Genomic DNA, 144,179 nt, shown 5'->3' with positions numbered 1-144,179 from the left:
TGAGTTTCTAAAATGAAACAAAGAGCTAAGTTTTTTCTTGGTAAGATGTTGGCTTCATGACAAGAAAAGGGTCTGTGAAGGAAAAGTGGAAACTGACATTTATACCACGCTATAGATTTACAATAAAATCTTTGTAAGTATCTGAAAGTCTTTTGCTGCCCAATTCAACGGATGTCTATTTGGCTACTAATCATCATGTTTTTCTAACATCATCATTGCAACATTGTAAATCATTATTATAAATATTCAGACGTTAATCTCATTACATTAAATCTTCCCTCTATGTTTTGCTCCCCATTACATATTATATATCATTTGTCCTAAAAATCTCAGTTTTGATGGAATAAAGCTCTGGGGTGTATTTTGTTCCAATCAAGGCCCAGGAAAGGTTCCCCCAAGGTAGGACAATTCCATTGGCTCCCCCAAAGTAGGATACCCCAAATTGCTAAACACCTGGATAAGGAGCGAGAACTCACTCCCGTTATTTATTCACCAACCCCTCAACCGGCCACGACAGAGTTAATTTTAAAAGGATCCCTTTCCTTGTGGATCTCTCTCTCTTTTAGATCAAATGAATGAATGTATTAATAAGAACCAACATAACCAGGTTTTCTTGAGACAAGCAAAGAGTTCATCAGATGCTAAGGTGAGAAGAAATGATAACACACTGATTAGAAATAAAAGGAGCGTCCAAACAAAAACCTGATAGAAGTTAAAAACAATATACAGATCAGTGTCTGGGTTCTGTGAAGCGAAGACATTGGGATGTTGCAGACATTATGTTGGATGATACTCAAAGTACAGATATTGGTCAGTGAATAGATGATTTTGAGATACTTGACTTTGCTGTTTAGCTAAAATTATTTAATCCTGCTTCCTTTCAGTAGTGGCTGGCCTGTAGCACTTAGGTAAAGGAACACTTTTTAATTTCACCTGTAATGCAAGGGTGTTTACAGGTTGTCCTCAAACTATAATTTTCACAGCACACTAGTCAACTAAAGATTTGGAGTTGGTTTTCACCTCTGTTTTATATTCACCTGTAAAGGCGAAATCTTTCAATTCATTCCCCCATTCTGGAATATAAACCACAGGGGATGTTTTCTGTTGAGGAGATGTAATTAAATTGAATTTCCTTGGCACCCTGCAAGGTGCAGCATCCTAGGAGTTCACAAAGGGAAACTTTTGGAACTTGATGAATTCCATGTTTAGAAGTTATCTGATCAACTAGGCTTGGTTTGCTGACTTTATTAAAAAAACAGGTCTGGTCTAGAAGTTCATCCTCTCTGTAAGCAATTCAAGATTGTGAACCATTGTCATGACAATTGCTTATCTGATTTAGTTCTGGTTTTGTTTTTAGATCTAAACTGTTTTATGCTTATTGTCTTTCAACATGAGTGTTCCTCTCCAATGTAAAAATAAAATTTTTGTTCCTCTTGCTCCGAGAAGGGCTTCCATATTTCTATTAGTTTCTTGTCCAATGATATCAATGCATTATTATTTCTCCTCAAAATCCCACAATCTGTTTCAATACTGTATGATCTCTACTGTTGTGTTTTACATGTGGCCATTCCTTCTCTCAGTTGATCTCTTATCCTCACTCTCTCTCTCTAAGCTATACAGATAACCCTTCAGCTCTGTATCTTTTATTGAAGTTGCAAGAGTGGTTGTCTCTTTCCTCCTCATCACATAATTTTGCTACATTATGGACATTCTCAGGCTGTAACTTCTGAATTAGAGAAGTTCTCAATCTCCTGTCCATCAATAATGTTGATGTTGCTCAGTCATTCTGTTACAGTGTTGGTTAATCACCAATTCGTATTGATTGTCCTTCGGTTTGATGACTGATCCCAGTTTGCTTTCTTAAATATTGGCAGCAGGTTTTTAGTAGTTCTCAATCTACCCAACCTATAACCCTGGGTCTGCTGTTGACATGGCTTCTGGAAGATTGTAATCACATCAGACGATAAGATATAGGAGCAAAAATAGGCTATTCAGCCCATCAGGGAGAAAGTGAGGACTGCAAATGCTGGAGATCAGAGCTGAAAAATGTGTTGCTGGAAAAGCGCAGCAGGTCAGGCAGCATCCAAGGAGCAGGAGAATCGACGTTTCAGGCATAAGCCCTTCCTCAGGAATGAGGAAAGTATGCCAAACAGGCTAAGATAAAAGGTAGGGAGGAGGGACTTGGGAGAGGGGTGTTGGGATTGCGATAGGTGGAAGGAGGTTAAGGTGAGGGTGATAGGCCAGAGAGGGGGTGGGGGCGGAGAGGTCAGGAAGAAGATTGCAGGTCAAGAAGGTGGTGCTAAGTCCGAGGGTTGGGACTGAGATAAGGTGGGGGGAGGGGAAATGAGGAAACTGGAGAAATCTGCATTCATCCCTTGTGTTTGGAGGGTTCCTAGGTGGAAGATGAGGCGCTCTTCCTCCAGGTGTCGTGTTGCCATGGTCTGGTGATGGAGGAGGCCAAGGATCTGCATGGGGCCCATGCGGGTGCCCATGGCTACTCCTTTGGCTTGGAGGAGGTGGGAGGATTGGAAAGAGAAGTTGTTCAGAGTGAGGACCAGTTCAGTCAGTCGAAGGAGGGTGTCAGTGGAAGGGTACTGGTTGGGTCGGCGGGAAAGGAAGAAGCGGAGGGCTTTGAGTCCTTCGTGATGGGGATGGAGGTGTATAGGGAGTGGATGTCAATGGTGAAGATAAGGCGTTGGGGGCTGGGGAAGCGAAAATCATGGAGGAGGTGGAGGGCGTGGGTGGTGTCCCGAACGTAGGTGGGGAGTTCTTGGACTAAGGGGGACAAGACAGTGTCAAGGTATGCAGAGATGAGTTCTTAGAAATTCTTCTTCATCTTCTTCATCTCAGTTCTAAAAGGCCATGCCTTCACTCGGAGACTAGGCCTTTGCATCCTCGTCTCTCCTACTCATGGAAACATGTTCTCTGTGTGCATGCTTTCCAAGCCTCCGAGGATTCTATAAGTTTGAATAAGATAACCCCTCATCCTTCTAAACTCCATTGAGTACAGGCCCAAAGTCCTCAAGCACTCCTCGTATGACAAGCATTTCATTCCCAAGATCATTCTTATGATCTTCCTCTTGACCCCCTTCAAGACCTGCATGTTCTTCCTTAAACGAGGGAAGTGTATCACCTCACAGTTCCCCACATTGTATTCCATCTGCCATTTCTTTGCCCACTCCAAGCCTGTCCAAGTCCTTCTGCAGCCTTCCTGCTTTCTTAACACTACCTATCCCTCTACCTACCTTTGTGTCATCTGCAAACTTAGCAACAGTGCCCTCAGTTTCTTCATTCAGATTGCTAATGAATAATGTGAATAGTTGTGGTCCTAACACTGAACTCTGTGGAACTCCACTTGTCACCAGCTGCGATCGTGAAAAAGGCTCCTTTATCTGCTGTCTGCCAGTCAGCCAAACCTCTATCCATGCCAGTACCTTGCCCCTAACACTATGGGCTTTTATTTTATTTGATTCATTTCCAATAGTCTGGTGTTAACTCCTAATTTTCAAGGTTGAGCAACATTCCACCAGTGATCTCTTGGTCCCGAATCATTCCAACATTAACAGATCTATTGCTGAATGTCAACTGTAGTTATTTAGTGACTTACACACTTTAATTGGCAGTCTCATTGTAGTTAAATTATGTACTGTCAAGTATTCAGCCTTCAAACAGTTGGAAGCCAGTTTTGTTTAGCTCAATCACTTCATTCTGTTGCTCAGAGACAGTTGTGGGTGGTGACACTTGATCGCTCACTTTCACGGAGAATAACCTCATATAAAACCTAAGACTTCAGAGAGAATAAAATGAACAACAATTTCTGTGCCCTGACAAAGAGTAACTGAAAAATAAAGAAGGAAGGAGAAAAGTGCAGGACAAAAAAAAGGGAGATTTTAAAATATGAGGCTGCAGTTACATTGCCGAGTGTGATGCTGGAAAAGCACAACAGGTCAGGCAGCATCTGAGTTACATTGCAAATATATATTTTGACTTTTTCTTCTTGGCATGTGAGCGTTGTTGGCAGGATCTGCATTTATTGTCTGATTTCCCTGAGTAGTTGATAGTATAAACTAACTGCTGTCATGTACCGGTACAGTTTTTGTTCTTATTGTTTTTCTATATGATAATATAAAAAGATTTGCTACATAGTGGGCTACATAGTGGGCAGCACGGTGGCACAGTGGTTAGCACTGCTACCTCACAGCGCTAGAGACCCGGGTTCAATTCCCGCCTCAGGCGACTGACCGTGTGGAGTTTGCACATTCTCCCCGTGTCTGCGTGGGTTTCCTCCGGGTGCTTTGGTTTCCTCCCACAGTCCAAAAATGTGTGCAGGTCAGATGAATTAGCCATGCTAAATTGCCCGTAGTGTTAGGTAAGGGGTAAATGTAAGGGTAAATGTGGGTTGTGCTTCGGTGGGTCGGTGTGGACTTGTTGGGCCGAAGGGCATGTTTCCACACTGTAAGTAATCTAATCTAATAAGAGGCCACTTTGTCCATCATACTCATGCTGCAAGGGAAGTAATTTGATACAACTATTAACTATTGTTCGGCTGTATAAGCCAAAGCAGGAAGGATGCTAGATTTCCCTCCCTAAAGGAGATCAGTCTCTTAGTCTGAAAACTTCATGATATCAGCATTTTTCCAGAGATCATGAATTAATCAGGTTGAATATAGAGTTGAGAAAAAAATTGGCGATTTCAGGTTAACCACTATAAATTTAATAGGAAGATCAGGAAATTTAGGAGGAATCCAATGACCTTGCAACCTGGAATGAAAATATGGAGAAACAAGTGACAGTTTACAGCCAGGAATATAAGAAGCCCTCAAATGTTTGCTAGGGAATAATTCATTATGGCAAAATAAAACCCATCTAGGGTACTGAGGGATGAAATAGCAATAAAAGGGAAAGACACGATTGAACCTACAAATAATCTTTCCCTACAAATATTTGCAAAAGCTCTTTGCAGATACTAAACAGAGAAGAGGATTCATCAAACTTACCAAAGTTGTTTTTGTTATAATCTCTCTGAAGTCTTAGGTTTTACATGGAGCTACTCTCCATGAAAGTGACCAATCAAGTGACACCACCCAAAACTGTCTCTGAGCAAAAGAATGAAGTGACTGAGCTAAACAAAACTAACATCCATCTGTTTGAAGGCTGTTTATTTGACAGTACATCTTCTGATACATAGCTTTTATAGTCATTCTATTTAACAATAAACCCACATTCAAGGTTAATGGGCCGAGGATTTTTTTGCAATTGCGTCATTTAATCTTTAAGATTTGCCGTTAATGTTACATTTACAATGCATTGAATATAAAGCTGGAGGTTTTCTGCCCCTGTACACATGTATTTCAAAAATACCAGAGTCACCTCCAACCAAGAACATATGAAAAAGCCTGTACTAAATCGGATCTTATTCACTAATGAGTTTGTTGGCTGGACTCTTTCATTAGATCTCTCACTGGTTACTAAGAGGCAGTATTTGGGAGCAACCATCTGGTGCACTTCATCATTACTGTACACAGAGTGGAAAAATTGACACATTAATCAGCTTATATTCACAGACAGCAGCAATAATTCTGAAATGGAGACATAAAGGGTTTCAAAAAAATGTAATAAATAGGAGCAGGAGAAGGCGTGTTGAGTCTTTTCATCATTCAACATGGTCTTAGCTTATCTTCAACTTCACCTCTACTTTCCAGATTGCTTCTCATATTCCCTGATTCTCAAGGAGACCAAAAACCTACCTCTCCCAACCTTAACTATATCCAATGAATGTGCATGCACAACCCACTGGGCTAGTATACTTCCAAGTTTCACAACCCTTTGAGTGAAGAAATTTCTCCCCGTTTGAATCCTAAATGATTGGTCTCTTAACTTGAAAATGTTCCCTTTCTTCTGTGTTACAGCCCATAAGAGACCATTCAGACTGTCGTATATGTGCAAGCTTTTTGCAAGAGCAACTCATGTAGTCCCACTTTCTAAACCCTTACAAAACCTTTTCTCCTCAGGTGTTTATACAACCCTCTTTTGCAAGTCAAGATTAAACTTCACATCATACTCTCTGAGTGGGCAAAATCTTGGGATAAAATTGTAAAATATAAGCTTATACATTTTAGCAGGAAAACTAGAGGAGCTGAATATCATTTAATTGTGGAAAGACTGCAGGAAGCTGCAGAACAGAGAAATTTGGGAGCCGTCATGAATAAATTACAAAAAGTTAGCATTTAGGTTCAGCAGGTAATAGGGAAGGCAAGTGGAATGTTGATCTTATTTTGTAGGGAATGGAGTATAAATATACAAAGATCTTGCTAATAATATACAAAGCACTAGTTGGACCAAACCTAGAATATTGCAAACTGTTTTGGTCCCCTGATATAAAGAAAGATATATTGGCGTTGGAAACAATCCAGAGAAGGTTCATTAGATTGATCCTGGGTATAGAGAGATTTTCTTATGAGAACAGTTTGAGTAGTTTGGACCAACTCATTGGAGTTTTGAAGATGAGAGGCAACCCTATTGCAATGTACAAGCTTCTTAGGGGCTTTGCCAGGGTGGATGTGGAGAGATTGTTTCCTCTGGTGGGAGAGCCTAGGACCAGAGGGTATATTCTCAGAGTAAGGAGTCACATGATTACGACAGAAATGGGGACAAATTTCTTTTCTCAGAGTGTAGTGAATCTGTGGAATTCTTTATCATGGGGTCTGCAGGTGCTGAATAAGTTACATATATTTAAGGCTGAGATATCCAGATATCAGACCATTGGGTTGCTCTCTCATTAGAAACAACTGGTGGTAGTTTTACCTGAAGGTCACCATGCTTCCGGTGAGAGGAGAGGTTGAAAGGAGACTCTTCATGATAACCTCAGCCAATGCAAACCGTGTGTTATGAAAAATCTAGTTCTGATAATATTAGCCAGTCACAAGGTGGAGAGCGAGATTTGACCACATCTTTGGAGAAACTATAAACATCTTTGATAGGGAAGGTTCCCAATTCACAGCATTTCACAGGAGCAGTACATTTATGTAATGTACAAGTAAGTGCAATAGAAAAAGAGAAGTACATCTTTAAAGAATGGCTTCTGCAAATTCTAATACCAGTAATATGTTAGCTCCTGTCGACCACAATGTAGGATATAATGGCTACAATCAACCATGGAGATTTCTTTCAGGTTTTTATTTCCTTCTTTGAAAATATAGTTGGTACAATAGGATGAATCTATGTGCGGAAGCAACGCACAGGTTAAGAGAGGGAGGTGGCATGACAGAATCAAGCATGGGGAAGTCTGTCAAAAATCAGGAACCACAGTTCTCTGGATTCTGGGTATGTGAAATAAAAATAGAAAATTCTGCACTTAAACAACATGTCTGGAGAGAGAACCAGAGTTCATTGACCTGACTGTTCAATCTTGTTTCTCTTCTACAGAGGTAGTCTGACCGGCTGAGTACTTCAAAATTTTCTGTTTCTCGTTCATCGGAAACTATTTGTGTTCCACGATGAGTCAATGGTAATTTTCTTGTCTTCAGAATATTCACAGAATGTGTGAGACTGTGGGCTGACAGTTTGAGCTTCATGGGTTATGGAGGAACCAGAGGAGCTGACTGCTTTCATTTGTTATAATAAAAGATCAGATTCCATTAAGGTCATTTTCCAGCTTTTGGCCCATAGTCCTGGAAGATACTGCAATGTAAGTAAAAATCTAAATGCTGCTTAAATATTACGAGAATTTCTAACTCAACCACTCTTTCAGATAGTTGGTTTCAGACTCCTTCAAATCTCTGAGTGAAAACATTTCTCCTCAACTATCCTCAGTCTTTTAACTCTTACCTTAAATCTATGCCCCTGTAATTGACCCCTTTATTTAAGGAAAAAGTAGCTTTCTATACCGTATCTATACCCCTCACCAACTTATGCACTTCTACAAGGACCCCTCTCAACCTTTGCTGTTGCAAGGAAAACAACCCCAGCCTATCTAATATTTCCTCATAGCTTGGAGCCCATTCAGCATCCAGGTAAATCTCCCATCACATCTCTCTTGTGCAATCACATCATTTTGATAATGTGCTGATCAAAACTCAAGTTGCGGCCAAACCAGTGTTTTATACAGTTATAGAGCCATAGAGTTATACAGCACAGAAACAAACCCTTTGGTCCAACCAGTCCATGCTGACTATAATCTCTAAACTAAGCTAGTAATTGCCTGCTCCTGACCCAAATCCCTCCAAGCCTTTCCTATTTAGTTACTTATCCAAACATTTTTTAAACGTTGTAATTGTACCCACATCCACCACTGCCTCTGGAAGTTCATTCCACATGTGAACGTCCCTCTGTATAAAAAAGATTTGCCCCTCATGTCCTTTTAAAATTTCTCTCCTCTCACCTTAAAAATGACCCCCTAGTCTTGAAGTTCCCCATCTTCGGGAAACTCCAACTACCATTAACTCTATCTATACCTCTCATTATTTTATAAACTTCTATAAGGTCACGTCTTAACCTCTTACTTTAGATTAGATTAGTTACAGTGTGGAAACAGGCCCTTCGGCCCAACAAGTCCACACCGACCCGCCGAAGCGCAAACCACCCAGACCCCCATTCCCCTACATATACCCCTTCACCTAACCTGCATATTTTTGGACTGTGGGAGGAAACCGGAGCACCCGGAGGAAACCCACGCAGACATGGGGAGAATGTGCAAACTCCACACAGTCAGTCGCCTGAGGTGGGAATTGAACCCAGGTCTCTGGCGCTGTGAGGCAGCAGTGCTAACCACTGCACCACTGTGCCGCACACTTTCCAGTGAAAAAAATCACAGCCTATCCAGACTTTTTTTATGACTCAAACCTTCTGTACCTGGCAACATCCTGTCCAGCATAATCTCCATATTTTGTATTCCATGCCTTGGCTAATAAAGACAAGCATTCCACATGCCTTCTTAACCATCTTACCTACTTAGTCTGCTGCCTTCAGAGATCAATGTACATGCTCACTGAGGTCTCTCTCATCTTCAGTACTTTCCAGAATCCTATCATTCATCGTGTAATCTCTTGCTTTGTCTCACAGTTCTCCGGATTGAATTCCACTTGCTCAAACCAGTTGATAAAAGCAAATTACTGTGGATGCTGGAATCTGAAACCAAAAGAGAAAATGCTGTAAAATCTCAGCAGGTCTGGCAGCATCTGTAAGGAGAGAAAAGATCTGACGTTTCGAGTCTAACTGACCCTTTGTCAGCTTTGTCAAAGGGTCAGTTAGACTCAAAATGTCAGCTCTTTTCTCTCCTTACAGATGCTGCCAGACCTGCTGAGATTTTACAGCATTTTCTCTTTTGCTCTAACCAGTCGTTTGACTTCTTCCTGCAGTTTACAGCTGTCTTCCTCACTATTTACAAACCTACTAATTTTCATGTTATTCCCAAACCTCTTGATTACACCAGCTCCACTTAAGTACAAGTCATTCACGTATACCACAAAAGGCAAGGGCCCAGTACCAGGTCCCATGAGATCTCACTGGAAACAGACTGTCACAGAAACAGCCCTTTACCATCACACTTTGCTTCCTACCTCTCAACTAAATTTGGATCCAATGTGCCACTTTCTCTTGTATTCCATGGGCTCTGACTTCCTTGACCAATCTGGCATGAGGGATCTTATTAAAAGCCTCGTTGAAGTCTTTGTAGACAATCAAATGCATTCCCCTCATCAACACTGCTGGCTATTGCCTCAAAAAAGTTGATCAAATTTGTCAAAGACAGCCTCCTTTTAACAAATCTGTGTAGATTATCCCTGATTAATCAGAATATCTTCAAGTGCAGGTGTATGCTGTCACTGAGAATTCTCTCTAATAATTTCCCCACCACTGAGTTTAGACTGACTGGCTCAATCCCTTATAGATTAGATTAGATTACCTACAGCCAACAACTCCACACTGACCCTCCGCAGAGTAACCCAGCCAGACCCTTTTCCCTCTGACTAATGCACCTAACCAATGGGCAATTTAGCATGGCCAATTCACCTGACCTGCACATCTTTGGACTGTGGGAGGAAACTGGAGCACCCGGAGGAAATCCATGCAGACACAGTGAGAATGCGTAAACTCCACACAGACAGTCACCCAAGGCTGGAATCGAACCTGGGACCCTGGTGCTGTGAGGCAGTAGTATATTGGGGAGACAGGCCGGCTACTTGCGGAACGTTTCAGAGAACACCTCTGGGACACCCGGACCAACCAACCCAACCACCCTGTGGCTCAACACTTCAACTCCCCCTCCCACTCCACCCAGGATATGCAGGTCTTTGGACTCCTCCATCGCCAGACCACAACAACACGACGGTTGGAGGAAGAGCGCCTCATCTTCCGCCTGGGAACCCTCCAACCACAAGGGATGAACTCGGATTTCACCAGTTTCCTCATTTCCCCTCCCCCCACCTTGTCTCAGTCAAATCCATCGAATTCAGCACCGCCTTCCTAACCTGCAATCTTCTTCCTGACCTCTCCGCCCCCACCCCAGTCTGACCTATCACCCTCACCTTGACCTCTTTCCACCTATCACATTTCCGACGCCTCTCCCCCAAGTCCCTCCTCCCGACCTTTTATCTTAGCCTGCTGGACAAACTTTCCTCATTCCTGAAGAAGGGCTTATGCCCGAAACGTCGATTCTCCTGTTCCCTGGATGCTGCCTGACCTGCTGCGCTTTTCCAGCAACACATTTTCAGCTCTAACCACTGAACCACCGTGCCGTCCCATACTCCCTTACTCCCTGTTTTTTTTTAATAATGGGACAACGTCAGCAGTTCTCCAGTCGCCTGGTACTCCAAAGAGGATTTGAAAATTTCTTGAAATTCCTGATATCGATATCTGCATTGTCCTTTTCTATTATGAAAACCAATGCAAAGTATACATTGCGGTGCTGCATGTCTCAGTCTGTACAAGATTTCGTCTGTGGACCCTACGTTTCCCCTGGTTAATCGTTTGGACTTACATTACATTTTTAAAAATCCATTGGATTGTTCTTTATTAGAATTAGATTCCCTACAGTATTGAAACTGGCCCGTCAGCCCAATAGGTCCACACCAACCCTCCGAAGAACAACCCACCCAGACCCATTCTCCTATCCTATATTTATCCCTGACTAATGCACCTAACACTATGGGCAATTTAGAATGGCCAATTCACCTAACCGACACATCTTTGGACTGTGGGAGGAAACCAGAGAACTCAGAGGAGCACACGGGGAGAATGTGCGAACTCCACACAGACAGTCACCTGAGACAGAAATTGAACCCGGGTCCCTGGTGCTGTGAGGCAGCAGTGCGAACCACTGAGCCACTGTGCTGCCCAATGACTACCCACCAATTTTACCCACCAATGCAGTAACATGCATTCTCATTGCTTTCCTAATTTCTTTTTTAAGACCCTCTCACTTGGCATTTTTTATATTCCTCCAAGGACTCTGCAGTATTGAACCTTCGCTGTCTGCCTTAAAACTTTTCATTTTTTCTTCATCCTAACCTTTGTACCCCTTGTCATCCATGGCTGTCCAATCGTGGTATCGCCTTTTGACTTTAGAAGAACATCTTTCATCTCTACTCTTGCTCTTTCCTCCTTGAATGTCTCCCATTGTTTTGACAGTTTCCTCACTGCCTGGTTGCCTTCTCAGCCAGCACTTCCTTAAACTAGAGGATGACCATGGTTTGAAACGAGCTAGCTACGAAGCATTCAGCCTTCTGAACGCCCTGCTGATGCTCACGCTGTGAAACCCAGAGCTGGATTTGCTCCATCTGGAGACACCTCCTGAAACCATAGTCGTTGAGATTGCCAGCAGCATCCAGGATGTCTCACATTGTGCAGAGTGTGTAAACCACAGGTCACAGCTTCTCAGATATACTTTAGCAAAATAGCGCATGGATCCTTTACTCTTATTTTACCCTTGCTCCTACATAAATATGGACTAGAGAAATCTTGTTCTTGTTTATGAACAAAGTCCCTCCGCCACTGGTTTATCCACTTCTCTGTGAGGGTCCATGCCTCACTCGCTCCTCGCAATGACGCTGTTTAATTACAGGGCCGTTAGCTTTCCTGCTCCCCTCAACGATGCTGCCTGCCTCAAGTCCTCACCTGATTTGCTCCTCTCCTGGTTGAAATTAGTATCTTGTACAACATTCCCAAGCTGATGGCAATGCACTTTTGTTTGCCTGTTGATATCTAATACAGGTCTTGAACAGATTGCCTACTGCCCAGCTGAAAAGTCGTTGGATTTATCAAATGGTTTAGCTGAGAATATCAGAACTCACACTGTCCAACCAATGATAAAATGCAGCCTTTGATTGTATTCTAAATCATTGTTCTTCTCTGGAGTTCTATCAACTAGTCTAAATATTATATTGTTCTTGAGTATCAAATGAATTGCATGGCAGAGCCTTTATTCAAGGGTGGGCCCAATGGGGTGTAATTCTTGGTCCCAACCCCACTGTATGGCAATCAATTTTACATGAGCAAGCCCGTTTGTGGTCAGGGAATGTGTTGAACACTCAATCGTGTGCATCAATGACAAGGAGTCAATTTATCAAGGAGGCAACTGCCATTATTGTACTGACAGTTTAAGAGGGGTTCGAAGATGGAGAAGCTCAAGGGCACTGTGTATTGAGCCATGGCCTAAGCCTAGAGCATTGCATTGTAACCTGGCCTTAAGAGAGTGGTGGGAAAGGTGGAGGCTGAAAAAGGGGTGAAGGAGAGGAAGAGATTGCAAGGGGAAGAGGGAGCAGAAAGCAATAAGGGGGAAGAAAAGGAAGGAGGTTATAAGGGGCTAGGGAGAGACGGGAGCCACAAAAGACAGAGAAAGATTTAAAGTTGTCAACAAAGATCCAGGAAAACCTGAAATCACTGAATTGAGGAAATCTTTGCAAATGAATGTAGAATCTCTAGCTAAAGGCTGCTTAAATTTGTAATTACTAAATGCATAAAATTAAGTAATGAGCAATGTGTCAATTGTTAAATTTAAATCTAGAATTGAGATCTAAGGTGAGAATAGTGACTATCTGGTTAAAACATTTTAGCTGTGGGATTACGCAAAGGAAACACATAAGCTGTGACCTCAATAGTCTATGAATGGGGTGTTTAGTGATTTTTTTGTGTGTAAGCCATTTATTTTGTGGAAACCGTTGCTAACTTATGCCTCCATCTTGTGCCAAATACTGAGATTATCTCGGAAATTGATGTTTTCCTCGTGCATTGTAGTTTTGGAGGGTTGATAATTCTTCTCTGCAAGTCCAAACACACCTTTACTCAACTCCAATATAGAAGTTATTGATGCTACTTGACTGCATCAGCTAATAAACACATGCTGCATTCCTCTGTTCTATAGAGTCTCAAGTACATAGAAAAGACACTCAACAGTAGCTGTTGAGGAATTAAGAGTGAGGGCAAGTTTGGGTATAAGGGGCCTGGAAGCACCATGGCCCGTGATTTCTATCTCTGGTCCTGCTTATGGCAAACCCAAGCTAGGACAGCAGAAGCACATCTTGAAACGTTTAATGCTATGCTCAGTGGAGGAAGCAGTTGTAACATCTTCATACCTGTATTAAGGATTGTGTCTATACATCAGCACCCACGTCTTCACCAGATAAGCTTTGCACCTTGCAATCATCACTCCTCTTCATTGTCACAAGCTTTATGAACAACTGTGGGACCTGTAATTGTATCCATAATGGGACATAGCTGCAGGAATCTCATCTGGTGGTTGCATACTAGTTGAACATTGATGAGTTGCATCACTTCCAGTCCACAAATGATCATGGTGGCCACTTGGTGACCTGGACAACACCATGCACCTGAGGGAGTCCAGTGATGGAGGCAAATCTCAGTGGCTCACTGGCGGTGAATTCAGGATAATCCCTCTGAATGTAGATGCATCCTCTGAACCAGGGCATCCACCACCTCCCAAATGCTGTGATAAACCGCTGACTGTGAGATACCAGGGAGTTCAGCTGCTTTTCAGAAGCAAAGATGTTCGGTGCCCTGAGCCATTTCCATTTAATGTTATTGTACTAAAAGGATCCACTTCATGACTAGACATCCACTGATCCCTATGCCTACAATCGAAAAAAGCTTCCCACCCTTTCACTAGATAATAAGTTTCTCACTTACAGGCTAACGTTCTGACCTTATACATTTTTATATCCTGCCAGCATACAAATCCCAATGCCTCTTCAAATCACTGGGAGGCAGGACTTGCTGTTTTGGATCTAATTATCTGGGTCAAGAGTGTGGCGCTGGAAAAGTACAGCAGGTCAGGCAGCATCCGAGGAGCAGGAAAATTGATGTTTCAGGCAAAAGCCCTTCATCAGGAATGGCTAATTATCTGGATCCATTTACCTCCAACCAAGGACTGAAAATGTACTCAATGAATAGTGAAATATAAATTGGCCAAATATATTGTGCACTAAATCCATATAAATTAGAATAGACATTGAACTCTAGATCATTGAACACAGATCTTTAATAATTACATGAATACACATCCAGAATCAAAGGTATATATTGGAAAGTAGAAGTTTGGATGCTTTTTTTGTGACATTTTCACAAATCATGCAAGACTCTGCTGACATAGCATTTTTCATCTTTAAAAAGCACTGAAGTCATTGGAATCTTGCATTGTTTGGCAACATTTTTCAAATAAATTATTGACTAAATAATTTGATGTTTAGTCCAGTGCTACTGTGAATTTCTCTGCCTCATTAGATTTCTATGTTTTAATATTCACTATTGTAAATTAAAGAAAACATTTTTGCACATTTTACAACAGAAACAACATGCATTTATTAAAAACAATAAATAGTATTTGAATATGTATTCAGAACTAAAGGTTCGACATTTTCTAATAGTAGGTTTGTGACCGGAAGGTTACCTTCAGTGGTTCTTTAAGACTAGTTGACATGTATTCCAGTAACAGGAAACATGTTTGATGTGAATCTTAATGTATGCTACATATTTATGGATGTCAATCACCCTTGCTTAAAGACATATGAGTAAAATAGAATTCCAATCATAGGCAGAGACTTTGTTTCTTCCTCTGCATTTGAATACTGATTTGGCATGGCAGCATATAAACTGAATTTAAGCTTTCAACTGTGGACTACCAATGTGTGAAATGGGAGGTCAGCAGTCCCTTAAGAGTTTTATTTCAAATTTGTCATTCCTATGTGTCCTTAGGCTTTGATATTTCTCTTACCCTTTTCCAGTGTTGCACATGTTCAAACGGGATGCTCCAAATTAACACAATGCTGGAAATATCGTGTGCTGAGAACACAAGGCTTCCTGACAGAAAGTGGTAAGAAGCACTGTTGTTTAACAATGGCAAGGAAAAATCACACTACTGATAATGGCCCCAACTCTGTCATATGTAATAATATATTAACGTATCACAGCATACAGAATTACAATAAATAATACAAAGTTGTTGATTTCTTGTGCAAAAAAGGTACACATTAACATTCCTATTGTTATCACATGATGTGTTTCCTTTGTAGAGACGACATGACACTGTAAGGTTGTTAGATAGCATCAACACACCAAGGCAGATATTGGCAGCTCCTTGGAATCACTTAGTCACACACACATTCAGAACATGATAGACTCCCAGGTTGATAATCAGTTCTGATTTGCATTTTGTGTTCAGGCTTTTCTGACTATGCGTCCAGACTTCTTCCAATCGCGGAATTTCTCACGTTTTGTATAACGATTCAGAGATCTGGAGTGTGTTAAACTTCCAGATTTCACATGACTAAAACAAGACAGATGAACAACATAGCAAAGTCAGGCTCAAATGCTTCACATTAGAAATTAGAAAATGAAGTGTGGTGATTCTAAAGTTGGCAATTACAATGTTATCGCTTAAAGAAACATTAACATCATTGCCTTTCCGTTTGGTCTGTCAAAATTCCTGTACCACAGCTCAAAGCTAAATGTTCAAATTCAATTAATTAATACCTTATTCAAATTTACACAATAGAGGATAATGACTTCCTTCTGTGTGGTATGTTTATGTACTAGGGAATATTCTTAATTAGACAATGTGGTAAATTAGTAATTTTAATCATAATTGAAAGTGAAATTAACTTTCAGTGACCATTATTAGTATGTCCCAAGAGAATTGGGCACCACAGCAGTTTCCAGTTATGACAAAATTAGAGAAGAGTTCTATAAGAACAGGAGTGTATATTTGCTGATGAAAGTACAAAACCCTTACACCTAACTCAGTCCAGATTGAGGAAAATGACAATTATTAAAGACAAAGTTAATTTAATTATTAAAGACATGTTGCTTATCGGTGTACTCCAATCGTCTCAATGCTTGAATCATTCATTCTGCAGGAATGTTGATGTGTTTTTACAGGGCTTTCATATAAAGCAAAGACAAAACAGTAATCTAGGCAGAATTGGTTTAAATAGTGTTCTGAAAGTCTGCTATTTCTGACAGTGGCACTGATAAAATTGGGGCAAGGTGGATTTCAGCACTGAAGACATGTTGCTGAAAAAGAAAGGCATTATGGATTATCAAATAAATACGTTAGCTCGCTAATTTTGAGCTTAGAGCATTGTTAGGGTTGAGACACAAAGACTTTTGAAAAGAGGAGCTTTTTTTATCATGGCAATGAAATAATATGGCATGCAAAATTCAGTTTCCCTAGTTTTTGAACCTCCAAAAGGATATTAGGAGGAAAGCAAGGACATAACTTCATAGAATTCCTACAGTGTGGAAACAGGCCATTTTGGTGCAATAAGTCCACACTGACCCTCCAAACAGTGTCCCTCCAGACCCATTCCCCTACCCCTATTACTCTACGATTTCCCTGACTAATGCACCAAGCTAATGCACCCCAGAAGACTATGAGCAATTTAGCATGGCCAATTCACCTAAACTGTACATCTTTGCACTGTGGGAAGAAACTGGAGCACCCAGAAGAAACCCACACAGACACAGGGAGAACGTGCAAAGTCCATACAGACAGTCGCCTGAGGCTGGAATTGAATCCGGATCCCTGGCACTGTGAGGCAGCAGTGCTAACCTCTAAAACACCGTGCCTTGACAATTCCTTTAAAACAGCTCACAAAGACCTGTTCCCTAAGAGGTCTCAATAATAAATATGGTACAGCTTTAGGAAGTTGTCAGTCAGTGTACAATACAGACCACAATACATTCATTAACTTGCATTCTCCCATGCCAGCAATAATGAGCAGAGCCAGTAAATGGCAATCTGCAAGGCATAATATAATCAACACAGCAAGGACGTAATAAAAGGGAAGTGCTGATCTGAGCAGCACCCATTTTATAAAGTTATTAAGCACCTGGACATTGTTCAGACATTGTCAATACTTTCATCCTGACATAGTAAACACATTCCAGACAGTGGGATTATACCTAATTTGCTTCAGTAATAGAGATAATTTATATTTATTAGTGACTGCAAAGATAATTTATAATTCCCTCAAAGCATTTTCCTATTCCAGAAAGATCTTCTCTGATCTAAAGAATGAAATGCTAGTTGCAGGAATTAGCATTAGCTGCTTTTCTAGGTCTCCAGTGCTCTACTTAACCATTTTTACAGGTCACTGCAGCAGGCAGAACTCGGTGGAGAAGATCTTTATCAGACCTTCACCATCATCAAAAGACATTGTTTAAAGATTCTCAGAAATTACTCAATTCTGAAACATATTGTTATTCTCTAGTCAAGCAATAGCTATGTTTTGGATATTTTTTAATCAATCTGTTCAGAGACACACCTCTGGAGCAGGGCTTGAACCAGGGCTCCTGGCTCAGAGATAGGGACACTACTACTGTGCCACAAGACCCCTTAGGCTGTGTTTATATTTAACATTCTTCTGCTGATTTTTGTTGCTCTTATGTAATTTAAGTTATTGCACTCAGTTGTGTTTTCACCCTACGATCTGATGGCACTGCGATTTGTGAGTAAATGAGAGATCAAAAGGATGTTGCAGGCATATGTTTTGTGATGTGTAACATATGCTTACAGGCATGTGTATTATCAAAGGGGTATATTGTAGAAGTTGTGACACACCACTCCTCCTTTATTTGTTAATTTAGCGTAAATAAATTATGAGAGCCAAGAAGTGGCCTCCTGATATGTCGAGTCAAAGATAGATCGCTCACCACTTAATCTGTAGAGGGGTCACTCCTCAGTAATGTGCAACATTTCTGGTGTTTCTCCACCAGCGCATCAGGACTTGTACTAAGATCCCAGCTGTGGAGATTAGCTGCACAGGGTCTTGGCGTGTCCTAAACTTGTTCAAGGACCACTCTCCCTGTGGTCATTCAAATTTGTTAGTGACTTCTATTGTTTCCCATTGTTTGACCCCAAGTGTGTCTGCTGGTAGATCTTGTTCACTGAGTTATTGGTTTTATATCATGGGGAATACAAGCTTACTTATAGAAATGATACCATTTGTGACCATGAATAAAAAGAGCTGTGGTAGAGCTCAAATTGTTACCTTGTGGATGAGGAAGGATATTTATCCATCCAAGTTCATTCAGCTTAAAAAGAAACATTTCTGATAGCATTCTAATGGTTTTGCTTCCAATGCTGACCAAATGCTAACCATCTTTTGGTTACAAACACAGACGCATTTTAAATGTGCCTTTCAATAATTTGAATTTGTGGTTCTTGTTCTATTGTCACATTCTAGGTAAAACTAGTCTTGCATTGTTTTATTTTCAGTGTCGACTCTAACATGGGTTGCTATATATATATGTATATGGAGTTAATAAACCTCAAATGACAGAGAGTATTTCATGAACACTTCACTGCATTAGTTTTAATGAATAAGCCTGGCAGCTGTTGGGTTCATGGTGGGTACTTCAATAGAGATTTATTTCACGAATGCCTATAAAGGTCTTAATAATAACACAGCAATTATCCAGTCTGTCAGTTACAAAATAGCCCAACCACTGAGACTGTCACCATGTAAGGTGAAACATGTAATTGAACATACTTTGGGAGGATACTAGATTTTATAAGCACAAGATATGAATATTTAGTTCGAGGGCATTGGCTGCACAAAGAGGTCTGAAAAACAATTTCTTTCAATTTTCTGGTAAACCACTATTTATTTATTATCTGATAGCATTAATATTAGAAATTATTTAGTATACAAAATAGTTTAGTTGCATTGAATGACACCAGAAATCACTTTGCTCTAGGTTCTTTGTGCAACAATGATCACATTGACTATTTGAGCTGAGCATTGCATCCTACTATTAACAGACTGTTTCTTTTCATCCTCCGAAAACCTATGGCTATTTGTGTCTTTGCCTCTGTCATGTGCCTGTTGTTGCTGAAACTCTTATCATCTTCATCACCTCCAAACACTTCATACCAGCCTCCCAAACAATATCCTGTATAAACTACCAACCAAGATTTATTTCTCAATTTGTCCTGTTTTCTCCTCACCCTTCTCCTATTTGCACAATTTTCTCCAAAAACATAAGAAGTAGGATTTAGAAAATAGGCTATAAGGATTATTGAGCATGTGTTTTCATTCAATAAAATCATGGTTTAACTTGTATGTCATCTCCATAACCCTTGATTCCCTTTGTGCCCACAAACCCATCCATCTCAGTCTTCAAATTACTTTATGATCAAATATTTATAATACACCAGAATTGAGAATTCTAAGTGTTCACAACTTTCTGAGTGAAATGTCACCTCATCTCAGCTTAAACAGTCACAGGCACCCCTCCCTTACTTGAAAGCATTACCTCTAGTTCTGGCCTCTTCAGCCAGGGAAACAATCTCTCAGCATCTATCTTGTTAATGTCTTAAAACATTTTTACTTTTCAAAGAAATTGATTTTCATTATTCTAAACATTGAAGAACTACTCATTTTCTACTCATTGGGTAGCCTTCTTTTCTCAGGAATCAATCTAATGAACATTTGTAAGTCGTGTATGTTCTTTCCCTGGATATGAAGACCAGAATTGTACACAGTACTTCAAGTGTGGTCTCACAAAGGTTCTATGTAACTGCAGCAAGGCTTTCTTGTATTCTTCAATTTCCTAGTAATGATGGCTAATAAACCTTATTTATTGATTGTTCGACTTGTGTGTTCACTTTCCTTTTTGCTTCTTTAACTCGATCCTGTTCACTGATGGGTGTTGACTTTGTAGCTGTCCCAGAACTAGATTGCAGAGCACTTTCCCGAAAAACATATTCCTTGCTACATCAGTTGAAAACATGACACCTATTTCTTCATGTACCTGACCCTATAACACAAGCACCTTTCTCAATCCTGTCACTGTCTTGCAATTGTCAGACTGCTTGCTCCGTAGTGGATGAGCAGAAATTTCCTCTGATTAAGTATTGGGAAGGTTGAAGCGATTGTCTTTGGTCCCTGCTACAACCTTCTCTCTCTCTATCACCAGTATATCTTCCCCTCTCCTGCACCTACCTGAATCAGACTGTTTGAAGTCTCAGTGTATTGCTTGACCTTGAGATAGGCTTTCAGCTGCACATCTGCACCATCACCAGGATCTCTTGTTTCTGCCTTTGTAATGTCACCTGATTCTACTCAGCCTCTGTTGAAACCTTCATCCAGGTTTTTGTTACTTCTGTCAGAGTCTGGGAAAGGGGGCACCATGACTGGACAGGATGCACCTATTGGGGCTGCTGTACTCAGGTTGGGAGGGGGGCTCTGTCTCTCAGTCAGGAACAACACCCAGATTTTCCCTCCTTGACCCTGTGTCTTCAGGTTATTGAATAATCTGATCCTGATCCATGTTACTCTATGTAAACTTGGGGTCATCCGAATTTTTTGCCAGCCCTATCCTAATGAGCACCAGATCTTATTCATCAATCCTTGCCTGATATAAATATGAAAACATGTTGAGAGTTTGAGGCTTTTACATGAGCTATATAAAATGTAAGTCCTTTCCTAAAACATAAACAATTGTCAGCTGGCGCCATACAATTCTACTGTCAGAACGATTCTGCATCTTCAGTGATCTTCAATAATCTGAATATTTCGAGTAAACATTTAGAGTTTGATTTAACTCAAGACAGATGTTTAGTTGAGGAAACAACATACTTGCTGATAGAGACTCACCTGGAAGACCAGACGGGACGGGCTTGTTTCTTGGGTTTGGACGCTTGCCTTTGATATTCCATCCAGCCACAAACCAGTTCGTGAATGATCATCACGTAGAGCAGGAAGATGAGAACTCCCGGCTCCATCCTGGGATGCTGAACATTCGCTGCATTTGACAGGGGAGGCATGGAGTCAGGCTGGGGGTGCCGGTACGGGCGGGTGCCTGGGAGGTTGCGATTGCCCTGATTCACACGCTGAGCTGAGAGAGAAAGGAGAGCAAGCTTGGCAAAACCTCCCTGAGAAAACCAGAGAAGCGCCGCCGGCTGTCACACAACACTGTCCAAACACCCTGCCGCACAGTTCCACTGGGAAAGCAGGTTCCAATGGAAGCGCTCGACCTGAACAATTCCTTCAATAAGGACATTTCATTCCCGCAGAAGTTGCTGGAGAAACCGTATGTTCAATGCTGTGCGGGTTGTCTAACAGTTAAAGACAGGGAAGAGTTGCTGGGGAAATAAACAATAGGGTCAGCTGTTTAAATATTACCTATCCCTCTGTAACTCTGAAGTGAAAGGGAACTTGTAGATTGTGTCAGTTCTACATATACAGTGTGCTGTAAACCATTGTGTTTGTATTTAAACTTTGACGATAATCTGCTAATCCATAATTTGTTTCGCTGCATGGGCCAGTAAATGAACTTGCCTATTGGTGAATATAAACATGAACGGCGTTTAATTGATGGCAGAAAATGTTCATGGAGAGATGTATATACGCTGCTCTGTGCGTGACTGTATTTGTGTGGACGCTTTGTATCTATCTGACAGCTGGGCCTGTGGATGTATGAGTGTCTAAATGCATGTGCTCATATCTGTATGGCGTTTGTGTATAGGGAGTGAGTGTATGTATGGTTGTCTATATGTCTAAGAGCTGGGTCTATGGATGTGTTTGTGTGTAAATGTATGTGCACATATCTGTACGGTCTATCTGCATAGAGAGTGTGTGTGTGTATCCCAGTGGAGGGCAGTATTAAGAATTGCCTGCGCCACTGGATTGCTGGTGAGTTTGGGAACCTTGTTTGCTGATTCATGTTGTGATCCTTGAGGTGGGATGAAAGGCTCATGTCGTCGCCATGGAAACAGCTGGAATTGCTGAGCCGCGGTACATGCTTGAACTGGCTTTAATTAAATCGAGGGAGAGGTGAACTGAACCTCAAACTGCTGCTGCTGCTGCTGTCGCTGTCAATTTCTGACAGAGCTTATGGAAAAACAAACTTCAATCCCAATCAGCCACCAGGACTGAAATGAGCGTTCATTCTGTGTACAGATTCAAGCACCACGGAAACGGGCCATTGCCCGGAATGTTCTGCTTATGTGCTGCAGCTCTGCAACATTGCGGGTCCCAGCATTACTGGGAACCACCATCTACCTCCTGGTGCCACAGGAGGACAGAGCCACAGTACCCAATGATCTGAGTTGAGTGCATTAACCCCCCAAAGTGCCAACATGAGGATTTTTATTTTCAATGCCCTAATTGCTGTTAAGATATTGAATATTGGCATAAAAGAACATTCAATATAAATTCAGTCCGATAAATGCATAATGTTCCACTCCAATCTTGCGCCTCGTTCCTCATTTAATTCTGTCATGATTTTATGTGATTTTCCCGTGTATTTATCTTAGAGACTCTTGGGCGGGGTGGAAGGTGGAGAATAAACATAGATTAAGTCTGTTACGAAACAGGTCGCTCCACAGGAGGGACTTAGCTGATTGAGAGACTCTCCTACTCTTACTGCCTGCCATAGATATCTAAGATTTACAAGGTGAAAATCAGCCCGCTGTTTGAATGTACCTTCCACAGCCATCAAATTGTGGAACAGACTCAAACCTGGAACTTCCGGCTTGAAGCCGTGATATTACTCTCTGCACCACAAAGCCTCTATGTTCATAGCTAGCTTCCGCTTAAATACATCTAACACTGTACCACTTCCCACACGCGGTGGGCGGTCTCCTTCCCCTACCCTATGCCTGTGGTATGGTTATCCTCAAGCTATATAAAACCAATTGTCTCTCAATCTCTCTCCAATGGCGAGAGATGCCTGTGGTCCTTTAGGTTCATACTATGCACTACAGCCAGTCTCTCTGTGGCAGGACAACAGGTTCCACATTTTGGCCACTCTCTGGCTAAAGGAGTACTTCCTGGTTTCGCTGTTAGATCTCTTGGTGACTCCTGTACTGTTGGCCTTTAATTCTCCCTGAAGTGGAAGCATGCTGTGTGTCTAATCTATCAAAAACTTTCATCTTTCTAAAGATCTTGATTAAATCACATCTCAACCACTTTTTCTCAATAACATATTCTTACCAAACAGGCTAACCTCAGTTCCAGTGTCATCCAAGTGCACCTTATTGCACACCCTCCTCACTATCTCCTTGAGAGATGATGATTAGAGTTGCATGGTTCTCCAACTGTGGCCTAACCAAGGGTCTCCTTAACGTTAGCCTCACTTTCTTACTTTACAATCCCCCCCCCGCCCCTCTGGAAATGAACCCACTTCTGGGCTCCCTTTCTCATGGTCCCGTTAAGCTGTGCCACTGTTTTAGTGATATAGATATTCGTATCCCTTTGCTCCTCTACCCACTTTTGATTGTTATTTTCAAGGTGATCTGCAATCGCACCAAATAGCACATTTCACTTTGATCTGTCTTGAATTTCACAAGCAGGACGTCGAGATCTTTAGTCAACAAGTCCAGACAGGTTATGTCACACCTTGGATCAAGTGGGACTTCAATCCTGGCCTTTGGGCCCAGAGGTAGTGACAATACCACTGTACAAGAGCCCTCAATTTGCAAATTATATTCTCATACTTCCAGGCTATCGGCAGGTACAGAGATGTAATTCAGATTGAAATACTCTGGAAGAAATTATGATTTATGAGCTATCAATGTAATAGCATTTTGTTTCACTTTGACTAAACATGAGGCGGGGCTTCAGTCCAAATGGTTGTTCTCAATTGCTGCTTGTGAAAATGAAGATGATTAGATTGGATTCCCTACGGTGTGGGAACAGGCCCTTTGGCTGGCCCACACCGACCCTCCGAAGAGCAACCTACCCACACCCCTACATTTACACCTAACACATCTTTGGAGAGGAAAACCTCAGTTGTTAACTAAGCCACGCCAGACACAGACAGACTGAGGTCGGAATTGAACCCGGGTCTCCGGCGCTGTGAGGTAGCAGTGCTCGCCACTGAGCCACCGTCCCCCTACTAGCCTGGGAGGGAATGCACATTATTTCGCTGAAGTTAAACCATTTTACATCCATTCCTCAAGTACAAATCGGTACAGTGGAGCCGGTGTGAATGAAATACCTCGCGGAAACTTCTTAATTTGGTTAAACCATTCCAAATGAATATTGTGCTGGTTCAGTTGTTAACTAAGCCAACACATATAAAGCGCAGCGTCAGAGCAGAACTAATCAATTACTGATCGCTGTCTTAAACACGGCCAGACAAATGATGTGCAGGCTGACAGAAATCCTATTTGCCGTCGAGGTACTGCCTCCACTTTCGATTATTGGCTGAAATTAGTATTTAAAAAAAAACGTTTAGGAGGCGAGTTGCCAGCACTTCATTACACACGGAATTATTCTGTATTATAAAAGGACATTCATATACACGGACACTTTCCCCTGTGTTCTACCATAAACCCTGAATGCAGTATGAAACGCCCCTTCATTCCGGCCCGGTAATGTTGCCAGAGTGGGGTGGGGGAACACACTAGCTGGGTCGGGGATGGGGGAGCTCCAAAGACAGCAGAGCCAGCTGCCCCCCTCCCATGTGCTACAGCGAGAGACAGTCAGACACTGGTAACAGCTTCTGAGACTGCAGCACCTCACCCTTGCAGCAGCCCGGCGCCCCTGGGAAAGCTCTCGTTTCTTGTCCCCAACCCTCACGCACAATGACAGGGGACACTCACACATCTCCCCGGGAAATACAATACAAACCATGCTCTGACCCGCTGTGTGTGGGTTATACCGCACCAGATAAGAAGCGGCGGCTGGGATCCTGGAAGTTCCGAAGCCTCTGGAGAAGGTGGAGAGAGATGGCCACTATAATTACAGCGCCCACTCAGTGAGGGATAGACCGTGCGAAGCGGAAAGGTGAGATGCTGCAGTCTCGGAGTTGCAATCGAGAGTGAGTATCCTGTTAAAACAATGCCGGGAGGGCGGTGGATTGTCTCGGATGTTGCTGCTGGCTCAGGACTGAGGTTGAGACACTATTATGTGTCTCGCTGCATTTCTGTGCATCATTAGCACAATTCGTTCGCCCATCTAAGTAAGTGTAGCACCTTGTGGTTCGTAGCCAGATCTTTCAGTCAAACTCTAAGCAAACATTTTTATCAGTAGATCAACCTTTGCTATTGCAAAATACTTGTTAAGTACGAAAAACAATTAAAATAAAACAACAGGAGCCTCGGGATATTAAACCACATTTGCAAGACTGTTTTCTTTCTGATAATGCTCTCGGTATTTATTTTACTCTTGAAGGTTTAAATGCTTGTTTTCTTCAGGCTGGTCACCATGGCAACTGGGAGCACAACTGGGCGGCATTTTAAGCTTCAAGAACTGGGGAGATGGGATTAAAAATGAGAAAGGGTCAGGGAGGGGTAGCAGCAGACACACACAATTCCCTCAGCCCACAGGCTCCTGGGGGTGAACTCTCGGCCTCAGATTGAGATGTATTCACCCCGTGGCATCTGATCAGCCAGGACCTACAGGACTTCCAGAAGACATTGGAGAAAGTCCCACATAAAAAAACTAAGATAGAAATCCACAGAATTGAGGGCAAATTATTGACACAGCTGGGAAATCAGTTGGAAGGCAGGTGAGAGAAAGTTGGCAGGGAGGTACTCGAGTTGGCAGGATGTGATCAGTGGTGTCCCAATGCACGAGGCAAGGCATCCTCACCTCATTTGCAAGCAGGAGGCAGAAGAGGGAAGACATTCAAAACTGACAACCCATCTCACTGCCGGATATGGAGTATAACATTCTGACCTAGGCCTCTGGTCAATGGGTCAAGCTACTGTGGAGTTGGTGATTCATCCTGACCAGACCTGTGCTGCACTCAACCAGAGGATCTCAGACAGCTTCATGCTACTCAGGTATATGACCAATGCGGTGAGATATGTTGGACACCTACCTCATCAGCCTGGACCAGGAGAAGGCCTTTGACAGTACACAGTAAACCTGCAGGATGGGTGTGCTCTCTGGAAACAGGATCTGCAACTGGATACACCTCAAGTTCTCTTCTTGAAAGCTGATCTGACCCATGGTGCCTTACAAGTAAACATGTAAACACTGAAGAATATTCTACCCCCTTTTGCAAAAAAAAGTGAACATAGACAGAGTAGCACAGAATAAGCACAGGAGCAGGCCCTTTTTCCCACTATGTCTGTGCTGACCACAATACTAATCTAAACTAATCCCACCTGTTTGCACATGCTCTGTATCCCTCTATTCCCTGAATGTTTATCTGTCGAAAGAACTCAAACTTTGCTCACATTTCTGCTTCTAACACCTCCCCTAGCAGTGCATTTCTGGTACCTACCATGCTCTGTGTAAAACAAAACTTTGCTTGCACATCTCTTGCACATCTCTTTTAAAGTTTTCTCCTCTCACTGTAACCCTATGCCTCCTACCATTTGATCTTTCCACTCTGGAAAGAGACTCCAAATATCCACCCTATCCATGCCACTCAGCATTTTATGTACTTCAAACAGGTTACCCCTCAGCCTCTGACACTCCACTGAAAAGAATCAAAGCTTGTCCAACTGCTCCTTATAGCTGATACACTGCAATCCAGGCAACATCCTGGTAAACCTCCTCTGCATGCTCTCCAAAGCCTCCATAACCTCCCTACAGTATGGTGTCCAGAACTGTACACAATACTCCAAATGTAACCTGACTAAATGCAGTTGCAACATGACTTGCCAACTTTTCTATTTAATGCCTTGACCGATGAAAACAAGCATATTGTATTGCCTTCTTTACTACCTAATCCACTTGTGTGCAATTTTCAGACAGCTGTGACTTGGACCCCAAGATCTCTCTATATGTCAATGCTCCTAATGTTAATTTTCGTCTTGCATTTGACCTCCCAAAATGCATCATCTCACACTTGTCTGGATTAAACCATTTCTCCCCCAACTTTCCAGTTGATCAATATGCTGCTACACCTTTGATAACCTTCCTCATTATCAACACTTACAAAACCCAATTTACCAAATCAACTGAGAGATAGCTCATACATAAACAGGCATGATAGTACTCATCTACTTGTAATAACATACACTAACATAGATTTTATGTACATCTGTACATATGTCTGTATGTTTAATGTTGCTAACATTGGTACACAATTTTTAGTTAAAGTGAATAGCAAAACGCTGAAAATTCTTGAGAATAAAATGGCACTAAAGAAAATCAAAAAAATTCATATTTTGGAGTAAGCCAAAATCAAAGAATTTTAAAGGATCAGATACATCCACTTACACCCACTTGACAATTCTCAAAGATTAAGGTGCTCATTCTCCTCCTCTTGTCCGATACACATTTAAACACTTCTTTTATAAGTATTCATTTTTCTATTTAAAATTATTATGATTGTTGCTTCCATTACTGTTTTGGGCAGTTTCTTCTTTCATGCCATTTGTGATGAATTAGTACTATATTGCCATGCCTTCACTGTTATTGGGTCAAAGTCTTCAAACATTCTTCAAATAGCACTTTGGGTGTCTCTTCACCCTGGAACTGCAGCAAGTTAAAAATGCAGCTCACCACCATTCTCAAAGACAATTAGGCAATGTTTACTGCTAAGCCCGGGACACCCGGGCAATAATTGTAAACATTGTAAAACTAACATTGTCTGCTTAAAAACCAGTCAAACCAGACCATTTCTGATTTACCTTATTAGGGGTCGGCATATGAATAATGTCACAACTATAGACCAGCGGGCCTGACGTCAGTGATGGGCAAGTTGTTGGAGGGAATCCTGAGGGACAGGATGACATGTATTTGGAAAGGCAAGGACTGATTAGGGATAGTCAACATGGCTTTGTGCATGGGAAATCATGTCTTACAAACTTGATTGAGTTTTTTGAAGAAGTAACAAAGAAGATTGATGAGGGCAGAGTAGTAGACGTGATCTATATGGACTTCAGTAAGGCGTTCGACAAGTTCCCCATGGGAGACTGATGAGCAAGGTTAGGTCTCATGGAATACAGGGAGAACTCATCATTTGGATCCAGAACTGGCTCAAATGTAAAAGTCAGAAGGTGGTGATGGGGAGGGTTGTTTTTCAGACAGGAGGCCTGTGACCAGGGGAGTGCCACAAGGATCAGCGCTGGGCCCATTACTTTTCATCATTTATATAAATGATTTGGATGTGAGCATAAGAGGTATAGTTAGTAAGTTTGCAGATGACACCAAAATTGGAGGTGTAGTGGATAGCGAAGGAGGTTACCTCAGTTTACAATGGGATTGTGATCAGATGGGCCAATGAACTGATGAGTGGCTGATGGAGTTTAATTTCAAAGTTTGTGCGAAGATTAATTTAGATAAATATGAGGTAATGCATGTTGGGAAAATAAATCTTAGCAGGACTTAGACACTTAATGGTAAGGTCCTAGGGAGTGTTGCTGAACAAAGAGACCTTGGAGTGAAGGTTCATAGCTCCTTGAAAGTCGAGTTGCAGGTAGATAGGATCATGAAGAAGGCGTTTGGTATGCTTTCCTTTATTGGTCAGTGTATGGAGTACAGGAGTTGGGAGGTCATGTTGCGGCTGTACAGGACATTGGTTAGGCCAATGTTGGAATATTGCATGCAATTCTGGTCTCCTTCTTATAGGAAAGATGTTGTGAAACTTGAAAGTGTTCAGAAAAGATTTGCAAGGATGTTGCCAGGGTTGGAGGATTTGAGCTATAGTTGAATAGGCTATGGCTGTTTTCCCTGGAGCATCGGAGGCTGAGGGATGACCTTATAGAGGTTTATAAAATCATGAGGGGCATGGATAGGATAAATAGACAAAGTCTTTTCTGTGGGGTGGGGGAGTCCAGAACTAGAGGGCACAGGTTTAAGGTGAGAGGAGAAAGATATAAAAGAGACCTAAGGGGCAACTTTTTCACGCAGAGGGTGGTATGTGTATGGAATGAGCTGCCAGAGGAAGTGGTGGAGACTAGTACAATTGCAATATTTAAGAGGCATTTGGATGGGTATATGAATATGAAGAGTTTGGAGGGATTTGGGCCAAGTGCTGGCAGGTGGGACTAGATTGGGTTGGGATATCTGGTCGCCATGGACGAGTTGGACCAAAGGGTCTGTTTCTGTGCTGTACATCTCAATGACTCTATATAAAACGTGGACTATCATACTAGTTTTTTTAAGTTAACAATCACACAACACCAGGTTATAGTCCAACAGGTTTAATTGGAAGCACACTAGCTTTCGGAACGACGCTCCTTCATCAGGTGATAGTGGATGAAGGAGCTATCACCTGATGAAGGAGCGTCGCTCCGAAAGCTAGTGTGCTTCCAATTAAACCTGTTGGACTATAACCTGGTGTTGTGTGATTTTTAACTTTGTACACCCCAGTCCAACACCGGCATCTCCAAATCATAGTTTTGTTAAAAAGGGGCCAAAACACAAACAAAATGGTGACACCTTTTCAAATCAACTGACCCACTTAAGTTGGCCAATGTTCGTGAATCCAATGTAGTTCAGAAAAACTAATTGAAGCGACTATTTTATAGAAAGGCAATAAAACAAGTCTGCCTGCAGAAGGCCCAAAAAGATCCTTGTTTCCACTATGATTTACACCATATTGAAGATCTTCACATGTTTGAGGTGCAATTATCAAATGTGGAAAAAGTAAAGACCTATCAAATAGAGAATATTGAAACAAACTCCTATTTCAAGGAAGTCTTTCTTTGGCAGAAGGAGAAGAGATGGATGTTAGATTGCAGAACTGAAGCAGGGAGAAAGAGAGGACTGCAGATGCTGGAGAGTCAGAGTGGAAAAGTGTGGTGCTGGAAAAAGCACAGCTGGGTCAGGCAGCATCCAAGGAGCAGGAGCGTTGACATTTCAAGCATAAGCTCAACTCTCCTGCTCCTCGGATGCTGCTTGACTGGCTGTGTTCTTTCCAGCACCACACCTTTTGACTCCGATCTTCAGTCTGTAGTCCTCATTTTCTCTTAGAGAAGGAAAATGTCGAGGTAGGACAAGTCAAGAGGGCAGTGCCAAGTTGGAGGGTTGGATCTAGGATGAGGTGGGGGGGGGGGGGGGTGAGAGAGATTTGGAAACTAGTGAAGTCGAAGTTGATGCTGTGTGGTTGAAGGGTCCCAATGTGAAAGATGAGGCGCTCTTCCTCCGGGCATTGAGTGGCTTGGATTTTGCAGTGGAGGCGGCACAGGACTTGCATGTCCTTGGTGGAGTGGGAGAGGGAATTGAAGTGGTCAGCCACAGGACAGTGGGGTTGTTGCATGCATGTGTCCCAGAGATGTTCCCTGAAACACTCCGTGAGTTGGTGTTCTGCCTCCTCAATGTAGAGACTACATCGAGAGCAATAAACACAGTAGATGAGGTTGAAACAGGTTGGAGAAATCACTCTCTCTCCTGAGAAGAAAAAGGTGACAATTATTGCTTGAAAGAAACATTAGGAAATAAAGATCTAAAACATAACTAAAATATTCAATGAACTCAACTACTCAAATGTGGTGTCAGGTTTAACCCTTGTAACTTTAACCTATATATTATGATTTGCTTTAGTACTTGACGCTATCCTCCATTAACTCTGTTTGTGTGTGTGTGTGTGTGTGTGTGTGTTCACATGCACATGAGCCCAAGTGATGTCACATCTTCATGCATTTCCTGGGTTTAGCATGGAATAAAACTGCAATTTCTTTTGCACAAGTCAACCATGCTACCGACACTTTATTGCCTACAGTGAAGATAGTCAACAACAATTTAACTGGACAGAAGTACAGCCATGAACGAAAAAGAACTTAAACCTGTCTAGCAATCAACCGGGTTTGGTTTAAAAGAAAGAAAGAGCTGAATCACATAATGAGACAAAATTCCAAGGTATGGGGCATTAATGGTTTTGAGTTTTCATTATATTACAAGGAAGACACCAAAGCAGGAGAGGGTAATCAGACTTCAGGTTTGATCCACAAAAAGATGATGGCTGATCGCGTTGTGTTTTGACCATATTCCTATGTACTCTCACTCACCGTAAGACAGAAGCAGAAATTAGGCCATTCAGCCCATTGAGTCTGCTCCACCATTCAATCATGGCTGATAGGTTTCTCAACCCCATTCTCCCGCTTTTTTCCTGTAACCCTTAATCCACTTGACACACAAGAACTTATCGATCTCAGTCTTAAATGTACTCAATGACTTGGCTTCCACAGCCTTCAGTGACAATGAATTCCATAATTTCCCCACTCTCTGGCTGAAGACGTATCTCCTTATCTTCATTCTAAAAGGTCTTCCCTTTACTCTAAGGCTATGCCCTTGGGTCAGAGTCTCTCCTACCAATGGAAACATCTTCTCAACATCCACTTTGTCCAGACCATTCAGTACTCTGTATGTTTCAATTAGGTCCCCCCACATCCTTCTAAACTCCATCAGGTATAGGTCCAGAGTCCTCAAACATTCCTCATATGTTAAGCTTTTTGTTCCTGGAATGATTCTCATGAACCTCTTCTGAACACGCTCCAAGGCCAGTACATCCTTCCTGAGATTTGGGGCCCAAAACTGCACACAATACTCCAAAGATGGTCTGACCAGAGCCTTATAGAGCCTCAGAAGTACATTCCTGTTTTTATATTCAAATCCTCTTAGAATAAATGTCTTCATTATATTTGCCGTCCCAACTATTGACTCAACCTGCAAGTTTATCTTGAGAGAATCCTGGAATAGAACTCCCAAGTCTCTTTGCACCTCAGACTTCTGAATTTCCTCCCCATTTAGAAAAATAGTCTATGCCTCTATTCTTCCTACTAAAGTGGATGACCTCCCACATTGTACTCCATCTACAACTTCTTTGTCCACTCTCCTAACCTGTCCAAATCCTTCTGCAGCCTCCCCACCTCCTAAGTGCTACCTGTCCCTCTACCTATCTTCTTATAATCTGTAAACTTAGCCAGAATACCCTCTGTTCTTCATCTGGATCATTAATATATAAAGTGAAATGTTGTGGTCCTAACACTGAGCCTTGCGGAACACCACTTGTCACCAGCTGCCATCCTGAGAAGGACCCTTCTATCCCCACTCTCTGCTTTCTGCCAGACAGCCAAGCTTCTCTCCCAGCTAGCACCTTGCCTCTGACACCATGGGCCCTTAACTTACTCAGTAGCCTCCTGTGTGACACCTTGTCAAAGGCCTTCTTGAAGTCCAGGTAGATAACATCCATAACCTGCTTGTTGCTTCCTCAAAGAATTCTAGCAGATTTGTCAGGCATGACCTCTCTTGATGAAACCATGTTGAGTTTGCCGTATTTGACCACATACTTCCAATTATTCAGAAATCTCATCCTTCCCAATGGATTCCAAGATCTTACTCAAAACTGAGGTTAGACATCGGTCTGTAACTTTGCATCTTTTCCCTTACTCCCATTTTAAACAGGGGTGCCATGCTAGTGATTTTCACGTCCTCTGGTGCCCTCCCTGATTCTACTGATTTCTGAAACCTCACCACTAATGCCTCTACTACCTCTCCAGTATCTCCCTCAGAATTCTGGGGTATAGTCCATTGAGTCCAGGTGATTTACCCACCTTCAGGCCATTCAGCTTTTCTAGCACCTTCTCCTTGCTAATGGCCAACATACTTACCTCTGCCCCCTCACTCTCTTGAGTGTTTGGAAATTACTCATGTCTACTCTCCACTCACTCCCACTCAGCTCCATTCCTGAAGTGCCTTAGACTTTTGTCAGTCAATAGAATCAATCTACGTCCATCTTAAAAATATTCAATGACCCCACCTTCACCATCTTCTAAGGCAAAGGGATGCAAAATTTACAACACTCAGGCAAAAAAAAAAAAATCTCTTAATGTTTGTCCTAAATTTGTCAATCTAATTTTAAAAACATGGACTCATCCACAATAGAAAACAATTTCCATACCCACTTTGTCAAGAAAGGTGTTGTGAAACTTGAAAGGGTTCAGAAAAGATTTACAAGGATGTTGCCAGGGTTGGAGGATCTGAGCTACAGGAAGAGGCTGAACAGGCTGGGGCTGTTTTCCCTGGAGCATCGGAGGCTGACGGGTGACCTTATAGAGGTTTACAAAATTATGAGGGGCATGGATAGGATAAATAGACAAAGTCTTTTCCCTGGGATAGGGGAGTCCAGAACTAGAGGGCATAGGTTTCGGGTGAGAGGGGAAAGATATAAAAGAGACTTAAGGGGCAACTTTTTCACACAGCGGGTGGTACGTGTATGGAAAGAGCTGCCAGAGGATGTGGTAAAGGCTGGTACAATTGCAACATTTAAGAGGCATTTGGATGGGTATATGAATAGGAAGGGTTTGGAGGGATATGGGCCAGGTGCTGGAGGGTGGGACTAGATTGGGTTGGGATAGCTGGTCGGCATGGGCAGGTTGGACCAAAGGGTCAGTTTCCATGCTGTACATCTCTATGACTATTCAGGACCTTATATATTGCAATCACGTCACCCCTAGTCCTTTCAAACTCCAATGGAAATGAGCCTAGTTTGTCCAAGTATTCCTTATAAGGTAAACCACTCATTCCAGGTATCAATCTGGGAAATCTTCTCTGAACTGCCTCCAAAGCACTTACACCCTTTCGTAAATTAGACCAAGTACAAGAGATGTGGTCTCACCAAAGCCCTATAGAACTGAAACAATTTCAATGTTCAATTTCTCCTGTAAGAATGATAGCATTGCATTAATTTTTGTATCTGCATGTTAGCTTTTTGCAACACATACACCATACCACTTAGATTCCTCTGCACCTCAGAATTTTGCAACTGTTTTCTGTTTAGGAAATACTCTGCTCTTTAAAATTCTTCCTGCCAGAGTAAACAACTTCACATTTTTTTCCAGATTATATTCATCTGCCATTTTTCTCACACTCACTTGACCTATCCATATACATAGAACAGAGAGACCTAGGGGTTCAGGTACATAATTCTTTGAAGTTTACATCCCAGATAGATAGGGTGGTGAAGAAGGCATTTAGCACATTTGCCTTCATTACTCAGATCTTTGAGTATAGGAGTTGGTACACTATGTTGAAGTTGTACAGGATGTTGGTGAAGCCTGTTCTGGAGTTGTGTGTCCAGTTTTGGTCATTCTACTATAGGAAGGATATTATTAAGCTCGTGTGCGTTCAGAAAAGATTTATCAGGATGTTTCCATGAATGGAGGTTTTGCGTTATGAGGAGAGGCTGGATAGGCTGGGACTTTTTTCACTGGAGCATAGGAGGTTGAGAGGTGACTTTATTGAGGTTTCTAAAATCAAAAGGGGTACAGAGAAGGTGAACGACAGGTGTCTTTTCCCTAGGAAGGGAGATTTCAAGACTACAGGGCATATTTTTAAGATGAAAGGAGAAAGATTAAAAAACAAATATGGGGATTTTTTTTTATTAAACATAGCGAGTGGTTCGTGTATGGAATGAACATTTAGAGGAAGTGGTGGTTGTGGGTACAGTAACAACGTTTAAAAGATATTTAGACGTTCATTAATAAGAAATGTTTGGAGGGATATGGGCCAGCGCAGGCAGGTAAAACAAGTTTAAATTTGGGATTATGATCAGCATGAAAATGTGTTGCTGGAAAAGTACAGCAGGTCAGGCAACATCCAAGGAGCAGGAGAATCGATGTTTCGGGCATGAGCCCTTCTTCAGGAAGGATTCTTGAAGAAGGGCTCAATTCTCCTGCTCCTTGGATGCTGCCTGACCTGCTGAGCTTTTCCAGCAACACATTTCAGCTCTGATCTCCAGCATCTGCAGTTCTCACTTTCTCCTATTATGATCAGCATGGACTGGTAGGACTGAAGGGTCTGATTCCATGCTGTATGACTCGAAGACTCCATATCAGTCCACAATCTCATGTCCTCTTCATAACATCTTATCTGCCAAAGTTTCAACGGGCTATCCAACTACTAGCTGACATCAAGTACCTCAGTTACAGTTAATTTGCTCACACTAGGCAAGAAAATTGAGAGTGTTACCTGTCATGATACTTAAGATCCTTAAAGGCAGTGACAGATAAAATCCTCAGAAGCTTTACTATACCTTCCTGCAAATAAGCAAGCTGCTAGAAGTCCTGGATCACAATCTAATTATGTTGCTTTTGCTTTCCAAAGTATCAGAACTGCTGTTAGAAAGCATAATGACCCAGTTTTTTTTGTGTGTGAATGATTAATGTGTTGCATTATTGGGCCAAGATTCAGTAAATATAACATAGCAAATGATTTATTAATGCAATTGTAACTGGCTTAGTTTTATTGCAGCCACCACCATCTTTCGACACTGGGGGTGTATTGCTGTGAATGGATGGAGAGAATTATTCCATCATATTTTCTATAGCTGTCCTAAGCACAGGAGTTTAGACTGACTCCAGGCCCACAATTGCACACTTCAACTATGGACTGCTCCCTGAGGAAATCTGTTGAGCCCTTGAACTCCTGAAAGATTAGTCTGGCTCAATTACACAGGACGATTAATCAACAGAATAGGTTGGCAGCCTCTTGATGGATAATCTTCACTTGGAGGGCAGCACACTTTTCACATCAGCTGCATTTTGTAGTCACAGTTCTTGTACTGACTGCAAAGAAATCCATCACAAAGATTTAGTAAGCTTTGGGGACACTAGTTCCCCTTTCCCAATACAAATTTGTTTCCAGCACCAAGTCAAAGAAATCTCCATGTACTGGGCAACAATGATGTCACTGAGCAGGATAATAAGCCTATTACTTGGAATTTTTCTCACAAACACTAACTGCCTTCCGTTTTGATTTTATATTTCTTTTACAAGAGATAGTTATTTTGGTGAAGTACCCATATCAAACTTCAAAAAAAGTGAAAATATGATGAATGTAATATTCAACCAATCCAAAACTATTCTTTCAGAGTCAGTGACGATGTTTAGCTGTAATGATGAAATTTAATATACCAACATTTAGAGATAAAATCTCTTTCAATATGATACAAGCTTTTCGACAGTTTATAAACAGCAAGACTAAATTATAAGGATGGAAGATCTCACCAGCTCAGATTTCCTATTGGCTGCAATCTAGTGGCTTCTGAAAGAGCATAGCATCACTGACAACAATTTCGGGATTTAACTACAGACTCCAGAATTTGCTGTCAGTTTCAGAGGAGTAAGGACATCAAATGTTGATCCTCTCAATCCAAACACATGATCTGGGGCCCATGTTATTATCCTTCTTACTATACCTTCTTATGACTTGCTAAAGGGAAATGTCGATAGGTGTATTTAACAATAGCTAAATACAACATGCGGATAAAAGAATCAAGAGCATTTGCTACAAGGTAGCTGACAATAAATAAAGTGTGATGGGATTCACCTCAACTAAAGCTTTGTAAATTTTAGAATGGTGCATTATCAATCAGTTTCAGAATAATCAGGGTGTATGTCACTAGCTCCAAGTTGTTGCTATAGGGGTGTTGTTTTATGGCTGTTTTCGGCTTACATTTTGCGTTGCTTTCATTTAAAAGAAAAATTCAATAAAGTTGTGCAGAAGCTGATTGAACCAAGTCAGCATATTTATTGTACCTGCTATGTTTTCAGGTTTTACCTTTTTGCTATTTTCAGTGCATTGGATATATTCTGCACCACTCCTTCATTGTGACAATTGACAAAGGAGTGCAGTCTATGAGTGAGAACTAATTTAAAGCAAAACGTCTTTTATTTGGAAATTGAAACTATTTACAATTATTTTTGCTTTAAATAGTCAGTACAATTAACAGGTGGGATTGTCTTAGTGATTGAAGGCTGAAAATTGCCATAATTTTAACAGGTAGAGTAGGTATAAAGCTCAAAAATATCTACTTAAGGAGGTAAACTAAGTTCAAGAAATACATTAATTTAGTGGTACTTTATCATTTACCCCGATGCACAATTTTGCTGAGTTAAAATCTGGCTGTGCCATATACCAAAGCAGGTAAGAGTATATATATATATATATATATATATATATATACACACAAATTATATACATGTTGGAGTTTAGTCTTGGCACCAAATAAAAGGGTTGTGGAATGTCAAGTGTATTTGATTTAAAATGGTATACACAAAGAAAAATGTCAATTGGACAAAAACTGTGCTTAAACATGTAACAGAGAACATTGTTAAATATGTTGGACCCATTCAGCATACTGAAATTTAAATTTGAGATTTTGCCCAGCAAATAATGTCAACAATTATATGATAAATCACTATAATTTTATTAAAGTCATCTATCTTCATGGAGGGTTTATTGTTTTACATAAATCTACTTAAAAATGTTTCATTGGGTCATAAAAAAATTACCTTGGCCTTTCTCATTTTTTTTGCCAGATGACTTTTTTTCTTAGTAAGATTATTTAAATGGAAATGAAGTGATTGGTTAAGTAACTTACTTCTGTTGAAATTGACTGACCATCATTAGAATCTATGATTAAATTATCTTCTTTGTCTCTGTTCATGTTAATATTCAGTGTCATGGGAGTAGAAGAAGGCCATTCAACAAATTGAGTTTTCTCTGTCATTCAATGAGATCATGGCTGATCTGATAATCCTCAACTTCACTTTCCTGTCTTTTCACCATAACACTTGATTCCCTAACTGATTAAAAATCTGTCTATCTTAGCCTTGAATACACTTAATGTCCCTCAATAACCCTCTGTGGTAAAGAATTCCACTGATTCACTAATCTCTGAGAGAAGGAATTCCACCTCATCTGTCTTAAATAGGTGTCCCCTTATTTTAAGATTATACCCTCTGGTCCTAAACTCTCCCATAGGAGGATACAACGTTTGCACATCCAACCAGTCTTGTATGTTATAATAAGGTCACCTCTTATTCTTGTAAACTCCAATGAGTACAGGCCCAACCAACTCCTCATAAGATAATCTCCTCCTCTGGATTGCCTGCTGCAACATTAGGCCCCAGCCTTGGTTCTGAGAGAGCAATTGGGCTCTTCAGGCAGAAGGTGGAGAGTTCAAACTGCCCTCAAGACTTGAACACATCATGTACGTTAACATTCCAGTACAGCACTGACGTCTGTGCTGTTAGAGATGCCATCTTTTGAATGAGCTGTTAAAATTGTTTTCTCAACTAGCACCATTTAAAGAAGATCAGGTGAGTTAATTTGCATTAAATGTCACTAATGCTGATGATTTAGTCATTATCTCATTGGTGTTTGAGAGAACTGGTTCTACAGAAGTTGGCTACCATGTCCTCTAAATTACATCAAAAGTAATTAATTGATTATAAAATATTTGTGAAAAACACAGGCAGATGCATGTTCTTCATATTAATCTGTTTTAAAGGATCATGTAATTATGATGCGTAATGTTGTAGAAATGTCTTGCATGTTTGCTCGCATTTAGCTATCAAGACTTGGATGGGTTGAATGGTCTATTTCTACACATACCTTCTGGTACAAATAAAATATATTTTTGAAAAAAAAACTCGTGGTCACTGGATATTAACACAGAGATGAAGAAGATAGTTAATTTATAGATTCTATTAATGTTCAGTCCTTTTTAACAGAAAAGCCACTTGAATAATCTCATTAAAACAAATTAGATGGTGATCAACGTAAAGACACCAAACTCAGATCTGATTCTGTTCTGAACTAACCCATTGTTTTTGCTCATCTACCTCCAATTAAGAAGCACAAACTTGAATTCATATCCCTCCAACACTGGACCAAAACTATATCATTTTCACCAGCTTTGAAGTACTTCCATTGTCCTTCAGTCCCATGAACCTGGATGTCTTTTTTCTTTGCTGTATCATTTATGCAAATCCTCAGTATTCAATCTTTCAAGGTGCTTCAAGCATATCACTCAAAATTGTACATTCACATTCAAAACCTATGATTATCACTTGCTTTCTGTTGGAGTGTGTTCTTTCAGTGCATTTATCTCTGTAAACCATTTTGGAACATTATTTAGATAATGTGTTATTGAGTTTAATGATAAACATTTTGAGTCCCTGTTTGTATCAGGTTCCTAGGTTACACAAGGAGCTGCAAAATTGTGCTGCATGTATATTTTTATACATAGAAAAATACAGCGCAGCACAGGCCCTTTGGCCCTCGATGTTGCGCCGATCCAAGCCCACCTAACCTACACTAGGCCACTATCCTCCATATGCCTATCCAATGCCCGTTTAAATGCCCATAAAGAGGGAGAGTCCACCACTGCTACTGGCAGGGCATTCCATGAACTCACGACTCGCTGTGTAAAGAATCTACCCCTAACATCTGTCCTATACCTACCACCCCTTAATTTAAAGCTATGCCCCCTCATAATAGCTGACTCCATACGTGGAAAAAGGTTCTCATGGTCAACCCTATCTAAACCCCTAATCATCTTGTACACCTCTATCAAGTCACCTCTAAACCTTTTTTTCTCCAATGAAAACAGCCCCAAGTGACTCAGCCTTTCCTCATACGATTTTCCTACCATACCAGGCAACATCCTGGTAAACCTCCTCTGCACCCGTTCCAGTGCCTCCACATCCTTCCTATAGTATGGCGACCAAAACTGCACACAATACTCCAGATGCGGCCACACCAGAGTCTTATACAACTGCAACATGACCTCAGGACTCCGGAACTCAATTCCTCTTCCAATAAAAGCCAGTACGCCAAATGCCTTCTTCACCCCACTATTTACCTGGGTGGCAACTTTCAGAGATCTGTGTACATGGACACCAAGATCTCTCTGCTCATCCACACTACCAAGTATCCGACCATTAGCCCAGTACCCCATCTTTTTGTTACTCTTACCAAAGTGAATCACCTCACACTTACCTACATTGAACTCCATTTGCCACCTTTCTGCCCAGCTCTGCAGCTTATCTATATCCCGCTGTAACCTGACACATCCTTCCTCACTGTCTACAACTCCACCGACTTTCGTATCATCCGCAAACTTGCTCACCCAACCTTCTAACCCCTCCTCCAGGTCATTTATAAAAATGACAAACAGCAATGGTCCCAAAACAGATCCTTGCGGAACACCGCTAGTAACTGCACTCCAAGATGAACCTCTACCATCAACTACTACCCTCTGTCTTCTTCCAGCCAGCCAATTCCTAATCCAAACCTCCAACTCACCCTCAATGCCATACCTCCGTATTTTTTGCAGTAGCCTACCATGGGGAACCTTATCAACTGCCTTACTAAAGTCCATATACACCACATCTACTGCTTTACCCTCATCTACCTCCTTAGTCACCTTCTCAAAGAATTCAATAAGGTTTGTGAGGCAGGACCTGCTCTTCACAAAACCATGCTGACTATCCTTGATCACATTATTCCTATCTAGATGTTCATAAATACTATCCCTTACAATTCTCTCTAAGACTTTGCCCACAACAGAAGTGAGACTCACCGGCCTATAGTTACTAGGGTTATCCCTACTCCCCTTCTTGAACAAGGGAACCACATTTGCTATCCTCCAGTCTTCTGGCACTAATCCTGTAGACGAGGACATAAAAATCAAGGCCAATGGCTCTGCAATCTCCTCCCTTGCTTCCCAGAGAATCCTGGGATAAATGCCATCAGGCCCAGCGGACTTATCTATTTTCACCCTTTCCAGAATTTCCAACACCTCTTCCCTACATACCTCAAAGCTGTCCATTCTAATTAATTGTGACTCAGTATTCACATCGGCAACAATGTCCTGTTCCTGAGTGAATACTGACAAAAAGTATTCATTCAGTGTCTCCCCAATCTCTTCAGCCTCCACACGCAACTTCCCACTACTATCCTTGACTGGACCTATTCCTACCCTAGTCATTCTTTTATTCCTGACATACCTATAGAAAGCCTTTGGGTTTTCCCTAATCCTACCAACTAAGGACTTTTCATGTCCCCTCCTTGCTGCTCTTAGCTCTCTCTTCAGATCCTTCCTGGCTACCTTATAACTCTCAATCGCCCCAATTGAACCTTCAGGCCTCATCTTTACATAGGCCGCCCTCTTCCCTTTAACAAGGGATTCCAATTCCTTATTAAACCACGGCTCCCTCACACGACCCTTTCCTCCCTGCCTGACAGGTACATACTTATCAAGGACACTCAATAGTTGCTCCTTGAACAAGCTCCACATATCAATTGCGCCCTTCCCTTGAAGCCTACTATTCAAAGCCATGCATCCTAAGTCGTGCCTCACCGCATCATAATTTCCCTGCCCCCAGCTATAACTCTTGCCCTGCAGTGCACACTTATCCCTCTCCATCACTAGAGTAAAAGTCACCGAATTGTGGTCACTGTCCCCAAAGTGCTCACCTACTTTCAATTCTAACACCTGGCCTGGTTCGTTACCCAGAACTAAATCCAGTATGGCCTCACCTCTTGTTGGCCTGTCTACATATTGTGTCAGGAAACCCTCCTGCACACATTGGACAAACACCGACCCATCTAACGAACTTGAGCTATAGCTTTCCCAGTCAATATCTGGGAAGTTAAAGTCCCCCATAACAACCATCCTATTACTTTCACTCTTCTCCTGAATCATCCTCGCAACCCTCACTCTTCTCCTGAATCATCCTCGCAATCCTACAAATCTGAGCTCTTCATTTGGACTGATCCTTGAAGGAAACTGGTGTCAACCCCAATAGACATGCAAGGATATCATAGCATTTGTAATTTTCAATAGGTCATTCTGCCCAACCTGTCTATGTTGGCGTTGCTGCTCTATAAGCCTTTGACCGCTTGCTTCATCTTTCACCATCAGAATACAATCCTGTATCTTTCTTTCTCAAGTACTGAAATAACTTTGTGTTAGATGCATTCTTGATGCATTAAAGAAATGAAGCAATCCCTTTACAGACTATGCATGAAACTTAATCAACTTCAATTCAGCAAATGCTATTCAGCAGGTTATTACTTGGCTTCTGGGATGTGCATTCACTAAATAAATAAGTGTGTACAGTGCATGTACATATTTAATTGGACCAAGTGCTGCTTAACTCTGCCAGATGTTTTACTGTTCTTAAACGTTTCATTAGGAAAATACAAGACTTGTCAATCTGTGTAAAAGAACTGATAGGTTTGATTGTTTTTATTGATTGGGATTATTGCAGATTATGTGATACAGCAGAATAAATCTTTTGGCAGCAAAACCTGTATATAGAAAATGCAGCCATATAATAATGATTTTATTGAATATTCTCTTCAATGGTGTGCTCACTGACACGAAACCCCATGAAATGCATTTCATTTTTAATTAGTTTCTGTGAACTTCTTTTCAAAGCTGTTAGCCTCTAAAGTTATGCTAGATGTCATTCATTTATTCAACAGATTTACATTCGGCTTAGTTTTTAGTATAATATCAGAATTCAACCCCATAAAATACCTCTCATTTGAATTCAGTGTTTACCAACAAAAGCAAGGATCCATTGCAAGGACAAACACAAAGTTCCAAATTAAAATGATACCCATATGCTAGATATTCTCATCATAGAAATACACTGAATTTGGTTAATCTATTCAGTGGCTATTGTCAGATTAAAAGCAGGAGTTACACATAGTGGTTTGTATCCAGTTTAGTTATTTGTGACCAGTTATAATGCAAGGTAAAGCAGCAGGATCTCCATGAAGAATAATTGTTTAACAGAAACATACAGGTACTTTATAGTATTAAAAGATTACAATCCCAACATAATTGGTTAATTTTTAAATATTTTACTTCTGACAGAAGCTTGCTTCCTTTGAAATGATTTTTTTTCTTATTTGTTTCCAGGGTACTCTATGACAAGAGAGTCATTTGATACTACCCGTCATATTATTTTTTGAACGTGAATTATTAACGTCATAGAGTCATAGAGATATACAGCATGGAAACAGACCCTTCGGCCCACCCATCCATGCCGACCACATATCCCTACCCAATCTAGTCCCACCTGCCAGCACCCGGCCCATATCCCTCCAAACCATTCCTAATCATATACCCATCCAAATGCCTCTTAAATGTTGCAATTTTACCAGCCTCCATCAATTCCTCTGGCAGCTCATTCCATACCACCCTCTGCGTGAAAATGTTGCCCCTTAGGTCACCTTAAGCCTGTGCCCTCTAGTTCTGGACTCCCCGACCCCAGGGAAAAGACATTGCCTATTTATCCTATCCATGCCTCTCATAATTTTGTAAACCGCTATAACATCACCCCTCAGCCTCCGACGCTCCAGGGAAAACAGCCCCAGCCTATTCAACCTCTCCCTATAGCTCAAATCCTCCAACCCTGGCAACATCCTTGTAAATCTTTTCTGAACCCTTTCAAGTTTCACAACATCTTTCCGACAGGAAGATCAGAATTGCATGCAATATTCCAACAGTGGCCTAACCAATATCCTGTACAGCCACAACATCACCTCTCAACTCCTACACTCCAGTGACCAATAAAAGAATGCATACCAAACGCCTTCTTCACTATCCTATCTACCTGCGACTCCACTTTCAAGGAGCTATGAACTTGCACTCCAAGGTCTCTTTGTTCAGCAACACTCCCTCCATGAAGTGTATAGGTCCTGCTAAGATTTGCTTTCCCAAAATGCAGCACCTCACATTTATCTGAATTAAACTCCATCTGCCACTTCTCAGCCCATTGGCCCATCTGGTCAAGATCCTGTTGTAATCTGAGGTAACCCTCTTCACTGTCCACTACACCTCCAATTTTGGTGTCATCTGCAAACTTACTAACTGTACCTCTTATGCTCGCATCCAAATCATTTATGTAAATGAAGAAAATAGAGGACCCAGCACCAATCCTTGTGGCACTCCACTGGTCACAGGCCTCCAGTCTGAAAAACAACCCTCCACCAACACCTTCTGTCTTCTACCTTTGAGCCAGTACTGTATCCAAATGGCTAGTTCTCCCTGTATTCCATGAGATCTAATCTTGCTAATCAGTCTCCCATGGGGAACCTTGTCGAACGCCTTACTGAAGTCCATATAGATCACATCTACTGCTCAGCCCTCATCAATCCTCTTTTTTACTTCTTCAAAAACCTCAATCAAGTTTAAGCGACATGAGTTCCCACGTACAAAGCCATGTTGACTATCCCAAATCAGTCCTTGCCATTCTAAATACACGTACATCCTGTCCCTCAGGATTCCCTCCAACAACTTGACCACCACTGACGTTGGGCTCACCGGTCTATAGTTCTCTGGCTTGTCTTTACCGCCCTTCTTAAACGTTTGCCAACCTCCAGTCTTCCGGCAACTCACCTGTGACTATCGATGATACAAATATCTCAGCAAGAGGCCCAGCAATCAGTTCTCTGGCTTCCCACAGAGTTCTCGGGTACACCTGATCAGGTCCTGGGGATGTATCACAAGACACTTGTTAAAGCAGAAACAGTTTGTAATATGCCCTGGCCAACATTTATCTCTCCAGCAGCACCACCAGTCATTTATCTTATTGGCTCAGAATTCAATGGAAGGCACATCTTGCAATGAGTATTGTGAGTGAGTACTTCTTACCTCATCCTTCAAACAGCATTAATTTTGAGCTGAAAATTAAATACAGTGCAATAGGTCAATTATGCATTTGGGACCACTTGACTGTTGGGCCCAACTTTCCATATCCCCAAAACAAATCTAATGTATTGAGTGTTCCAGAGTTCAAAGGTTTAAGATGTTATGCCACAACAGTATAAAACAAGGAGTTAGAAAAAAAGAAAGGGCACAGCTATCCAAAAGGGTGAAAAAGAACCCTAATGGATAGCAGAAATCATATCATAAAACTGAATCCGGTGTAAAAGCTGGTTTATTTTCTCCAGCACCATAAGTTGCTTTCTCTTTAACCATGACATGCTACATTTGCTGACTTACAGTCAGCAACTACTGCGTGTAAGTGACTTGCTGAACAAGATAAAAGTTGCTGGTTCTGAGAAAGAAAAATTGACAATTTTGTCAACCATTGACAGAAATTAATTATTCACATGTACAGGGCATTGGATGAGGCCTCTTCTGGAATAGTGTGAGCAATTCTGGATGCCCTGCCAAAAAAAGGATATTATTGAATTGGAGAACGTTCTGAAAAGATTTAATGGGACGCTGCCAAATCTGGAAAGTTTGAGCTATAAAAATAGGCTGGATGTGGCTGGGGCGTAGGGAAGTTGAGGTGATCTTATACAAGTTTATAAAATCATGACAGGCAGAGATAAGGCGAATAATGAGGGCCTTCAAAACTAGGGTGCATATATTTACAGTTAGAGGAGAAAGATTTAAAAAGGACAGGAGGAGCAACTTCCTTTATAGAGACAGTGGTTCATGTGTGGAATGAACTGTCAGAGGAAGTGGTGGATGCAAATACAGTTACAACATTTAAATCACCTGAATAGGAAAGGGTTTGGAAGATATGGGCCAAACACAGGCAAGTGGGACTGGTTTAGTTTGGGAACATGGTTGGCATGGATTAGTTGGACCAAAGGGTCTGTTTCCATGCTGTATGACTCTAACATGCCCTACGGCATCCAAACACAGAACAAATATTCCTTCAGCCTCTAGATTTTGTTCATTAATAAAATACTTACATTTGAATATCAACAAAGAACCCTCCACTACACTAGTGTAATGACACTGGGCTATATTTCGATCTTTGTAGAATTCTCAAATATGACTGAGTCTTACTTCATTTGTCAGTGGTATCATATCGTAATTTTTTTCCTAATGCCTACCTCCATATCTACAGTAGAATCCAAATATAACCAGAAACCAATTTGGGCAATCGTGCCGATTTGAAAAAGAAATTGTACTGTACTTCATAACTTTAACTGACAAATACAGTAATTAATTAAAACAGATTAATTAACACCTGGTGAATTATTCCAAACTGGCTTAAGTTTCCAATGGTAACTGCACTTAAAGTAGTTAACTGCCCTTAACACACACTGGGACATCCCAATGTCACAAAAAAATGCTAAACAAATGCCAATTCCTTTAATATGAAATGAAGTAAAAAGGGAATTCATCTTCAAATTAATAACACTGCAGAACATTTTTGTTATTTCTAAAACAGGACAGAAAGCAATAGCCCAAGCTGAAAAACAAAAAAGTCACGAAATAAATCAATTTTCAGCTTATTTTAATAATGTAGTTTTGCGAAGGCATGTTATCTGAAATATGCATGGGACTAATTGTGACACCTGATTTGCAGGTTGATAAATAGTATTAAATCAAGGCAGTCCAGAAAAAAGTTGATCACAGTTGATTCATCAGTTACAATAGAACAAATGAGGTTACTCAAATTTTGCTGTAGTTCTAAATCTTTAACACACTTAAAAATTGCTTGCAACTAGTAAAATCTTAATTTCTTCTTCAACAAGCTCAATTCAGTTGTGATTGTCATCGGTGTTTCTCTTCTTTATTTCAAGATGCAAACAACTTGGAAAATCCTGTTTACTTCCCATCCAGAACAGCTGATTGTTCCAAAAAAGATACTGAATTCTGCTTATTTCAAGAACATCAGGACTTAAACAGCTCTCCTTATTGTGGAGTTCTACAAATGTAGGTTACTCTACTCATTGGCAACCGAACGTAGTTTTCACAGGTATTAAACCAAATCTCAATATAATGTATTGTGAAAATCTGTTAAACATAATAAACACCTCAATAATAAAAACTGTATTCAAATAACATCTTTAGTGGAGGGCAATGATTATACATCAAAATAAATTGCCAATCCAGCAAAAGGTTTGCCAGTGAAGTAAATTTTACAGAGGACAGAGAGTAAGGCAAGGAATTTTAGGAAGGAATTTCAGAATTCAGAGCAAAGATAAAATACAGACTTCTTTATTTAGACATCTATCTAATCCTGTAAACATTATTCGTTACCAGGCCAAAACTGATAAATATCCCTCAATTGCTAACAGATATTAAAAATAGCATTATCATGTAGTAGAGAAAGAGCCAGTGGCTCCACATCCAGTCTTAGCAGCACACAACTCACCTGCCTGTCCTTCTGTGTAAAGGCCGATGGTGTGCTAACAATAAGTAAACCTGCAGGGGTTAAGGTGTAATTAACTGCATAATGTTGACGAAGGTTTTTTCCAGACAATGTGCATACAAAAATAGAATGTCAATATTTTAACTTTATTTTTTTAAAAAGTGATACAAAGTCTTTAGCACTTAACTTTTGCTGCTTAGTTAAATAAGAAATGAACTTTTATACCTTTTTCCATTATTCATGTTGAAATATACACATGTATAATTATATATTCAACATTCCACTGTTGCTGAAGTATTAAGTCAATGTACTGCAGTACAATACACACCGTTTTTGCTTTATCAGCATTCTGAAAGTGATTCCTGTCACTAGTACACTTAACAAATAATCACCTTTATAAAAACAAAAGAACAATACTTTAAAAGATCAAGATCCAGAATCTATATATTTACTGATATCTAAGAATCAGTAAATGAACTATTCTTCCAGACTGTTAACACTAAACCACCTATTCTTCCTAAGTATGAGGAAGTACTAGCAACAGAAATAGCTGAAAAATGCCTCCAAAGAGAACTGCAGTAATAATGATCTTCAGTAATTTGATTACAGCTCTTGGAAGTTTATCATTTAGACTTTTAAAAAGCATTGATCCATTGGTGGTAGTCTAATTATTAACAGTGAGCTTCTTGAAAACATGGATCACAGAACCATCTATCTAACATGTCATGTCGCAGCACAGACGGAAAAGTTCATTTGATTTAATTTCATCTTGTGGTAATTGGGACCAACATAAATTTTAGCAATTTGGTGTACTTCTCAGGGCTGCACTCTTCTGAACATGCAAAAAAGATGACACAAATCATAGATAACCCAGTAGCTCTGCTTCACGATTCACCTTAAAATAACAGGCAGATCCAGTCAATCACGAATGCACAACAATGTGTCAATCCAAGATGTAAAGTGAATCTGTCAGATGGCAGGAGGTGTAGAGACAGTCCTCAAAGGCAGCTCCAGTGGCGGAGTCTCTACTGTTTGCACAGGGCTCTGTTTAAGACTTTCTATCTTTTCGGTAAGTTGAGTATACAAGTCCTTCACTGCTTCAGCACTCTGCATGCAAAATTAAAATGCAATAATCTTATAAATGTTAAGGCACGACAAACATTTTTTAAAAAAAACTCAAAGCCTTCCTGATTCACATCCCTGGTACCACAGGAGCATCCAACTGCAATTTAAATACACAAATGCTTTTGATTCTACTGCCTGAATAGGTAAATAATTCCAAATATTTATCAGTCGGACTGAAGACACTTCTACTAATTAATCAAAATTAAAATTCTCTTTCAAAACCCACAAACCCACTTGTGACAAAGTTGTGAAGTAAAATACCTGTGGCTGCCTTATGGTCTGAAAATAATATTCTTACACTACCAACTCTTACAATCTGAACAATATCTGTCCCAAAGTTAAACCCAGCCAAGCTTAGTCTTGCAGGAGTACAATCAGGTTTTAAAATAGCTTGAATATATTGCTCATACTCAGATATTAACGCACCTCAAGAATGGAAAAAAATATTGTTTATTCATAATCCTGATCTTCATCTTGATACCCTTGCCTCCAATACATCGTCCTTATATCACATTTCATATCTTTATACAAACAGATACCTGTTTGGTAGGTTCCAGTGCCTTTTGCAATGAAGCCATTTTTGAAGGTACCACTTTATGGTGAAGATGTAGCAGCAGTCTCAGGATATGTCTGTGTACATTTTCTTTACTGTAATCAAACATGAGTGAGGACATTCTGGTCATTATACAGAAGTGATAAATGAAAATTGCAGTTCCAATTTCAAGAAGCAGATGCCCTCATAACATTACATCTGATACAACTGTAATATGGGGAAATGTGTAACTACACTTCAGAAAAAACTGAGTTGACCATAAGGTAATCTGGGTAGTCTAGAATTGTATAAACCACTATACTAGTATGAGATTGCATAAAACAGTTCAGTTATTTGGACATCATTTTCTGGAACAAAAGAACTTCAAAAAATACTGCTGCTTTCCTTTTTTGAAATCCAAGCTACTGTCCTAAAAGATTCAGAAGCAAAACATGTCTACTGTCACGTGAGTACCCTGGAGTTGCATCACGACATTTTGTGTATATATTTTTAAAACTCACTGTTCAGATATGTTATGACAACCATCAGGTAAGTGGGTCTTGAACCTGAGCCTGAGACAATATGACAATATGACAGCACCACAATTGCCACTGACCAAAATTTGACTATACCATTAGCCTTTTTTTTCAACTTTATCAGATCATTCATTTGACTCGCTGATCAGAATTCAAAGTTGATAAAAATCATGTGATCCTAGTTCTTCATTTGCTTTGGTACAGATATGGGCCAGATAGAGGCACTCTCTGAGTTATGAAAGATGTAAGGTTTTTAATTGGAATCACTAGTGATGCTGGACAAAGGAAAATTCATATGTGCTCTTCCTGGAAACTCAGTCTTAGTTCATTGTTAGGTGATGCTGCACACTGAGCAGTTGCCCTGGGAGATTTTGTTAGTGGTAGCTTGCCATTGCATTCACTCTGAATGACAGAGTTGGAAGGCAGGTCCCAAGTCTACCTCAGCTGCAACAGGAATCAATTCTATGGTGTTTGTCATTATTCTAAACCACATGCCATCCAGCCAAGTGAGCTAATCAGCAGCTTTTGCCCCACCCCAGGAAAATAATGGTGTAAAAAGCCAAAAGTTCAAAATACGGTTAGGTTATTAAGAACAAGTATGAATCTGGTTGACAAGAAAAGAACACATTAACAAATGTCAGAAGCTTACTTTCTGACAAAAGGCCACATTTGACCAAATAATACCTACATCACTGGAAGATAAAAATTGCTGTCACAAAAATGTACTCCCATAGTCTTAAATCTCAAGGCTTGAGTGTTTCTGTAATCCCACTGCTCTGGTCCATCATTAGTCAAATAAAACTGACTTAAAAATCAGACAAGATGTTAATGTTATTAGATGGGCAGTGACACACGAGGGTTGGATGTCTTGACTTTCTGTCACTAGATTGCTTTCAAAGACTATTAATACCAAGATTGTCAAGAAAATCTGGTTCAGAATTTGGAGCCACCCATACATTTTTCAATGCATTTCTGGAATCAACTTCTAGAAATTACAAATTGAAGAACAAATTTGTGCTAACCGCTGACCCAGATTGGCCTCAGCATGTGGTAGATACAGATCTTCTTGCAACACAATCTGTGAAAGTAATGTCACGTACAATTTTGGTTTTCATACCTGGAGAATGTTGTAAGGATGAAGCCATCAAATAGTGCAGTACAGAATTCTTCTGTAGCAAATTCCTCCATCAATAATGTTAAATGGCTGGTAAATAGGTGCAAGAAAATATCACTAAATGCCATGTCATTATAGGTTTCCACTGAAATGAAATACAAAGAATATTTAGCTATTCAATTCACACAGAAATTTAAAATTAAACTGCAGTCCTTTCACACCTTCAGGATGAAACACAAATCTGCATTATACAAAATACTAAAAACTGCAATTTTTGTTTTGTAAAGTTAAAAAAAGTTCTCAATATAATGATTCTATGTGCTCTGATGTAAACCTAGATAATCACACCAGAGATTTCTTTGTCCACCACAAAAGAAACCACCTTCCTTCTTGTTTCTAATGGAAGTAGTCATAACAATACTTGTGCTGGTTTGGCAGAACTACAAGTCCTGTGCTTTCCACACATTTCAATTGTGAATGCAAGTTATCTAACATATTCAAACAGTGAAGTGAGAACCCTCTTTTCACAGATGTGCCCTCTTTCTGTCGATGTATTCACGATGCTGTAAAGACCGCATCTTCATATCTTCTGTATTTTGATTGTGGAGTGTAATTGGAAAAGAACTGTTTGAAAACTAAAGGACTGTGGAAGGGAATAGTCCTTTAAAAGCACTTTTTAAAAGCAAGTTACCCAATCACTTATTGCAAGTGTTGGTCATGCTGTTGTTTGTTCCACAGTGGGGAATGTTTAATTACAGTCCAACTGGCATCAGAGAGTGCGTACAAAATGAGACTTGGCCAGCAATGAGCAGCGAGTTGTCTGGTGGAGTGATGACCAGTTGTCGATGACAAAGACCTTCTGCCTGCCGGACTATGGTTCTCAGGTAGATGAGTAATTTGTGGGAATGAACAAGAAGCCTTCTGACCTCCAAAATGGAAGTGCCGTCCATTTTTCTGCCATGAAGAATACCTAACGTGTGAAGAAAGCTTGCTTACTTTCCCTCCCCAGTTGCTGCAAGCTGTCGCTTTTCAGCTACAAGTCAGAGCGTTTTTAAGGTGTGAACCAATCTTTATTTCTCCTGCAAGCTAGTGAAAATACTCAAAGAGAGATCATGGAGCAGCAAGGCAAAAGGATCTCAGCAAATCCTATGGACAGAAATCATTGTACTGCCTTACTCTCCACCCATATATAAAGGAACCTCGATTATCCGGCATTCAACTATCTGAATTTTGGATTATAAAACAAGATGGCAAGGTCCTGGTGCTTGGCTAAACTGGATTATCTGGCATTCGATTATCCAACAAAATACTCTGCCGTATCGCTCGGATAATCGAGGTTCTTTTTTTTTTGTGTCTGGGTGTGTCTGTGTCTCTAGGGTAGAATTTGATATAATTTTATACATTTTAATCAGTAGAGTTGTATGTTGATAATTCATAGCTGTTTACCCATAGCTAGATTCTACTTATTTGTAATAAATAGTAATTCTCAATTACAGAAACCTTTTCTATGCTCTGTTAGCGTATGTCTAAAAGACAGGTAAACTGGGGAATTTTACATACATTGATAAAATCTTTAACTTTTGTGATGACTCCAAGAATAGCAGGGCTCGATTTCCAGCGTGTGAGCCTGGTGAGGTGTGACAATGATCAGACTGAGACCTAATCCTGTTAATACTTGAAAATAAGGATGGTATCAACATTTATTTCCTAAAGACGTTTACCAAGTTAAGGCTTGCAAATTTTGAAAACAATTTCAGGTCATGCAGTGGTAAAGGCACTACTCAACGTCACACTAAACCATGAGTCCTGGAAGATAACTGGTTCAGTTTCTAGTCCGTGCTAAATTAGTTAATCTCTTAACCAATAATTGGGCTGATAAAATTGAGTCCTGAAGAAGAGTTATCGGACTAGAAATATTAACTCTCTCCACAAATGCTGCCAGACCGGATGAATTTCTCCTGCACTTTCCATTTGGATTTTTGATGCGACCAAGGATAAGGTTTGGAGCCAAAAAATGCCAAGTTATCAATTTTGAGTTATGTCCAGTTGTTCACCTTCAAAAAAACGGATAAGTATAAATGCCAACCAAGTGGAGGTCAAGGCTTAGCTGTGATGCCATTGATGGTTCAATAGCCTAAGATTTACTTTCGAAGCTCATTCATGAAAACCCAAAACTGGTAAATGTACTTAGTTGTTACTTTTGTCTCAACATTGAATCCACGGACTTAAAGTGGACATTGAATTCTATCACTGAACACTTAAACATCACTAATACATCTGCTGTGGCTTTGACGATAGAAAAATTAGTTGGTGTCGAGAATGTGGAGCTGGAAAAGCACCAACCAAGGAGCTGGAGAATCGACGTTTCGGACAAAAGCCGTTCATCAGGAAATGAATCATCTGAATATTGATGCTTTGGTAAAGCTATGGGAATCTGCTGGTTCTGAAATTTGGAAAGCTCTATGTAATTGCTGACATGACTGCAATACAGAACACCCAAATAATGCAGGTGCCTCACACACTGAAGTGTATTACAGATAATTTGTTTTGGTATCTGTAGGAATAAGTCTTTTTAAGTATAGCCATTAAGACAGACAGTAATTTAATTAGGACTCTGGAGACATGAACAAAGTCAGAGACAGTGCTTAGAGACTGTGAAATCTATAGCACCCAAAAACATTTGGAAGATGGTCTGCAGTTGCTCAGAACAATTACATGTCCCTGGAGTTCTGTGTGGTTCTACTGCAAAGAGCAACGTATAAAGATATAGTTTCTTAATAATGAACTAAACTTGAACGTTTCACACAATTGGAATCTTTTCCCTTTTAATGTCATGAGATATTAGTACAGTATTCGTGGATTTTAAAAGTTTATTTTATTAAAACTACCTGCAACCATACAGTTTACAGAGAACAGCAGATAGCAGTTGCCATTAATCTCACGTTGTTGCCAACATCATACAGCAGAAAAAAAAGCTTGCTTTTTGTGATGGTATTAATTTATCTCAAGTATCCCCCAATCAGTGATGGATTGATTCTTCAAGCCAGCATTAATCAACTGAAAATAACCATTTCATGTACCTATCTTCCCCTTCTTCCCCTCGCTCTCAGAACAGTTTTTGCTGCTACCTCTCCCTAAATCTGTCTTCACATTTAATGGATCATCTTCCAAGCGGAACACATTTCCCGCTTCACTTCCCGTTTAGCATTTGAAAGTGACCATTCCTTCCACAACTTAGGTCCACACTTGAGGGCGTAGATTTGCTCGCTGAGCTGTAGGTTTGATATCCAAACGTTTCATTACCTGGCTAGGTTACATCATCAGTGGCGACTTCCAAGTGAAGCGAAGCTGTTGTCTCCTGCTTTCTATTTATATGTTTGTCCCGGATGGGGTTCCTGGGGTTTGTGGTGATGTCATTTCCTGTTCATTTTCTGAGGGGTTAATAAATGGTATCTAAATCTGTGTGTTTGTTTATGGCGTTGTGGTTGGAGTGCCAGGCCTCTAGGAATTCTCTGGCATGTCTTTTGCTTAGCCTGTCCCAGGATAGATGTGTTGTCCCAGTCTCTGTAAACTGTATGGTTGCAGGTAGTTTTAATAAAATAAACTTTTAAAATCCACACTTTCCCTACTGAAAACACTTGCACCCCTCCCTACACCAAATCTTTTGCGAGCACAGGAGATGGAACACCTGCCTGTTTATCTCCTCGATGCTCATGGTTGAGGGTTCCAAACATTATAGGGCAGTGATTTAGTCATAGAGATGTACAACATGGAAACAGACCCTTCGGTCCAACTCATCCATGCCGACAAGATATATCAACCCAATCTAGTCCCACCTGCCAGCACCTGGCCTATATCCCTCTAAACTCTTCTTATTCATATACCCATCCAGATGCCTTTTAAATGTTGCAATTGTACCAGCCTCCACCACTTCCTCTGGCAGCCTATTTCAAACACGCATCACACTCTGCAAGAAAATGTTACCTCTTAAGTCTCTTTTCTATCTTTCCCCTCTCACCCGAAACCTATGCCCTCTAGTTCTGGACTCCCCCACCCCAGGGAACTGACCTTGTCTATTTACACTATCCATACCCCTCGTAATTTTATAAACCTATAAAAGGTCACCACTCAGCCTCCGATGCTCCAGGGAAAACAGCCCTAGCCTATTCAACCTCTCCCTGTAGCTCAAATCCTCCAAGCTTCGCAACATCCTTGTAAATCTTTTCTGAACCCTACAAGTTTCACAACATCCTTCTGATAGGAAGGAGGTCAGAATTGCATGCGATATTCCAAAAGTGGCCTAACCAATGTCCTGTACAGCTGCAACATGACCTCCCAACTCCTGTACTCAATACTCTGACCAATAAAGGAAAGCATACCAAATGCCTTCTTCATGATTCTATCGAGCCGCAACTCTACTTTCAAGGAGCTATGAACCTGCACTCCAATGTCTCTTTGTTCAGCAACACTCCCTAGGACCTTACCATTAAGTGTATAAGTTCTGCTAAGATTTGCTTTCCCAAAATGTAGCACCTCGCATTTATCTAAATGAAACTCCATCTGCCACTCCTCAGCCCATTGACCCATCTGATCAAGATCCCATTGTAATCTGAGATAACCCTCTTCACTGTCCACTACACCTCCAATTTTGGTGTCATCTGCAAACTTACTAACTATACCCCTTAAGCTCACATCCAAATCATTTATATAAATGACGAAACGTAGTGGACCCAGCACCAATCCTCATGGCACTCCACTGGTCACAGGCATCCAATTTGAAAAACAACTCCAACACCACCCTCTGTCTTCTACCTTTGAGCCAGTTCTGTATCCAAACGTCTAGTCCTCCCTGTATTCAATGAGATCTAACCTTGCAAATCACTCTCCCATGAGGAACCTTGTCGAGCACCTTACTTAAGTCCATATAGATCACATCTACTGCTCTGCCCTCATCAATCCTCTTTGTTACTTCATCAAAAAACTCAATCAAGTTTGTGAGACATGATTTCCCACACACAAAGCCATGTTGACTATTCCGAATCAGTCCTTGCCTTTCCAAAGACATGTACACCCTGTCCCTCAGGATTCCCTCCAACAACTTGACCACCACCGACGTCAGCTCACTGGTCTATAGTTCCCTGGCTTGTCCTTACCACCCTTCTTAAACAGTGGCACCATGTCAGCTAACCTCCAGTCTTCCGGCATCTCACCTGTGACTATTGATGATACAAATATCTCAGCAAGAGGCTCAGCAATCACTTCACTAGCTTCCCTCAAAGTTCTAGGGTACACCTGATCAGGTCCTGGGGATTTATCCACTTTTATGCATTTCAAGAAATACAGCACTTCCTCCTCTGTAATATGGACATTTTATAAGATGTCACCGTCTATTTCCCTACATTCTATATCTTCCATTTCATTTTCCACAGTAAATACTGATGCAAGATACTGGTTTAGTATCTCCCCCGTCTCCTGCGGTCCACACAAAGGCCGCTTTACTGATCTTTGAGGGGCCCTATTCTCTCCCTTGTTACCCTTTTGTCCTTAATGTATATTTGTAAAAACTCTTTGGATTCTCCTTAACTCTATTTGCCAAAGCTATCTCATGTCCCCTTTTTGCCCTCCTGATTTCCTTCATAAGTATACTCCTACTGCCTTTATACTCTTCTAAGGATTCACTCGATCTATGCTATCTATACCTGATATATGGTTCCTTCTTTTTCTTAACCAAACTCTCAATTTTTTTAGTCATCCAGCATTCCCTAAACCTACCAGCCTTTCCTTTCACCATAACAGGAATATACTTTCTCTGGATTCTTGTTATCTCATTTCTGAAGGCTTCCCACTTTCCAGCCGTCCCTTTATCTGCGAACATCTGTCCCCATTCAGCTTTTGAAAGTTCTTGCTTAATACCATCAAAATTGACCTTTCACCCAATTGAGAACTTCAACTTTTAGACCTGGTCTATCCTTTTCCATCACTATTTAAAAACTAATAGAATTATGGTCGCTGGCCCCAAAGTGCTCCCACACTGACACCTCAGTCACCTGCCCTGCCTTATTTCCCAAGAGTAGGTCAAGTTTTGCACCTTCTCTAGTAGGTACATCCACATACTGAATCAGAAAATTTTCTTGCACACATTTTAAAAATTCCTCTCCATCTAAATCCTTAACACTATAGCAGTCCCAGTCTATGTTTGGAAAGTTAAAATCCCCTACCATAACCACCTTATTATTCTTACAGATAACTGACATCTCCTTACAAATTTGTTTCTCAATTTCTCTCGTCTACAATACAATTCTAATGAGGTGATCAGCCCTTTCTTATTTCTCAGTTCCATCCATAAAACTTCCCTGGATGTATTTCTGGGAATATCCTCCCTCAGTACAGCTGTAATGCTATCCCGAATCAAAAACGCCACTCCCCCTCCTCTCTTGCCTCCCTTTCTATCCTTCCTGTAGCATTTGCATTCTCGAACATTAAGCTGCCAGTCCTGTCCATCCCTGAGCCATGCTTCTGATATCCCAGTCACATGTGCCTAACCATGCCCTGAGTTCATCTGTCTTCCCTGTTCGGCCCCTTGCATTGAAATAATGCAGTTTAATTTATCAGTCCTACCTTGTTCTCCGCTTTGTCTGCTCCTGTTGTTCAGATGGCAGTTATGATGCTGCCATTGACATCTTCCACAAGCCTATCTTTATTTATATGTTCAACTGTCATCCCTTCGGATTTGTAATCAAGTTCCTTTTATCACTTAATCATTCTTGCCTCCCACCTTATTTTAGGCTCTTTCTCTTTCTTCCTCTGCTACTGCATTTATGAAGATATTGTTAAATCACCAACTTCTTCCAGTTTTGATAAAAAGCCATTGATTGATAATTTTAACTGTTTCTCGCTCTACAGATGCTGAGTACCTCCAGCAATCTCTCTTTTTATTACAAGTATTTTCTACAGGCACATTGAAAATTTGAAAGGACCACATCTATTTTACTATTATTATGATGATTTTCCATAGTCGGCATGAGCATACTACAAAGATGTCACCCACTCGCCATTATACTTTATTGGAACCTTTGCAAGGTTTACAAACATAAGCATTTACAACTTATCTAAACTACTAAACCCTGAACATTACAGCAGTCAGTAACAGTAAATATTTAGCTATAAAATGGATACTTAGAAACTAAGATGTCACTCGGTTCTTTTCATCCTGAATCACAGTATATACACCACGTATGCATTTGGCAAATCAGAATCCATATGCCAAGGATCCAATTTTCTACATGTTAATTTGATGTATGATTTGTAGAGCTGCTGAATAGAGGTGGTAAAATATTTATGAAGGAATTTTTAAACAGAAACCTAAAATAATTGCAAGTACTCACCTAATGAAGGTAGTAAGCGGAGAATGGCATTCTTGTTCCTCTGTTTTGTAATATGTAGCACATAGTACAGTGCAATTTCACAAGCGACACGATTTTCCAGAACGAACCTGGTAATGGAAGAAGTCTTAGCATTTTGTTTTGCCACAAGTTAATTTGATTGAAATACAACATGTATGAGGTGCAACATTTTTCTTTCTGTACATCTTTTAAGTCTAATTTATATTTTCTTGTTTATACTTCCTGATTTGGATTCTATACAGCTCATGGAGGGAACTTCATTCTAACCGGAAGAACTGTGCTGTTACTTGCCCTGTTCACAGATACCAAATTTCTCTGTGGAAGGAAGAGCACTTGAAAAGATGCTGGATTGGGTGAAACCTTCATTGACAAACCTGCATCAAATCTGTAGGCAGACATCATCAAATCCTGCATTTTGCCATTGCTTCACAAATGTTTTTCTCAGAAAGATATTAATTACACTGTGCTCACAATGTTCCCTTTTCTTTCAAGATAAATATTCATGTTTGAGGTTTTCTTATTCTTCATTATACAGTTAGCTCAACTTGCTGATGGTTATAATGTGTTGGAAATAATGCCAATAGCACAGGTTCAGCTCTCATACTGTGCCTGTCTCCTTGCCATCCCCCACCCTTGATATGAATAGGTGTCCTTCAAGCTACATCAATGTCACAGTTGAATAGAGAGAAATGCTTATAGTCTTTCGTGAACTACAGTTAATTCTCTTGCCTTCAATATTCACAAGTGGGACAATTCTACCAGTGATCTCAATCCCACTGATGAAACCAATTAGACTGAGAATTAATCCAAGTTTAACTTTGGACTTCTTAACTTGTCACTCAGAATCAAGAAACAAATTGCAAATCTTTTACAATATTCTACCTAAACCCTTTGTGACAGTATTGACATCAAGTAATATGGTCATGAATTGTTCTCAGACGTAACATGTCGAAAATTAGATCCTTGGGCGGCACGGTGGCACTGTGGTTAGCACTGCTGCCTCACGGCACCAGAGACCCAGGTTCAATTCCCGCCTCAGGCAACTGACTGTGTGGAGTTTGCACATTCTCTCCATGTCTGCGTGGGTTTCCTCCGGGTGCTCCGGTTTCCTGCCATCAGTCCAAAAATGTGCAGGTTCGGTGAATTGGCCATGCTAAATTGCCCGTAGTTTTAGGTGAAGGGGTAAATGTAGGGGAATGGGGCTGGGTGGGTTGCTCTTCAGAGAGTCTGTGGGGACTTGTTAGGCCGAAGGGTCTGTTTCCACACTGTAAAGTAATTATTCTAATCATTTCATCTGCATTTTTAAAATAAATGTCAGATTGACAGTTGGACAATGACATACTTGATAAAAGATTCTGGGAGGGTGGTGGGATACATGCTTGCAGCCTTCTCCTCAGTCGGCAGTTTTTGGTCCACATTGAAACTGTGATCATCCACGACGAATGCCATCAGATTGGGTAAGAACTTTGTAATCAGTTCTATCTCCTAAAGAAGGGCCATAAACTGAAAGTGGATTATATATGCAAAATAATGTAGTTTTTCGACACAAACACAATTTGACATTTGTCTATCCATCCATCTAGAAACCAAATATGATGATTATCAAGTCTATTGTGCTGCTGACATAGAGTCATAGAGATGTACAGCATGGAAACAGACCCTTCGGTCCAATCCATCCATGCCGACCAGATATCCCAACCCAATCTAGTCCCACCTGCCAGCACCCGGCCCATATCCCTCCATACCCTTCCTATTCATATACCATTCCAAATATCTTTTAAATGTTGCAATTGTACCAGCCTCCACCACTTCCTCTGGCAGCTCATTCCACACACGTACCACCCTCTGCGTGAAAAGGTTGCCCCTTAGGTCTCTTTTATAACTTTCCCCTCTCACCTTAAACCTATGCCCTCTAGTTCTGGACTCCACAACTCCAGGGAAAAGACTTTGCCTATTTATCCTATCCATGCCCCTCATAATTTTGTAAACCTCTATAAGGTCACCACTCAGCCTCTGACACTCCAGGGAAAACAGCCCCAGCCTGTTCAGCCTCTCCCTATAGCTCAGATCCTCCAACCCTGGCAACATCCTTGTAAATCTTTTCTGAACCCTTTCAAGTTTCACAACATCTTTCTGATAGGAAGGAGGCCAGAATTGCACACAATATTCCAACAGTGGCCTAACGAATGTCCTGTACACCCGCAACATGACATCCCAACTCCTGTACTCAGTACTCAGACCAATAAAGGAAAGCATACCAAACGCCTTCTTCACTATCCTAACTACCTGCGACTCCACTTTCAAGGAGCTATGAACCTGCACTCCAAGGTCTCTTTGTTCAGCAACACTTCCTAGGACCTTACCATTAAGTGTATAAGTCCTGCTAAGATTTGCTTTCCCAAAATGCAGCACCTCACATTTATCTGAATTAAACTCCATCTGCCACTTCTCAGCCCATTGGCCCATCTGGTCAAGATCCTGTTGGAATCGGAGGTAACCCTTTCTCTGTCCACTACACCTCCAATTTTGGTGTCATCTGCAAACTTACTAACTGTACCTCTTATGCTCGCATCACCAGTCTCATACTGTCACTAAGGCTTTGTGGCATATATGTTGACTGAGACAGAAGGTATGTAGCATTTTATTGTCACAGTATATGGGTGAAAACGTTCACTGTGATAAATCAAAAAGTAAATACATTAAATGGTTACAAATTCATACACCACCAGCTTGGAAATGTGGAAACTCCACAATGACCCATAACCAAATTATAACCAGGTAAATATATCATTCGTTTAGACTAAATCAGGAAAACCTGTTGGAAGTACACGTGAACACTGGAAAGTCAGGTTTGGTGTACAGTTTCCAAGGCCAACAATCACAGTGAGCAGTCATCAAGATGTAACACTGCAGCTCTCCTGTAAAACTGTCCCTTCTGGTTCAGTTAGAGGAAGACTGCAAAGAAAACAGCGAATTTATTATGGAAGCCCAGTGAAATCTGTGACAGATTTTGCTTCTTATTCATGGTAAGTGCGCTTTGCTGGCTGGGTCAGCATTCATTGCGTCCTTAGTTGCCGTTGAGAATATGCTAGTGATCTGTCATCTTGGTCTGCTGTAATCCATTTGGCGTTAAGTATACCTACAAAGCCATTGGGGAAGGTGTTCCAGGAAGTGTATCTCATAGCACTGAAGGAACAGTGATCTATTTCCAAGTCAGGATGGGTGAGTTTGAAGGAGAACTTTGTAGATGTTGATGTATCCGTACATAAGTGCTGCCTTTGACCTTCTAGATGGTAGTAATTGTAGGGTTGGAAGGCGCTGTCTTAGGAGTTCTGGTAAAAATTGTTGTTGTGCAACTTGTAGATGATATACACTGCCGTTGCAGTGCATCTGGCAGAGAGAATGAATACTATGGATGTGGTGTCAATCAAGCAGATTGCTTTATCTTCACTGGTACCAAGCTACTTGAGTGTAGTTGGAGCTGCACTCATTGAGGCAAGTGGGCTGTACTTCACCTTCCCTGTTTGTGCCTTGTAGAAGGTCATGCTTTGGGGAGTTGGGGGCATATTACTCACTGCAAGATTCTTAGCCTTTGACTTGCTCTTGTAGCCACATTATTTATATGGCTAGTCCAGTTCAGTCGATCAATGGTAACCCCAAGGATGCTGTTGAAGGGGAATTCTGTCATGGTCATATCACTGAATGTCAAAGGGTGATGGTTAGAATGTCTTATTGCAGGTGGTCATTGTTCGGACTTTATGGCATGAATATTCCTTGCCACATTTCAGCCCAAGGCTGGCCCTTTCCTACTTTTTTCTACATTTGGATAGGAATTGCTTCAGTATCTGAGGAGACATTAACATTCCTATATCTCACCTTATGATGAAGGGAAGATCACTGATGAAACAGCTGAAGATGTTTGAGCCTAAGACACTACTCTTTTGATCGATGGAAATGTATTTATATACAATAAAAGTGTTATAAATGCATTAATATTAGGGTCTTGTCACATTGATATACTGTACCAAAGAGTTTTACAGATCTGTTCTGCAAATACCATATGAAAGGTATGCATCATCCTGGCTTTGTGCTTTCACACATAGGGTGGTGAGTGCCTGGAACTCGCTGCCAGAGGTGGTGATGGAAGCAAACACAACAGCAGCATTCAAGAAGCATTTGGACGAATACATGAACAGGAAAGGATGGGAAGGATACAGATCCTGTGAGGACACTTTTAGTATGGAAGGGCAAAATATGTCGGCACAGACTTTGAGAGCCAAACGGTCTGTTCCTATGCTGTACTGTTCTTCTTTGACACACCATCAGATCAAATGCAAGCCTTTTGGTTACCTTTTTAGAATCTTACCTCTGTTAAAGTTTAATGCTTTTATTTTTCAAAATAATACAAAGTGGTCTAAGCTCTCAATTAGTGGATCTATTGATGACAATGCTGTGTAACATTTCTCCCCCTTCATACATGATAACAAACCAATAAATCATAAATGTTACCCAGATGAGGCATCTGATTGCTAACTGCTTGTTTCACTTAAATACTTCATTTGATATTATTGAAATATGTAAGATCCTGAGGGGACTCAACAGTATGGATGCTTAAAGGATGTCTCCTCCATAAAGAAAAACAATTTAAAAAGAAAGGATCTCCCACTTAAGACAGAGATGAAGATACTTTTTTCTCTCGGGGTCAGTAAGTCATCAAGCTCTCTCCCTCAGGCAGCAGGGGAGGCAGGGTCATTGAATATTTCCAAGTCAGATTTGGTCAAAAATCAGCTTAACTATCAAAGCAGTCAATCTGTTTAAGTAGTAAACTGAATTTGAGGCCACAATCAGATCAGCCACGAGTTTATTAAATGGTGAAGTTGGCATGAGGGACCAAATGACCTCACCCTGCTTCTGATGTGTAGTTTGGAAATATCAACATAGGTAGTTATATTTTTACATAATAAGCTTTCATTTCACCAAGTCAAAGGACAACTAAATAAATAATATTGCAGTGATCCTCCCAAATTGATAATTTGTTTGTTATGCAGTACATCATTCCATTTTATGTTTTGATTAACTGATAGCATATTCCATTATGAATGCTAAAGGACCCTCAGCACATTAACTTCAAATCTTGTAGAGGTACCGAAGATGTTAAGCATTAAAGATAAATATATTTTGTACAATTCAACAAATTAAATAGAAATTGGAGTTATCTCATGATAAATGCATCATTTCAGACAATGAATCACAAAGGAATTCAATGACGTCACTGTGTAGATTGCTAACAAACAACACTATAAAGTAATGGATTAGTTTCCTAACTTACCATTTTTGGCTCTTTGAACACCTGACTGTCAATCATATCCCAGGCCCCTTGACCAAGCGACAGCATGCGCAACAAGAGGAGAAGGTCGGGACTGTCCTGTTGAATCCCACAATTATTCATCTTCAGTTATCCAATAATCTCAAAGCAACTTGATTTAAGAAAAACTAGGTTTTTGAGCACTGTTATCTTGCTCTTTAAAGATAATACTTAAACAAATCATACTAAATATTATAATTATTGTATTGATGAAAGAGAGAAGCAGGTGAAGCCTTTTTTGCATTTCCCTCATCAGGACAGATGCAAGAACACCAAATTTTAAAAGAAGCAACATTTTATATGACATAAGGATGTTGACTGGTCGTCAAGACAACTCTGATTGTTCAAGACATTGCCATGAAGAATGCTGCAAGAACCAATCTTGAAAAATTAGCACATGAGTACTTACTCTGGGCAATGCATCTTGGCTGACCAACTCCTGCAGATTTTTCACCGTACTCAGAGCCAGTGTATTTATTGCAAAGGGGTCACAAAGGATCATCGAGAGGTCACTGGAAAGTGAAAGTATTATTGTTAGCAATTCAAAAGATGGCTTTTTTCTAAAGAATGATTTTTATTCAATGAGAGATCACTCACCCTAACACTTGTTCCTGTCCCTTCTTAACTCCATCCAAAAAACCCTGCAATTCTCGAGCTCTCTTTGCATCTACAAATCTCTCTCTAATGCAAGCATCAAGGCACCAGGTAAACTGTTAATAGAGAAACTTATTTTTAAATACTTTCAATTTATGGTTTTTATGATGGTTGTTCAAATTGCAAAACCAAAATAAATGCAGATGCTGAAAATCTTAAAAACAGAAAATGCTGGAAATGCTTACAGGATCTAACAGGAACTGTGGACAGAAAAACAGAGTTCATGTTTCAGATCAACGACTGTGCCTTTCAAAGTAGCATGGTCAGAATAATGCTGAAATTTCTAACAGGGCAACAGGAAGGTAAGATCCTGGAAAAATTAGGCGTATTACAACCCAAGACATTTCTGGACCAAGATCTCTCTACATGAGGGAATTTAGATTCTGGACTTGAAATTGACTGAAATAACTGGCTTAGATACAGGCAAAAAGCTTTCCCAAGTTACACTGCTAGCTATTTCTGAGTCATCAGTTCTCAGTTTAAAACAATGTTTCAGTAAAAAGGATGAGAGATCAAATTTCAGCTGAAGTACACGCATGCAATGGATCTTCCAAACCCTCACCGTACCTTGTGACAAGGATCCACAGAACATATTTCACTGATATCTAGATCATGCAAAGACATCAATAGTTCTGCGCGCAGGGTGCAGTAATGGACATTTCTTGTCCTCAGGAACAAAGTGCGTAGAAATTGGAGAACCATGTCATAGAGCTTTACATTTTTCCCAATCATGTTGGTTAATTTCTGAACAACCTAGACATATAAAAGAAATAGAATCATGAAAATATTAGAAACAAAGAAAGTTTATCTTTAAACAAGCTACAAAACTTTGTAAGCTACTTAACTACTAGCTTAACCAGGTAAATTATATGTCATAAAAGCAGAAATTGCTGGAAAGGCTTAGCAGGTCTGACAGCATCTGTGGAGAGAAATCAGAGTTAACATTTCCAGTTAACTGACCCTTCCTCAGAACTTGAAGAACCGTTCTCAGGAAGGGTCACTTGACCTAAAACGTTAACTCTGATTTCTCTCCACAGAAGCTGCCAGACCTGCTGAGCTTATCCAGCAATTTCTGTTTTTATTTCTGATTTACAGCATCCGCAGTTCTTTCAGTTTTTATTAAGTTACATGCTTGTTTATCTGTAGGTGTAATCTATTTATTCACAATACATAGTAATTCTTGCTAGGTATAGAAGCCTGATGCATGATTTCTGTCACCTGGGTGTAACAGACAGGTAAATTGGGAATTTTGCATATTTGTATAAAATCTTTCACTGCTGAGACAACTCCAGGAATAGTGGGTCATGATTTCCAATGTGCTACTCTGGTGAGATGTACGAATTATCATGGCACTCCCATTTCCCCATAACTATAGCATAGATTTTCAAAGGGAGATGGGAGGAGAGACCTCAGGTAACTGTCAGATCTTCAGATTTCCATCAGGAAGTAATCATTAAATTTCTTTACGTGCTGACTTGTTACTATGTGACTTTTGCCATATCCCAATGAAGCATGTTATCTGGAAAACTGATCATTTCAAATATGAACAGGAAGATGCAGGAACTTGTAGGAGTCGCTGGAAATGAGAATTCCAGAGTACCAGAGAGCAGTGGTTTTCAAATACTTATGGACTCAAATAATAAAGAAAAACACAGCAACTATATTGTATAAACATGCTTAACTGCCAAGGGTATTAAAAGTTTGAGAGAAATTAAAAGATTTTATGGGAGAAACATGCAAGGATGTGTTTGAACAAAATATCAGACAGAGGTGAACATTGGTGAAACACTCTCTCTACACTTCCACTAACAAGCCATCCTGTCCTGTACCTCTCCTTGACGTCTGGTTTTGGGGGATGCTGAGAAGAAGTTGTGCAGGACTGACAGCTCACTGCTGAAGAGGGCATTTTCTTTCTCAACAATATACTGTTTCAACAATGGGGAGACCTCATCTCCAAACAGCGCCTGGTTATCCTGCCAGATCTGGCGTTTCACTTCTGTCGCACAGATTTTGTACAGCTCTTTATCTGCCATCACCAGTTTTAATTTCTCTTCTGGTACCTGTGAAAAAAATACACAATTCGGGGTCCATTATGATAACACAAGGTAAAGATTAGGTGAGCTACAGATAACAGAAGCAAAAATATTGTATTTAATCAGCATGATGCAACTCAAACATTTTAGTATTAACTTGGAAGCTTTGTCATAATTTTTATCAAATGATGAAAGAAATTCTTCAGCTCAGATTTGATACTTTTCCAACATTGCGCGACTGACCTTCGGCAAGTGTTTCATCACGCACATTACTACAGGTTGTATTGATGGAACTTTGACTAGTGGAAAACATTTTTCCAAGAGATCTTCTAACTTGTTATACCTAAAGAAAAATGTTGACAAAAATAATCAAATGGCAGCAGTGACATACACAGAAGAATGATGCCGAACAGGAGACTTCATCCGGAGGCTTACTGATGATGTTACCTAGTATGGTGAAAATGAACTTTCCAGCTCAGTGAGCAAACTTACATCCAGAGGAGGAACTACTCATCAAAAGACATCCTGTTATAATTTAGGTTACTTCTTTAGGAGTTTCAGCTTGCCACAGCATTCTTAGTGCTTTCCAGTCAACATTAAACATCTTTCACCATTAAAATATTATTAACTATGATTTAGTAAGAAGACAATAGGTTTATACTTAAATACACTAAACTCACTCAGAATTGGACAATATCATGGAAAGTATAATTGCAAAATATTAAGATTAGAGTGGTGCTGGAAAAGCACAGGTCAGGCAGCATTCGAGGAGCAGTAAAATTTACGTTTCGGGCAAAAACCCTTCATCAGGAATGAGGCTGAAACGTCGATTTTCCTGCTCCTCAGATGCTGCCTAACCTGCTGTGCTTTTCCAGCATCTCTCTAATCTTGACTCTGATCTGCAGTCTTCACTTTCACCTGCAAAATATTAAGGTGGTTCCTCATTATAAAGGACATGGATGAGGGGAAAAAAATCTCTCCGAGAGTTTTTGGAAATCCCTTACTCAAAAGGCAGAGACCAAAAACCTTTAAATCCTTTCAAGGCAGAGGATGATAGATTCTTGATTACCAAGGGAATGAAAGATTATTTGGGTTTGCAGTAATGTGGAGTTAAAATCAGATGAAGCAAGATCTTATTGAATGGCAAAGGAGGTTTAAATGATCAACTGGCTTACTCTTGTTCCTCACTCAAAAAATTTTTTAAAATGAAACCATTTGGTAAAACAAACAGTCCATTACAGACAGAGACATGAGAATTGATCATATAAAGAAATGGTAGAGAAGCTAAATAAGTACTTTGTGTCTGTCTTCAAAAAGAAAGACACATGAGGTTTCTCTGAATTATTTAAGATCTAGTTGGATTTCGGAATTGAAAAAAAATTAGTATTACAGGGAATTCTTCTATAATGCGCACTTAGTCAGCATGAATTGGATATAAATTTTGATGAATTGTGGACGTTGTTTGCATAATGTCAACTTTCTGCTGAATGGGTCCAGCGCAATCTTCTACACGGCGATTTCTATAGCGTGAGGTTGCAGAGGAACACAACTGTCGTGTTATAGCAGAACGAACTGTAGCTTAAAAGATAGCTTAATTGGAGAAATGAACAGGACCAAAAACTGACACAGGAGAAAGTGAGGTCTGCAGATGCTGGAGATCAAAGTTGAAACTTTATTGCTGGAACAGCACAGCAGGTCAGGCAGCATCCAGGGAACAGGAGATTCGACGTTTCGGGCACAGGAAGAAGGGCCTGTGCCCGAAACGTCGAATCTCCTGTTCCCTGGATGCTGCCTGACCTGCTGTGCTGTTCCAGCAATAAAGTTTCAACAAAAACTGACACATCAATGAGGCTCAATTATTTTTATCCAAGAGTGTTGAAAACGATGGCAACAGATAGTGGGATGCTTTGGAGATCAGCTTTCAAAATCCTATTTATTCTGGCATGTTATTTGCAGATTGTAATGTTGCAGAGTTTCAATAATTTAAAAAATCACAAAGGAAAACAATTAATTTAGCTAAGTGTCATAATATCGTATATGTTAAGCAACTCTACCTGTTTCCATCTTTTCCCTCCGATGCTATGGTGGCAACTTTATCCAGCAGTTTTTCCCGTAGTTCATCAAATACAGACTGGTGGAACTCCAGCCTGGGAATGCTGTGCAGGTCCAAGAAAGGTAACGCTGACTGCAGGGATGGCAGTAAAATTCCATTTTCAATCTGAATTCATTAGAAAAATAAAACAAGTGAAATAATATCCAAAAGAACACATTGCAGAATACAATGAATGGATCAATCATGTTCCCATCCTGCTCTTGGTGGAAATGAGATGCTGGCCTTTTGAACACACTCATCATCTCTCTGAAGCCCCCACAAGAAATCAGATGTAAATCAGTTGACCAAATTTGCATGAAAATTATAACCATTGTCCTGATTTATCATCAATGCCATTTACTGTACATTACTATGTGACTTCCCAATTTCGAAGACAGGGTTTTGGCGGAGTGCCATGAGCGCAATTTGCCCCAGCTCTCGATCCAGGAACCTTTCCTTCTTTCATCTAAGGCTAAACTGCTTCAGATTTAGCAAATTCATGGCGGATCAGATTCGATATGGTCAACAAATTGGGCAAGACTTTTCCCTGCAACATCACTAGTCAGGGCATGTAGAGATATTGGGAAAGAAATGGGGAAGGCAGACAGAGAGAGAGATACGGGGTGTTGGGGGGGGGGGGGCAGAGAGATACGGGGTGTTGGGGGGGGTTAGAGAGACAAGGGGGGGGGGTCAGAGAGACACGGGGGGAGTCGGGGGGGGGGTCAGAGAGATACGGGGGGAGTCGGGGGGGGGGGTGTCAGAGAGATACGGGGGGTCGGGGGGGTTAGAGAGACAAGGGGGGTCGGAGAGACACGGGGGGAGTCGGGGGGGCAGAGAGATACGGGGGGTCGGGTCAGAGAGACTCGGGGGGGGGGGGGTCAGAGAGACTCGGGGGGGGGGGTCAGAGAGACTCGGGGGGGGGGGGGGGGTCAGAGAGATACGGGGGAGTCGGGGGTGGGGGCGAGAGTAGAGCTGCTCTGTAAAGGTGGGCCATCCCTCCCCCCGGGACTGGGGCTGGGGCCGGGAGGTGGGTGTGAGGATGTGCCCGGCTCCGCTCACCTGGAATTGGTCGATGGCCTTCAGCGGCTCCGTGCAGTTGGTTAAAGTTTCCTTCAGATCGTCTCCGCTCGCGATGCCGAGTTCCTGCAAACCCGAGAACATGGCGCCAGGAGCCGGGGGAACCGCTCCGCCGGACACCGCTCCGTCCCGGAAAGAGCTCCGGTCGGAAACAGCTCCCCCCCAGAGTCGGATTCCCGCTACGGCCCCCGGGGGAAAGCATTAGGTTTCTGTCCCTCTCCCTCTCTCTCGTTTAATTGTTTCATGCACCGCAACGCATCACTATCAGCAAGCACTGGAAGGCATGTATTATCCATTGCAGTTACAAGTTACTCAACAAATTATCTATTTTGTGTTGAAAACAACAAATGCTGGAGATCACAGCAAGTCAGATAGCATCCATAAGAGAGAGACCAAGCTAACATTTTGAGTATGGATGACTCTTCGTCAGAGCTCTGAGGTTGAAACAGTAACTTGCGCTCTCTCTCTCTCTATGGATGCTGTCTGACCTGCTGTGATCTCCAGCATTGATTGTTTTCAGTACAGATTTCAGTTTCTACATTAATTTGCTCCTACATCTATTTTGTGTTCTGTCATCAGTTCCATTTTCAGCAGTCTCTGCCATTGGATGACATATAATATTTCAATCATGCAGGTCTCTTAACACATTACCACTGGCTATTCTTTGGATATCCAATTGTTCTTTCTCAAGGAAGTGTCATTTCTTGTTTTTATTCGTGGTCTAGGTAGTGACACCCAAATGACAAAAAAAAAACTGACTTCTTCATTCATTATTACTCATCACAATACCTGAAATGCTTTCATAATGATCGAAGTGTGCTACAAACATACTTTCCTAATCAACCTGAGCAGGTGGGACTTAAACCCAGTCCAGGTTAGGGACTGTACTACTGTGCCACAAGAGGGCCCTCATGTATTCTACAAACTCACTGGGAATCATCGACATCAGCTACTCTAACTTCCATTAAACAGGGGAGTAGTTAACAGTAAAAGGGCAGTGGTAATATCCTTACCTTTGATCCAGGAGATCCGGTTTCATGTCCTACCTGCTCTAGAAGTGTGCAATAACATCTCTGATTAGAAAATAGGTGGGGGAAAAAAATAGTTACTGGTGCCAAGATTAGTTCTGAGAGAGTGAAGAAGTCTACTTTACATTTTGTCCATCGTGTGTTTGGGAAGTCACATTCATAAGCAGCTCTTATCTGCTTGGTTTGCTTTTTGCTACAAGCACTGTATTGGTTAATATCCTTAATCTCATTGCTCATGTTCTGCCAGTAGAACACTTGTCTTCCTCAGATTAGTCTCAACGAAGGCATGGATGAACTTAGTCATAAAGTCATACAGCACAGAGACAGGCCCTCTGGCCCTAATTGGTCCACGCTGACCAAACTGTCCATCAGTGCCAACCCTATTTCCCTACACTTGGCCCATATCCTTCTAAACCTTTCCTATCCATGTATTTGTCCTAATGCCTTTTAAATGTTGTTAATGTACCTGCCTCACAATCACTTCCACAGGAAGTGTACTACCCTATGTGTAAAAACATTGTCCCTCAGGTTCTTTTATTGTTTCTCCTCTAATCTTAAGCTGATGCCATAGAGTCCTTGATTTCCCAACTCCAAGAAAAAGACAGAGCATTCACCCTATCCATGCATCTCATGATCTCATAGACTTCTATAAGATCCCCCCTCAGTCTCCTATACGCTAAAGAAAAAATTTGCAGCTTGTTCAACCTCTCCCTATAACTCAGACTGAGGAGTCCTGGCAACATGCTTGTAAATTTCTTCTGCACTCTTCAGCATCTCTTTTCTCATCTCATGAGAGATGATGAGTCTATTTTATTTGTAAACAGACATTCTTGGACTATAGGTTCATCTCAGAGTCATACATCATGGCAACAGACCCTTCAGTCCAATTTGTTCATGCCGACCAAGTTTTCCAAACTAAACTAGTCCCATTTGCTTGTGTTTGTTGGAGAGCTGTATCTTGTTTGCTTGGTTTGCGTGATTTGAGCAAGACACTGGTCTTTCAGATTCAATGTCTTTGCTAGGTTACTGATTTGCAGAACACAATGAGCTGTTGCTTTATGTTGAGTCTAGAAGATTTCACGCTCTGTCTTAGCATCCACACTTTGTTCATGGAGGTACTGCTCTCAACAACATGTTAGCAAAGTACATTTGTCTCCCTTGCTTCCAATGATATCTCTTGAAATGGAGTATTTGTGGATCCTTTGGAGCAGAGAGATGCAGTTTGAGAAAAATGTTTTCAAGTAGCTCATGGTCAGACACCATTGTCACTTTGTCTCTCTTGATTAAAATGCTCACAGGCAAAGACAATACCCAGGCACTCTGTCTCTGTCTGAGCATAGCAGTGTTCAGTTTATATTAATGCCTCAGTTGGCTTTGGTATTGAAGATTGCTCAAAGTCTTGTCTTGTTGGCACCACACTGCACTGAAAGGGGACTTCTTCATTGACACTGCAGTATCTCAGCACTGGCATTATCAGCAGTTATTTGATCCTAGTGAAAAGTGCTTCTCTATGCCTCCTGAGCAGTGAGTTTGTGTAGGAGGCTCACACTCTGATGACCAATTAAAGAATGACTCTCAGAATATAGTTAGAAAATGCTACTTTTCATTCAGTATAACTTGCCAATAATCATCGTTCACATTGAGGGTAGTCAAAATGGTTCGCAAAGTTTCAATAGTTTACTTGAGGGTAGTGGGATTTGTCACTTTCTTGATTATTCCCTTTTTTCTTAGCTCATCTGTTTTGTTTTTCAGGCTGATTTAAGGCATTAGAAAATCTCAGTAGATGATATATTGACTTCACACTGTCATCTACTTCATGTTGCTATTTACCAGGAAGACATTGGTCAAACAATGGTTTAGTGGTTGGAAAATGCTGCAAGTCTCTTTTGGCATGCTTAAGTAATATTAATCTGAGCTTCAACCACTGAATGGATTTGCCTTAACATCTACCAATGTTAAACTCCAGCTGTTCATTCTTCCCTTTGTATTGAGCTATCAGCTGAAGCTGTCCTGTGGACTTGAGTATTGTTCCATCATGTAGCTTCAACCTTACTTTTCAGCAGCTTCATTATTGTGTCACCATCTTGTGCCATTTCACACAAGTCTGCAAAACACATTATGTTACATGAAACACTGGTATCATCTTTACACAATGCTCTCTTCTGCAGTCATCATTGGAGCAGTCACAAACCATTTAACACCTTTAGAATTGGTGGCACAAATCTGTTGAATGGTGTGAAGTGATTCATCAGAATCAGCAGCTGACATCCCTCAAGCAGAAACCTAACAGGATAGGCTTGTTCAGTTCTTTTCTGCTAAACCCTTGAAATATAGTAATTCAGCTTCATGCAGTCAGAGCAGTACTCCTCGAACACTGCTACAAATCTTGCCAAAACCCACCTTGTTCAGGGCCCCAAGATTCTGCCCCATGTTTAAAGTGGTCTGTGTATATGCACTGCACACACATTCATAGCACAAGTAGAGGTCACAGGCCTACAGCAAACCATCCAGGACACTAAAGGGACAATTGCATTTCTCCAGACAATCAGATCATTATTTTTTCAAATGACCTTGGAAATAAGATTAGGGGAAGCCATAAGTACAGTTGAATCAAATGTAAATAAACTGACGTTTTAGCGAAAATCAATTGGTCTGTTTAACAGTGGTCACTGCTCCTTTCCATAGAAAGGCCCAAAAACTATGCTGATCCAGTTCTACTGAACAGATACTGACCACAATTAACACTCATACACTTGTCATGCAGCTTATATTTCTCGAGAATGCCAGAACTAACAAATTTCCATGTTTCTCAGTGGAAGCATCCAGGGAGGTTTTTCCACAATTTCCCATCCAATTCCTCCCTATCAGAGATCGTTTGGTTTTTTTCTTCAAGCTTGTCTATCGTATACTTACCTCACCCATAGTTCTCTCTCTGGTCTGTGACAACATCCAGGTCTCAGCTTCCCTGAATTTACGAGAGTCTGTTAATTCAGTCATCAGTCACCGTTCTTTACCACATATGGCTATCAAGGCTGCATCATTAACTAATGTCAAGGCAGAGATTAAGATGTTTAATCAGGAAGGGAACAAAACATTTTGGGCATAAGCCAAGAAAATGGAGATGAGAATTATCTCAGTCATGATCTCATTGGCTAGTGGAGCAGACCCAATTGCCTGGTTCTTCTTCTAAGTCTTATGTCAAATGGTCTAAGTGGGGGTAAAACAGAAGGTGCAAATTTCTTGGTGTCTCACTGAGTATCAGTGTTTCTTGTTGAGGGGCAGTCGGTTTTGAATATAGTGTGTGGGTTGTCTGGGCTTGTTATTTTAGGTCAGCACAGGTCTTTAAGACAGTATTAGTCCCATGAAAGCTGAATATGGATTGTCTATTTTTCATTCCAAAGATAGCACTATTGTTTACAATCATCCAGGACACAATACTATAGTCATTTTATTAGCATTTTAACATTTTTTGAGCTGTTGCCTTTGTTTTAAAAACTATCATTTTTGGTATTTCTGGTTTATGTTTCAAAGCAAAGCCTTATTTTTATATAAGGTAATTCAGCTCATCGACCCTGTGCAAGATCTCTGAAAGTGTAATTTACCTTGTGTGACTCCTCTGCTTTCTCTCATTTCTTGGCACCACTTCATATTCCTCCTTTCGAGATATTATTTTGAGAGTTTTGTGTTTTGATTTTTGGTCAAAAAAAAAGTCAGGAAACATCATTGCCAGCTCATGTTGCTGTTATTTTTCCTGGATAGTAAGCCCAAACCACATGAATATACAAAACAGTTTCTAACTTTCACCCAAACAAAAGCAAAAAAATTCAAAAACTTATCTTCAAGTATCAATCCTTGGGATGTGAACAAAGTGGTTATACACTGCACAATGGGACACAGTTGTTGATATCAACAACCTTCCTTTGCTATATTGAAGAAAATAAACCTGAAAAGAAGTATCAAGGGAGATGTAAGTGTTGACAAGAAAGATAGATTTCCAATGAAGAACTGAAATCAGTCGTGATCATAGGGTTTAGAACATAAAATTTTAACAGTTCTGTTCAGTTTTAATTGAACAGCAGTTCTGAAGGAGGGTCACTGGGCTCAAAATATTAACTGTTTTCTCTCTACAGATGCTGCCAGATTTGTTGAATTTTTGCAACAATTTATGCCTTTTCAATTTCAGATTTCCAGCATCCAGTTCATTTTGTTTGAATTTTAACACTTCATTCCATGAAGTTCACAATATCAGTGTCTACATGAAACCTGGTTTTGACATTTCTAAAAATAAAAAAAACCTGTATTATTGAAAACTATATTCCATGGATCACTTTACCATTATTTGAAGGAATTTGTTGTCCTTGCCTAGTCTAGTGGACGTGTGACTCCACATCCTCAGTAATCCATCAATCCATCACCCAGAAACCTTCACCATTCAGAGTTCTCTATCACCTAGAGAATGAGGGACACAGATACATGGGAGTGCTGTCACCGGTAGGTGTCCCAAGTCACTCACCATGTTGACTTGGAATACATTGGTCTACTGATGCTGGATCAAAATCCTGAAATTCCCTTTCCTAACTTCACTCAGAAATTCCTCAATACATTACTCCCAACTGTCAAAAGCATTCTCAACAAACTCCTTCACCACGATTTTTGTCCAATATTTACTCAAATTCCAATTACACAGATGGCGATTTACTAGAATGGTATGTGGGATGAAAGGATTCTGCAATGTGAAGAGATTAGAGGAATTGGGGTGCTCCTTTTAAAACACAGGTTATAGTGAGATTTCAGACAGTGAATAAGGAGACTGCTTTTTTCCATTAGAGTCAAATTAGCCAATGTGAGACATGAGACTTTATATTTTCTTATACACGGCTGGTATCCTTTGAAAGACCGATAGTAGCTTATTCAAATATGACTGAAAACTACTAATTGACTATGGACCAGGAACCGAACATGGAACCAGCTGTTCAGTACAATAGTGTATAACATTAAGCCATCAAGTTAGTTAAGTTTCAGATTTATTGTTTGCAACACTGTTCTGAAATGTGACCTGCTTCAAATCAAAAGATAAAGTTACATGAAGCTTGATTAAAGGAGCTAACATTTTTGAAGTATTTAGCACACATACTAAAATATCATACTAATCCAGTGTTACTTGCATGGAATAAAAACAAAGACACATACGTAGGTTTCCATGGTAAATTTGTATTGGGCCAGCCAAGCTTATACTGCACAATTATAAATAGAGTGTAGACACATTAAATTTGTCCATCATTAATAGGCAACTTAATGCTATCTTTAAAGCACAATTCTAAAAACAGCATTTAAAGAGCATGAGATTTATAAAATACATCTGATTATTAAAGTAATGAGGCAGTATTGAATTGCGTGCACACTATCCTGGTTGCTGTAAGAGATAAATTTCAAAACATCTGTAAGTCTTCATTTTTTGCTTTTGCCTATACTTCAAAAGATGCCTGGATATTTTGTTTAAACACAAGATATATTACATAACATCCATATTCACATTATTCTTAAACACTGTATCTTAGATAAGTTTCAAAAACATTTTGGATTTCAATTACAGTCCATGATGGTCAATGTGCTAGAATGCCTTTTTTTTTTTATTTTGCTTCTCACTAATCAAAGTAGAAAGACCCAAAATGAGGTACAATTTAAAGTGTAAACCAACAATATTACTTTATCTTTTACAATGTTATAAACTTTTTTTTTTGCAATTAAACAATTCTGTCCTGAGGTGGTGATCGTGTCAAAACTGATATAATACTGACAAGTTCTTCTCAGTAACTGCTCTCTATGTTACATGAACATCTTCCAATTTAAAAATACCTCGAATTGTAGAGTGACTGGATGTTATTTAGTATTACACATTTCACTTAACACCTAAACTGTAAAGGCAGAGTGTTTATAAAGTTAATCATTTGTGCTCACTTTTGATTTTCAACATACCCCGATCAATATTAAAATTACCGTGACACACCTTATATAGATTAAAGCATTCATAGACTCATTAGACCATTGAAATATGATTCAACTTCTCTGAAAATGTACATTGAAATTTTGTATAAAAACAAATAGCTTTCTTTACACCGTTCAACCACAATTGTACGAATTGCAGTAGTAAATAACTAATTTAATATAATACCTCGGGAAAAATTTTCCTTTTCTTTTCCTCTGTGCGTTAGGGGGCAACTAACAGCCTACCTCTACTGATAAGAAAAAGCAAGGGATTGCTCACCAATCAGTTTGTGATGTGCTGACGGATGGGAAGGGGCAAGTACCTCACTCTATCTCAGGCCTGGATGCTGGCAACACAGATCACTAGAAACTGCAAGCCAGTCAAGTGACTTCTGGTCCTAAATAAAAGTGTGCCAGTTGAGGCCTACTACTTGTGGGAATCTAGTGACAAAAAGTCTCTTTTTCTTCCTCATGGGTTAAAGGAAATCAGGGAGATAGGAGGCAAGGGCAAGAATGTTAGCTTTCAAATACCACTCCCTTACTTCCCCACATATCCTCCGATTGCCACAAATTAGGACGATATTAGAACGCCTCTCCTCTAACCTGGCAGATCGTCCTGGTTCCCTACCTTTGTCAGATGCCAGAGACACAAATGATTGAGGAGTTGGTGAGTAGAGGACCTTGAGTGGCTGTTCATTGGCCACTTAAGGGCCTCAATTGCTGCTGAGTCAAGAAAGTCGCTAGATGACCTTGTTGACCAGAACTTAATTGTTGTGGTGGCAGGAAGGGGGTGAATTTTTCTTCAGGGCCAATTCATCCCATTATTTACCCATAACATCTCCAAAGGACAGGAAAATCACACCCTACATCTAACAGTTGTACCCAGTAACCACTTTATCACTTTGTTCACATTCAGATTTTTAAAAATTAATGACTGTACCCGGGTTATTTCTTAATTTTTTTTAAGCTAAATTGTTAGTGGCTAATTTTCTTGTCAATTTTCTATGGATATGCAAAAAGAATATCCAGTTTTATTGAAATCATTAAGGCATGTAGCAGTAGTATGTTTATTTTACTGATCATGCAGTAATAACAAAACCTGTCTAGAAAGCAGACTTCAAGACCATTCCAGAGAATTAAATTCTCACAATCCTCAGGCACAATTTGAGATTGAAAATCTTTAAAAAAAAAATGTAGGGGCAGCAAAGAAAGGCAACAAGAAATGGAAAGGTGATAAACTGACTTGTCAAATTAGTTTTAGAATCAAATGAATGTGGTTACATACAAATAGGACGCAATACATGGCAAAATGTTTCACAAATAGTCATTTAAACTAAATTGTAACTGATGAAAGGGTGCGGAATTGATCACCAAAATGAGACTGTTCAAAAGCATAACATTTTCCTGGACTTGTATCGATCTTCAAACTTTAGCAAGACAAAAGCAATTTCTATTGTACATTTCTACACTGAAAAGTGAATACAATGATCTCAGAATGGCATTCCTTTAATTTATGCTTGAAACAGCATTGGCGTTGCAAGATCTGAAGTGAAGTATTTCATCCACTTAACTGTATTTACAATATGATGATTTTGTAACACTAAAATATATTAACCATTTTGACTTTACAGTTAATCTCCTTGACTACAAAAGGCACTCAACATCCCTTCCACATTCCCCAGCATTCAAATCCTCTTAGCTAATGGAAAAGATGCTCGAATAGGTATTTAGTGTTTCTAATACTGTCAAACAGCATAATTCCTACACCAAACTGATTTAATATATAAATTCTCAAAACATTAAAATATTGCGAATACCAAATGTGAGCTTGACTCAGTTAAAACTATCAGATATAAAACTTACCTTTGAAATTGCACTGGGAAATGTGCAACAATGGCATTTTCTGACTACTCCAGTCTCAGATTTACTAGAGCCATGCTCCACCTGGAGCAGACATTTTTATAGCAAGTCACTAATGCCCAAACATTCAAAAAGCAGTTCATTTACTTTACAAATATGCTAAATCATGGCAATATAAATAAAGTTTTCTGATCAGTACGTTCAGACCAAACTCGTATTTATCTCTTACTCACCTACAGGTTTACTGCTTTTGCTAAGCTGGCCAAGATATCACTAAATTAATTACAAGATTCAGATGTCATCTAAAGCTCAGTGATCATGCGCTCACCTTAAGAGTGGGAAAATAGGCCCAGAAACCTTAGGGTGTGATTGAATGATTGAGACAGGTTTGATGGTGTGGATGTGAATAATAGCACTATTTAAACAGCACAGTACTTCTTCCTCAAAAAGTAATAAAATAATTATCTAGTCCTTTATTTCACTTGGTCAAAATCCTGCAACTCTCTACCCAACAGATAGACTGCACCATTTCAAAAGGGAGGGGTGATGGGAGCTCGCCACCTCCTCCTCCTTGGGTTAACTCGGGATGAGCAATAATGCTGGTTTGGCCAACGAAAGCCACATCTTAAGAATGCATTAGGAAGAAATTTGCTTTGCTGTTTGTGGAACATCATTGTTTATGAAGTAGCTTTTGTGTTTCCTACATTGCAACAACTACTATATTTCAATAAAATACTTAATTCTCTTCGATGTAAATTTCTCTTGGAATGAACCTTCTAACTTACATCCAGAACCTCAACCTGAGCTAGAAATCTTCTCAAAACTCGCTAACTTAATTCTCTAGATTCAGCCTTGGGGCATGCTGAGGTCATAAAAGGATCTTTACAAAAGGAACAGCTTTATTTTCTTTAAGAATAAATCTATTAGTCAAGTAAAGTTGACCAGAAGTTATCATAAACAAAAACAATAACAGCATTTTCACAAGTCAATTCATTTTGACATTCGTTACAGCTTTTATCTTAATTACATAGACAGCAAAAAACCCAATACATTTAGAAATAACATTTTAAATGATTTTCTGTCCACTTTATTGTTTAAAAAAAGTAGGCTTTCAAAATTCTATCAAGCGCAGTTGAAAATGCTGAAGTGCAGAAATAATATCGCTTTTTGAGAACAACCAACAATCCCTTTGGTCCTAAATTAAAAGCTCTACGTAGATTATTAACGTAATCTTTCTACTTAATTTTCATGTGTACAAGATAGATAGATAGACACCCTAGTAAACTTTCATTCTGCAAGGTGTAAGTGTACTCATTATATCTAAATGAATCTTGATGTGCATATTAGCTTGTAACCCTCAAATTGTACTGCCTAATATATACCTTTTAATTCCAAATACTGAACACCATCAAACTTTGTTTAAGCATGATACAGTGGTAAGCTATAAGTGACAGGCCTGTACTAGGTATCAATAACTGAAGAATTAAATGGCATCAAAATCTCCCTTTACTCCTCGATAGATTAGAAGAATAGTTCACTGTATATTCTAAGGAATATATTTTTGTATCAGTAACAAATATAGTTGAATGGAATTCATTGCCACAGAGTGCAGTGGAGGCTGTGACGCTAAATGGCGGAGTGGACTCGATGGGCCGAATGGCCTTACTTCCGCTCCTATGTCTTATGGCCTTATGGACAATGAACATTTTAAGCTGACGGACAATAAAATAAACCATTAACAAGAGTCAACAAAATACTAATTGTCTAAAATAAACCAAATACATTAAAATTAAAGATTATGGTTTCAACTGCTTTATGACAACTGTCTGGAACTGCATGCTATAAAACAATTGATAACAACATCAGAGTTTTATTTTTCTGTTAATGCTAAATAAGGACTATGACTACAAGAATAAAAATAAATTGCACCGAAGCAGATATGTACATTAACCAAAATCATCAAGGGACTACCTACCTTCCCCCTTTCTACTCCAGCTCCTCTTTACTAGGCAGACAGGAATTACTATAGGAAAAGATGCACCGCTAACAAGAAATAATATGTTAATTCTCCCACTTGAAAACATAAATATCTTTTTTAAGTTTAAGAACATTACTGAATATAACATTAAAAAATTTAAATTATTCAGAAGTCTGATTTTGAATGTGAAATAGGTTTTGCATATGCATTTTTAAAATAAAAATTGGATTAGGACATGTCATTCACAACATGCACAGGAAGAAACCTTAGGGTGTGATTGAATGATTGAGGCAGGTTTGATGGTGTAAAACATTTAAATCAGACAGGAGGTTGGCAAGTGTAGACCCTGCTGCCTCTGGCATTTGCCCCTATTAAATCCATGGTAGGAAGGCGTAAGAATGGCTATCCCAGCCCACCATCAATTGAGACCCCCAGTGTAGGCATTAAGGCTCTTAGTCTGCTGCTGGTGACTAGTGGAGTGCTGGGGATTTGCCATGTGGGAAGCCAGAAAAGCAAATCTTACTGGGGTTTCTTGAGAGCTTCCAGGGAGAGGGGCTTCTCTTTTTGTACAAAGGCATTCTGTGTCTGATGGGGGTACCTAGCGTAGGGGAGAGAAGGTGCACGGAGAACCACTTCCAGCTCTTGTTGCCGCCCCTTACTTGCAATACCCCTCATGTCATGACTGGCATCTGTCACCACATCTTCAGAGGCACTGATCAGAAATGAAGAACTGCTGACCAATTATCAAACATTCACTGGATGCTAGCATTAAATGCTTCTTCCATCTCTCCTGAACTCACTTCTGGCATTTGGAAAAAAATTTTTTTAAGCTGCCCTTAACACCTTTTCAAAATTAACTGTTTGACAGATATTTAAGATCAGGTTTTATACAAGCTGTTTGGAGGTAGCTTATTCCTTGGCGAATAATGGTCTGATCTATTAAAATGTGAATGAGATTTTTGACAGCTTGTACATTTTTGGCCTTTTGTTGCTAAATTCGGCAATGCGTCAATCAACATTTAACATTGTATTGATGCTCGCAGAGTTTGCTCAGTTATACAATTCAAAAGAAAACCTCCTTCTATTCCATCAACCCAAACAAATAGATATTTATGTTCAAATCCAACAGATATTACAATATTTCTTCAGTCATATCAAACATCCAATTTTAATAAACTTCAGTATTGGAACATCACTGAATTTGCTTTCCCATTGTAAAAGAATCATTTGTATCCAATGGGGGAGGGGGGGGGGACAAAAATTTAATACTCAATAATCAAATTTTCTTCAAAGTCCCTGATAAATGAATCCCGAGTTTAACAGTTTAACCCTGCCGTGGCTGGATGAACATGTTAATATAAAAGATTTGCAGTGTGTTTGAAGCAATATTTATATACTAACTACATGGTCACTAATTTCAATTTTTATAAATTTCTACTGGTAGAAATGACTGACTAAATATTTATTGCTCATCTGAAAATCTAGTTTAGCGTTATGCTATATTAGTGTTACAGAGACTGTACATAGACTCAAAAGGTTTTCATTGATGCAGCTGCCACTGTTGAGAAAAGATGGTTTGCTGAAGTAAATCAATTTTGATGGGTACATCTCAAACCTGAATCTAAGTCATTCTTAAAAATGTGGTCCACTCTCCATTTTGATACTCATGTAAATGACCAGTGGATATAAAATGGATAGCAGCAACAACAAAGTTATTTTAAATAGCTGGTTTCTTTCGCACCGTGAAAGACGATTCCTTTGAATAAAATTTATGGCATTGCGATAGAGTAATCAATTTACAAAATACTCACTTCAATGAGCTCTGTTTGATTAAACACAATAGTCCCCAATGTTACAGCAGAACATCCAAAATTCCAGGTCCCTAATAATACAGCTCTGCCTTTCAATATTGAAACTTCCCCCCAGAAAATGGGCAACTTGCCACTTTCAAAATAAATTAAAAGCATATATACATCCGTTAAGGCAATGTAATTTCCTATTCAAATTCATACCTCACTATTTACAACCCCGTCCAGAAAACTGGTAACAAATGGTGGAATTCTCAATTTAATATAAGCAGCTTGGTTTTGAGAAATCTAAGATTGCACGATCCCTCTGAAGTTAAATAGAGTTGTACAAGAAGAAATTTCACTTTTGGAAGTAGTATTTACAACTCATCCTCATCGGTTCCTTCAAAAGTTTCCACTTCTTCCTTCTGGTCCAATGCTTCCGATGAATGGCCTTCACTCTCTTCTTTTTCTGCATCAGGTGAATGCTCAACAATTTCCTGACTTTGGGTTTGAAGTCCATCTGGGTTTGAGTGCTTTGCTGACTCCGGCCCTGGACAGCTCGGAGAGCTAATGCCAAGTTCTAGCTGAGCAACCTGTGTGTCCAGAGAGTCAATTTGGATATGGATTGTGATCTCTCCTGTAGTTTTCTCCTCGTGTCTGCTTTCTGGAATAAATTTGATAATGAAATGACTGCCCTAAATAGTAACAATTACATAACTGTATTTCAGTCAGTGAATAAGTTATCAAAAATAAATCAACAAAATCCAGTAGGAAATATATCAAGCATTTGTATTTGCAACTTCAGCACGACCACTTAATTCTATAACAAGTCTACTTCTTTCTGACCAAACCTGTTCCATTGTTTTTGGTTACCTTGAAGATCAAGGCAATAATAAAACTCCACCATCCTATTACACATCAGCTCTTGCCATTTCCTTCTCCCTAGCTCTCAATCCATGATTAAAATCTTCAAGCTTTTTTCTCTCAACTATTTTGTTTCCAAAATAGGAATCAACTGATTGTTGTCTCTGTATCCTCCATCATCCCCACTTTCCTCCTCCTCTTAATTCATTACCATATTTAATGATTTCTCCACCTAGGCAACCTGCATTCTGTCCCACAAAGTAGTCTTCGGAACCAGCTTGTCACAATCTAACATCCCCATCTTGGCCTTGTACTTGCCTACTTTAGCAAACACCCTTTACTTCTGAAAATATTGAATGATCCTGAAGGCTAAAGCAGTTGGATATTTGGAGAATATCTGCATGACTAATTTCAACTCTTAAGGTGAAACATAGTAAAGGAATTGGGGGTAACATTAGCAAAATATCTAAAAATGTAACTGGATAATTAATTTGTTCCTTCAATTACTAAGGGTAACAGGATAAGCGATGGCTACAGTTGCAGCAAATTGAGAGTTCCTGGATGTCAGTATGGTTGAGAGTAAACATACATGTAGAAAGTCCTTAAAGATCAGGCAGTTTTGGCTAATAGTTTATAAACTGGAAGCTGAATTACAGACACTGACACACTGGGGACAAAAGAGAGAAGAGGGAGTGGAAGGTCTGGACTTTTTGTACTAGGAGGCAGTTATACCTCTTAGGGTTGTATCACCTAATTTGTTCACTATTCAAGGACAGAAGAATATGAATGAGTGAGGCAGGTAAGAGAACCCAGAGGGCAGGAGCCAAAGGATATGTAATTTTCCAACAAGTCTGAGGGATGCAGGATGGATGTGCTAACTGACCATGGTACTGGATGCCATTCAAGACAGGTAAGAAAGAAGAAATGGAGTGGCATAAGAGGCCCAGATAGTGACAGGGATTAACACCATTTTCTGCAGCAAAGAGTCTGGGTCCAGACAACGGTGTTGCCTGCGGATGCTAAGATTTGGGACAACTGGATTAGGAACTTGTAGTGGAAAGGGAGGATCCAGTCATCTTGATGCGTGTAGGAAAACAAGGAAATGGAAGATGAATAAAACAGGCATTTCACATTAGTCTTCAGTACAGAGGATCCAAGTTACATCACAGAAGCAGGAATAAGTTAGAAATGGAAGAGAGAAGGAACTCAGGAAAAATCACAATAACCAGTGAAATGGCTTGAGATAAATTGTTAGAGCTATGGGTTCTGATGGCTTCGGGTCTTGAGAAGTTACAGGTGAGATACTCAATATGTAGGTTTTAATTTTAAAATCCTTGATTTGGAGCCAGTCCTATTGCATTAGAAGAAATCGAATGTAACTCCTTTGTTCAAAAAGGAAGGCAGAAAGCAGTAAACTACAGGCCAATTAACATCTGTCACAGGGAAAAGTTTAGAAGCTATTAAAAGAAGTTACAGCACTTTGATTCATTCAAGATAAGTAGGCAGAGTCAACATGGTTTTGTGAAAGGTGAACCACGTTTGACTAATCTATTGGAGGTAACAGTATTATGGATGATGCAATTCTCTATAGTCTCACCACATCACAGGGCTGCTTTCTCATTAGAGAGAGATGACTAGTGGTGGTATAACCCGAGGGTCACATTGCCTTAGGTGATGGTGAAGTTGAGAGGGAGAATCCTTCATGGTAATCTCAGCCAATGCAGGAACCAAATCCATGTTATTGGTGTCACTCTGCATTGCAAACCAGTTACCCAACCTAAATGAGCCAGAGGAACCAGTGGGGACTTCTGAGGAAATATTGCACATGCTCAACTTGTATCTGCTGGAGTCTAAAGAGGTGACTGGATTGAAACAGATCCTTAGGGATCTGGATGTATCACTTATGGGAGAAACTAGGAGTCACTGTTTAAAAAAAAAATCAGGGTTTGCCCATTTGAAACAGAGATGAGGTAGGTGTTTTCCTTGGAGAGGGTAGTGAGTCTATCCAACTCTTCCTGAAAAAGGCGACTTAAGCAGAGTTAGTGAATATTTTTAAGGGAGCAGTAGATAGATTCTTGTTAAGTAAGGGAGTGTGAAAGGTTATCGAAGATGGATGGAAATGCAGTTTGAAGTTATCAGATCAGCCATGATCTCAATGAATGGCAGAGCAGGCTCAGGGGATAATGGCCTTTTCCTGTTCTTATTTCATGTTTGTGGGCGGCACAGTGGCACAGTGGTCAGCACTGCTGCCTCACAGCGCCAGAGACCCGGGTTCAATTCCCGCCTCAGGCGAATGACTGTGTGGAGTTTGCACGTTCTCCCAGTGTCTGCGTGGGTTTCCTCCGGGTGCTCCGGTTTCCTCCCACAGTCCAAAGATGTGCAGGTCAGGTGAATTGGCCATGCTAAATTGCCCATTGTGTTAGGTAAGGGGTAAATATAGGGGTATGGGTGGGTTACGCTTCGGCGAGTTGGTGTGGACTTGTTGGGCCGAAGGGCCTGTTTCCACACTGTAATGTAATGTAAAATGTAATAATGTTTGTATGATTGTCCTATTTTATGAAACTATCCCAATTTCTAATAGTTCCTCCCTATATGTGTTACCCTGTTCATCCTGACAATGCACCCAAAGCTATCTTGCATGACTGTGACGAAGGGCCTTTCATGTTGATATCAAGCCACGGAAACAGATCCTTTGGTCCAACCAGTCCATGCTGAACATAATCCCAAACTAAACTGGTCCCACCTATCTGCTCCTGGCCTATATCCCTCCAAACCTTTCCTATCCATGCACTTATCCAAATGTCTTATAAAGTTTTAATTGTCCGCAAATCCACCACTTCCTCAGGAAGTTCATTCCACATTTGAATCACCCTCTGAAAATAAATCGCCTCTCATTCCTTTTAAAAAAAACTCTCTCCTCTCACCTTAAAAATATGCCCCCTAGTCTTGTATTTGTTCTAGGATGAGGGATTTTAACTACCATTAACCCTATAAGTACCCCTCATTATTTTATAAATTTCTATAAGGCTGCCGCTCAACCTCCTATGCTCCAATGAAAAAGTTCCAGCGTTTCTTTATAATTCAAAGCCTTCCATACCCAGCAACATCCTGGTAAATCTACACTGAACCCTCTCGAGCTTAATACTATTCTTCCTATAACTGGGTGACCAGAACTGGACACAGTATTCCACAGAGACCTCATCAATGTCTTTTACCACCTCAACATGACTTCGCAACTCCTATACTCAAAGGACTAAGACATGTTCAACAGGTTAACTACTGATTCCTGATGAAGGTCTTCTGTCCGAAATGTCGATTCTCCTGTTCCTCGGGTTCTGCCTGACCTGCTGTGCTTTTCCACTCTCGACTCGGAGTTCCAGCATCTGCAGTCCTCACTTTCTCCAGGTTAACTACTGTACAAGTACACTTTTTTAAAACTGACTCCAGGGTTCTTAAGAACACAAAAACAAAATCTCACCATAACTAAGCAAAAAAATAAAATTACCAACCCTGTCCTAGCTGCTTGGCTTTATCGATTAACAGCACATCCACATTCTGGTTTGCATTCAGAGCATCCAGTAGGATTGAGCCTTCTTTGTGGAAGAGGAAAAGGAGGGGTATGGTAATATCACTAGCATTATCTCCATCACCAGCCATCTGGAATACAGGGGAGGAATCACTGCTACTGCCTTCTACATTATCTGAAAAAATGATAGTAAGAAAATCAAATAATTGAGTTACAGACAAAAATGAACTACTTTGACAAACAGAAGACAATTCAGCACTATCCTTCTAGTTTTTTAAACCTATTCACACTTCAAAGTTATTTTGGTGAATTAATTTTATAGCAACACTGTGCATCCAAACTCAGCGAAATGACAATTCAGCACAATTTGATCCATTCTGACAGGAAAAGGTACCTAAATTCTGCTGACTATGAGGCTTTATTCGAGATAACAATGTTAGTGTGAAGTCAGTCCTGATAAAGACACATTTTACCCAATTAAAAATAAATTATTCAAGCTAGTCAAAAAAAAATAATACTCACCAATAATGACAGCTCCAATGGCCCCAGCCCTTTGCAAATTCCTTGCCTTATTTGCAAACATACAATCTCCACGTTGTGCTAGGACAATTTTACCACGGACCTGCTCTGAGTTAGTTACATCCAAGCATGCAGTGTATGGAATGGCTTTCATCAGGGTTCCTTTAACCTACAAAAAGACAAAACAGCTCCTGAAGTAACAGCTTAACATTTCCAAAATAACACTGAACAGGAAAATAAAGTGACAGTGGGAACAATGTGACAATGTTTGCAGCCCTAATCAGCAAGTGATGAGGTCTGAAACTTGGCTAGCCTCTGCATGGAAGCACTAAGAAGAAACTAAGCACTTAGTCCAAGGAGGAATGTAAGCAAAATAAGGGCAAGAAATACTGTGGGGACCTCTGGAGCTGCACCAGTTGGTTTATTGGAACAGGTGACTTGCCTACTTGAGGATGTACCTTACCCCTAGTAAAACCAAAAATGTAATCATTATGTCAGTTGTTACAAAAAGGATGACGAAAAGTCAGCTCCCAAATCAAATATAAATAATCGGAAAAGGCTTAAGCCACCGAAAGAATGAAACTTACTGTATCGGAAATCATAGACACTGTCAAAGCAGACTATTCAGCGTAACACTTTGACACTCAATTGTCAAGAAAAGAAATATTACTCAATCACATTTAGACAATCAAAATAGAACAAATAATTGCAATGCTGGAGGTCCGGAAAAAAGAAGTGCTGGAAGATTCAGCAGGATTAGCAGCATCTGTGGACGAAAAAACCAGCAGTTTCAAGTCCACTGTCCCTTCGAAGGCAGGTGCTACCAGACTTGCTGAGTTTATCCAGAATTTTGTTTTTGTTACATTCAGACAAATCTAGCTAAGTGTTAAAATGTTATTCCCACAAATTACACTATACTTCATTCGCCCTCCTCAAACAATTCCACTAGCAGTGCTTCCACATAACCACTTTAACATTTAAATACAAAAAGAAATGTAACTCACCCCATGTTCCTGTTTACTGAGGTCCATTCCAAAATGAGCTGGACCTGCAGCTAAAACCACTTGTCCCAAAAATGGGGGAGATATAATCTGTACAGCAAATGATGTCATCTCTCCTCTCGCCTGCGCTTGAGCCAGTTCAATGATTTCTGCAATGAACTTTAGGCCATGCTGACCACTTTGTGAACTTGCAGCCTGAGAAAAGAAATTCTGCATGTCAATAAACCAAACAAAGCAGGAATCCGTTTTTCATTTTTAATATACAGTTTGTTTTGTGAAGTTTTAGGATCGTTCGACACATTCTGGAACTGATGCATTATCAGTTCTGCTTCTAACCAATATCAAAGTACAAAGGAAAGCAACGCCAACCTTATCAGATTGCATTTCTTGAATATTTGCAGTGGAAGCATGTTATTTTGTCTACATGTATCCTTAGAAAATAAATGAGGTAAGTCAGAAGATGAAAGAGATGATGGGGGTGAAAAGCAGGCTGAGAACAACTCCAAAAACATATCAAGCTGAATTGGCAGCTTAATGCAGCCCCTAATCAGTTCCAGAAGACAGTCGGCAGGTGAACGACTCAAAACAGAGTCTGTTCCGCACCGATATCATATTGCATAAACAGAGGGAGACTCTACCCCTCAGTCGGCGGAAGTTCTGCTTTTGAGATCAGCTGATCAATCCAATTCCCCAGCAGCTCTATAGTCACTGGAACTGCAAGTACGTCCCAGGTGAAGACAGCCATGTGCCTGGACGCATAGATATCCAGTGTTTTGGAAGGAAAAGGTTTGGAGAACCCAGGGAAAGGGAATGAGGTGATGGATTTTGGAGACTACTCACAAAGGGACAAAGAGGCATTGAGTAAGCTTTTGGTGGAAAGGTTGGGGGAAAAGGGTTACCATTTGCACCCAAAACATCACCAAATGCTGTGTCATTTTCAATGTCAGCCACTTAAAACAGCCACTCTAAATGCAAGTCCCAACACTTAAAAGTCAACCAGCTATTTAGAGTGAAGGACAAGTTTGGTGTGCCTTCTCAGTAAAGCAAAATGACACTGCTCCTCCAGGTTATTGTACTGTTTTCATGAAAAACAGACTTGTCAGCTTGCTCATAGATTAGCGGACAGATTTTAGGAAGAAAATGTGTTTTATGGGCGTGATCTATATGGACTGCAGTAAAGCATTCGACAGCGTTCCCCATAGTAAACTGTTTATCAATGTTAGATCTCATGAAATACAGGGAGGACTAGCCATTTGGATACAGAACAGGCTCAAAGGTAGAAGACAGAGGGTGTTGGTGGAGGTTTGCTTTTCAGACTGGAGGCCTGCGACCAGTGGAGTGTCACAAGGATCAATGCGGGGTCCACTGCTTTTCGTCATTTATATAAATAATTTGGATGTGAACATAGGAGGTATCGTTAGTAAGTTTGCAGAGGTGTAGTGGATAGTGAAGAAGGTTACCTCAGAGTACAAAGGGATCTTGATCAAATGGGCCAGTGGGCTGAGGAGTGGCAGATGGAGTTTAATTTAGATAAATGTGAGGAGCTGCATTTTGGAAAAGCAAATCAGAGCAGGACTTATACATTTAAAGGCAAGGTCCTGGGGAGAGTTGCTGAACAAAGACCTTGGAGTGCAGGTTCATAGTTCCTTGAAAGTAGAGTCACAGGTAGATAAGATAGTGAAGAACGCATTTGGTATGTTTTCCTTTATTGGTCAGAGTATTGAGTACAGGAGTTGGGAGGTCATGTTGCAGCTGTACAGGACATTGGTTAGGCCACTGTTGGAACATTGCATGCATTTCTGTTCTCCTTCCTATCGGAAGGATGTTGTGAAATTTGAGAGGCTGAATAGCGTGTTTTGAGAAGATTTGTAGCTCAGGTTGAGGTTCTGGAAGTCCGTTTGCTTACTGAGCTGGAAGGTTCATTTCCAGACATTTTGTCAGCCTACTAGGTAACATCTTCAGTGGGCTAATTCCTGCTTTCTATTTATATGTTTGGATTTCTTTGGGTTGGTTTATTTCTTTGGGTTATTTCATCCTCTTCTATCTTAGTGTCTTTGATGGTCTTCAGGAACTCAGGGGTGGAATGGATGGAGTGGTGTGAGTCTTCTACTAAGTGTTTTAGTCTTTGGTATAGTTCCTTGGCCAGTCTGTAAGTTGGTGTTCCAGGTAGCAAGACTATGGGTCTGAGGGATGCTCATGGCTTGTGAATTTTGAGTAATCTGTAGAAGCGTGGCATGTTGGATTTGTCTGGTTTCATTTTTTGAAGTCAGTCTTATTTATTTTTTTAGATTTCTGAAGGTTCTTTGAGTAGGGCTGTGATTTGGTTCTCTAGTTGTGGGGTCAAGTCTATCACTACTTGTTAGTAAGTGTTGGAATCTGTAAGTAGTGCATTCACTTTTTCAATGTAATCTCTTGATTTAGAACTGTCAAATGTCCTTTGTCTGCCGGTAGGATAACAATGTTTTTATCTTTTTTTTAGTCTTTTCAGTGCTTTTCTTTCTTGTGTATTGAGTGTGTTTCCTTCTTTTTTCTGCTTAATGTTGGTGCGACTACCTATCTGATAGTTTGCTGGGTTTCTTCTGAGCGTTGGTTGTCTTTTAGTGTTGTTTCTAATGCTGCTAAGAAAGCTTTCTTGTCCGCACCCTGGCAGTTCTAATTTAATCCTCTTACTAAGACAGCTTTTTTGGTGTCTGTTAAGGGTTGGTTGGTAACCACAGCAAATGACATCACCACAGGAAATGACATAAAACCAAAGAAACCCAAACTTATAAATAGAAAGCAGGAATCAGCAGCAGTGCTTCACCCGGAGGCCCACTGAAAATGTTACCTAGTAGGCTGACGAAACGTCTAGAAATGAACCTTCCAGCTCAGCGAACAAATCTACATCCCGAGGCTGAATAGGTTAGGGCTATTTTCCCTGGAGCATGGGAGGCTGAGGGGTGACCTTATAGAGATTTATAAAATCATTAGGGGCATGGATAGGATAAATAGACAAAGTCTTTGCCCTGGGGTACGACAGTCTAGAACTAGAGGGCAAAGGTTTAGGAGGAGAGGGGAAACATACAAAAGGGATGCAAGGGGCAACCTATTCATGCAGAGGGTTGGGTGTGTATGGAATGAGCTGTCAGAGGAAGTAGTGGAGGCTGGTACAATTGCAGCATTTAAAAGGCATCTGGATGGGTAGATAAATAGGAATGGTTTAGAGGTATATGGACCAAGTGCTGGCAAATGGGACTGGATTAGGTTAAGCTATCTGGTCGGCATGGATGAGTTGGATCGAAAGGTCTGTTTCTGTGCTGTACATCTCTCTGATTCTATGAAATGGCGATGACACAAGGGAAGTCAGGGTGGGCGGTTGAGGGATGGGGTGGGGAATAATGTAGTACTAATTCACTGCACTAGTAATACAAAGGCCCAGGTGAATATTGAGGACATGGGTGCAAATCCCAACACAGTAGCTGCTGGAATTTTACATTCAATTAATAAAATCTGGAATTGAAAGTTACTGCTGTTGGTAATGCCTTTCATGAAATTTTCATGGATTCTTGTAAAGACCCATTTGGCTCACTAGAGAAGGGGTCTGCCATTCTTATTTGGTCTGGCTAACATTTGACTCCAGCTCCACAATACAGTGGTTGACTCTTAACTGCTCTCTGAAGTGGCCTTTCAAGCCATTCATTTCCAGAGAAGTTAGAGATGGGCAAAAACTATTGGTCTTTCCAGAAATGCCCCCATCAAATAAACTGACCAAACAAAACAAAGTTACAGAACAATGTAAAACTGACCTGCACTCTTAATTAGCCTTGCTTTTACAAGGCTAACAGTTATCATTGCTCTCCCTTTGTCCACCTTCGACCCAGCTACTGACCTGATCAGGTGTATGTGTCAGCTGGATACGTCCATCATTGGTTGAAACTATAGAGAACCCCATTTGCTTCAGGATTTCCAAATGATCCATGCCACTAGCAACAAAATCCTTCGTTTGAAGTGTTGGGAACACTTTAGACTGTGGTGGTTCCATACACTTTTCTCTGTAATCGTGTAAAATCAAATGCGAAGGTAAAAAAATTTCCATATACGCTCGAGGTCTATTTTTCAGGACTTTGAGGTCACTGAAAATTTCTAATCAATGATTCTATTTGTGATATTTAAGATACATTTTACCGTTGAATAGTCGTAGCAATACGACTACTAATGACTGATAAAAGAAAATCAATCAATTTTGTAACTAAAATGTTAAGACAATTGAGAAAATGTTAATTTATACAGCACTTTGAGAGATTATTGGAACATCTCAAAAGCACTTTACAGCAAATGAAGCACTTTTTGAAATTTAGTCACTGACAAAGTAAAAGATACAGCAACTAGTTTACAATCAGCAAACTCCCCCAAATATTCATGTGACGATGTTTGCCTCCCTCAGAACTGAACTGGAATTATCAGCGTTAACGTTTCTGCTCCAGTTCCTGGATGGAACTTGAACCTAAAATTTGCGATTCAGAGGTGAATATGATACCACTGAGACTGAGTTGATACCGACACATAAGGAGGTGTTGTCATAAGGCACAGTTTTAGCTGCTTAAACTTCAACAGCACCCCTGCAATTGTGTAGAGATGTTGAGTGCTGACAATTTGTTAAGATTTGCAATCCAATAGGGTCCGTCTGTGTATTTCATATTTGACAAACTGTCCATATCAACAGGGAGCATTGGTTAGGAAGTGTTAAACTAGTCAAACTATTAAAACTAGTTTTTCAACTCCAGTTATTGTTCTTATACCAACAAAAAACAGGCAAGGTGGTAAAAGAGGAGGAGTCGTGGCCTGGTTAGTCAAAGACAGTATAACGGTGGCTGCGAGAATTTTTGATGAGGACTCGTCTACTGAGGTAATGTGGGCTGAAGTTAGAAACAGGAGAGGAGGTCACACTGCTTGGAGCTTCTTTTTATAGGCCGCCGCAGAGTTCCAGGGAGGTGGAAGCGAGGATTAGCAAAATTATTCTGAGTAGGAGTGAAAGGAACAGGGTGGTCATTATGGGGGACTTTAACTTCCCCAACATTAACTGAAAATGTTATAGCTCATACGTCGGATGGATTAGTTTTTGTCCAATGTGTACAGGAGGGTTTCCTGACACAGTATGTCAAAGGGCCAACAAGAGAGGGGAGGCCACACTGCATCTGGTGTTTGGTAATGAACCAGACCAGGTGTTTGATTTAGTTGTAGGTGAGCACTTTGGAGAGAGTGACCATAATTCAGTTATGTTTAGTTTAGCGATGGAAAGGGATAGGTACATGCCACAGGTCAAGAGTTATCAATGGGGCAAGGGCAATTATAATGCGATTAGGCAAGAATTAGGATGCATAGAATGGGGTAGCAAAATGCAGGGGATGCAGACAATGGAAATTTGGAGGTGGTTTAAGGAACAGATACTGCGTGTCCTTGATAGGTATGTCCCTGTCAGGCAGGGAGGAAGTGATAAGGTAAAGGAACCGTGGTTTACCACAGAAATTGCATCTCTTGTTACGTGTTGATGAGGCAAGGTGGTTCAGATGAAGCGATGGAGAGTTACAGATCAGCTAGGAAGGATTTAAAGAGAAGTTAAGAAGAGCAAAGAGAGGACACGAGCAGTCTTTAGCAAACAGAATAAAGGAGAACCCTAAAGCTTTCTATAGGAATATGAGGAATAAAAGGATGATGATTAGGGTAGGGATAGGGCCAGTCAAAGACAGAAGTGGGAAGTTGAGTGTGGACCCTGTAGAGATCAGAGAGATGCTAAATGAACATTTCTCATTGATGTTCACTCAGAAAAAGGAGAATATTGTAGAGGAGAAGAATGAGGTATGAGATATTAGACTAGAAAGGATCGAGGTTAGTTGTGAACAGGTGTTATCAATTCTAGAAGGAGTGAAAGTAGACAAGTCCCCTGGATCGGATGGGATTTATCCGAGGATTCTCTGGGAAGCTAGGGAGGAGATAGCAGAGCCTTTGGCTTTGATATTTCAGTCATCATTGGTACTAAACCTGTAGACAGAGGACTGGAAGATTGCAAATGTTGTGCCCTTATTCAAGAAGGGCAGCAGAGATGATGCAGGTAATTATAGACCAGTGAGCCTTACTTCTGTTGTAGGAAAGGTTTTGGAAAGGATAAGAGATAAGATTTATAATCATCTAGCAAGCAACAATTTGATTTCAGATAGTCAACATGGTTTCGTCAAGGGCAGGTCGTGTCTCACAAACCTCATTGAGTTTTTTGAGAGGGTGATCAAGCATGTAGATGAGGGTAGGGCAGTTGATGTGGTAAGGTTCCACATGGTAGGCTGATGGAGAAAATGCAAAGGCATGGAATTGAGGGTGATTTAGCAGTTTGGATTAGAAACTGGCTTTCTGAAAAAAGACGACGAGTGGTGGTTGATGAAAAATATTCAATCTGGAGTCCGGTTACTAGTGATGTGCCATAAGGATCTGTTTTGGGACCCACTGCTGTTTGTCATTTTTATAAATGACTTAGACGCAGGTACAGGTGGATGGATTAGTAAATTTGCAGATGACACTAAAGTCGGTGGAGTAGTGGACAGTTTGGAAGAATGTTACAGGTTGCAGGGGGACTTGGATAAACTGCAGAATTGGGCTGAGAGGTGGCAAATGGAGTTCAATGCAGCAAAATGTGAGGTGATGCACTTTGGGAAGAATAACAGGAAGGCAGAGTACTGGGTCAATGGAAAGATTCTTGGTAGTGTTGATGTGCAGAGGGATCTTGGAGTCCATGTGCATAGATCTCTGAAAGTTGCCACCCAGGTGGTTACTGCTGTTAAGAAGGCATACGGTGTGTTAGGTTTCATTGGTAGAGGGATTGAGTTCTGGAATGGCAATATCATGCTGCAACTATGTAAAATGCTGGTGCGGCCACCCTTGGAATATTGTGTACAGTTCTGGTTGCCCCATTACAGGAAGGATGTGGAAGCACTGGAAAAGGTGCAGAGGAGATTTACCAGGACGTTGCCTGGTCTGGAGGGAAGGTCTTATGAGGAAAGGCTGAGAGACTTGGGTCTGTTCTCATTGGAAAGAAGAAGGCTAAGAGGGGATTTGATAGAGACATACAAGATGATCAGAGAATTAAATAGGGTAGACAGTGAAAGACTTTGTCTTAGGATGATGACGTCAGCGTGTACGAGGGGGCGTAACTACAAATTGAGGGGTGATAGATTTAAGACAGCTGTCAGAGACAGGTTCTTTACGCAGAGAGTGGTAAGGGCGTGGAATGCCCTATCTGCTAATGTAGTCAGCTCAGCCACATTAGGGAGATTTAAACAATCCTTAGATAAGCACATGAATGATTTTGGGATAGTGTAGGGGGACGAGCTGAGAATAGTTCACAGGTCGGCGCAACAAGGGCCGAAGGGCCTGTTCTGTGCTGTATTGTTCTATGTCCTATGTTCTAAAGTATTCTGGGTGAGACCAAGAGCTTCTTCAGTTTTCACTAGATTTCAAAATGGTCCATATAATTTCATGGGTTTTGAACCTATCAATATTTTTAAGAAAACAATTCTAGGAAATTGATGCATATTTAATATTACTAAAAGCATAATGTCTTGTCCTATCCCTTTGAGAATTATGAATAGAAAGAGCAACCAACTTCCCAAGTCTCCATTCATGTTACTTTGCAATTAGACACTGGGAGCTTTGGTGCAGCTGTTCCAGTTCAAGAGTTTTAAATGGGGAAACTATCAGAGTGACTCACTGGATGGTGATTCTGAAACGGGTCATATTATAATCATTAACATGCTACACCCTGTAAATCTTAGCGACACAGCAAGCTGTCTTCACTCTCAGTAATGCTCAGAATTTTTCTTATTGGAACAAATGTAAAACACAATTGTTTTAGAAAAGCAAAAATTTGGGAATAAAATTCAAGCAGACTGAAAAAATTACTTCGATCTTTTCTTCAACCGAGACTTGATTGATGAAAGATAACCATTACAGTTTCATGTGAAAGGTTAGACTAGCCTTCATGCATACACGTTTCTTAATCTCAAAAGGCAGGTTGATTGATGAAATTGATTTTAAAATCATTCACTAATTGTTTTGATCCAATCAGGGATGTCTTTGTTCAAATTCATTCGCTTAATTCCAAGCTTATTCTGTGGCTTAGTGGGTAGTCCAAATCCATTAGGGAGTCATTCTTCTGGAAGTGCTGCAGTAAACTGTTGTTGATATTACAAAAGAAAAGGTTGCTTTCCAATGCTATTCTGTGCTTGAATTTGAAACAGAGTGATGCAGCTCCCAAATTGAATATTTGTACAATGCAGACCAAAACTACCTCTGCTTCTAGCAAATTTGGAAGCACAAATGTCAAACCCATAGTCACTGTCACATACGCTGCGGTAAATCCGATGGCCATGGTGATGGTCCCATCATTTGGGAAACTGGAGACAATGCTATGGCTGTTCCCTGGAGCCCAGATGGTCTTTAATGGCAGTTCAGGGTCCTTGTGCATTTAAATGGCGTGAGGAGTGGGAGCAGTAATCACAGCTTGGACTGCAGCACCCTAGACTCGAAGTATCACTACAGGTCTTCAAGGAGGTGACTGTGCTGGGGTTGACGGGGCCAGCTGTTGGTATGGAGGAAAGGAGGGGCTCCTACATGGATGTAGTCCTTGTGCCACCAGGCTCCTTCCAGCAGTGGCAGGATTAACTGGCCACTTAAGGCCCTTGATTGTTCAACCCGCATAAAAATAGCAAAGCTAACCTTTACCTCTCTCACTTTGACTTGAATCAGTATTGTGCTTGTGCTGTAACTTCCCAAATAATATAGTACAGCAATACACCGCCACCCAGTCTGTTCTTGTGTGCAGGTGCAAGCACGTGAGAGAGCGCGAGAGCGTGAAAGTGAGTGTGCGCGAGCTAGAGCGAGAGCAAGAGACAGCCACATCAAATTCAATTTGTATGTTTCTATCTTCTACTTAAGGGTGGTCTTTTTTACCTCCTTACTTATACAGTATACTTCCTACATCCAGGAATAAACTTTTTAAAAAAAATCAAAGAATCAAAATATGGAAGAGGCCTTTCAGCATTTTAAAAATATTTTTGAAAAATTCTGTGAGATATAATATTTAAAATGACAAAGCTGTCACATGAATTTATTACGAGATGCTCTGAATATTACTGCACAAACTCTTTTCACATACTTGCAAAATCCCTTTGTGCTATTTCAGTAAAATCTTTTCTAAAAGTTATGTGATGTCACATTATTAGATTGCAAAACCTGGCAAAAGAACATACCTTTCTGCAGATGTCCGTGCACTTGCATCTGGAACGATATCTCTGTAGGTCTCCCTTATTTTCCGTGCATAGGATGGGTTATTAGGGAACAATGTTTGAGCACTTGGGCACGTATGGGAAAGGACACCAGCAACTTTACTTTCCAATTGCACACTCTGGCAAATGGGGGAAAAAAAAGGATGAATTAACTGAAATTGATGTAAAATACTTTGCATTATAAGTTCTTCTGTTTCTAAAACTGATTCACTTAGATGGAAAACACAAGAAACAATAGTCACAATGTGAACAACAAAATCACATTTGTATCGAATGGCTCAAAAAGTATACATGTTGAGTCACATTTGGCCAAATCCATTTCTTGCCACCAAATGGACTGAAAGTAACTTGTAAAAAGTAACTTTATCTGTAAGGAAGGTTCATACGTGCTGTCCACTTCCATTCATGATTGGAAACATTCACAGGCTTGTCAGAATTCTTGTTTCACGAGGCTTGCCAAATCCAAATAGCTGATTTGCCAGACTGATATTTCCCACCCTTTGGTGAACGTTATTGCTTCCCAAATACATTTCCCAAGGTTCCCCCAGTTGGCAACTCCAAACTCCACCTTGCAACACTAGCGTTTGGATGCTTTGAAACATTTATTTTATAAACTCATCATAACTAAACAACCAGTTATATGGGTGAATGTCATCCATTGTAATTCTACGCATCGTACACAGTGATAGAATCATATACTTTTTACAGAGTAGAAAGTCGAGAGTGTGGTGCTGGAAAAGCACAGCAGGTCAGGCAGCATCCAAGGAGCAGGAGAACCGACGTTTTGGGCATAAGCCCTTCATCAGAAATGATCCTACATTGATCCCATTGACAGAAGCCTTTTGGGACCCTGCAACCACACGGGATCAATGTGGTTTTCACCAGTTTCCTCATTTCCCCTCCACCAACCTTATCCCAGTCCCAAGCCTCCAACTCAGCACTGCCCTCTTGACCGGTCCTACCTGTCCATCCTCCTTCCTTTCCACCCTCCCCTCCGACCTAACACTTCCACCAGCACCTTCAAATACCTGTCACATTCCCAGCTACCTTCCTCCCTGTCCCACCCCTCTCCCATTTATCTCCGAGCCCACAAGCCTCATTCCTGATGAAGGGCTTATGCCCAAAATGTCTGCTCCTCGGATGCTGTCCCACGTGTACTTTTCTAGCACCACGCTCTCGACTCTGATCTTGAGCACCTCCAGTCCTCACTTTCTCCTACACTGTAGAGGGGGGCCATTTGGCTCATCGAGTACATACTGACCCTCTGAAGACTATCCTATCTAGACCCAGCTATTCCCTTGTTAATCCACCTAGCCAGCACTTCCATAGACACATGGCCAATCCTCCTAATCTGAATATCTTTGGACTGTGGGAGGAAACCCACACAGACATGGAGAGAACATGCAAACTCCACACAGACAGTCACCCGAGGATGGAATTGAACAAGTTCCCTAGTGCTGAGAGGCAGAAGTGTTAACCACTGAACCACCTGATGCACTTGAGTAGGATTTGTTTTCCTCAGATTTCACTTCAAGTTAAACACGGCCTCATTTTCAATTTCCTCACCCCATGATATGAGCAGTAAGAGGAAATGGACGCCAGGTTTGCTTCTTAGCTGTGAAACCAATTTAGGGATCAAAAGAATGACATAGGGCAGGACTTTGCTGGCCTACACAAGGCAGGATCATGGTTTGCGATGGATTGGTAGGTAGAAGATTGGCTGGGTTGAGAGGTATAATCCTGGGGAGCACTGGCAGATTGCTCCACACCTATTGCCTCAATAGCTGAGCTACCCTTAGAGATGTTTTCTGCTACAGGAAATAAATTAAACATTGAAATGGTCCGTACTGGCCAGCCAATCAGGCCATCAGCATTTTATTAAACCGATTCCCACTGAGACTGGGGCAAGAACAAATGAATGCAGGTGGCCTCTCAACCAACTGCTGAGGTGATTTAGGGATTAAGAGTACTTTCCCACTCAGAGCAAACTGCTGGGCAGGAAGGACGGTCTCTGTGATTAGCAGACTCATCTCAGTAGACGTGAGGGCATATCAACCCGTCAATTTAGCTGCCTTTTGGCAACAACTGGCACCTGCAGTTCATTGGCACAAAACTAAACAGGGCTGTACAATCTGCTGCCTCATGCAGCAAATGCAAGGTGAAGGGATCCAATTAAATCAGGTGGGGTCTAATTTATCAGCCAAAGTCTTAATCATTTAATTAAAGTATTAAGCTGCAAAACTATATGAGATGGAGTGCAAAAGTGGCAAATATCATAGTGACCTACCGTTATATTCTTACTACAGGTGTGACAAACTGTGGCTAGTGTAAGAGGCAGTAAGTGAGCCTCTGTGGTGAAAATATAGTCATCAAGGTTAAAGGGCAGCTCATTGTCATCAGCAAACAGCAAATAGAGGTACTTGAACATCTCAGCCAAAAAGAATGAATCCATCCTTGGGGAAAAAAAAAATACTAATTTAGTATACAGTGCAGTAATTCACACTGTCCTATAACTTTAAGATCAGATATTCAACATTCCCATTTAAAAGGAAACAAAATACTAGATTTTAAATCAATAATTAACTACTTCTAAACACAAATATTACATTTGTATGGCCGAGATTATGATTTGATTTTGTCTAGAACTAGCATGGCCCGAACAGAGTACACATTTTATTAGTTCAGCTGCCAAAAAGGATGCATTAAGTTTGCCAAAATTAAATACATCTAGTTGGTAAGTGCAACAGACAAATGCCAATATTTAACTTTACCACAAGCATCTGCACTGGGGCCAAAATATGGAAGGTACAAACAGAAGGATTGTATATTTATTTGAAGAATATAGCACGGAAAATAAAAGAGAAAGGATGTGAAGCCTTTGAAAGATTATCCATATTCACATTGTTATACTTTCATAACCTTTTTGTTTTCTGAGATATTAACAACAGCATTCTATAAACATCTCAAACATTTGCCAAGATTTGATGGCAGTTAATATAAACAATAAATTTAAGGTAAACAACATGTACAAAAAAAAACAATGCTTACTTTCTTTAAAATTCCGTGTCCAAAAAGATCACTGAAATGTTTGACTGAAGCATGCATTTTAAGAAAAAAAACACATGCTTTCAATAATAAAATAATTATTATGGGAGGAGAAAAGACACTCACATTTTCATTAAAGATTGCACCCTCTACCACGGCCAACACGAACCCTTGTAAAATATTAAGGGGTGAGCTTTCCTCTCCCTTCAAAGACATTTCTTTCTTGAATGAATTGATTTTTATGCTTCGCTTGGTTCAAGAGTAAAGGATTTAATTTGTTTTAAGATTATAGGATGATATTTTTCTGCTGGCCACTTTAATTTAAAAAGTGAACTAAAACAGATATTAATCTTATTCTTTGAACATTCACCCAGCAACAGGATCAGACTGTTCTGACCTCAAAAAGGTGAATGACTCAGCGAATGTTTGGACTGGTTTTTGCAAGTTATACTGAACTCCTGGTGCAAATGTACCTGTCCTCATGATTGCCAGTTCGGACATCTTGCACAGCAGCAAAGCCACAAGGTACACGAGCATGCTGATTCAAGCTATCCACAACAGATTTACCAACCTGTAGATAATAAGGGTCTTTGGTGGCCTGTTTGAAAAGACAAAAGCAGAAAAGCAGATTAGATGTGGTGATAGAAGTCAGAGCTGGGAAACAACATTTTCTACTTTAAAGACTGGAGGTTCTTTCCACTGGCAGAAATAATTGGCAATTATTTATTACATAAAAAGATGCGCAACGACATTATTATTAAATAAATGCTACCGAGAAGTCACGTTTAAGCAGCCACATTATCAGTTTTTCTGATTAGCTGGAATTCTGGCACTTGATATGGAGGTAAGAATGGACATTGGTCTGTTGGAAAATGAGACTGGAGAAATAGTAATGGAGAAACAAAGAAATAGCAGAGGAACTCAATAGGTACTTTGCAGTCTTCACATTGGAAGACACAGCCGCATACCAGAATTTCAAGAGAGGTGGTGGGTGAATGTGGTGGCTATCATGAAAGAGATGATGGTGCTGGACAAGCTGAAAAGTCTGAAGTGAATAAATCACCTGGACTAAATGAACTACACCAGAGAGTCCTGAGGAGATAGCTGAGAAGATTGTGGAGGGATTGATGATCTTTCAGGAATCATTGGAGTCAGGTAGGCTTGAAGAGGACTGGAAAATGGCTAATATAACACCCCTGTGTTACAAGAGCACAGATGTACTGCTGGGGCTGTATCAGGCCTCATTCAAAGTATTGAGAGCAGTTTTAGGCCTCGTTTCTAAGGGAGGATGTGGTGGCATTGGAGGCAGTCCAGAGAAGGTTCAGACAAATGATAATAGGAATGAAGAACTTATCATGTAGAGGAGCGGTTGAGGATTCTTGGGTCCTTACTCAATGGAATTTTGAAGGAAGTGGGGAGAACTTCATTGAAACTTTCAGAACACTGAGAGGACTGGATAGAGTGGACATGGGGAGGTTTCCATTAATAGGAGAGTGAAGGGACCACCATTAGAATTAAGCTGAAGAGGAAACTTTTCAATCAGAGGGTGAATCTCGAATCTGTGCTACAGAATGCTGTGTAGGTTAAGCCATTCACTGTCTTTAAGACAGCAATACACAAGTTCTTGATTAGAAAGAGGATCAAGGGTTCCTGGAGAAGGGGGTTGAGAAACATATCAACCAATTGGGCTCAGTGATTAGTACTGCTGCCTCACATCACCAGGGACCTGGGTTCGAATCCAGCCTTGGGCAACTGTCTGTGTGGAATTTGCACATTCTCCCTGTGCCTGCATGGATTTCCTCTGGGTTCTCCAGTTTTCTTTCACAATCGAAAGTTGTGCACGGCAGGTGAATTGGCCATGCTAAATTGCCCATAGTGTTAGGTGCATTAGTCAGGGGTAAAGACAGGGTAGGGGAATGGGTCTGGGTAGATTACTCTGTGGAGGCTCGGTGTGGACTTGTTGGGCCGAAGGGCCTGTTTCCATACTGTAGACATTCTAAAAAATTCTAAACAATGATTGCATGGCCTAATTATGCTTGTTTATCTTATGGCTATGTTTATTTTGCAGTATCCTCTACTCTGCAGGCTTTATTTCAGACAGGAACGGAAAAGTATACAGCTGTTATAAATCTTAAACAAAGATAACTGACTACAAATAGCACCAAATAATAAATCTGACAGGATGTAGAATTTCTACTTCTTTTGAGCTGAAGAATGTTTAACTAATTTTAAACATTGCACAGAAAGATTTAGTGGTTTCATGGAACATACTAACCTTATAAAGGAAATAAGTACTTTCAATAAATTCGGGTCTTAAAGGATGTTGAGCCCAATGAACCGCAAAGTCAGTGGTAAAAGCCTTTGAAAATACAAATCAGTCAAATTTAAATCATAAGTGACACTAATGGGAGGCAAAATAAACTTTTACATTTGAGAGTTCAACTTTCCACCAAATTTCATATCTACTTTGGAGGTATGATACCAGTCTGTTTAATATTAGGGCATGGGTGAGCAAGAATTGGTTGTGATTTATCAGGAACATCAGAATGTTTAATTTTAACCATTGGTAAAAGATACATATCTTTGCTGCCACTTTCTCCTACATTCTGGATTACTATTCAGCTGGCATATAATCTCAGGTGTCAGCCAACGCATTGATTTCTCGATGGTACTGGAGCAGGATGTGGGTTCCCAGGAGTCAGACTGCGATCTTAAATCAGTAAATGAGGGGCAGTCTCAGATTTAACCTCCTAGTTTTACAATGAATATGAAAGATTTCCCTGGAACAAAGTGAGGAAAGCTTCAAAAATCATTAGTCATGGGACAGGTGGTGAGAGAGAGTGCTTTGCTCAGTTCCCCAAATCCCTTGACTCCAGAGTCAAGTCTTGGATGCCTCCTTCTGTTGTTGGAGATTGGACCCTGCACATCCACTTACACACATGCTTCCAGGGTCAGAATTGAACCGACTTGCTCCTCAAGGACTTTCCACCTATCTAGAAGCCAAGCCTGTCAATCCAATTGACTTCTGACAAGAAATCTGTCAGGCCAGAAGGCAGAATGTCCAACTGAGGAAGCCTCGACTTTCCCTATCCTCATGAACATGCAGTTCCACTCAAAATTAATTTGAAATGTTGACTAACTATTATGGTGAATTGGAATTTCATGAAAATGCATAAGACATAGCTGACTAACTTATCGAAATATGAAAGTAAGCATAAACCTCAATTCCAAATAAACTGCTGACTTTAAACAGCTCATTTAAAAATTTGCAACAATAACTAATTGAACAGAGAGAGAGAGAGAGAGTCTGGAATCTACTTGTAAATAATTTTACTTTACATTGTCTTTCAAGTTTTGTACGCTAAAGACTACTTGCCACTTAAAAAAGGACACTGCAGTCACAACTTCAAAATGCACCATCAGGAAAATATTTTCCAAACAAGTAGCGATTTAACAAAGCATTTTAATTTAAATGCAAAGCCAAAAGAGTAAGTCATAAATGAAAATAGATCGGAAAAATATTACAAGAGAATTGACCTGGTTGGCAGTGTCCTGAAACTGTTGGAAGGCAACAAGCAGAGAGAGAAAGGGAGTGATTTTAAGGCAATCAGGAATTAAATTCCTGAAATAAGCTGTAGGTTTTATTAAAATCTACTTTTGCAATGAACTTCACAATCTTCTTACCTCTGGGAGAAATTTGTGTCGCTGTATAACCTGATACAACATTTCATGAGTTTCTATTGCAGGTTGCAAGTCCCCTTTTAGTACCTAAAAGCAAAAAAATATTCTGGAAACTTAGTGTCATCATTAGATAAATTAATCTAGAGGCATAATCAGACCAAATGGAAAAATTTTCTTCAAGCTGTTTGTTTCCATTTAGAAATTCTTCACCAAGAATTAAAATTTTGAACAGACTAAGAAAACTAATCATCAACGCCATAATTTCAAGTTTGTTGTATTTTAGTTGAAAATGTGTTGCTGGAAAAGCGCAGCAGGTCAGGCAGCATCCAAGGAACAGGAGAATCGACGTTTCGGGCATTAGCCCTTCTTCAGGAATCCTGAAGAAGGATTCCTGAAGAAGGGCTTATGCCCGAAACGTCGATTCTCCTGTTCCTTGGATGCTGCCTGACATGCTGCGCTTTTCCAGCAACACATTTTCAGCTCTGATCTCCAGCATCTGCAGTCCTCACTTTCTCCTCGTATTTTGGTTGAATAAAGTCAAAAAGAAATAAGAGTGAAACAGGGAATTGTATATAAAACACAACACCACAATCAAGGGTTTCAGGTTTCTTCTTATAAGCACCAGAAATCCTTTATGTTCTGTGATCTGTACAAACAGAACTTCTGGTTCCTCTTCAACACTGAACAGTTCAAACTGCCTTCATGTTCTGTTACACAAGATCTGAGCATATTTAGAAATGGAGAAAAAAGTACAAAGAGTACAAGGCAAGTAAAATATTTAAAAATAAGTGGTGCGTATGGTCCAGCCATTAATATTACCACTGGAGAAAAGAAGAATGTACGCATCCAAACAAAAATTAAGAATGAGCTTAAATATGAAAAAGGCCAACTAATAGGATAACCATACATGTGATGAAAAATATGTATAAGCATGTTCCTACTTCTAATTAAATCTTTATCCCTAACCACTTGCTGTAAATAATTCCATGTTGTAACAACTTTCAAGTTAGTGAATGCTGAAGAATTAAATAAAGTTGGAGAGCAATACTTCTTGCATCGTTCTAGAAAAGAGACAGCACAGATTCGGACCCAATTCATTTTGGAATTCCCTAGAAAATGTTAACTTCTGATGACAATTCCACTGCTTGTTGGGACCCCGACCACTACTGCACAAAAGTCTCTAACTCCACTCGGAGCTGATATTTCCATAATCCGTACCTGAATATTTATGCAGGAAACATTTGACAGCAAAAAGCCGAGACTAATTCATGGCAATGTACAGAATAGACCTCACGATTATTTGCATTGACCCCCCAATTCCACAAGACCATCCAACTTCCCCAATCAATCCATAATACTGCACCTACCTACCACCTAATCCACTTCATGTCCTATCCACCTTCCACTTCCATGAACACTCCACCTCCTACCCCAACCACCTGCATCCTACCACTATTTGTATGGCTTACTCCATAAAGAGAGAATTCCACTTTTTGCTCTCCAGCATTGTCACGGAGATACTGAATTTCTTTCTGAATTTCTGGCAAAGCCAGTTTGGAGGATCCCAGAAGAAATGTGGAGCAGTATTGGATGGTCAAAGGATTTGACAGATTGGCAATCTGATGATAATTGATACTTCATGGAGAATATGGGCCATCATAATCTGACGGAGCTTCTGCACTCTAAACCTATGGATACTGTAATGTAACTCAGCTCTAGGATAAACTTTCAGGTGAGTCTGAGGTATCAATCATAATCTAGTAAAATGATAAAGTTGTTCTAAAACACATGAGTAGCTCCATTTTGTATACAAGGAAATGAGAATGGATGCAAATGGATGGCAGGTCTTCATGGAACTGACTTCAGAAGACTAAAACCTTCTTCATTTTTTTTGTCATCTGTGCTTTCTAATGAAAGCTAGCCTAAAATTGTTCAAGTGAATTAAATCCTTTAAATTGGAACCACCGACAAAATGAGATACTGCATTTTTACAGTGTCATCTCAAATGTCCATTCTATTGTGGGACTGTCTCTCACATTAGGATTATCAACATGTTTGGAAATTAAAATTAGCATAACATTCAAATATTTTCAAATGTATTGGTGATCCTAACGTGAGACACTGTTCCATGATTGAATGGATGTTTATGTAAATTGAGATTGAAAACATTGATGACAGGGTTACTAATTTATGCCATATCCTACATTGTGCTTGGTCTGAAGTGTGCAAATTGCTTTCATATATTGGTTTTCATCAAGTCATAATTAATTCCATGCATGCTAATTATCTCAATCAAAACAAAAACGTATTGCCTACCTGTAAGCCTGGAAAAAATGCAAGAAGTGAATCCATCCATTTTCTGGCATTAATTGTAGGGTTATGCATATGAACATCGAGAAGCAGAGGAGGCTGACTAATGTACTTCATAATGGCTGCATAGTGCTAGATTAAAACAAATAAAAGTTGAAATGGACATTTTATGATATATCCTCATTTATTTGTCTCGTTCACAGAAACACAGCAAAATCAAAGAGCCTTTTAACACAATGCATTCATATTAACAACTCATATTAGATCACTTTTCATTCGGAAGAGTCCAGACAGAAGTCTAGCTCATACTTCTTATCACATGGCTCAAATTTGAGACACAGAATTTGGTCATGTTTTGGAGGTGCTCATGTCTTTGCAATAATAGTCAGATACATTCAATCCAAAAGATGTGCAGGTTAGGTGAACTGGCCATGCCAAATTGCCCATAGTGTTCAGAGATGTGTAGTTTAGGTGCATTAGTCAGGGGTAAATACAGAGTAGGGGGAAATGGGCCTAGGTGGCTTACTCTTCGGAGGGTCAGTGTGGACTTGTGGGGCCGAAGGGTCTGTTTCCACACGGTAGGAATTCTAATTCTAATTCAAATAACATTTTCCCCCACCACCACCCTCATTCACACAACATAGCGGTTTTCTAAATCTCCATATTTATATCTGACATTGTGGAACAAAGTACAAACAGATGATATAGGAACTTGTCTGAATAAACATATCTTTCATATGAAAATTTTTTTTCTAAAATTCTAGGAACCTAATTAATCTAAAATAGTTTATTTTGAAGTCTGAGAAAATCTCTCTTTTAGGGTTTTCAAATTGAATCTGCTTCATTGTTTAATTAAATTCTAAGTCATCTCTTAACTTAAACAGAACCACTATTTTAATACATCAGGAAGGAGCTAAGAGGACTTCTTAGGTTTTGTGTTTTTCAAATTAAAAGCCACATACAAACTAAACCAAATATTAGCACTGTATTAGTTTGAATCATCTCTCAGTCAGTTGAAAATATAAAATGATAGTGTATTAAGTGAATTAGTGCAAAATAAACTGTATCGAGTTAGCATTAAAAAGTAATGCACAGAATAGAAATTACAATATCCATTTCTAATGGTAATTACATTAGAATTACCATTACGGTTAATGATAAATAAATCAATTAGTGCTGATTGCACCACGTAAGAGGAATATTCAATAACAGAATGTTGTTCCAGGGCTACATTTTTCTAGGTACAAGCTGTCTCAGCTATTTTAAAAACTAAGGTCTTCACTACCTAATGCAATGATTAGAGGTACAATTGTCAGATTAATGAATATAGCCAAAGGATTAGAATCAAGTAGACAGGTTTCCATCAATCAAGGAATGATATCTGAATTTTTCCCATAATAAGATAAGGAAAGATATTAGAAAAACATCTGTCAAGTTAAATTTCAGTTGTTCACTTAATTACTTTTAATATTTGTTAGTGTTTTTTTGCATTACGAATGCATTTAACAGGAAGCTCCCCAAGTGCTTGACAAAGAAATAAAAAGACAATATTGATAGGATGGGATAAAGTCAAACACACAAAACAGCATAAGTCACGGCCATAGAACATTGCAGCACTGCACTGCTGTTTCTGGAGTCACCCAAGGATCTATTTTTGACAACCTTATTCAACCCGAATTTTCTTTTACGCCCATGTGGATGTTGTTGGTTATGCCCACATTTATTGCCCATCCCTAAGTTGCCCAGAGTTAAGAGTCATTCATTTGTAGGCCAGACCAGGTAAAGATAGACTGTCTAAGGGTGGTAAGGACAAGCCAAAGAACTATAGACCAGTGAACCTGACCTCGGTGGTGGTCAAGTTGTTGGAGGGAATCCTGAGGGACAGAATGTACATGTATTTGGAAAGGCAAGGACTGATTCGGGATAGTCAACATGGCTTTGTGCATGGGAAATCATGTCTCACAAACTTGATTGAATTTTTTGATGAAGTAACAAAGACGATTGATGAGGGCAGAGCAGTAGATGTAATCTATATGGACTTCAGTAAGGCGTTCGACAAGGTTCCCCATGTGAGACTGATTAGCAAGGTTAGATCTCATGGAATACAGGGAAAACTAGCCATTTGGATACAGAACTGGCTCAAAGGTAGAAGACAGAGGGTGGTGGTGGAGGGTTGTTTTTCAGACTGGAGGCCTGTGACCAGTTGAGTGCAACAAGGATCGGGGCTGGGTCCTCTACTTTTTGTCATTTACATAAATGATTTGGATGCGAGCATAAGAGGTACAGTTAGTAAGTTTGCAGATGACACCAAAATTGGAGGTGTAGTGGACAGCGAAGAGAGTTACCTCCGATTACAACAGGATCTTGACCAGATGGGCCAATGGGCTGAGAAGTGGGAGATGGAGTTTAATTCAGATAAATGCGAGGTGCTGCATTTTGGGAAAGCAAATCTTAGCAGGACTTATACACTTAATGGTAAGGTCCTAGGGAGTGTTGCTGAACAAAGAGACCTTGGAGTGCAGGTTCATAGCTCCTTGAAAGTGGAGTTGCCGGTAGATAGGATAGTGAAGAAGGCGTTTGGTATGCTTTCCTTTATTGGTCAGAGTATTGAGTACAGGAGTTGGGAGGTCACGTTGCGGTTGTACAGGACATTGGTTAGGCCACTGTTGGAATATTGTGTGCAATTCTGGTCTTGTTCCTATCAGAAAGATGTTGTGAAACTTGAAAGGGTTCAGAAAAGATTTACAAGGATGTTGCTAGGGTTGGAGGATTTGAGCTATAGGGAGAGGCTGAACAGGCTGGGGCTGTTTTCCCTGGAGCGTCGGAGGCTGACGGGTGACCTTATAGTGATTTACAAAATTATGAGGGGCATGGATATGATAAATAGACAAATTCTTTTCCCTGGGGGTCGGGGAGTCCAGAACTAGAGGGCATAGGTTTAGGGTTAGAGGGGAAAGATATAAGAGAGACCTGAGGGGCAACTTTTTCACGCAGAGGGTGGTACGTGCATGGAATGAGCTGCCAGAGGATGTGGTAGAGGCTGGTACAATTGCAACATTTAAGAGGCATTTGGATGGGTATATGAATAGGAAGGGTTTGGAGGGATATGGGCCAGGTGCTGGCAGGTGGGACTAGATTGGGTTCGGATATCTGGTCAGCATGGACGGGTTAGACCGAAGGGTCTGTTTCCATGCTGTACATCTCTATTGACTCTATGACTCTATAATATAATTCCATAAAGGGGCATAAATGAACCAGATAGGTTTTTCTGACGATTGACAATGATCATCACTAGACTCTTAATTATAGACTTATACTGGATTCATATTCCACCATCTGCTGTGGTAGGATCTGAACCTGGGTCCCCAGAGCATTATTTGGGTCTCGGGATTAACAGTCTAGTAATAATACCACAAGGTCAAAACCTCTACAGTTTGCTATACAATGTTATCTGCAAATGAGACATTCGTTTCCATATCTACACTATTAACATTCAGCTCTCCCTGTCCACTGCTGACCCTTTCATTGTCCAAGTGCTGTCATCATCTCAGGCTGAACTAAACCGTTCATGACCTTGTTGTCCTAGATGGCAGTGCTTGCACCTCTGACTCGGAAGACTGTAGGTTTAAATCTCACCCCAAATCTTGAGCACAAAGCAAAGGCTGAAATTCCAGTGCAGTACTGAAAGAGCACTGTGGAGATGTTGTCTTTCAAAGGAGATATCAAACATCAGCAGCATCTGACCACACAGATGTACACAAATAATCTCATAGGACTGTTTTGAAGAAGAGTAATTGAGTAATCCCCGTGGACATACTGGTTAGACGGAATCTGCTCAAATGGTAAGGGAACAATCAAAAAGAGAAAAGCCTACTTAATCTTATTCTCACTAGTTTATTTGTCAAAGATGTATCTGTCCATGATAGTATTAGTAAGAGTGAACAGTGTGTGAGCCCTTGTGTGAGATGAAGTCCAGTTTTCACATTCTGGATACCTGCCGCTGAGTTATGTGGCACTATTACTATACTAAGTGGGATAGATTTCAAACAGATTTAACAACTTCAAACTGGACATCCATCAGGTGTTGTGAGACATCAGAAGAATTAAATTTAGCCAGAGACATAACTTCATTGCTGACATATCAATTAAATGAGGTAAAATACAGTAAGTCTACAACACAGAAGTGCTTGCATGCTGAATAGTGGAAGCAATGCAACAGGCAGGGTTCAGAGAGCTTACAACCAATGGATCAGTTGAAAGCTCTAAATAGTTAAAAACTATTTATTCAGTTGTGAACAGTGATGAATAATTAAACAACTAAACAGGAAGAAACAGCTCCATAAACAACACTCATCAGTTATGATGTGGGAACCTATCACAGAATAACAGAAAAGATCAGCTTGAAGCATTTTCAATCATCATTGGCTAGAAACATCAAGCAATTGATCCATCCTAGCCTCCTCATGATGTCCTCTGCATTACAAATGCCAGCCTTCAGCCTATTTCCCTCACTCCACAGAATATCAAGTAGTAGTTGAAGGCACTCAAATCTGAAAAAGCTATAGGCTCAGACAACAGTCCAGCAATAGTACTGATGACATATGCTCTAGAATTAGCCACACCTTCAGCCGAGCTCTTCCAGTTCAGCTACAACATTGGCAATTACCCAGCGATGTAGAAAATTGCCCAGATACATCTGCCCACAAAAAGCAGGACTAATTCAAATCGGCCACTCACTGTGCAATCAATCTACTCTCAACCCATAGTGAAGTGATGGAGGGGGTTGTCAACAGTGCTAGCAGGCAACACTTAGAAAAACCTGCTGATTGATGCTCAATTTGGACTCCATCAGGATTTCGCGGCTCCTGACATCATTACATCTTAAACCAACATGGGAAAAAAATAGAGCTGAACTCGAAATAAGGCAAGAGTGACTACCCTGACATCAAGGCTGCATTTGACTGATTATTTTTTGAAGGAGTTCTCGCTAACTAAAATCAAGAGGAATCATGAGAAAACTCTCCATTGGTTGGAGTCATACCTGACACAAAATAAGATAGTAGAAACTATTGGAGGTCAACCATCTCAGCCCAGAGGGCATTGTTGCAGAAATGTTGGCATTTTTAAAATCAACCTATTCAGAGGTGTTATTACACATCTGAAGCAAATAGGACTTGAAATCCGGGCTCCTGGCTCAGAGGTAGGGACATTACCAATCATGCCTGGAAGTACCAGGCAATGACCATTTCCAATGGGACAGAATCTAACCATCGCCTCGGATTTCAAATAGCGTTACCACTACTGAAACCATCAACAACCAGAGGGTAACCATTGACCAGAAGCTGAAGTAGATCAGCCATACAAATACTCAAGAAAAGCAGATCAAAAGTTAGGAATTCTGGAATAAGTAATTCATGTACAGACTACCCAGTGGTTGTCTCCCATTTACAAGGCACAAGTATGTCCAAAAAACACACAAGACGCTTGTCTCCATCCAGAACAAAGCAGTCTGTTTGTCTACCAGCTTCAACACTCATATTGTGATGTCATTGTGTACGATGCACTATGGTATTGGACTAAGCTCTTTCATTAGCACTTTCCAAACCTGTGACCTCTACCCTCTCGAAGAACAAGGACAGTAGATAAACAAGTTCCCCTCCAAGTCTCACACCATTATGATTTGAAACTCTATCAATTCCTTTACTGTTGTGGGTTCAAAATCCTGAGGTCCTTATTAAAGCATAGTGGGTATCTCTAAACCCAAAGGACTGCAACTGTTCAGGAAGGCAACACACTACCAGCTTCATTAGGGAAATTAGGGCATGGAAAGAAATGCTGACTCGACAATAACGCTCACAGGAATGAGTAAAATCAAATATTACGGGTGTGCAACAAATGCTGGCTTGACCAGCAATGCCAAAATTCCATAAATGAATTTTTTTTAAAAAAAAAACTATCTTTTAATTAACATCACTAAAACAGGTTAACTGGTTATCATACTTCTGTTTGGAGGAACTTGCTGTGCACAATTTAGCTTCTATATTTCCCAAATCATTACAATAACTATGTTTCAAAACTATTTAATTGGCTGTGAAGACCTTTGAAATAGCCTATGGCAATGAAATGCAGGATGTAGATGCAACTCATTCTTTATTATATTATTATGAGGCAAATGAATTGACATTTGGGTTGCCAACTTATTGCAACATATCATACATTCAGACTTGTTATTTCCTGCGAAATAAAGGATGCTTTAATTTTGTTAATTCTTTTGAAAAGTTCTCTTTTATTTAGATTAATTTGCTCTTCTGCTGAGTAATAGCCACTTTGTCTCTATCTGAAAGTGTCAACGTGTTTGGATTTGATATTGGGTATGTTTCTGAAGGTCGTTGCATTAACTGAATTCTTAATATATTAGTCAGTCAAGTTTGTGGAAGCTGATTGCTTTACAGCAATTCTGTTTACTGATGATTTTCTTTCATGGCACATTTTGGAGGTAGCTCATTATCAGATGGCACCTGGTTTCATTTAGTCTTTTGGGGGGTGAATCCAAGGTCCTCTTCTTTTAGTGTAATGGAAAAACTGCTCTGTATTACACTGAAGTCATGTTATCAAAAACTTTAATTTCATTAAAATGTTACATTTATTAGCTGCTACCTTCACTTCCTTATAAATCTGGAGATGTCCCTTGGACCAACTGCCAATTCCAATAAGTATTGGCAGAAGTACAACTTTATTTGCAGTAATAAATTTACAATAAGTCTATTCTACTAAATGGCAATCCAAATTGATAATCCATTAAATAGTTTTGGGGACATCCTACAAAATGTTAATTGCAATAATGGTTTGTTCTAGTAGATTGCATTATTACCATTGTCACTTGAAGGATGAACAGTCATTAGCATACATTTTCTACATATAGTATAACATGATGCTTTACACGTAGTGTTCATCACTGACATTAGAATTGATTACTTTTGTTGGTAGGTCACCTTTCTACTTATTATGTGATTTGCATATAGTAAGTATTTTGTACCAGCGCCATACTTACATTCTGCAACACTTACCATTATATACTTCCAACACAATCAAGGGAGTTTTGCTACATTGTAACATTTTCCAATCCCTTTTGGGTGCCAATGTAACATAGCCAGAGGAGAGACAAATTGATCCACTTGAAGGCCTTTAGTCAATGCCTTACAGTTACCAGTGTTCCAATTGTCTGTGCAGTGTGCAGTGTCCAGTGTCTGGCCTCTGCTCAATCAGCAAATATCCAGTTGATTTGGGGTCAGCACAGGAGCCCAAGTCTTTTATCTGACGCATCACATGCTACACTAACTCTCCATTTCTGTCGGCCACACAGTAACAGATTTTTCCTTTAGTATTTCAAGATCTTACGACTGAATACCTTTAAAAAAAGAGAAAAAAACACAAGACTTACTGTATTAAATCTCTCCAAATACACATCATCTCCCAGCAGGATATAGGCCTTCAACAAATATTCGTAGTAGGAGTCAATTCCAGCACCCACTCCACTGTCTTAGAATACAATGGAATCTGTTAGTAGGATCTCAGTGATTGGAAACATAACAATCAATGATGCAAGTTGATGATAAGTACATTAATATTACAAAAGACGTGACTACAACGTGACAAGGAGCTGTTCATGTAAAATGTCGGCTGCTAATTTACAACACTGGACAGCATGTGGTTTCTCCCACATGAATATATTGAAAAACAGATTTATAAGATCACAGCTCTGAAAAAAAAATCTCCTAGAGAGACAGCTTGCATGCTTCTCAGAAGTAAGGCTGTCAAGTTATGCAGTACTTGATATTTCGAGCACACATATAAACAGAAACATTAGGAGAATTAGGCCATTCAACCCTAAAATGCCCCATCATTTAGTAAAGATTATGGCTAATGTTTGTTTTCAATTTCACATTTCCATCCACAAAAAGTGCTTTCAAATTTGCTTTCAAATCATAATCTTCAGCATTTTGTTATTGGTAAAGTTATACTTTTATTTTTTTTAAACCACATTATCCTTAAATTTACATTAATTAAGGTAAATTAAAACCTTAATTTTGCACTGGACGGTAATAGCTAACACAATGTATCTGTAAAGTATTTTAGATATCAAGAAACGTTTGCTCAAAATGAGGCAAAATTAGGTAAACCTAAGTGAGAACTATAAAATGTTTGAGGACATAAACTGGTGGAATGAACGTATGCAAACGCAGAAAGAAAAATGTTTTAAAAATGCCTGCTGCATTAAATTTCATTAAAAGGAAGACGGATTTAAGTCATGCTAAACTGGGGTGAAGTGTACAGCAAAGAAGGTTACCTCAGATTACAAAGGGATCTTGATCAGATGGGCCAATGGGCTGAGAGGTGGCAAATGAAGTTTAATTTAGATAAATGCGAGGTGCTGCATTTTTGGAAAGCAAATCTTAGCAGGGCTTATACACTTAATGGTAAGGTCCTAGGGGGTGTTGCTGAACAGAGACCTTGGAGTGCAGGTTCATAGCTCCTTGAAAGTGGAGTCACAGGTAGATAGGATAGCGAAGAAGGCATTTGGTATGCTTTCTTATATTGGTCAGAGTATTGAGTACAGGAGTTGGGAGGTCATGTTGCGTTTGTACAAGACATTGGTTAGGTTGCTTTTGGAATTTTGCGTGCAATTCTAGTCTCCTTCCTATCGAAAGGATGTTGTGAAACTTGAAAGGGTTCAGAAAAGATTTACAAGGATGTTGTCAGGGTTGAGGATTTGAGCTATAGGGAGAGGTTAAATAGGCTGGGGCCATTTTCCCTGGAGCATTGGAGGCTGAGGGTGACCTTATAGAGGTTTATAAAATCATGAGGAGCATAGATAGGATAAATAGACAAAGTCTTTTCCCTGGGATAGGGGAGTCCAGAACTAGAGGGCATAGATCTAGGGTGAGAGGGGAAAGATATAAAAAAGACCTAAGGGGCAACATTTTTACGCAGAGGGTGGTGCGTGTATGGAGTGAGCTGCCAGAGGAAGTGGTGGAGGCTAATATAATTGCAACATTTAAAAGGCATCTGGATAGGTATATGAGTAGGAAGGGTTTAGTAGGAAATGGCCGGATGCTGGCAGGTGGGACTAGATTGGGTTGGGATATCTGGTCGGCATGGACAAGTTGGACCAAAGGGTCTCCTTCTGTGCTATACATCTCTATGACTTGATGGTAATATAATTGCAGGTAACCTAGTGTCCGTTAAGCAAACACATGACATACATATCTACACAATTTCCTTCTAACCAGTTTACTGGAGGACAAAAATTTAGTTTTCTAATAGGTAATATAATAACCTTTCTGCAAACAGTTGTGCACATATTAACCTTTGCCTGTTTACTTAGCAAATGTCATATTGACATGGTCATTGATTTAGAGACCAACACGAATAATTGGAGAACACAAGATTAAGGAGGAATGACATGTCATGTGGCCCTTCAACCCTACTTTACCATTCAATGAAATTATCGTTCATCTGACAGTTGCCCTTACTCTATTTTCCTCCTGCCCCAAAACCCTTATTTCCCCTGGCAATCCACAATTTGTCAAACTGCATGGATTCAATGGCAACTTTAACTTCTTTTTCTCTATAAAGGTTAGGACATTTAAATGTCTTGACAACTTGAATGAGTTTCTCCATTTTAAATGCACTTAAATGTTTAAGTATACTTTTAACGATTGCAAAGGACATCTGACCTCTCTCATTGCTGCCCCCAGAGTGTTCCAAAAAGTTGTTCTACTTCTCCAAAGGTTACCCAACCCCTCTGAAGAACTCTGGTCATCTTTTACTTTCTGCTGAAAGTTCTATAGCCTACAAGTAATGTTTTAATATCCAACCAGGGAAAACCGAATCTAATTGAAGGCAACTACACTTAACACATACTGTTGCCCCTATGAACCAGGGATGTGCAAAATACAAGCTGGACTCATTTCCTCTCAGTAAAAATGGCAGCTGCTGGGTTTGGGGATAGGACTTCCAGAAACAGGGTTCTGTTGCTATTTTACCCAAGCTATTGACTCTGTATCTTTAAGAAAGTTCAAGCCGTGTCTACTAGTTCCTCTCTATGTGTCAAGCTTATCACAGAGTCATAGAGATGTACAGCATGGAAACAGACCCTTCGGTCCAACCCATCCATGCCGACCCATATCCCTCCAAACCCTTCCTATTCATATACCCATCCAAATGCTTCTTAAAATGTTGCAATTGTACCAGCCTCCACCACATCCTCTGGCAGCTCATTCCATACATGTACCACCCTCTGCGTGAAAACGTTGCCCCTCAGGTCTCTTATCTTTCCCCTCTCACCCTAAACCTATGCCCTCTAGTTCTGGACTCCCCAACCCCAGGGAAAAGACTTTGCCTATTTACCCTATCCATGTCCCTCATAATTTTGTAAACCTCTAAGAGATCACCCCTCAGCCTCCGACAGTCCAGGGAAAACAGCCCCAGCCTGTTCAGTCTCTCCCTATAGCTCAAATCCTCCAACCTTGGCAACATTCTTGTAAATCTTTTCTGAACCCTTTCAAGTTTCACAACATCTTTCCGATAGGAAAGGGAACAGAATTGCATGCAATATTCGAACAGTGGCCTAACCAATGTCCTGTACAGCCGCAACATGACCTCCCAACTCCTGTACTCAATACTCTGACCAATAAAGGAAAGCATACCAAATGCCCTCTTCACTATACTATCTACCTGCAACTCCACTTTCAAGGAACTATGAACCTGCACTCCAAGGTCTCTTTGTTCAGGACTTCCCATTCACAAAACCATGTCAATACTGCTTGCTTTGTATTATAGTTCTTGAAGTGGCCTGCTGCCACCTCTTTAATAATGGAATCTATCAATTTCTCAATGACGGGCATTAGGTTAACTGCCCTATAGTTTCCTGCTTTCTCACTTCTATTCATGGACAGACAAACTCTGTATGCAGTTTGCCAATGTATTGGAACTTTCCCAGAATCTAGGTCATTTTGGAAGTTTGCAACCAATGCCTCAACCATCTCTGCAGCCACAACTTATAAGACCACATATGAGATGTGCGACCTGGTGGTGTTGCACTGGAAGCCCTATCCATCAGGTTTTTTGTACAATTTCTCTAGTGATCATTCAATTCCTCCTCTTTTTATGCTTATTTTCTACTGCTCTTGGGATACTTTTCTCTTTTTGTTCATACCCTCTGCTGTTTCCTCTTTTCATGTTATAATTTTTTCAGTTTCATCCTGAGGGAGCTGATGCTCACTTTAGCTCGTCTTTTCCTTCTTATATTCTCATGAAAGCTTTTATTATTGGTTTCATATTTCTTGCTAATTTTCTCTCCTACTCTAATTTCATCTTTTTTAAAATTGTTTTGACATCCTTCACTTGTTTCTCAATCTTTCCAACATTGTACGTATTTTCTTTTAATATGATGCCAACCTTAGGTTCTTTGCTTAGTCATGAGTCGTGTGTTATTCCATTAGAGTTTTATTCAATTAAATACATTCTTAACAATAACAAAATATATCTCTTCAAATCTTTACCACTGCTTCTCTGAGCCTTTAACTTTTCTAACCATTAAACCTAGTCCAGTTTGACCAATCTTGTAACTGCCAAGTTTAAAACATAGTTACAGGCCCACATTTTCTCCCTGTAAAATGAATATGAAATCATATCATGTTATGATCACTCTTACCTGGAGAACCCTTTATTATACAGGTCTTTAATTTATCCTGTACTGCTACACATTACCAGGGATGTCCATCTAAAGGACTGCAATTAACTATGGTACATTTCTGTCATATTTAAATCCTTAAAGCCAGGGAGGAAATTAAACGGATACGAGGCTGCAGAACTTATTACAGCAAGTCCAGATATTTTTGGTTGGTGTCTACTAACACTCAGGTAAACTTGAAGAGTCAGGGACAGGTTGGAGAACAGGTTACAGAAATGTAATATTTGAAAAATAGAAAGGGTTGAAAGGTGTATGGATTTGAGTACTTGTGTACTGCAAGTATGCACTCCACATTTCCATGAGGTTTACACAGTGCTGAAGAATTTAAGTGCAATTTGCATCAGTAACTTTGAGACATATTAGATAAAGGTGCTATGCTCACCCCGCCTGATCCAGTCACCATTGTGGATGTTGATCACTGTCCCCACAAGATCACTGCTTCTCTGTCTTTTCTCCCATAGAAAATCCATTGCTCTCCGTGCATATTCCTACAGGATAAAAAATAATTTGCCATGAATCATGAAATAGAAAATAAGTGTTAAAAAATGTATAACTAGCTCTTGCACAAATCCAATTATTTTCAAACATACATGTTAGACAATTTGTTATTTAAATGTGTAAAATGAAAAATATTGACTTAATACAGGATACAAACTAATACATCTAAAATTTCAAAATCTGCCCTAGGTGTACCAAACAGAGACTGGTATAATGAAAAGATACCACCATAAATCAAACTAGATATTCCAATGGGGTCACATCATCATAATCTTCTAACATCCAAACAAAGGCAGCATGTTCAATTTAGACTTTAAATTCTGTTCTCCCTGGAGAACCTAAATAATTGCTGAACAAAGCAAAGACTCTCTGTCCAATTGGGAATGACAGGAAGGTTCTCTAGAGAGAAAAAAAACCTGCAAATGCTGGAATCCAAAATAGACAAGCAGGAGGCTGGAAGAACACAGCAATCCAAGCAGCAACAGGAGGTAGAGAAGTCAACGTTTTGAGTGTAACCCTTCTTCCGGATTGGGGGTGGGTATGGGGGAAACTTCAGATAAAGCGGGGTGGCCAGAGCAGGGTAGTGAAGCAGGGATAGGTGAAGACAGGTAGAGGTTACGACCTGATTGGTCAATGGGAGGAATGAATTCTGTAGGTGGTAGGGAGCAGTGAAAGGGATGAGGAGGGGCTGGGAAGGGAGTCAGGGGTTAGGAAGGGAGATTATTTAAAATTGGAGAACTCAAAGTTGAGTCCTCCGTGCTGTAGGTTGCCCACGTGGAAGAGGAGGTGCTGTTCCTCCAACTTGCAGTGTGGTTCATTGTGGCAATGGAGGAGGCCAAGGATGGTCATGTTGGAATGGGAGTGGTTAGGGGAATTGAAGTGGGTGGTGACTGGGAGGTCTGGTCAGCCCCGCGGGCCCAGCTCCAATTGCTTGGTGAACTGTTCCTTAAGTTTATGTTTGGTCTCCCCGATGTAGAGAAGACAACATTGGGAGCACGTGATGCAGCAAATTAGGTTGGAAGAGAGGCAGCTGAAGTTCTGCCTCAACTGGAAGTTGCTGAAGAGATGGAGGGTGTGGTTGGTATTACAGATGTAGGTGGGAGGTGCCTGAACTAAGGGGAAGAGGATGGAGTTGAAGTAGGACGAGGGGGGTTCAGTGGGGCAGGAGCATGCCGAGACGATAGGTCGGCTTGGGCCCATGGCCTGATTGCCTCCAGTGATCTCCCCTCCAAACTCATAGACCCCAGCTGTGTACTGCACGCTTCTACTTGCTTCCCAAGACCCACAAGCCCAACTACCCGGCCAACATATCGTCTCGGCATGCTCCTGCCCCACCGAGCTCATCTCGTCTTACCTCGACTCCATTCTCGCCCCCCACAGTTCGTGCACTACCCATTTACATCAGTGATACCAACCATGCCCTCCATCTCTTCAGCCACTTACAACTCCCTGGTCCCCAGCGCTTTATCTTCACAATGGACGTGCAGTCCTTATACACGTCCATACCTCAAGGATGGCCTCCAAGCTCTCCACTTCTTCTCCAACAGACCCATCCAGTTCCCCCCCTCTCAGTAACCTCCTCCACCTCGTCAAACTAGTCCTCACCCTCAATAACTTTTTAACTCCTCCCATTTCCTCCAAATCAAGGAGGTCGCCGTGGGCACCCAGTTGGGATCCAGCTATGCCTGCATCTTTGTTCCCCTTCAGTGCCCACACAGGCACTGTACCCCAACACTTCTGCCGAGACATCAATGACTGCACTGGTACAGCATCATGCACCCAGACTGAACTGGAGCAGTTCATTGAATTCACCCACAACTTCCACCCTGCCCTCAAATTCACTTGGTCCATTTCAGACACCTCCTTCTTCTTTCTTGACCTCACCATTTCCATCTCCGGTGACAGTCTCCAGACAGACGTTTACTACAAACCTACAGAATCCCATAACTACATAGACTACACCTCCTCCCACCCAATATCCTACAAGATGTCCATCCCATTCTCCCAATTCTTCCGCCTCCACCGGATCTGCTCAGACAAGGAGACATTCCACTGCGAGCATCCTGTATGTCCACCTATTTTGAACAACGTGCTTTTCCTCACTATGTCATCCAGACAGCCCTCCGCTGTACCACCTCCATTCCTCGTTCCACTACTCTAAACTCCCCCAATGGAATAAAGACAGAGACTCCCTTGTCCTCACCTACCACTCCACCAGTCTCCGCATCAAACACATCATCCTTAAACACTTCCGCCAACTCCAACTAGATCCCATCACCAAGAATATCTGCCCCTCCCCACTCCTCTCTGCCTCCCACAAGGACCATTCCTTTAGACAATCTTGGGTTTGCACCACTCTCCCCACCGATGCCTCCAAACCCCCAGGTACCTTTCCCTGTACTGGAAAAGATGCAAAACCTGCCGGTACACCACCCCCCTCACTAGCATCTAGGGCTCCAAACAGTCTTTCCAGGTGAAACAGAGGTTCACCTGCCTCTCTGCCAAACTAGTTTACTGCATCAGGTCCTGCCTATGTGGTCTTCTCTACATTGGGGAGACCAAACGTAAACTTAGGGAACAGCTGGGCGTGGGGCCTACCTGACCTCCCAGCCACCGCCCATTTCAATTCCCCTAACCACTCCTTTCCAACACGACCATCCTTGGCTTCCTCCATTGCCACAACAAACCACAGCACAAATTGGAAGAGCAACACCTCATCTTCCGCCTGGGCAGCCTACAGCCCAAAGGACTCAACATTGAGTTCTCCAATATCAAATAACCTCCCTTCCCATCCTCTGACTCCCTTCTCTGCCCCTCCCTTCCACTGCTCCCTGCCACCTACCCGATTCATTCCTCCCATTCACCAACCAGGTCGTACCCTCTACCTGACTTCACCTATCCCTACTTCACTAAACTGCCCTGGCTACCCCCTTTATCTGCAGCTCCCCCCATATGCACCCCCAGTCCTGAAGAAAGGAAGGTTCTCTAAGCTGGAAGGCCAATCACAGGATTTCCAGCCTGAAAGCAGCAGGCTTCAAAACAGAAATAATGTCCCTTCAACCTTTTCAAAACTTTAGACAACTAAAATGGCTTTTGCTACAAGGCCACCATCATCCATTAAGGGTGGTGTGGAGCAAACCTCCTCTCAAGGAAAGTCAACAGTTACATCCAGGCAAGAATGTAGGCTCTCCATACTGACATCAGGAGGCAGTCTCCAGGCAGCTAATCTGTCCCCAGCTCCCTACAGACAGCTGGAGGCATTAGGCTGTCAATTATCAGCTCCCAGCCCTTGCCTAACCCACTTCCCACTCCAGAGGTATAGCTGGGGTTAGGATGGAAATTGTTCTCATGTATTTGCTACTTTGTCCTCCCAGGTGGAAGCAGTTGTGGAGTTGGAAGATACTGTCTAAGGATCTTGGGTGAATTTCTGCAGTGTGTCTTGTGGACAACACACGATGCTTCTACTCAGCAGCAGTAGCAGAGGCCATTGCACGTGGTGCCAATTAAGCAGGCTCTCTCCTGGATAGTGTTACGTTTCTTGAGTGTTGTTGGAGTTGCACCCATGCAGGCAAGTGGTGAGCATTCCATCACACTCCTGACTTGCGCTTTGTAGATGGTGGATAGACTTTGGAGAGTCTGGAGGTGAGTTAATCCTAGCCTCTAACCTGTTCTTGCAGCCACTGTATTTAAACTACAAGTACCAGTTCAGTTTCTCATCCATGGTAAGGATGTTGATATTAGAGGATTCAGTGACAGTAATGCCATTGCATATCAGGGGGCAGTGGTTAGATAGTCTCTTATTGGAGATGGCAATTCCTGGCATTTGTGTGGTGCGAATCACCCAAAGTCTGGACAGTGTCCAGATCTTGTATTTGAACATGGACTGCTTCACTATCTAAGGAGTCACGAATGGTGTTGAATAATGCACAATCAGTGAACATCCCTACTTCTGAACTTATATGGAGGGTAGGTCATTGATGAAGCAGGTGAAAATGCAAACAGACAAGTTTCAAGTGTCTGTACCCAGTTTCAGCTGCTCATAGCTTTGACTCTCTTGTTTATTAAAACGTCAAAATCTGTATTGAATAAATTAATGATGCAGTCTTCACTGCTTGTTGGGGAAAAGAATTTCACATTGTGACAACCCACAAGGAAGACAAAATCTCATCTTTCTCCAAAAAAGGAGACCTTCCCCTCTCTCAGCTCTGTTCTTCCCCAGCAACTCCAACCCCCATGCCTCCACCCCCAAGAGTAACCATTTCTCACTTATCCACCGTATAAAGTATTCTCAGGTTCTTACATGTTTCAATAAAGTCATCTGTCATTCTTCTAAACTCCAATGGGTAGAAATCAAATCAATTATATTAACCCTCTTTTAATTGCTTCCAATACAATTTTTCTTTGCAAATAATGAAACCAAACTATATTCAATACTCAAGATGAGGTTTCAGCAAGCTCTGCACAGCAGCAGCAATTTAGATGAGATTACTTAGTGTGGAAACAGGCCCTTCGGCCCAACAAGTCCACACCGACCCGCCGAAGCGCAACCCACCCAGACCCATTCCCTTACATTTACCCCTTCACCTAACACTACGGGCAATTTAGCATGGCCAATTCACCTAACCTGCACATCTTTGGATTGTGGGAGGAAACCGGAGCGCCCGGAGGAAACCCACGCAGACACGGGGAGAATGTGCAAACTCCACACAGTTGCCTGAGGTGGGAATTGAACCCGGGTCTGTGGCGCTGTGAGGCAGCAGTGCTAACCACTCTGCCACCGTGCTGCCCACTATGGATGCTTCCTCTGAAAATCTGAGGGCTTTATTTCAATCAAGTGGTTACCTTCTGGTAGAATACTGTAAGCCTCCGTGGGTTAATTGAAAGATATTTATAGTGTCGGGTTTATGACAGATAGGGTAAGCATTGAAGGCCATTAGCTTTGTTTAGAGTTTAGCAGAATCTAGGATTGAAGCAACATTTTTTGTACCAGTTCAGGGAACACCAGGCTTGAGTTCAGATATCTGTTTAATTTCTCCCCTTGGAGGAGATCAAGATAGTCCAGAGAATGGTTCTGCTTTTGAAACTTCCAAACCAGAGAGTTGGATAAAAATTTGCAGGTTCTTTGAACTGAAAAATGTTTAAGATCTCAGATTTGTGAGAAGCCCATGCCAGCAGACTTGGAAAGTACTCAATGAATTGTCTCCATAATCCAATGGAAAGATCCTGGAAGGACTTAGTAGAATTCTAAAGAATTAAGATTGGCGTACAATGTTTTCTGAACCTTAGTCAGGAGGTAGGCTGAAAGTTTGAATTCATGTGTTATAAGCTCATTCAAATTGTCTTCCATATTTAGATAGCTTTATTTGTTTTCTTTTATTCCTGTTCTGATAAAGAAAATCTGCAGCTTTACGTGAATATGCTCAGTGATTATCCACCATTCTGTGCAGTAAGCTTTGATTACCAAAAGCATTTTGGATATTCAACTGCAAAACACTTACAGGTTCCCTTTATCCACCTTGCTAGTTACCTCTGCAAAAGACTTCCATAAATTAAGCAAATACAACGCCATGTTCACTCAACCCAATCACACTATATTTTTCAGAATATCCTGCTATGGATAATGGATTCCAGCAATTTTCCCAGATGACACGTCAGGCGAGGTGGGCAATAGTTTCTAGCTTTCTGTCTCTCCCCTCATGGTCCAATGATGATTTTGGGGGTTAGTTTGGAGAGTGGGAGAAAAAAAAACAATTCCAAACATAATTTGAAGATCATTCAATGCAAATTTAAAACAAAAATTTAAATTTTGCTTTACCTCAAAAATAGTTTCACCCGTCAGGCGACTGAGAGCTGCAAATTCCAGAATCATGGTTCCAGCACAGGCTGTACAAGTGTCTGACTCTGTGCCCGTTCGGGACAGAGGGCTCAAGATTCCATACTTCAGATTTACCTACAATAAAATAAAAGCTTTGAAACTTCTCAATAACCTTTATAACTGCTGCTCCACAAATAGTTTAGAAGTACTGTATAAATGTATTTACAGTGATATCAGTGGACTACTATAATTCAGTTTGTCAAAGGATACAGACAATGAAAAGTAAGACAACTTGCTTTGTCGTACTTTTTGCTTTACGAGCTTTGGTACACATCATGACTAAAATTCATTGTAGTTACATTTGGGAGTTTTTATTTAACAATATATTAAGATTGAAACTCTCACTCCAAGATCATTATTGTCCTAATTCCTATGTACTTACTCTTGGATACGGTAGACCACTGGTAGTGTTAAAAGCAGGCAGGAGTCGATATCCTATGTCTCTAGCCATATATAGAAGCTCATCTTTATACCAACGAATCTTGGACCCATGGTTCTTCAACATGGTTGCCATCACATGACCTCCTAACAACCCACTGCAGCAAAAATAAATATTCTTAATAACAAGTATCATAGAAATAGAGTTGTAGTATTATAATAAATGAGTTCTTGTTCAATAACATTTCCAGCCATACTGAGCAGAACCACAGCTTCCTTTAAAAAGTCCCATAATACTAACTAATTTTTAAACTAGCAGTTGTGAGTACACTTCATTGTGACCTCTGGGACATGTCCTACTTAATTATGTTTGAATTCTACAGCCAGGATTTTCCATTGCCATGCTCACCATCTTGTGATTCTCCCCCTCCCATTTATAAAAGTGAACGATTATTAGTTGGTATGCAGTGCAAAACCCAAATTTACAGACTAGAGAGATGCAAATTTAAAACAAAGACATGAATCACAAAAATATTATGAAAACAAACAATGCCATCCACCTATATTACAGAAGCAAGTTTGTTGAATAATTTCTCTGCTTTAACTCTAAAAGAATGTTGGCATTATTGGAAAAACAAAGATTTTGTTAGTGGCTTACTAGGCATTTTAGAAGGTGCTCAAAAGGACAGTGAACCAATTGTCATTTTCATGACAATACATGATAAAATCATTATGACTATTACTTGGATTACTCAGACAGACCTCAATTCCAGAATGCTAAATTTTAATTCCACCAACTGCCACAGCGTAACTTGAACCCAAGTCTTTGGATCACTAGTCCAGTGACATTACCATTATGGCACCAATTCTCTCGCAATGTTTGCTCAACCAGAAATTTACTGGAAGTAGGAACTGTCAAGTCAAATATTGTGAAACCACATTGTAATACTTTATACAACGTACCATGAAAGGGCATCAATGTGCCTTGTCAAATAACCATTTGATTCCAGTTAAAAAAAAGTTGCACTGGCATTCTGCAAGGACTGTTATTCAGTAATTCAGAAAATTGCTGTTGAAGGTTATATTTCTCCATTCCAATTAAATCAACAGACTGCAAGATTTTTCTCCCATCCTTTTTGAAAAGTTGAAACACAAAGTGAGAGGTAGTGTATTCACAGATTCCAGATAACACTCACTTTGATCTGGCTAAAAAGGTGAGTATTAACAGTTTAAAATGATCTGTTCACAATTTTTTTCTCCCTCCCAATGCTAAGATTGGAAACCCACACACCGATTATTTCTGAGCACTCTGTGGCAATGTTCAGTTTCCATGTAGTCTTACAAAAAGAAGCTGAAAAATGGACTAAATTAAATATGGCACAAGATCAAGTAATTTGTTCCAATGCTGCGACTGCCTAGTTCTGCAAATTCAGAAAGACACCGTAATCTACACAGAGCTTTACTCACCCTAATACACGGATGTTTGTTTCAAACACTGAGACTACAACGTCATTATCGAATTGGACATGTAGTATTACTTTTCGCACTGCATCTTCAAACTCATCTAGTTTGTTTAGTACCTTTGAAGTAGAATATAATAGTATTTTATTCAGTTTAAGAACTGAAATGACAACTTGGGCAAAGTAATATGGCAAAATAAGACTCAGTCAGGACTTGTAGGGATAAAAATAGAAAATACAAATTAGATAGGTGGTCATCTATAGTTACTATTGCTATCCAACTGGGAGAAATAATTGCACAAATTGAGGCCTGAAAGTGGGTCAGCTGCTCTTTTGACTGCAATATAGCTGGACAGCAAAGAAAAAGGGAAGTTATCACAAAATTAAGACTATTCTCTTCCTAAACACTGTTCATTTCCCCCAGAAATGAAGTGGAACACCGAGCTTCCATTCATAGAGTTCAACATGAGGTTCAGCATGGAAGGGGACCTTGGAATTTAAGGTAACAATTTTTCCAAGGACACATAATAAATGCATCCATTTATTTATAGATTTATTCTGCACAATTGAATTATTCCGAGGTTTAATCTAAATACACCCGTGAGAAATGTTAAGAAAGGATTTATTGCAATAAATCATGTTGTTTCTCCCACAATTTCTTCCTGAAATTAAAGAAAGGATAATTGTGAAGATCTTCAAAAGAACACAGATTTATATTCCTAGTTTATCATCTAGCGGTACAAGTTCTATCAAGTTGAGGTTAGATAAAACTCACCACAAAAATGTGCTTCATGTCTAAAATTTGTGCATTCTGCGTCAACATTAATTTATAGATTTGGCTATTTGTTTACACTGAACTCAAATAAACCAGCAGCCCACTCATTTCTAACATGATCGGATAAAAATAGAGAAACCCACTTTTCTTAATAACCCCTCCACCCTCTTGAAATCACAAGTTACAATACTTACAACTAGCGTATCTAATGTATCAATAAGAGTGAGTGAAAACCTGGAAATGAAAACATAATTCAAATTATGAAGGTGACAAAAAAGTCAATATGCAAAAAAGTTTCCAATTACATTTTAAACTTGAGATTTTTTTCCCTCTGCTGCGTGAGCAGTTTTATATATATTTTGACAAACAGCTATAAACTATTATCATTCCATACATTAACCCAAGGCTCTGTTTTAATCAACATAACTATTTTAAGGCAGGAGATCTCACTTGGGGTAGAGTACCAATTGGAATACGACCTAAAGTTTTAAATCTTTCAGTGCAGTCGATACATACATTCATAGAGATATTCAAAGGCTCTAACAAAGGTGTATTTAAGAAGCACTTAAAATATTAAGTAAACTGCATTAGATAAGGGAAGGCCTTGCCAAATTACTCTAAATCATCACTAAGTTTGAATGTAGACTGTATGTCTGAGTACAAACTTTACATTGCTCAAGGACTACAAAGTCAACTTCAGCAATTTGCAGTTGCAACATGCATATTCAAAAGACTGAAGTTGCATCTTTCTGAAGCCATTTCAATAGAACCCAAATTTTCAAAATTTCCATGAAAAAGATATTTTTGGTTGCAGTAATTCATTAGTGGAAGAGCTACTCTTCAAGAGAAGCAGGACATTTTTATGTGTAGACTAAGGATGATATAAAGCCTTCCATAAAATCAACCATTAATTAACCATCTAAGTACTCTAAGTCTCTACTTAAAAAACAATGTAATTCATTGCCATATGTGATTCAAACCAAACTCAATGCAGAAAAAAGAAGGATTTGAAAGAAAATGTGAAAATTCTGACTACTTGGTGCAGTGGTTGATATAACAAGCATTTGAAGGGTCTGTTTCCGTGCTGTATGACTCTATAACTCTCTATGACTGCTATTTTTCATTATGTGCTGAAAGTAACTAAGATAGAATTACTTAAAAGGAGCTTTGATGAGACAAAATCCCAGTGATGACCAAAGTTTGAAGATTGGAAATTCACCATATGGTCTACAGATATTATTTTGGCTCAAAGACAAATGTCCCTTTTAAAATCAGCAAATTACATTTGCTTTGGTATCAGCAAGAATTAAGTTACTTTCTTTCAGTTTTCACAAACTGTATCCTTTTGCCTGAAACTAAGCATTTTATTTACAATATTCAGCAGCAGCACCCCATTTGTTAAAAATCCGCCAAATAAAGAGAAATAGCAATTCATAAATCTCTCCTGTTGGATCATATGTAGTCTTTGTAAACTAAATCTGGATTTTGGATTGTCAGAATTTGCTTTTGAAAGCAGATCACTGACAGAAACATTTAAGTCCAAAAGACAAAAATAAGATGGCCATCACATTGTTGCTTACAAACAAATATTGACAAAGAGAAAATGAATTATCTAAAATTTAAAATGTTAAACAATGAGCTTTCAAAGACATGAATGATTATTAGTTGCCACTTTTATTCAATTATTAACGTACGTTGCTTTAAAAACAAATGGTACGGCGTTGTTATTTTTGCCTCAGGTTTTTCAGTACAGCCCATTGTGGACAGAAAGGCCAGCAGAACTCAAATCATGGCAAAGCTTTATGTCAGTCTCTCCTTGGCAGTAAAGCCTTCCCAAATTATGTTGGAGAGTGGAAGGGGCTAATACAGGATTCTCAGCTGGTGACTATGGGGCTCATTAATGACACAAATATTTCCAAGCAAACTACAATGCAATGGTGACTCAGATATTAAACAGCATCAGCATGACTTTCCCAATCCTCTAGGCCACCTGAGTAAATTATGTCAGACCTCCAGGAGACCAGTTGTAAGGCTCCCTGTACCTGACTGAGGAATCAGGCATGGGGAAGGTGGGCTACGAAAAACTGACCCCCAGCCCTTTCTGCTACCAACCCTGCCCCACCTCTTGCATCATCCAACTTGAGGTCCTAGTCCACTCTCATTTACCTTTGGCCTGGGTTCCCACAACAATCCTGGGCCTCCAGTGTTGTGCAGCTGTCACCACTCTTTGTAGTGCTGACACGTAATGGAGAGCTGCTGGTCTCTGATTGGCTGGCAGGACTCCTGCCAATCAGATCTCAAATCTCATGAAAGGCCAGATGAGACAATACCATTGGGATTCCCCGCACCCCAGATGTTTCCCACAAGGGTGACTAAGGCCTGTATTCCTGACGAAGGGCTTTTGTCCAAAACGTTGATTTTACTGCTCCTCGGATGCTGCCTGAACTGCTGTGCTTCTCCAGTATCACTCTAATCTAGACTCTGGTTTCCAGCATCTGCGGTCATTGTTTTTAACCTACAAGGCTGACTAAATCCAGGGACCCCAATCACAAATCATTGAATTGATGAGAATTTAGAATCATCTGCATAGTCTCACTGTTAAACCTCTTGAAAAAATAATGCATTGTTTGTTGAGTTGTAACTGGGATTTTACTGATGTATTAAAATCATACTTACTGTTAAGCTGCCTTGCTGGCCCTGAGAAGCCAATGTTCTATTTGTGATACAAACGTTCCCATTTTTATTTTTAAAAACTTTCTCTTTAAGTTATTTTATCTTTAGTTTAAGACCTAGCATGATCCAACAGTAAACAGTTATTTTGCTAATTGAGAGTTAATAGTGAGAGTGTTATTACATACTTTTGACTTACTAGTTTGACATGCATAAATATTTCAATGAGATTGATAGTCCCAAGTTTGCTGGCATCACAGCTGCTCACACCATCTCTCGCCTTGGTGTCATTAAGAAATGGGAAATCCATTCCACAGCAGTCAATGAATTTTTGTGGCACTTTATTTCCACATAGTCAATGATAAGATAATTGGCAAAGTACATAATCAGAACAAAGTTCCTATGGGAGTTTGTACAGCTTTATGCTTTCTCCTAGCAGCTTAAATTCTTTACAAAACTTACAATTGTATATTGCTCTTTGCAAGTCAAGATATATAGAAATGATCAGAAGCCAATGATTTACTTTAGACACAAATAGCAATGAAACAAATGATCAGATGATCCGATTTAGTGATGTTGGTTGAGGGATTGTTGTTTGCCAGGGCATTTGAAGAACTCCACTGCTCACGTTTCAATGCTTTTTTGGGAATGATTTCATTTGATTGTTTTTTGGTTCTGGTCACCACACTACAGGAAGGAAGTGATTGCACTTAAGGTGCACAGGAGATTCGCCAAGATGAGAAATTCCACTATTAAGGGAGGTTAGATAGACTGGGGTTATTTTCCTTAAAGCAGATAAGGCAGAAGGGGAACACCACTCAAATATAGGAAGTTATGTGGGGTATACAGATAGGTAGAGAGGAAAAGCCTTTCCCTCATGTGGAGAGGTTGATAACCAGAGGGCACAGTTTTAAGGCAAGGAGCAGGAGATTTAAAGGGGATATGAGGAGAAATATTTTCACTCAGACAGTTGTGGGGATCTGGAACTCTCTGCCTAAAAGGGTAATAGAAGTGGGAACTCTTAAGACATTTGACAAGTATGTAGACCAACACTTGAAACACCAAAGTATACTGGAAAATGGGATTGGAAAAGATAGATGCTTAAATATTGGCATGGACACAAGGGGTGAAAAAGGTCTTTTTGCTGTGCTGTAAAAGTCTGTGCGTGAAAAAGCAGAGGGTGCCTCAATTTAAAATACAGTCAAACAGCACCTGTAACAGCACAGCACTCCCTCAGTACCAAATGTGTTGGACTAAGTGATGTCTAGGTGTTTTGGCATGTGGCTTCAACCTGTGGTATTTTGACTTGGAGAATTTACCGCTGAAGCATGATGGATCTCATTAGAACAGCTACTTTGAGCAGCGCTGTTATTTACAGGATATCCTAAGTTAGGTTTTCGCAAAATATTGTTTGTAGTTACTCCACAGATTTGGGAACCAGCACCAAAGCCTATAAATATAAAATGTATTTCTACATAAATTATGAAAACTTATTTCAGATTGTTCCAAATGCCCAAAAAAAACAAAGATTTTTTTCTACTTGCCACATTTATCAGATGTACTTAACGCACAATTTATCCTTTACTTAAAATTCATTGTTCTTAAACTGTTCTCCACTTCATGATTACAAATGACAGTATTTCTGAACGTTCAAATCTAGAACGTACTTTCCTAAGGCATCATCAACATCACCACGACTTGGCTCTAATCCACGAATTCTTCCACGACAGCTCAAGGGCATCAACTCATCAGCAGGGTATGCATGTTCCTAATGAGACAGATGAAGGCAACAAATAAAGCCTAAATATCAGAACGTCATTTTTAACTGGTTTCAGAAATGGCATGCAGTACCACTAGGCTTACAGTGGCTTGATAATATATTCATAAGTGATAGCATATAATTTTGAATGAAACAGATAGCATAGGATGCCCGAATCAACCTCAGATCAACCACCACAGAATCATATGTCAAGTGAAGCTCCATTGACTTTCTCCCAATATGTTACATCACTGTGAATATCCCTCTTCCTCGACCATTCACATAATCTCAATCTCTGTAACTGGGAATGCCAAGTGATTTGTGCCCAATTTTATGCTTATGGCCTCAATCCCGCCTCAGGCGACTGACTGTGTGGAGTTTGCACGTTCTCCCCGTGTCTGCGTGGGTTTCCTCCGGGTGCTCCGGTTTCCTCCCACAGTCCAAAAGATGTGCAGGGTCAGGTGAATTGGCCATGCTAAATTGCCTGTAGTGTTAGGTAAGGGGTAAATGTAGGGGTATGGGTGGGTTTCGCTTCGGCGGGTCGGTGTGGACTTGTTGGGCCGAAGGGTCTGTTTCCACACTGTAATGTAATCTAATCTAATCATTGAGGCCTGGGCTGATATTAGTTACTTTCACTGAATATAGCATCCTTCCAACTACCTAAACCTTTAACCCTGCTGCAGTTGAATGCAAGCCCCAGAATTTAAAGCATAACAATACTAAGCCCTGCTCCACGCTGTCCTGCTCCCAGCCCCTTTCTTGAAATCTTTACCATGTATTGCAATATTTTCAATGATTTCCCATGCTCTTGAAAAAGTAAACTTGTCAGCTGCATAATGCTATGCTGAGGAAATAATACTAACAGCAAAGTGAGTTACTTCATAAAAGTGCATCATAGTTAAACTTAATCAAGGGAATACAACCAGTCAAATACTTTTAACAACTTCAGTACACTTTCAGCTAACCAAGCTATCTTCATGTCGGAATAACTTGTGCAATTACAAAAAAGTCATTCACAATTTTCAAGTGAACTCTGTAAGATAAATGCTGTGATTCCTAATATATTTGATGTGAATATTAGAAATAGCTCCTTTGATAAAATCAATTTAAACATGCTTCATGCAGTGTAGTATCAAAAAAATTGAACTAATCATCTTTTTGCAACTTCAGTTTTAAGCAACCACAGGCATGTAAAGCCGTATACTATATTTACATGCAAGTGCATACATATAAAGCAGTATACTATATTTACATGCAAGCGCAAGCATGTAAAGCCATATACTATATTTACATACAAGCGCATACATGTAAAGCAGTATACTATATTTACATGCAAGCGCATGCATGTAAAGTGGTATACTATATTTACAAGCAAGTTAAAAAGCTATTTGTAATCACAGCAAAAAATTGCTTTTCTTTTCTGAGCATAATGAAAACAGAAAATGAGCTAAAAAATATTTTGCTCTGAATTAACGAATTGTACACAGAGAGAATCAGCAATAGTGTTTAACTAAAAGATGCTGAAAAATGTGTTGCTGGAAAAGTGCAGCAGGTCAGGCAGCATCCAAGGAGCAGTCGATTCTCCTGCTCCTTGGATGCTGCCTGACCTGCTGCGCTTTTTCAGCAACACATTTTTCAGCTCTGATCTCCAGCATCTGCAGTCCTCACTTTCTCAGAGTTGATTTTAACTAAAAGATGCAAGATACAGGAAAGGATTGGCTCAGATTTTGTGATAGAAATAACTGAGACTAACACCGCTCATCTTCATCTAAAAGGGTAAATCTGAAACTTAAGCATTAGAAATGTGGGCACATATTCCCCTAAAATTTTAATTCTAGTTGTAGAGTTCAAAATAAAAATGCTTTCCTTGCACTTTGTTTTTAAATCTTGCTGCCCATTTTGCTTTTTCTGCATACTTGGGCATTGGATTAGCTATTCTGGTTTGCATTCCCTGGTTCAGACTCTGCCTGCCTCAAAGATTCTGCAAACTGACTGATTAAGCAGATGTACAATTTATTGATTTATTCAAAAAGGTCCCAGATCCCAGGTCCCAAAGCTCAGAAAGTCCATGGTGGGCAACCTGCAAATGCAACAAAGAGATGACAGAGCTTGATTGCTGCTAACTGCAAAACCCAGCCATAAGATCAGAAATTGGAATGTTGGTTGTACTGGCATACTTGTTATGCGCTTAAAAACAAAGGGTAGCCAGCAGCATTCAGTAATTCCTTTCCCTACTTCAAAATGTGATGAAACGCCTTTTTTTGAATATGCACGTTAAATGTTTGAAGACAAGGAATTGTCTCCAGAACATTCTATTTCTGTGCATTGGTAGCAAGTCCTTTAGTCTCTGGTGATAATGTGTGATGGACATGATCAAAAGTAGTCAGGAAATGCCTACAAACAATATTGGCAAAATTAATGACTGAACTGCCAACGGAGTGCCTTGGCAGCCAGCATTGAACTTTCAGAATTCAGTTTTATGTAGGCCATGAAATTTTGACCAGTGCGAATGGAAAATTGTATGCTACACATGCCTATTGACTGGCAAAGGAGCAGTACAAATTTGCAAAATCATCCTACATATGGTTAATTTCCAATTAGAATTTCAAGGAATTTTCTTCGTGTTTTTGTATAAATCTGAAGAAATATTTGTCTCATCGAATGGAATTTACTGACTTCGATGGGATATGAAAAAGGTATGGAACAAATTCTGATAATGTTTGATATTAGTTGGGATCAACAAAAAAAACTCAAAAGTGGGGCTCATAAACTCCATGTCAGACAGCAATACCTGCAAGATACAGTAGAAAACTGGACTCTAACATTTAACAAAAACTGGAGACATTTTGCTGCGGTCCTCATTGGAGCACAGCAACAAGGAAATTGCTACTTTTTTAAAAATTATTCACACAGCTTGCGGGTGTCACTGGCAAGGCAGCATTTATTGTCCATCCCTAATTGCCTACAGGGCAGTTAAGAGTCAACCAGATTGTTGTGGGTTTGGAGTCACATGTAGGCCAAATCAGGTCGGGACAACAGATTTCGTTCCCTAAAGGGCATTGGTGAACCAGATGGATTGTTTCCCCCCAACAATGGTTTCCTGGTCATCATTAGACTCTTCATTCCAGATTTAGTATGGAATTCAAATTTCACCATATGCAAAGGCCGGATTTAAAGCCAATTCCTAAGAACACGAACTGACTTTCTGGAGTGGTAGTTAACAGTAATACCACCAGCCAATGCCTCCCCTATACATCCAAATAGTTTGGATTTCCATTTGTCCTGGATGGCTTGAATGAAAACACTGCACAAAGGCAACTGAATAAAAATGAAACACTTACCATATAGTTGTTATATGCATGCTCAAACATTTCAACAACTTCGTTCCTGCAAAGAAAAAAAAACAAGAGATAGTTAAATCAAAGAGCAGTCTCAAAGTATTTCTCCAGCAGACATAACCAAACAAAAATATTACCTTACCAAAACTGACCTTTGGGATTGCAGGCCTGATGTACGGAGAGAATGTAACGGTTAGGATTCTATTCACTGGAGTTTAGAAGAATTTGGAGGGAAAGAAATCTCAGAAACCTAAAAGATTCTAAAAAGACTAGACAGGCTTAAAGGCAGGAAGACGGGGAGTCCAAAACGAGGAGCCACAATCTAAGGGGCAGGCCATGTAGGACTGAGATAAGGAGAAATAAGGACTAGAGAGTCCTTATTCCAGGTGAGCCTCTGGAATTCTCTGCCACAGAAAGCAGTTGTGGCCAAAGCATTGAATGTTTTCAAGCAGGAGACAGATATAGTTCTTAGGTCTAAAGAGATCAAAAGATATGGGGCAATGATGGGAACAAAATACCGAGTTGGATGATTGCCATTTACAGAGATCATGGCTAATCGGCTCAAAAGGGCCAAGTGGCCTACTTGTGCTTTTACTTTCTATGTTTCTATGTAAAAGGATATGAGCTAAGTGGCATCACGCCACATCTGATTTATGACAACTCTTTTGCAGCGATATAATACATATGAACATTCAGTGACCAAGCATGTGTCATGTGATTTGTAATAAGTTTATTATTTTTTGTAATAAAAAGGGATTTTGCAAAGCACAGTATATAATGAAAACTATGCGGTCTTACAATTACTCTGAAGAATTTCAGAAGCTAAAAGTAGTGAACAGTTATGGAATATGTAGCATTACTTACTAGCACAGCAAGCTAATTCAGTTTGCCAGAGGAAAAAAAAGCAAAACATTTGAACTTAAAGCCTTTCTGCTGGTAAAAGGCTACTGGAATTCAGTTTTCAATCATAGAACTGATTCATTTTTATCAAGTAAAGGTTCCTTGAGACAAGTCACAGTAATTGTTATCATTTAACACAAAGTTTTGTGTTTACCATATTGACATTTAAGCCTCAACATAACTAGTTCCATTCAAGTGGAAATTTAAACGCAGATGTTAGACCACTGCAAATTAGATGGCCAAAAATAAGATTGTAAAGATAAATATACTGAGCATGTTGATGTAAATTAGTTAACTGGAATTAAATGTTGGGAATGGCGGCATCTTCTGATCATGGTGGCCGCCTTAATCTTTGCCAATCATCACCGTCATTAAACAACCTGGACGAGGGAATGAAGTGGTAAAATTTACCTCGCACATATATTAACACAAGCACCACTACGATCACGGTTTGAAACACCTCACGTTCTCCTATTTTCTCCATAGAATGAACAAATAACACACAAAGGCCAAATGTCTCAAGTTTCTTGGGTAGGATAAAATGAAGTGAAAGAGGCATAAATAGATTTCAGTGATTAAAGTGCGTCATACAACTTTCCAGTATCTCAAATAAATAATAAAAGACAAAAACACTGCATTCTTTGCAGTATATTTATAGGATCGTGGAAACATTTGATTGCTACACAGTACTAAGTTGTCAAACTATGCATTTCAGATGAACTTTGTACATAGTGGCAATGATGGGAAAATTGTCAGTGCTCACCACTGTTACCCCACTGAACCTGGCAGCAGTCCAACAGTCAGTGTAGTTGATCTTATGTTCCTCCACAATATGCACCATTCAGGTTCTCCCAGCAATGTCCCTCAAGAGTGCACATACGTGGTAACTCAGCAATCTAGTACGTGTCACACATTGAAATAAAGAGGCTGCTCATGAGGAGGAGGAGGAGGAAGAAGGAGGAGGAGGAGGAAGAAGGAGGAGGAGGAGGAAGAAGGAGGAGGAGGAGGAGGAGGAAGAAGGAGGAGGAGGAAGAAGGAGGAGGAGGAAGAAGGAGGAGGAGGAGGAGGAAGAAGGAGGAGGAGGAAGAAGGAGGAGGAGGAAGAAGGAGGAGGAGGAAGAAGGAGGAGGAGGAAGAAGGAGGAGGAGGAAGAAGGAGGAGGAGGAAGAAGGAGGAGGAGGAAGAAGGAGGAGGAGGAAGAAGGAGGAGGAGGAAGAAGGAGGAGGAGGAAGAAGGAGGAGGAGGAAGAAGGAGGAGGAGGAAGAAGGAGGAGGAGGAAGAAGGAGGAGGAGGAAGAAGGAGGAGGAGGAGGAGGAAGAAGGAGGAGGAGGAGGAAGAAGGAGGAGGAGGAGGAAGAAGGAGGAGGAGGAGGAAGAAGGAGGAGGAGGAGGAAGAAGGAGGAGGAGGAGGAAGAAGGAGGAGGAGGAGGAAGAAGGAGGAGGAGGAGGAAGAAGGAGGAGGAGGAGGAAGAAGGAGGAGGAGGAGGAAGAAGGAGGAGGAGGAGGAAGAAGGAGGAGGAGGAGGAAGAAGGAGGAGGAGGAGGAAGAAGGAGGAGGAGGAGGAAGAAGGAGGAGGAGGAGGAAGAAGGAGGAGGAGGAGGAAGAAGGAGGAGGAGGAGGAAGAAGGAGGAGGAGGAGGAGGAAGAAGGAGGAGGAAGGAAGGAGGAAGGAGGAAGGAGGGAGGAAGGAGGAAGGAGGAAGGAGGAAGGAGGAAGGAGGAAGGAGGAAGGAGGAAGGAGGAAGGAGGAAGGAGGAAGGAGGAAGGAGGAAGGAGGAGGGAGGAAGGAGGAAGGAGGGAGGAGGGAGGAAGGAGGAGGGAGGAGGGAGGAGGGAGGAGGGAGGAGGGAGGAGGGAGGAGGGAGGAGGAGGGAGGAGGGAGGAGGAGGGAGGAGGAGGGAGGAGGAGGGAGGAGGAGGGAGGAGGAGGGAGGAGGAGGGAGGAGGAGGGAGGAGGAGGGAGGAGGAGGAGGAGGAGGAGGGAGGAGGAGGGAGGAGGAGGGAGGAGGGAGGGAGGAGGAGGGAGGAGGAGGGAGGAGGAGGGAGGAGGAGGGAGGAGGAGGGAGGAGGAGGGAGGAGGAGGGAGGAGGAGGGAGGAGGAGGGAGGAGGAGGGAGGAGGAAGGAGGAGGAAGGAGGAGGAGGAAGGAGGAGGAAGGAGGAGGAAGGAGGAGGAAGGAGGAGGAAGAGGGTGGGGAGGGGGAGAGGGGGTGGGGAGGATTGTGGGAATTTGTAAAAAGAGGAACAGCAAGAGTGGGAATCTGTAACTGGAGAACAGTAAGCATGATGAGACAGTTAAGTGGGAAAGGGTAGGTGCCTCGACATCCGAGAAGTACATCAAATGAGGGCAGAACACCGGGGGGTGGGGAGTTGGCAAGGCCTAGGAGAGGTCCAGGTTCAAACAATGGCAGCACTCCATCATGAATTGGCCAAGAACTGTAGGACTTGGGAATCTCGCCCATTAGCTAGTGGGGCTGAGAGAGAGAGAGAGAGAGAGAGAGATTTGAGCTGGATGAAAGTGATGGCACTTAAGTGTGTCTGGCTTCTAGCCCGATAAAAAAGGGAGACTCAAGAGTACTGTCAAGTCAGCTACTCTTGATGGCCAAGAGCTAAATAACCCTCACTCACAATGGGTGAGGCAAATGGTCACCAGTGCACTGATATTAACCTTATTGACCAGAATAAAACCACAGCTTGGGAGAAAGTTGCAATATGGAGTTAGTTTCAATGAGCACGTAAATGTTTCATGACAAATAGATTTATGATGCAAATTCAGATATTGATCGCAAATGAAGACCATGGTCAATGAACTCCCTCCCTTGGTATTGACACATACCAGCCTGGAAACTGCAGGTTGGTTGAAGATGACTAGCATAACTGATGAGTGAAAGTTTAATGTGGGGAGATGAATAGATCTCAGGTTGTTTATGATCCATGACCAAGCTTTCAAGCTACAGACCCAATCCTCATGTATGAGGAAAGGTGGAATGGAATGTGTAAGATTAGAAATATAAATTGACCATTTGAGGGAAGATGGATTGGGATCAGTGAAAATTGTAGGTGGGAAAGGACCTCTGGGGAGTGGGCAAATAGACCACATGAAAGAAAACCACTTTTTTCACTAAGTTGTGCATGCACAGTAATGTGGAATGTATCACACACTGAAATAAACAGCTAACACACAACTTCATCAAAGGTCTATGATGTTCCAAACCTTGTACCTTTAAAATAACCCAAGTAAGGAAATAATACTTTGAGGGTTACGTGATATAAAAATACACATTTTTAAAAAGAATAAACATGTTTTAAGTTTACGAACACTTGGAGAATCTTTTGATTTGCAGCATATTTAATCTGCCATTGGGAAAGAAGGGAAAACTATGTCACAGAGACTGCTGCAGCTCAGCAAGTACCATTAAATCCCACCTTATATTTTACCCCTTTTCCTATCTGCTTGAAATGAGACTAAAATGTCAGCTGCATTTCTATCAGTTCATCTCTCATTGATTCTCAATTTGTCCAGTTCCCATGAATTAAAACTTTAATCCTGTTTAGATGCCTAAGCAACCTTAGCTCCTCACACGTAACATTCTTCAGCCCTATATTTCCTAGCAACACCTCCTAAGACTTGCCCTTTTACACCATATAGGTGGTAGTTCCTTTTGCCATGAAGATTGTGGAAATGCATTGCTAATCCTGTTCAAATCCTTCATTTCCTAAAAACCCCTCTCTATGACAAAGCTTTTGGTACTCCTTCAAAAACCTCTTTCTCTATTACAACATCCAGATTCTCCTGCATAGATAAATGTATTAAAGTATTTGTCATGGCTATGTTTACTCATCATAACTGAAAGGGGCACACTGAAAGCCCTTACAATCCCAGTCCCTTTGACGTTACTACCAGCAACAATATAGGACATTTGTAATAGGTTCAACAGAGCAGCCTGCTGGCCACACTACAAATTAGAGAATGGTTGACCCAGAGTGTGCTCAGAAAGAGCAGTTGGTGGCTCATTTGCTGTCTCACCCACTCCCCATCAGCCTGAGGCATGAATCAAGGTGGGTAGTTGGGGTGGTGGCCAGCATCAAGGAGCTCAGCCAACACAACAGCCAGTGTTAAGGCAAGGGAGAGGCAACAATTTGGGGTGCACTACTTCCAGTCCTGGTTCCAGTGCAGCGTGAACATACAATGACGAAATTCAATGACACCAACTTCCTGCTCAAGTACTTTGGCTGGCAATACACCAAATTTTCAATTGCATGAAAATACAAACAAAAAGATTCTGGATTAGTGGTGCTGGAAGAGCACAGCAGTTCAGGCAGCAACCAAGGAGCAGTAAAATCAACGTTTCGGACAAAAACCCTTCATCAGGAATAAAGGCAGTGAGCCTGAAGCGTGGAGAGATAAGCTAGAGGAGGGTGGGGGTGGGGAGAAAGTAGCATAGAGCCATCATGGCCACTCCCACAGCTACTTCCACCCCTCACATCATCGCTGGTGTCACACACTCAGTGACTTCCGCCACCCCTACTGCCGTGTCTGCCACCACTTCCGCCCCCACCAACGCCACTCACCTGCATTCTGCTGACACGCCCCCCACAGATCCCACTGTCACCATTCCCGGCCCCCAGAACCGTGAGGGGAACACCACTCCTGCTCATGACTCCATCCCCATTCCTGAAGAAGGGCTCATGCCCGAAACGTCGATTCTCCTGTTCCTTGGATGCTGCCTGACCTGCTGTGCTTTTCCAGCAACACATTTTCAGCTCCACCCCATTCCCCCCACCATCACACCCACTCCAGTTACAGGCTCTGCCCCCACTCTCAGCTCCACACCCACACCAGATCCCAGCTCCCAGCCCTGCCGAGTTTTCACCATCCCTCCAGACCTTCCCTTCACTGAGGACGAACGATCAGTCCTCAGCAAAGGACTCATCTTCATCCCCCTCTGTCCACGCATCAATGAATTTAATACACGCCGTGACGCCGAACACTTCTTCCGCCGCCTCCGAGCTTACTTTTACAATCAGGACTCCCGTCCACCTTCCGAGGACCCCTTCGCCCACCTCCAACACACTGCATCCACCTGGACACCCCGTGCTGGCCTATTACCTGACCTCGACCTCTTCATTTCCAACTGCCACCAGGACATTAACCGCCTCAACCTGTCTACCCCCTCCCCCACTCCAGCCTCTCATCCTCACAACGCGCAGCCCTCCAATCCCAACCTCATCATCAAGCCAGCAGATAAAAGGGGCGCAGTGGTAGTCTGGCGCACTGACGTCTACATCGCTGAAGCCAAACACCAACTTGAGGACACCTCTTCCAACCGCCCCCTCGACCATGACCCCACCACCCATCACCAAACCATCATCTCCCAGACCATACAGAACCTCATCACCTCAGGAAATCTCCCACCCACAGCTTCCAACCTCATAGTCCGGAAACCCCGCACTGCCCGGTTCTACCTCCTTCCCAAGATCCACAAGCCTGACCACCCTGGCTGACCCATTGTCTCAGCATGCTCCTGCCCCACTGAACTTATCTCTACCTACCTTGACACTGTCCTATCCCCCTAGTCCAGGAACTCCCCACATACATTCGAGACACCACCCACGCCCTCCACCTCCTCCAAGACTTCTGTTTCCCCAGCCCCCAACGCCTCATCTTCACCATGGATATCCAATCCCTCCACACCTCCATCCGCCATGACCGGGGCCTCCAAGCCCTCTGTTTTTTCCTGTCCCGATGTCCCCAACAGTACCCTTCCACTGATACTCTCATTCGTTTGGCCGAATTGGTTCCAATTTCTCCTTTGAATCCTCCCACTTCCTTCAGACCAAAGGGGTAGCCATGGGCACACGTATGGGCCCCAGCTATGCCTGTCTCTTTGTTGGCTACGTAGAACAGTCGGTCTTCCGTAATTACACCGGCACCACTCACCACCTCTTCCTCCGCTACATTGATGACTGCATTGGCGCCACCTCGTGCTCCCGTGAGGTGGTTGAGCAATTCGTCAACTCACCAACACATTCCACCCTGACCTTAAATTTACCTGGACCATCTCTGACACCTCCCTCCCCTTCCTGGACCTCTCCATCTCCATTAATGACAACCGACTTGACACTGACATTTTTTACAAACCCACCGACTCCCACAGTTACCTGGATTACACCTCTTCCCACCCTACCTCTTGCAAAAATGCCATCCCATATTCCCAATCCCTCCGCCTCTGCCGTATCTGCTCCAAGGAGGACCAGTTCCACCACAGAACACACCAGATGGCCTCCTTCTTTAGAGACCGCAATTTCTCTTCCTACGTGATTAAGGATGCCCTCCAACGCATCTCGTCCACATCTCGCACCTCCGCCCTCAGGCCTCACCCCTCCAACCATAACAAGGACAGAACGCCCCTGGTGATCACCTTCCACCCTACCAACCTTCGCATAAACCAAATCATCGGCGACATTTCCGCCACCTCCAAAAAGACCCCACCACCAGGGATATATTTCCCTCCCCACCCCTTTCCGCCTTCCGCAAAGACTGTTCCCTCAGTGACCACCTGGTCAGGTCCAAGCCCCTCTACAACCCACCCATCCATCTGACACCTTCCCCTGCCACCGCAGGAACTGCAAAACCTGTGCCCACACCTCCTCCCTCACCTCCATCCAAGGCCCTAAAGGAGCCTTCCACATCCAAAGTTTTACCTGCACCTCCACTAATATCATTTATTGTATCCATTGCTCCCGATGCGGTCTCCTCTACATTGGGGAGACTGGACGCCTCCTAGCAGAGCGCTATAGGGAACATCTCTGAGACACCCGCACCAATCAACCACACCGCCCTGTGGCCCAACATTTCAACTCCCCCTCCCACTCTGCCAAGGACATGGAGGTCCTGGGCCTCCTTCACCGCCACTCCCTCACCACCAGACACCTGGAGGAAGAATGCCTCAACTTCCACCTCGGAACACTTCAACCCCAGGGCATCAATGTGGACTTCAACAGTTTCATTTCCCCTTCCCCCACTTCACCCTAGTTCCAAACTTCCAGCTCAGCACTGTCCCCATGACTTGTCCTACCTGCCTATCTTCTTTTCCACCTATCCACTCCACCCTCTCCCCATCCTATCACCTTCATCCCCTTCCCCCACTCACCCATTGTACTCTATGCTACTTTCTCCCACCCCCACCCTCCTCTAGCTTCTCCTCTAGCTTCTCTCTCCACGCTTCAGGCTCTCTGCCTTTATTCCTGATGAAGGGCTTTTGCCCAAAATGTCGATTTTACTGCTCCTCGGATGCTGTCTGAACTGCTATGCTCTTCCAGCACCACTCTAATCTAGACTCTGGTTTCCAGCATCTGCAGTCATTTTGTTTGTAGGTAAAAACAAAGATGTCTGGGGGCTTATGCACATACTAATTACACATTCATTCACCATCAGAAACAGAAAAGCGAGCAAGGGGAAAGTAAAACAAAGTGCTAAAATCATGAAGGAATGTAATAAATCAGCACAAAGTTCACAGAGAAATGCACAAGCACACTTTATGACAGTTGGTGGAGCACGAAAACTTTATTACACTAGCACTGAGAAAACTTCACCATAGTTAGTTTCAAGCTATTTTTAGTGTCAATAACAGTTATAATTTGCTTCAAAACCAAACACCCGATTATCAAACTATGACAGCTGGGACACAGGAGTGGTCCAAAGTGCTGCGTACAGAGGAGGCCCGGGTGACACCAGTGTTTGAACCCTTACCTGATTGCGCCTTTTTCCTGCTCTGTCATCGCCAGCAGCAGATGGAGGCAGAGGCAGCTGAAGGTGAAGCCTGCCAACAGCAGCCTGAGTGTGAAGCCCATGTTGCTCAAGTTCAGGAGCAGGCTTCCAGTCTGTGTCCCACTGACCATCAGCTACGCTGCAGAAACTGCCCCATTTTGTAACCAGAACTTTTTAAATTTTTAAATAAAACCCCTCCCCCCCCCCGGGACAAATCTGAACGCAACTGGCTGTTACTCCGCGCCCATGGTCCGGGAGATGGTGTTGGAAGGCTTTGACAAGTCCTTTCCTCAGAGCCTGCTCCAGCCTCTCGCTCCTCTGCTCGGCCACATCCTGTCCATGTAAACACGGCCTCCTTCCTCAACGCGGGCGGCTCTAAGGTGGGCCCCCACCGGCGACCGTCTCCGGATTCATTTCAGTCAACGCGATTTCCCGGTAACTTCTCCACCCCGGCGGAATTCGCCGAAACACCGAGGCAGCCAGACGCCGAAGCCGAAGCCGAAGCCAGCTGGCGCAGTCGCTGCCGGGAAGGCTGGACTCCAACTACCGGCAGGCATCGCGCGGCCGCGTTGCGTGTTTTCTCCCCCCCCCCGGCGGAAGTGAGCGCACAAAGCATGATGGGATTGTAGTCTTTCCTATCAAGCACTCAGGCCCAGCCACTGCTGTCAGTTGCATTTGCCCAATAGCCCTCCTACTTTCATTGAACCCTCTGGCTCCCATTCCAGGTTTGTTTTGTTGCTGTGATTCACACATCTGAATATTTCCTGAAAGGACACGTGGCACATTGTATCTCATTAGAATGAACAATCTTCCAAACAGTATCTTATCAATGGATATTTGATGCTTGAGGTTTTTTTAATATAGTAGAATCAGATCAGGAGTCTTTTAG

General features: G+C 40.8%; 2 protein-coding genes and 2 long non-coding RNA genes across 6 annotated transcripts; 1 reads left to right on the top strand and 3 right to left on the bottom strand.

The window, feature by feature from the left end:
* Positions 1-14,466: 14,466 nt before the first annotated feature.
* LOC122564780 (uncharacterized) lies at positions 14,467-25,587 on the bottom strand. Of its 2 annotated transcripts, none has more exons than XR_006315998.2 (3): positions 25,092-25,587; positions 21,111-21,351; positions 14,467-15,775 (listed from the first exon to the last, which is right to left on the bottom strand). It is a non-coding gene; the product is annotated as an uncharacterized LOC122564780 (long non-coding RNA). The 2 variants fall into 2 exon arrangements; XR_015760736.1 differs by having other exon boundaries at positions 25,128-25,587.
* On the top strand, positions 25,153-51,426 carry LOC148146123 (uncharacterized). The gene is made up of 3 exons (XR_015760737.1): positions 25,153-25,281; positions 46,719-46,894; positions 51,336-51,426. It is a non-coding gene; the product is annotated as an uncharacterized LOC148146123 (long non-coding RNA).
* On the bottom strand, positions 47,418-69,342 carry nelfb (negative elongation factor complex member B). The gene is made up of 13 exons (XM_043719996.2): positions 69,204-69,342; positions 68,107-68,270; positions 66,296-66,395; positions 65,849-66,079; positions 64,587-64,772; positions 63,963-64,075; positions 63,775-63,877; positions 63,330-63,425; positions 59,343-59,485; positions 57,983-58,089; positions 50,601-50,742; positions 48,955-49,063; positions 47,418-48,397 (listed from the first exon to the last, which is right to left on the bottom strand). Exons 1-13 carry the CDS (start codon positions 69,303-69,305, stop codon positions 48,260-48,262), a joined length of 1,734 nt encoding a protein of 577 aa, XP_043575931.1. The 5' UTR covers positions 69,306-69,342; the 3' UTR covers positions 47,418-48,259.
* Positions 69,343-75,440: 6,098 nt separating this feature from the next.
* LOC122564781 (ER degradation-enhancing alpha-mannosidase-like protein 3) lies at positions 75,441-143,790 on the bottom strand. Of its 2 annotated transcripts, XM_043719997.2 has the most exons (20): positions 143,273-143,790; positions 134,631-134,676; positions 131,198-131,298; positions 127,055-127,094; positions 126,093-126,205; positions 124,630-124,783; positions 124,188-124,322; positions 118,257-118,362; positions 113,561-113,658; positions 106,126-106,251; positions 103,813-103,896; positions 102,404-102,487; positions 100,602-100,726; positions 99,371-99,536; positions 97,048-97,202; positions 91,641-91,803; positions 87,776-87,967; positions 86,775-86,940; positions 86,236-86,427; positions 75,441-82,526 (listed from the first exon to the last, which is right to left on the bottom strand). In XM_043719997.2, the coding sequence occupies exons 1-20, from the start codon at positions 143,419-143,421 to the stop codon at positions 82,240-82,242; spliced, it is 2,682 nt and encodes an 893-aa protein (XP_043575932.2). In that variant the 5' UTR covers positions 143,422-143,790; the 3' UTR covers positions 75,441-82,239. The 2 variants fall into 2 exon arrangements, with proteins under 2 accessions (XP_043575932.2, XP_043575933.2); XM_043719998.2 differs by lacking the exons at positions 126,093-126,205; positions 127,055-127,094.
* Positions 143,791-144,179: the final 389 nt, after the last annotated feature.

This window comes from Chiloscyllium plagiosum, unplaced genomic scaffold, assembly GCF_037043375.1.
Source record: "Chiloscyllium plagiosum isolate Xiang-an unplaced genomic scaffold, Cpla_swu_hap1 HiC_scaffold_21, whole genome shotgun sequence".
In the NCBI taxonomy this organism is placed as follows: Eukaryota; Metazoa; Chordata; class Chondrichthyes; order Orectolobiformes; family Hemiscylliidae; genus Chiloscyllium; species Chiloscyllium plagiosum.
The sequence above is the reverse complement of the archived record's forward strand: the minus strand, read 5'-3'. Positions and strand labels throughout refer to the sequence as shown.

What these genes read in the sequence shown, in the direction of transcription:
- nelfb (XM_043719996.2), bottom strand. Translation starts at nt 69,305, where the DNA reads ATGTTCTCGGGTTTGCAGGAACTCGGCATCGCGAGCGGAGACGATCTG. An exon ending in AGGCCATCGACCAATTCCAG is followed by an intron (nt 68,271 to 69,203) that starts GTGAGCGGAGCC and finishes TAATGAATTCAG; the next exon opens with ATTGAAAATGGAATTTTACT. An exon ending in GCCAAGATGCATTGCCCAGA is followed by an intron (nt 63,426 to 63,774) that starts GTAAGTACTCAT and finishes GGGATTCAACAG; the next exon opens with GACAGTCCCGACCTTCTCCT.
- LOC122564781 (XM_043719997.2), bottom strand. Translation starts at nt 143,421, where the DNA reads ATGGTCAGTGGGACACAGACTGGAAGCCTGCTCCTGAACTTGAGCAAC. An exon ending in ATGCATATAACAACTATATG is followed by an intron (nt 131,299 to 134,630) that starts GTAAGTGTTTCA and finishes CTGTCTCATTAG; the next exon opens with GAACATGCATACCCTGCTGA. An exon ending in CATTTTTTCCAGGCTTACAG is followed by an intron (nt 103,897 to 106,125) that starts GTAGGCAATACG and finishes TTTTGCTTTTAG; the next exon opens with GTACTAAAAGGGGACTTGCA.